This window comes from Choloepus didactylus, chromosome 20 (assembly GCF_015220235.1).
Source record: "Choloepus didactylus isolate mChoDid1 chromosome 20, mChoDid1.pri, whole genome shotgun sequence".
NCBI classification, from domain to species: Eukaryota; Metazoa; Chordata; class Mammalia; order Pilosa; family Megalonychidae; genus Choloepus; species Choloepus didactylus.
This window is the reverse complement of record NC_051326.1, coordinates 45,782,954-45,904,849: the sequence shown is the minus strand read 5'-3', so window position 1 is coordinate 45,904,849 and position 121,896 is coordinate 45,782,954. Positions and strand designations below refer to the sequence as shown.

At 38.3% G+C, this 121,896-nt stretch overlaps 1 protein-coding gene and 1 pseudogene across 2 annotated transcripts; one reads left to right on the top strand and one right to left on the bottom strand.

Moving 5' to 3' along the window:
- Nucleotides 1–3,013: 3,013 nt before the first annotated feature.
- Nucleotides 3,014–61,458, bottom strand: LOC119516811 (testis development related protein). Of its 2 annotated transcripts, XM_037813279.1 has the most exons (5): nt 61,274–61,458; nt 60,809–61,007; nt 7,534–7,637; nt 5,557–5,867; nt 3,014–4,688 (listed from the first exon to the last, which is right to left on the bottom strand). In XM_037813279.1, exons 2-5 carry the CDS (start codon nt 60,914–60,916, stop codon nt 4,684–4,686), a joined length of 528 nt encoding a protein of 175 aa, XP_037669207.1. In that variant the 5' UTR covers nt 60,917–61,007; nt 61,274–61,458; the 3' UTR covers nt 3,014–4,683. The 2 variants fall into 2 exon arrangements, with proteins under 2 accessions (XP_037669207.1, XP_037669206.1); XM_037813278.1 differs by having other exon boundaries at nt 3,014–5,867; nt 61,274–61,455.
- On the top strand, nt 23,951–25,065 carry LOC119516810 (annotated as a pseudogene).
- Nucleotides 61,459–121,896: the final 60,438 nt, after the last annotated feature.

Genomic DNA, 121,896 nt, shown 5'->3' with positions numbered 1-121,896 from the left:
CATTCCAAGCAAATCCAACCAGCACCAAAAACTTCTGCCTCACACAAGACCATAAAGATAATGGCATTTGGGGGACACAATACACTCAAACCGGCATAGGAACTAATTATAATATGTAAACTCATAGACACGAAATATAAGGTACCAAGATATAGGACGAGGCTTAAGAATGGGGAGTGGTTGCTTAGTATGAGAATATTCAATTAGGATGAACTTAAATGTTTGGAAATGAACAGGGGTGTCGGTAGCAAGATGTGAGAATAATTAACAGCACTGAATGGTGTGTGAATGAGGTGGAAAGGAGAAGCTCAGAGTCATGTATGTCATCAGAAGGAAAGTTGGAGGTCAAAAGATGGGAATGTATAAAACTGAATCCTATGGTGGGCAATGTCCATGATCAACTGTAAAAATACTAGAAATCGCTTCCACGAACCAGAACAAATGTATGCAATACAATTAGAAGTTAATAATAGAGGGGCATATAGGGAAGAAATATATACCTATTGTAAACTATATATTACAGTTAGTAGTATTTCAACATTTTTTCATAAACAGTAAGAAATGTACTATACCAACACTACAAGTCAACAATTGAGGGGGGTTGGTTAGGGATAGGGGAGGATTAGAGTTTCCTTTTCTTTTTTTCTTTTTTCATCTTTCACTTTATTTCTTATCTGGAGTAACGAAAAGTTTCTAAAAACTGAACAAAAATTAAGTGTGGTGATGGATGCACAGCTGTATGAGGGTACTCAGGGGCAAGTGATTGTACACTTTGGATCTTTGGATAATTGTATGGTATCTGAACAATCTCAATAAAAATGAAAAAAAAAACAAAAAAAAAAGAAAAGAGCAATTAAAAAAAAAAGACCACACTATTTTGAACATTTTGAGGGAGAATGGCTATCATCTTAAGTCAATTTATCTCTTCAGTTCTTAGTATGCTTGCTGGTCTTTTGATTGTTTAGTCAATCAAATCTCAATTGAGGTATAATCACAGAACACATAAAGTGGCTAAATGGCTAAAAGTAAATGGGGGGGGTGGTGTGGGGGGAGGCCGAAAGACAAAAAGAGGGAGCAACAGAGAGAGAAAACATAAACATTCCCCTTGCCCGTGAAAACAGCCAAAAAATAAGTATATGGAAATTAGTGGCACTAGCCCAAAAGTCAGACTCTAAGACACAAAGTCTGAAACTATTATGAAAAATTCCTCCACTGCACCTTGCAGCAATTTTAGAAGGGCAGAAGAGAGAAAAGTGAATGCGAGGGAAAGCTTAGGTCTGAGGTGTCAGTTTCCACTTGAAGGACAGATGAAACTGTAAATGATGAAAGGAAAATATAGGAGAGCTTGTGGGTGGAATAACCAGTGAAGAGCTGGCAGAGGCACTGGCCTCTGGTTAAGGAAGGAAACAAAAATAAGGATGGGATTGAGGTACTAAAAAAGGAAGGCAGCATCTCATTGTCACTAAGGCAAAAACAAATAAAAAGTCAAGGAAGAACGCTGTGGAGGAGGGTCAAGGGGCAGACTGCCCGAGACCAGGAGCAGGGAAGCAACTGAGGGTGGATATGGCTGAAACTAGCAGGTCAAGAGATCAATGGCGGGAGTAGGAAAAACACACCTACACGCAGGATATGAAATTCTTATCACCATTCCCCCAAACAGGTAAGTTTTCGGTGATTTCAGTGATCCTGAAGTGATGGTCAAAGAGGGAAAAGTCAGAGTCAGAAACACAACTACATAGGATACCCTTTTACCAGAAAGGAGAGAAAAGGAAAATGATATAATGCTAACTTATTACCAAATGCTTCATTGTTCATCTTTCCATCTTTCCAAAAGTACCTGTTCTCTAAAAATACATGAATGATACAGGCATTTCAAGTCAATGGTTTGGTTATCCAGTGTTTTAAGAGAAGTCATTATTGTAAGAATAGAATTAAGTTTAGCTTTCACACAAAATGGCACGGAATGGGAGAAACAAAACTTACTAAACAAAGGGCTGCAAAACTAGCTCAAACTGGCTCCGCAGTTGGAGGGGGGGGGGACCCCTGAAGTAAGCTCAGAGTTGGCACTAGCTCCTTATATGGGTAAAAACAAGCATTAACCAGAGTCACTGGAATGCAAACGAATGTGTGGTATAATCAAAGGTGGAAACTCTTGGCGGGAAATTTAAACTGGATGAGCTCTCTTGGATAGGCTGTATAATTTAAAATCCTAAAGACGGACTAGTTAGCTCTCTTGGATAGACTGTACCCTCTGCAGTATCCAGCCAGTGGAGAAACAGGGGAGGGACTTGTGTGTTAAGGTTAGGGTGTAAATATTGCTGTGTTCTACTGTTCGGCGTGCCTGCCATGTTTTTGGTTGTGTGCCCATTCTTGGAAGATCGTGAGTAAGTTCTTTTCTCCTCCACAATCGTGTGAACATTATTCTCTTTTAGGTACAGTGTTCTTTCCAACATTATTACTCTCCCTAACAGACTACCTTTTCCTAACAGACGGTAATCTTCTGAAGACATAAATAAAAATGAGTAAGTCAAAAATGTACTACTATCACTAGTAAATACTATTGTTCTGAACTGAATGTGAGGGGTAAAAACTGCTTAAGGCTCTAACTCATTAAGTAACCGACGGTGAAATCACAAACAGAACCCAGGCAGGGGCCCAGTCGTGTTCCTGCCCCTTCCGAGCAGATGGTGTACACCCCAAGATGCATGCTGGAGGGATCCAAGGGTTCCATGTCACACTCTCAACCCTGGGCAAGCACTAATTAATAGTCATTCACAGACAAACATCATCAGAGGGAGTCCCAAAATGCAAAAGACATACCTTGAAAACTTAAGTTGAAATTGTTCATTTATTTATGAAAAAGTCTACATGTGTTGTTTGCATTTTAAAATAAGGTTTAAAATGCCAAGAAAAGTGCCATTAACTCTAGGTGATTAGTTAAAGCCAAATCCACATTTATATTTAAGTAGATGTCAATAATCATGCAAACTAATAATGAAACAGGATAAAAACATATTAATAATATTTTTATTTTTAAAGAAAACCTCAACATTAAGAACGAATCCTATTTTCTTTGAAGCTGGATCACCTTCCTATTAAAAAGAAATAATAAAACAACAGCATAAGGAGGACAGACAACTCTTTCTTCCACAGTAAATGACACTGTGTGCTTATTAAATTCAAACAAATACCCCCAAATCAAAACATCATTCTCTCATTAACCTGTGAAAATAATATAGAAATTAGCTTTAGTAAGTTCTCTCAAGAAAAAATATTTTGCTCCCAAAGCACACCAATAAATATTTACATTAACAATCACCAACATAAGTCATTTTAATTTAATCAGATACAACAGAAGAAAAAAATTCATTTTTACTTTAATAGATCTCTGTAGTTAAGAAAAATTTGATTTACAGCTCATATTCCAATGTTATTTGCCTCTGTTTTCGAATTTTGAGAAACAGTATTATAAAGGACTGTTTTGCCAAGTGTCCATCACAAATATATTACCAAGGTGAATTTTCAGGCACTTAACGTAACAATATATGAGGCATAACAAACCTCCTGGTCACAGTACTACAAAACTCCCAAAAGAGTGAAGGAAATGGCATTTCCAACCTCCCTGCATATAAATAAAATTTCCAGAGTCTCAAATACATCATTTACTTTCCTGTGCCTCAAGACAGTATTAGCCAAAGACAATCCTAAACCCAGCTCCTGCTGTAAAATGTTTATAAAAATCATTAAACGTGACATGTTTGTATAATCATAGCAAGCATTTTTTTAAGGAGAGTAAGGGTAAATCTGTATACCAAACTATTTACCTGAGGAAACTTCAGATTTTTCAACTCAGCTATTACCTTGAAAATAATAAGCTTTCCTCTACATTAAGAAACAAAGAAACCCTCCACAATTTCCAGGTTCTAAAAAAAATGGGAATTTGTATTTTAACACCACTTTAAAACATGCCCCTCTTTCAAGGCTTTATCAAGTAAACTTCTTGTTCTATTAAAAATATATATATATTTATTTACTTATATACTATGTTGTCCAACAATGTGTTCCACCACCAGGCATGTTCAGATATTCCAAAGGAATGTTAAATAGAACAGTCACTTAAATGAAACAACACAAAAATGCACAATGAACAATTTGAAGACAGTGTGTTTTGTTTTTGTTTTTGTTTTAATATGAGGGGAAACCACAGTGTAACTGGAGGTTTTTTGTTTCCTTTTTAACAACAACAAAAAATACACAAACACACACTTTTACCCAAGATAGAGATTTGCACTGCCTGCTTGATAAGAGCCATACTGCTAGACACATTACTTGTATACCTGATACAGAGGATCCCATTACCAAAGACAATTAGCAAGTCTATAGACAACTTCAATCTGTATGAGAGAGAGACAGAGAGAGAGAGAGAGATAATTCCACAGTCATGTTTTCAAACTAACCATAAATTACTCCTGTGGGGGGAAATACACACTTTCTTACAGATGTAACATCAATCGCAGTAAGTATCTCATTTTGTAAAACCAAAATCCTGGGTATAATAGAAAAGAGGCACTTACAGTATTTTATATACAGTTTGAACTCTACAGTGAGCAAGTTAATGCTTTCCAAACAAAATTAAGAGCAACAAGTTACTAAAATTTATCCACACTTTATAGCATTCTTTTATTAACCTGTAAACAAAAAAGGAGAACACATTTTTAGGAGAAAATAAAGATTAATATTTTTAAAGTTCAGGAGAAATAAAAGTAAAATCTCAGAACAAGAGCCACCATTACCTCTGCAATGTGTACACTAGAAGCTATGCTTCCCTAGGCAACAGTGAATATGCTTTTTAAAACTGAATATATACTCAAATTACTATTCCAGTATTTAATTTGTTTACATATTTTTAATTTTAATAATAAGAAATTTTAATTTGCTACAAATTTAACTTAACCTTTGGAAAACTGATTTTGCCACTTGGATTGCAATTTTCTGACAACAGAAAAGAATTGCGCAACTGCTACATTCTTGTGTTTCACAGACTGTACATATATGTTGCATGCAAGAATAAAGTAGGTAAATTGTGAAACAAAGAAATATAACCAAGAATGGCATGAAAATATTTTTGTTGCAAACAGCAAATCATACCTGGTATCTTAGGGAACAGCATCCCAGTTTCAGCAAAACATGGATTGTAAGTAGTACAATAAGGCAATCAAATGTACAACCCCTATATATCTTCACTAAGGAATCACAGTATGTTTACGAATTTCAAAATTCAACATATGAAAATAAAATTCCAAATGTGAAACACAGGCACAAAATAAGATTCTCTACTCTTTTTAATATAGGAAACAGACTAACAGCTTAATGATATACTAATAAAAAAATACTATGATACAGCAAATTCTAAGATTCTTAATAAAATGAAATACAAAGGTGCAATATTAGGCCAGTAATGGTTTGAAAATATATGGAAATTGTGGACTTTTTCTTTTATATAGTATTTCCTCTTCCACTCTCATTCTAATTCTTCCCAGTTATCAGTAAGATTACCTTTGCTTTGTCGTCTAATACTGACCAACTTTCCAGCTGACTTGATGCTCCACCGGGAGCTATTTCCTGAGCTGGCCAGGGTAGTGTATTTAGTGGAGCCTTTAGTATCATCCTCCCAGGCTGGCCAGGACATATGGTCACTTGAGGTGTCACTTGAATCAGCTGCTACATCTTCAAGACCAATTTTTGGAGGTTCCCAACCTTCAATCTCATCTGGTTTTTTAGATTGTATATTCTGTTTTAAAACCAAATTGTCCCAAAATCCAGATTTCTTCTCTGTCTTCAACTCTTCCTTTAATCGTAAATTAGTTCTATAGAGATGAAAAAGTTAAGTGTTGGTGATCCAGTGATTTTAGGGCCTCAAACTGCAGCAATTTCATAAATTTAAGGTTCTTTAAAAAAAAAAATTTTTTTTTTATTGTTTAAAAAGTTAACACAAAGCTATCTGTAAAATTTAAAATATTAAAATTAATAAGGAAAAACAGCATCACCATATGTTGGTAATGAAACTTACAAATGCCATATTTTAGGCAGAATACCATTTGGCAAAATAAAAGCAAAGAATTAGTTCTCTGACAAAAAGACCCAAAATTAAGATCACAAAAAGACAACTGTTTCAAAGCAAAACAAAAGGCAGTGTGTTCAGGTATTTACAAAACCAGACCTATGAAAAGCCACAGTCCAGATTAGGAAATAAGAGTGAAAATTTATTTCATTTACCAAAATAGATATTCATCGGTTACTCATATAGCAAGCTAATCTCAAGCATTAAATTACTAATTTGTTAAGCAAAAATAAAAATTTAGAGTACTGTCTATTAAAAAAAGGATAAGAAGGTATACATCGAATGACGATCATCATGAATAACAACAACGAAAACAAAAGACTGTACAGAAGTGTCACTATCTAGATCAGTGGCTCTCAATCCTGACTACATGAGAATCATCACTTAGGAAACATTTTTTAAAATACCACTGTCCAGGTCTTACCCATAGAGATTCTAACTTAATTGGTTTGAGGTGGGGCCAGGGCACAGGTATTTTTTAAAAGCCTCCCCAGTAGATTCTAACATGCATCTAGAGTTGAGAAGCACTGATGTACTCATAGATCATCCTGACAGCAGAAAACTGTAGATTGAGTCCACTTAGCCAGAGCACACAGTAAGGGCCATATATCCATCCGTCTGGTAAGTGCAGAAAAGTTGCCATAGTTCTCAAACAAAAACTTTTCCTTTTACGTTTACCAACATGCATCATCTAATCAAATAACTCTTCAAATCACTGGGAAAATATGCTATTGGAAATACCATTAGGTAGAGTTGTCACTGGGTTTCTACTTTCAACTTTAAACACACCTTTAAAATTTCAAAATATTTATTAAGCAGCAGCAATATCAGTTTAAATGTATTTAGTTTTCTAAAATCTTTACCAATCAACTCCTTTCCATTTTTACCTGCATTTTTCTTTATTTTATGAAACTACTAAACATCTTATGCATGGCTCAGGCTGCTTTAAGGCTAATAAATTCAATTTACAATAGCTGGTTTGAGAAACTTTTTTTTTTTTTTTTCACTTTTCCTTAACTTTTCAAAATGTTTATAGTTCCTCCCCTGCCCCCACCAAAAGTACATCTTTCTTTCTTTTGCCTCCAGAACATGAAAAATTACTTTAATTCCTTTGTTTTTACTCACTAAGATGAAGTAAATCCTAATTGTCACATGAGAGGGATCCCTACTACTATTTGCCATTCAACAGGAAAAGGGTGGGGGTAAGAGAATGAGAGAAACAGAAACACGGAGACAGAAGAGAAGAGAGAGGCAGACAGATTTTACAAGTAAACTAACAAGTTACCAAGTATATACAAGAAGAGTTTTAAGCTAAACACTCTTTTCACCATTAGAGCAATCATTTTCCACCTTCCTAAGTGATTACCTACCTTTGCAGAAATGACCATTTTCTTTAAACATTTATGACTTACCCTTTAGCCTTGGGAGATTTACTTCTTTCGAGTAGATATTGTTCATCATCCTTATTAAACAGAGAAGTCACTTCCTTCCAACCTCGGAAACTTGCTCCCTGAACCTAATAAAAGGTTAAGAAAAATATCCTGAAATATGATATACTGAATAAATAGATAACAATTTTATATTCCAGTAATTATGGAGCTAGAATTTAGAATTGACAAAGACTTCCTTTTACCTAGCTAAATCTGCATGTATTCTAAAAGTTCCCATTGGCTACTAGTTATCTGAGATGTTATATTACAGTCCTATCAGCTTCAATGTTATTGAGGAAAAAATACCTAAATTTAGTAACAGACCAATCAATAATCATACGATGCAAATCTAACATTAAAATACTTTAAAATGTTAAAAACGCAATAAAAAATAAAGTGATACTAAAACCAAACTCAGAGGCAGGGCAAGATGGCGGACTGGTGAGCTGTATGTTTTAGTTACTCCACCAGGAAAGTAGGTAGAAAGCCAGGAACTGCATGGACTGGACACCACAGAGCAATCTGACTTTGGGCATACTTCATACAACACTCATGAACACGTCGAACTCCTGAGATCAGCGAAATCTGTAAGTTTTTGTGGCCAGGGGACCCGCACCCCTCCCTGCCAGGCTCAGTCCTGTGGGAGGAGGGGCTGTCAGCTCCGGGAAAGAGAAGGGAGAACTGCAGTGGCAGCCCTTATCGGAAACTCATTCTACTGATCCAAACTCCAACCATAGATAGACGGAGACCAGACACCAGAGAATCTGAGAGCAGCCAGCCCAGCAGAGAGGAGACAGGCCTAGAAAAAAACAGCACGAAAAACTTCAAAATAAAAGCGGAGGATTTTTGGAGTTCTGGTGAACATAGAAAGGGGAAGGGCAGAGCTCAGGCCCTGAGGCGCATATGCAAATCCCGAAGAAAAGCTGATCTCTCTGCCCTGTGGACCTTTCCTTAATGGCCCTAATTGCTTTGTCTCTTAGCATTTCAATAACCCATTAGATCTCTGAGGAGGGCCCTGTTTTTTGTTTTTTTTTTTAATCCTTTTTTCTTTTTCTAAAACAATTACTCTAAGAACCCCAATACAGAAAGCTTCAAAGACTTGCAATTTGGGCAGGTCAAGACAAGAGGAGAACTAAGAGAGCTCTGAGACAAAAGGCAATAATCCAGTGGCTGAGAAATTTTACTAAACACCACAACTTCCCAAGAAAAGGGGGCTGTCCGCTCACAGCCATCATCCTGGTGAACAGGAAACACTCCTGCCCATCGCCAGCCCCATAGCCCACAGCTGCCCCAGACAACCCAGTGTGACGGAAGTGCTTCAAATAACAGGCACACTCCATAAAACTGGGTGTGGACATTAGCCTTCCCTGCAACCTCAGCTGACTGTCCCAGAGTTGGGAAGGTGGAGCAGTGTGAATTAACAAGCCTCATTCAGCCATCATTTCAGCAGACTGGGAGCCTCCCTACACAGCCCAGCAGCCCAGAACCGCCCTGGGGGGACGGCACTCACCTGTGACATAGCACAGTCATTCCTCAACAGAGGACCAGGGGGTGCACGGCTGGAAGAGGGACGCACTTGCAAGTCTCAGGAGCCATAGGCCAATACCAAGGACTTGTGGGTCAGTGGCAGAGACAGACTGTGGCAGGACTAAACTGAAGTATTAGACTATTGCAGCAGCTTTAAAACTCCAGGATCACCAGGGAGATTTGATTGTTAGAGTCACCCCCACTCCCTCACTGCCCAGAAACATGACCCATATACAGGGCGGGCAACACCAACTACACATGCAAGCTTGGTACACCAATTGGACCCCACAAGACTCACTCCCCCACTCACCACAAAGGCAAAGCAGGGGAGAACTGGCTTGTGGAGAACAGGTGGCTCGTGGACGCCACCTGCTAGTTAGTTAGAGAAAGTGTACTCCACGAAGCTGTAGATCTGACAAATTACAGATAAGGACTTCAATTGGTCTACACATCCTAAAAGAACCCTATCAAGTTCAGCAAATGCCAAGAGGCCAAAAACAACAGAAAATTATAAAGCATATGAAAAAACCAGACGATATGGATAACCCAAGCCCAAGCACCCAAATCAAAAGATCAGAGGAGACACAGCACCTAGAGCAGCTACTCAAAGAACTAAAGATGAACAATGAGACCATAGTACAGAATACAAAGGATATCAAGAAGACCCTAGAAGAGGATAAAGAAGACATTGCAAGACTAAATAAAAAAATGGATGATCTTATGGAAATTAAAGAAACTGTTGACCAAATTAAAAAGATTCTGGACACTCATAGTACAAGACTAGAGGAAGCTGAACAACGAATCAGTGACCTGGAAGATGACAAAATGGAAAATGAAAGGATAAAAGAAAGAATGGGGAAAAAAATTGAAAAAATCAAAACGGACCTCAGGGATATGATAGATAATATAAAACGTGCGAATATAAGACTCACTGGTGTTCCAGAAGGGAAAGAAAAGGGTAAAGGTCTAGGAAGAGTATTCAAAGAAATTGTTGGGGAAAACTTCCCAAATCTTCTAAATAACATAAATACACAAATCATAAATGCTCAGCGAACTCCAAATAGAATAAATCCAAATAAACCCACTACGAGACATATTCTGATCACACTGTCAAACACGGAAGAGAAGGAGCAAGTTCTGAAAGCAGAAAGAGAAAAGCAATTCACCACGTACAAAGGAAACAGCATAAGACTAAGTAGTGACTATTCAGCAGCCACCATGGAGGCAACAAGGGAGTGGCACGATATATTTAAAATTCTGAGTGAGAAAAATTTCCAGCCAAGAATACTTTATCCAGCAAAGCTCTCCTTCAAATTTGAGGGAGAGCTTAAATTTTTCACAGACAAACAAATGCTGAGAGAATTTGCTAACGAGACACCTGCCCTACTGGAGATACAAAACGGAGCCCTACACACAGAGAAACAAAGAAAGGAGAGAGAGACTTGGAGAAAGGTTCAGTACTAAAGAGATTCGGTATGGGTGCAATAAAGGATATTAATAGAGAGAGGGGAAAAATATATATGACAAACATAAACCAAAGGATAAGATGGCTGATTCAAGAAATGCCTTCACGGTTATAACGTTGAATGCAAATGGATTAAACTCCCCAATTAAAAGATACAGATTAGCAGAATGAATCAAAAAATATGAACATCAATATGTTGCATACAAGAGACTCATCTTAGACACAGGGACACAAAGAAATTGAAAGTGAAAGGATGGAAAAAAATATTTCATGCAAGCTAAAGCCAAAAGAAAGCAGGTGTAGCAATATTAATCTCAGATAAAATAGACTTTAAATGCAGGGATGTTTTGAGAGACAAAGAAGGCCACTACATACTAATAAAAGGGGCAATTCAACAAGAAGAAATAACAATCGTAAATGTCTATGCACCCAATCAAGGTGCCACAAAATACATGAGAGAAACACTGGCAAAACTAAAGGAAGCAATTGATGTTTCCACAATAATTGTGGGAGACTTCAACACATCACTCTCTCCGATAGATAGATCAACCAGACAGAGGACCAATAAGGAAACTGAAAACCTAAACAATCTGATAAATGAATTAGATTTAACAGACATATACAGAACATTACATCCCAAATCACCAGGATACACATACTTTTCTAGTGCTCACGGAACTTTCTCCAGAATAGATCATATGCTGGGACATAAAACAAGCCTCAGTAAATTTAAAAAGATTGAAATTATTCAAAGCACATTCTCTGACCACAGTGGAACAGAATTAGAAGTCAATAACCATCAGAGACTTAGAAAATTCACAAATACCTGGAGGTTAAACAACACACTCCTAAACAATCAGTGGGTTAAAGAAGAAATAGCAAGAGAAATTGCTAAATATATAGAGACGAATGAAAGTGAGAACACAACATACCAAAACCTATGGGATGCAGCAAAAGCAGTGCTAAGGGGGAAATTTATAGCACTAAACACATATATTAAAAAGGAAGAAAGAGCCAAAATCAAAGAACTAATGGATCAACTGAAGAAGCTAGAAAATGAACAGCAAACCAATCCTAAACCAAGAACAAGAAAAGAAATAACAAGGATTAAAGCAGAAATAAATGACATAGAGAACAAAAAAACAATAGAGAGGATAAATACCACCAACAGTTGGTTCTTTAAGATCAACAAGATTGACAAGCCCCTAGCTAGACTGACAAAATCAAAACGAGAGAAAACCCATATAAACAAAATAATGAATGAAAAAGGTGACATTACTGCAGATCCTGAAGAAATTTAAAAAATTATAAGAGGATACTATGAACAACTGTATGGCAACAAACTGGATAATGCAGAGGAAATGGACAATTTCCTGGAAACATATGAACAACCTAGACTGACCAGAGAAGAAATAGAAGACCTCAATCAACCCATCACAAGCAAAGAGATCCAATCAGTCATCAAAAATCTTCCCACAAATAAACGCCCAGGGCCAGATGGCTTCACAGGGGAATTCTACCAAACTTTCCAGAAAGAACTGACACCAATCTTACTCAAACTCTTTCAAAACATTGAAAAAAATGGAACACTACCTAACTCATTTTATGAAGCTAACATCAATCTAATACCAAAACCAGGCAAAGATGCTACAAAAAAGGAAAACTACCGGCCAATCTCCCTAATGAATATAGATGCAAAAATCCTCAACAAAATACTTGCAAATCGAATCCAAAGACACATTAAAAAAATCATACACCATGACCAAGTGGGGTTCATTCCAGGCATGCAAGGATGGTTCAACATAAGAAAATCAATGTATTACAATGCATTAAAAATTCAAAAGGGAAAAATCAAATGATCATCTCAATAGATGCTGAAAAAGCATTTGACAAAATCCAACATCCCTTTTTGATAAAAACACTTCAAAAGGCAGGAATTGAAGGAAACTTCCTCAATATGATAAAGAGCATATACGAAAAACCCACAGCCAGCATAGTACTCAATGGTGAGAGACTGAAAGCCTTCCCTGTAAGATCAGGAAGAAGACAAGGATGCCCACTGTCACCACTGTTATTCAACATTGTGCTGGAAGTGCTAGCCAGGGCAATCTGGCAAGACAAAGAAATAAAAGGCATCCAATTGGAAAGGAAGAAGTAAAACTGTCATTGTTTACAGATGACATGATCTTATATCTGGAAAACACCAAGACATCGACGATACAGCTACTAGAGGTAATAAATTTAGCAAAGTAGCAGGATACAAGATTAAAGCCCATAAGTCAGTAATGCTGGAAATGAACAAACTGAAGAGACACTCGAGAAAAAGATACCATTTTCAATAGCAACTAAAAAATCAAGTACCTAGGAATAAACTTAACCAAAGATGTAAAAGACCTATACAAAGAAAACTACATAAGTCTATCAAAAGAAATAGAAGGGGACCTTAAAAGATGGAAAAATATTCCTTGTTCATGGATACGAAGGCTAAATGTCATTGAGATGTCAATTCTACCCAATCTCATCTACAGATTCAATGCAATCCCAATCAAAATTCCAACAACCTACTTTGCAGACTTGGAAAAGCTTGTTATCAAATTTATTTGGAATGGGAAGATGCCTCGAATTGCTAAAGACACTCTAAAAAAGAAAAACCAAGTGGGAAGACTTACACTCCCTGACTTTGAAACTTATTATAAAGCCAAAGTTGTCAAAACAGCATGGTACTGGCACAAAGATAGACATATAGAGCAATGGAATCGAATTGAGAATTCGGAGATAGACCCCCAGATCTATGGCCGACTGATCTTTGATAAGGCCCCTAAAGTCACTGAACTGGTTCATATTGGTCTTTTCAACAAATGGGGCTGGGAGACTTGGATATCCATATCCAAAAGAATGAAAGAGGACCCCTACCTCACACCCCACACAAAAATTAACTCAAAATGGACCAAAGATCTCAGTATAAAAGAAAGTACCATAAAACTCCTAAAAGATAATGTAGGAAAATATCTTCAAGACCTTGTGTTAGGTGGCCACTTCCTAGACTTTACACCCAAAGCACAAGCAACAAAAGAAAAAATAGATAAATCGGAACTCCTCAAGCTTAGAAGTTTCTGCACCTCAAAGGAATTTCTCAAAAGGGTAAAGAGGCAGCCAACTCGATGGGAAAAAAATTCTGGAAACCATGTATCTGACAAAAGACTGATATCTTGCATATATAAAGAAATCCTACAACTCAATGACAATAGTACAGACAGTCCAATTATAAAATGGGCAAAAGATATGAAAAGACAGTTCTCTGAAGAGGAAATACAAATGGCCAAGAAACACATGAAAAAATGTTCAGCTTCACTAGCTATTAGAGAGATGCAAATTAAGACCACAATGAGATACCATCTAACACCGGTTAGAATGGCTGCCATTAAACAGGAAACTACAAATGCTGGAGGGGATGTGGAGAAATTGGAACTCTTATTCATTGTTGGTGGGACTGTATAATGGTTCAGCCACTCTGGAAGTCAGTCTGGCAGTTCCTTAGAAAACTAGATATAGAGTTACCATTCGATCCAGTGATCGCACTTCTCGGTATATACCCGGAAGGTCGGAAAGCAGTGACACGAACAGATATCTGCACGCCAATGTTCATAGCAGCATTACTCACAATTGCCAAGAGATGGAAACAACCCAAATGTCCTTCAACAGATGAGTGGATAAATAAAATGTGGTATATACACACGATGGAATACTACGCGGCAGTAAGAAGGAACGATCTCGTGAAACATATGACAACATGGATGAACCTTGAAGACATAATGCTTAGCGAAATAAGCCAGGCACAAAAAGAGAAATAGTATATGCTACCACTGATGTGAACTTTGAAAAATGTAAAACAAATGGTTTATAATATAGAATGTAGGGGAACTAGCAATAGAGAGCAATTAAGGAAGGGGGAACAATAATCCAAGAAGAACAGATAAGCTATTTAACGTTCTGGGGATGCCCAGGAATGACTATGGTCTGTTAATTTCTGATGGATATAGTAGGAACAAGTTCACAGAAATGTTGCTATATTAGGTAACTTTCTTTGGGTAAAGTAGGAACATGTTGGAAGTAAAGTAGTTAGGTTATTTGTCTTTTTCTTACTCCCTTGTTATGGTCTCTTTGAAATGTTCTTTTAGTGTATGTTTTTTTTTAATTTTTTTTTAATTTTTTTAGTTTTCATACAGTTGACTTAGAAAAAAAAAAGTTTAAAAAAAAAAAAGAAAAAAACAAGGAAAAAGATATGCAGAGTCCCCTTGAGGAGCTGGTGGAGAATGCAGGGGTATTGGCCTGCCCTCGATGGTTGCTAACATTCCCATAGAGATAGGGGACTGGTGGTTTGATGGATTGAGCCCTCTACCACGGGATCTGCCCTTGGGAAGACTGTTGCTGCAAAGGAGAGGCTAGGCCTCCCTATAATTGTGCCTAAGAGCCTCCTCCCGAATGCCTCTTTGTTGCTCAGATGTGGCCCTCTCTCTCTGGCTAAGCCAACTTGAAAGGTGAAATCACTGCCCTCCCCCCTACGTGGGATCAGCCACCCATGGGAGTGAATCTCCCTGGCAATGTGGAATATGACTCCCAGGGAGGAATCCAGACCTGGCATTGTGGGATGGAGAACATCTTCTTGACCAAAAGGGGGATGTGAATGGAAATGAAATAAGCTTCAGTGGCAGAGAGATTCCAAAAGGAGCCGAGAGGTCACTCTGGTGGGCACTCTTATGCACAATTTAGACAACCCTTTTTAGGTTCTAATGAATTGGGGTAGCTGGCGGTAGATACCTGAAACTATCAAACTACAACCCAGAACCCATGAATCTTGAAGACAATTGTATAAAAATGTGGCTTATGAGGGGGGACAGTGGGATTGGGGGGGCCATGGGGATCACACTCCCCTTTGTCTAGTTTGTGGATGGATGAGTGGAAAGATGGGGAAGGAAACAAACAAACAAACAAGCAGACAAGGGCGCCCAGTGTTCTTTTTTACTTTAGTTGCTCTTTCTCACTTTAATTATTATTCTGGTTATTTTTTTATGTGTGGTAACGAGGGTTTTGGGGATTGATTTTGGTGATGAACGTACAGCTATGTAATGGTACTGTGAACAATCGAATGTACAACTTGTTTTGTATGACTGCATGGTATGTGAATATATCTCAATAAAATGAATATTAAAAAAAAAGAAAGGCAACAAAGAAAAATAATAGAGTTAAAGATCAAAAGGACTGAAATGAAAAATTCCGCAGAGGGTTTCAATAGCAGATCAGAACTGGCAGAAGAAACAGCACATTGAAAGAAAAAACAACTAAAATGATTCAGGCTAAGGAGCAGAAAATAAAAAAATGAAAAAAAATGAACAGAGCCTAAAAGACTAGATGGACACCATCATGCGTACCATATATGCATTATGGGTGTTGCAGAAGGGAGAGAGTAAAGGGTCAGAAGGAAAATTCAAAGAACTGATGGCAGAAAATTTCCCAAATTTAACAAGATACCAATGTGCACATTCAACAAGCCCGATGAACCACACCCAGACACATAGTAGTCAAACTATCGAATACCAAGGAAAAGGAGAAAGTTTGAAATCTGCAAGAAAAAGGCAGTATGTTCCACACAAAGGAGTCCAAATAAGATTAAGTGACAATTTCTTATCATAAAACATGGAGACAACAAGTCAGTGGAATGAACTATTTAAACTGCTGCAGGAAAACAACTGCCAACCACAAATTTTACATCAGCAAGACTATCTTTCAATAAGGGAGAAATTAAGACATTCGAGATAAACAAAAACTCAGGGAGTTCATCCTCACTAGACCTGCTGTACAAGCAACATTAAAGAGGGTTCTTTAGACTGAAAGGAAAAGAAACTATTATAGTTTTGGGAATGTAACACCACTTTTTATTTCTTACACGTTCTAAAATGCAAATACATAAAAAGGATAAATTGATGGTTTTGGACACACAATATATAAAGATATAAGTTGGAAAAAGTACAACAGAAAGATGGGGTGTGCAAGAAGGAACAGTATTTGTGTATGCTACTTAAGTTAGGTTGGTATCAAACCAAAAGTGATTGTTACAGAGGGAGCAGGGCAAAAAGGTGGCAGAGGGAGGTGTGGAATTTAGTTAGTCCCCTAGAGTAACTAATAAATAGTCAGGAACAACTAGAAAACAGTCTGGAACAACCGTTCGGGGATAACCGTGACTGTTCACACATCGTACAGCAGCCTGGAATGGGTGGAACGGCTGCGATTGCAGCATAATAGCTGTAAGTAAAAACTGCGGAATAGGAACCCCTCCCCACCAGCACGGCAGGCTAAGGTGCAAAACTTCACTGTGGGAGAAAGAAGCAGTCAGTCCCTGCCAGGAGTGAGGGAATGTAGCTCAGCCAAGCTCCAACTGTGGTTTTAATTACCAAATGTGGACTGCTAAATACAAGGTACAAGAACAGATAAATCCCTAAGAAGTAGGAAAGTATCTGAGGTCACTCCCAGTGGAGAGGACGTGGGGCTGACAGAAAAAATACAGAGGCTTTTGGGAACAGCTGAGCTTAAACTACTGGAAGATGGCTGTGTCCCAAGAAAAGAAGTATGGGGGTATGGGGTTCTATATCTGGCCGACAGGCGAAGCTGGGAGGGTGGGGAGGACAAGCACTGAAAGGGGACTTTCTCTCTCCTTTTTTAATCTCTCAACCTGAGCGGCTCAGTGGAGAAAGTCTTAGACATTTTCAGTTCCCAGTGCTGACCCAGACAGGGGTGGAATTGACAGAGTCAGAGAGACAAAGGAGTAATTCAAGTGTAGAGGATAACTCCATAGGGGGTGTATCTTCCCTAAGGGGGGGGCGGGGCCTAGCTCAAGTAGCTGCCATCCCTTCAGAACTTAGACCCCAGGGCCTGGAGGAAACAAACAGTCAAACCAGAAACACTTAAGCTAGGCTTCAGACACACTCAGTCTCTGGCCAGGACAGGGTTTGCTGAGAATTAAAGGGACAACAACTCTTTACACCAGCGGGAAGCAACAGGCTGACAGGTGCCACCTGCTGGGCAGGTTAGGGAAAGAACATTGCCTAGAGGCCTCACAGGAAAGTTTATCAAACTTCTGGGACTCATCCTCAGGGAAACCTGATACTGAATACAGCCTCCTACTGTGGCCTGAGCCAGTTGTGCTTGAGAAAATCTGATTGCTGTAATCAAGGAAACCAGATGCCTAGACAACAGAAAACTACAAATCACACTAGGAAAAATGAAGATATAGCCCAGTCAAAGGAATAAACTTACACTTCAAGTGAGATACAGGAATTGAAACAACTAATTAAAGATCTTCAAATAAATATGCTAAATCAATTCAATGAGTTGAGGGAGGATATGGCAAAAGATATGAAGAATCTAAAGAAAACATTGGGGGAACATAAGGAAGAACTCGAAAGTTTGAAAAACAATTGGCAGAACTGATGAAAATGAAAGGCACAACACAAGTGATGAAAAACACAATGGAGATATACAACAGCAGATTTCAAGAGGCAGAAGAAAACATTCAGCTACTGGAGAACAAGACACCTGAAATCCTACACACAAAGAACAGAGACAGAAAAAGAATGGAAAAATATGAGCAATGTCTGAGGTAACTGAATAACAACGTGAAGCGCATGAATATACATGTCATGGATGTCCCAGAAGGAGAAGGGAAAAGGGGCAGAAGCAATCATGGAGGAAAATCACTGAAAATTCCCAATCTATTATGAAAGACATAAAATTAGAGATCGAAGAAGCGTAACATACCCCAAACAGAATAGACCTGAAGAGACCTATGCCAAGACAATAATCAGATTATCAAATGTCAAAGATGAAGAGAGAATCCTGAAAGTAGCAAGACAAAAGCAATCCATCACATACACAAAGGAAGCTTAATAAGACTATGTGCAGATTTCTCAATAGAAACCATGGAGGCAAGAAGGCAGTGGTATGATATATTGAAGATACCGAAAGAGAAAAACTACCAACCAAGAATTCTATATCCAGCACAACTCCTTCAAAAATGAGGGATAGTTGAAAATATTCTCAGACAGACACAGAGAGAGTTCTACAGGAAATACTAAAGGGAACACTAAAGACAGATAAGAAAAGACAGGAGAGAGAAGTTTGGAGCACAGTATTGGGTGATGGTAGCACAATAATATAAATACCATGAACAAAGATGACTGCGAGTACAGTTGAAAGAGGAAGGTTATGGACATGGAGGACTCCAGAAGGAAAGATAGAAAATAAAGACTGGGACTGTATAACTTAGTGTAACCTAGAGTAAGTGGTCAACGATTGTGATTAAATGTACAAATATGATTTTACATGAGGAAGAACAAATGAATGTCAACTTTGCAAGGTGTTAAAAATGGGGTGGTGTTGGGGGGAAAATACAATCAATGCAAACTAGAGTTTATATTTAACAGTAATATTGTACTATGCTTCCATTAATTGTAACAAGGGCAATATATCAAAGCTAAATGTCTATAAAAGGGGGATACAAGGGAGCATTATGGGATTCTTGGCATTGGTATTGTTGCCTAACTTTTTATTTTATTTTTAGTTTTTCTTTTGTTCCTTTTAAGTACTCACTTTTTTCTTTCTTTTTCTTTTAACCTTTTTTCTCCCCCTCTTCCTCTTTCTTTGTGGAAGAAATCGAAATGTCCTTTTATAAACAGTGGAGGTGAATACATAAATATGTGAATATACAGGGAACCACTGATTGTTTACTTAGAAAGGAATGTATGGTGTGTGAATAAAACTCTAAAAAATAAACAGAGTGATACAAGTACTGGAGAAAATGTGTCGAAAGGGATGTACCTAATCACTGTTGGTGGGGAAGCAGAATGGTGGAGCCCATCTGGAGGGCAGAGTGATGTTTCCAAAGGAAGCTAAACATGGGGTTGCCATATAGTCATGCAACTCAGTTACTGGGTATTTACTTGGAAGAACTGAAAAGAGGGACATGAATGGACATATGCACAGTGGGGTTTATGGTGTCAGTATTCACGATTTGCAGTCGATGGAGGTGGCCTAAGGGAACATCGACTGATGAACAGAATGGCGAACAGTGCTATATATATACAATGAAGTACTGAGCTGCTACAAGGAGTGAAGTTGTGAGGTGAACTGACATTGAGGACAGTATGTTGAGTGAAATAAACCAGAAACAAAGAGAAAAACATTATAATGCCTCACTAATATGGACTAACTATAATGTGCAAATTCTGAGACCTGAGCCTGAGAGCAAAGGTTATTAAGGGAAGGCTTATTGTAAAGGTTCCTAGATTGTAAGCTCAGCAGTCACATGTATTCCTGAGCTGTAACGGTTATTTCCAAATTCTGAGATGCTGAGCTCTTTGTGTATAATAACCTGGTCAGTCCCTAGAACACTGGGTATTTGTGTGACACCTGAGACTCAGAGCCAGATCCAGCAGCTAATGTCACATTACCTCATACAGCAAATGTTAAGGAGTCTGAAAAAAGAGATCAGACTTCAATGAGAGATATCAATGAAATGGACTTGGTTAGTACTAAGGTAAATCAGACTAAAGGGTAAAGGATGATATCGACAGTGCTTTTAAAACTTCAACTTCTGTGTGAGACCAAAGGAAGAGATGTTTATTAGGTGCAAAATCTATGTTGTTTGTAACACACTATATGATTTAACTTGTATGGTCAGTTTATTCAAAAAACATAACTACAAGGAATACTGAATAGGGAGTGAAATTTAGTTGGTTTGTACAGGTTAATGTGAAGGCCTGATACATCCCAGAGTAATCTGAACAGAAAATAAAGACGTACTTGCAAAGCCCCCTTAAGGGACTAGGGGAAAATGTGGAATATTAAATTTCCACACTGGGGAATTGATGATATATTCACAAGCTTTGGCGACTACCAACTTGGAAGGCCGAGGCCTCAATCCTGGGGCTTGCCCTTATGAAGTTGGTTGCTGCGAAGGAGAGGCTAAGCCTACTTAAAAGGCTGCCTAAGAGTCACCCCCAGAGAACCTCTTCTGTTGCTCAGATGGCCTCTCTCTCTAAGCCAGCTCGGCTGGTAAATTCACTGCACTTCCCCCTATGTGGGACATAACTCCCAGGCATGTAGGTCTCCCTGGTAACATGGGGATGAGCTTGGCCCTGACATCATGGGATTGAGAAAGCCTTCTTGGACCAAAAGGAGGAAGACAAACAAAACAAATAAAGTTTCAGTGGCTGAGAGATTTCAAATAAAGTCGAGAGGTCACTCGGGAGGCTATTCTTATGTGTTACATAGATATCCCTTTTTAGTTTTTAGCGTACTGGAATAGTTGGAGGGAAATACCCAAAACTGTCGAACTGCAACCCAGTAGCCTTTATTCTTGAAGATGGCTGTATAACTATACAGCTCAAACTGTGTGACTGTGTGATGGTGAAAACCTGGTGGCTCCCAGTCCCTTTATACAGCATAAGGACAGATGAAGAGAAAAATGAAGACAAAAAGTAAATGAATAATAGGGAGTAATGGTGGGTATGGGATGTTTTGGGTGTTCTTTTTACTTTAATTTTTATTCTTTTTTGTGTGTGTGGCAATGAAACTATTCAAGAATTGATTGTGGTGATGAATGCACAACTATTTAATGGTATGTGAACAACTGACTGCACACCATGGATGACTGTATGGTATGTAACCATATCTCAAAAAAATTGAATTTTTAAAAAAAGAAGAAATCACAAGGAAAATTAAGAAATATCTTGAGGCAAATTAAAATGAAAATACAACATACTGAACCTTATGAGATACAGCAAAGGCAGTGCTGTGAGGGAAATTTATAACTCTAAATGCTTACATTTAAAAAGATCTCAAGTAAGAGACCTAACCTCCCAACTGAAGGATCTAGAAAAAGAAGAGCAAACTAAACCCAAAGCAAGCAGAAGAAAGGAAATAACAAAGATTTTAGGGGCACTAAATGAAATAGAGAAGAAGAGAAGAGGTAATCATGAAAACCAAAAGCTGGTTCTTTGAAAAGATCCATAAAACTGACAGCTCTTCAGCTAAACTGACAAGGAAAAAAAGAAAGAGGATGCAAATACTAAAATCAGATAGGAAGGGGGTGGGGGGCACTATTAAAAATCCCACAGAAATAAAAGGATTTTAATAGTATATTATGAATAGCTATATACCAACAAATTAGATAACCTAATGAAACGGACAAATCCCTAGAAACACATAAATACCTGTAATGACTCAAGAAGAAACAGAAAATTTCCACAGACCAGTAACAAATAAAGAGATTGAACCAGTCATTATAAACCTCCCAACAAAGAAAAGCCCAGGATCAGATGTCTTTACTGGACAATCTTACTAAACATTGCAAGAAAAATTAACACCAATCCTGCTTAAACTCTTCCAAAAAATTGAAGAGGAGTTCTATGAGGCCGTCATCACCCTAATACCAAAGCCTGAAAAAGATACCACAAGAAAAGACAATTACAGGTCAGTGTCCCTCATGAAATACAGACGCAAAAATCCCTAACAAAATAATAGCACAGCTAATACATTAAAGGGCTTACACACAATGATCAAATGGGATTCATCCCAGGATACAAGGGTGGTTTGACTTAAGAAAATCAATTAATGTACTGTACTGTAATACACCACAGTAACAAAATGAAGGGAAAACCCCATGATCAACTCAATTGCTGCAGAAAAGGCATTTGACAAGATCCAGCACCCTCCTTGATAAAAACACTTAGAAAACTAGGAAAAAAGGAAACTTCCTCAACATGATAAAGGCAATAAATGAAAAACTCTCAACTCACATCATACTCAAGGACAAATATTCTAAGACATCACTGACATGAAATCATTAGAATAAGCAAATCCATAGAGTCAGAAGCTAGAATACAGGTTACTGGGGCCAGAGTGGGAGTAAGGAATAGGGAGATAATGCTTAATTTGGAAGAATTTCTATGGGGTGACGGTAAAGTTTTGGTAATGGATGGTGGTGATGGGAACATAACATTGTGAATGTAATTAACACCACTGAATTATATATTTGAATGTAAACGGGAATTTTAGGTTAAATATATATTACTATGATAAAAATTTTTAAAAAACTATAAGACTTTACAACACGAACAGTGAACCCTACTGTAAATTATGATCTACAGTGGACGCAAATGATTTTTTGGCTGGTACAGATTCAAGTAATTTCTGTCCATAGAGAAAATAACCCCAAAACTTATGGTTTTATTGTCCTGTAGGACATTAAACAGTTTTGTATCTAACTTTGTTACCACCACCACCACCCCCAAACTATGTAAGCATCAACTTCTCATATCCTCTTCTGAAACAGATTTGTCATCCACTGGTTGTCACATTAATGAGTTAATTAAAACTCTGAAAAGAGCGTATAATTTTTTTTAACATTTTGAGAATTGTGTTTGACACAAAAACCAGGAATAAAGGGAGAAGGCTGACAGAAGTCTAAGAATTCTAATTATCTCCTTTTATAGCAAGAAACCAAATGATATTGTCTAAAATCAAAACTTTTTTTTTTAGAACTGTTGTCCAGTCTTTTAGTGTTACATAATTTTTTTCTTAATCTTCTCAGTATCTTTCAAGATCTTTTGATGAGTAAACATTTTTCTGATATACAAATATTCTGCTTTATATCCTCATGTATATTGTTCTGCTTCAGTTTTTTCCTTCTATTAAAGAAATATTAAATAATTTTAAATAAAAATGGCAATTGTAATATGATCTCAACTAGCATGTATATTGTTATCTATTTGTGATATTTTTCTGTATATGCTCCCTATTTTCTGCATAGAAAAATGTCTAGAATTTTGTTTACTAAATGTCCACCCTGCTTATCCTTTGCTCTTTTCTTTGAATAATCATGTATTACTTAAATAAGAATATTAAATAAATTAAATATATATGAATATAAATATAAATATTGTTTACAGACAATATAATCTAAGATTTTCAATTTGACTCAGTAGTTTCTTTAATTCAATGTTTCTGGTATCAAAAGGAGCTCAACAAATTGCAACAAGTGGTTTTTTTAAACCTAAGAGGATGAAATTTTTTAGGGGTAAATGGATGGTCTTACACTTGAATCCATTAAATACAATGTGAAAATGTAAAGTCACAATATGGGGGGGGGGGGGATTACAACACAGTTGAACTATAGAATAAAAGGAAAAAAAAAAAAAAAAACCTATGGAATCCTAAGTGATAGGTCAGTAAGAGCAAACGGTTAACCCTGCAGTGGAGAACCTTTGTAGCCATGGTAAAAGTTAACAGTCAAATTAAAGGATCAGGCAGAACTCCCGGAGGCGCGCCCGAGCTGCTGCCTCTGCCGCCAACATGGCTGAGACAAGCAAGGAGGTGGCAGTGTTGGTGCAGTGGGTGGTGAAGGGTTATCACCAAGGCCTTCAGGAGGAACCCACACATAATTGACAGATGTCACACGGACCCTGCTGCTTCTAAACCCAGACTTTACCACTGCATGGAACGTGAGGAAAGAGCTGGTCCTCTGGCATTTAAACCCAATTAAGGACTTGTATCTGGGAAAACTGGCCTTAACTAAGTTTCCAAAGAGTCCAGAAACATGGATTCACAGGTGATGGATGCTACAACAGCTAATTCAGGAAACCTCCTTGACTTCCTTTGTCACCAAAGGAAACCTGGGAACAATTTCTGCAGAAAGGACACAGTGACTAATCCAAGAAGAGACGGAGGTCTATGGCGAAGCTGAGGGGAGATACCCAAGTAACTACAATGCCTGGTCCCATCTCATCTGGGTTTTACAGCACCTGGCCATGCTAGATGTCAAGATTCTTCTTGATGAACTCTTCGACCAAGCATTGGGAATCCACACATGTTTCAGACCACAGTGGATTTCACTACTGCCACTCTTTGTTAAAGTCTGATTAGCCAAAATATGAGAGACAATTCTGCATTAGAGCAAAACCCTTTTGAGAAGTGAGCCAATCCTAGTTCTTCCAAAAGATCAAGAAGCAACAGCTTCATTAGAGGAACCAAGGATAAATCTTCCCGATCTTGTAGAAGAAGAAGTTGAATTTAGCACTGATTTCATTGATACCTAACCAGGACATGAAACGCTATGGTGTCAGAGGTGTCACGTCTTCTACCTTCAGCATCATTTAAATGGTAGGCTTCCTCACAGCATGACCCAACTGTTGCCTACAGACAGCCCCGGGGGGACTTTGAGTGACTTGCACCTCATCCCGGCAGGCCCCCACATGTCTCAGGCAATGGAAGTGGATGGAATGAATGACTCTAGCAAGCAAGGCTATTCCCAGGAAACCAAACGACTGAAGCAGACCCCAGCTCCATACTCCCTAGGCCTAGAAATGGAGAACAGGTTCATTGATCAAGTATTGTCTACCTGCCGGAACGCAGAGCAAGCCTGGTTTGCCAATGCATGCAGGAAATGGTTGGTTACTTTGAGCCAATGAAAGAGGAAGATGAGTCCCGCAAGGTTCCCCATTTAGTGCTATATTACTTTCCTTTCTTCTTTACATGGTTGCATGAACTGTTCGCTATTACTGACTAACCATATGTTCATCTTTCAGTTAAAAATCTGTAGTAAATCTTTCATTTTATTTGTTAAGAACTGGCATTCCTTTGGGGATAAAATAATTGTATGGTTCCTTCCTGCTGAACAGTGAGTCTTAATTTTTTTCTTTTTAACTTCTCATCCTTTATATTTCTTCGTGTGGGGATTATTTGGTTCTCTTAATTGGTGCAAAGATCCCTCAACTCAGTGCAATTGCATAGGCTAATTGCGTTTTTTTTTAATTAAAAATTTATATCACAGTTCAGCTTAAGAACACAAATGTAAATGACTTGACCTAATTGTCCTTTTGAGAAACAAATGGCTAGATGGATGGATATGTGAAAATGCAAACCAGTTCTCTTTCTCTAGCATGTTCTACTCAAGTTATAGACTAACATTACCAAAGTCAGAAGTATTGGGATTTTTATGAAAATCATACTTCAAATATAATCCATTTTTTAAATATTTATTTTAAAAAGAAAATAATTTTAAGAGTTTGTGTGATTGCAGTACTGGAAAATTATTTTTATTACTAGTTCTGATAAATTGTTTTTTTTACCTCAAATTTGGTATACACCCAAAACACTCAAGTCAGCCCTTTTAAAACCAATGTTTTTTTTTCCTAAAAACGTGGAATACCATTTTGGTTATTAAACTTTACTTTTTTCTTCCAAATGTATCCATATAATCTTTCGTTTAAAAAATGACATTATTGAGGATACACAAGATTAAACCACAAAATTTTTGTGAGGTGACTATTAAAACTTTACCAGCAATAGTTTCAGTGGCTGAGAGATTTCAAATGGAGTCGAGAGGTCACTCTGGTGGACATTCTTATGCACTATACAGATAACACCTCTTAGGTTTTAATGTATTGGAACAGCTAGAAGTAAATACCTAAACTACCAAACTCCAACCCAGTAGTCTGGACTCCTGAAGACAATCATATAATAATGTAGATTACAAGGGGTGACAGTGTGATTGTGAAAACCTTGTAGATCACACCCCCTTTATCCAGTGTATGGATGGATGAGTAGAAAAATGGGGATAAAAACTAAATGACAAATAGGGTGGGATGGGGGGGATGGGTTTGGGTGCTCTTTTTTTACTTTTATCTTTTCACTCTTATTCTAGATTCTTTGTGATGTAAGGAAAATGTTCAGAAATAGACTGTGGTGATGAATGCATAACTACATGATCGTACCGTGAACAGCTGATTGTATACAATGGATGATGGTATGGTATGTGAATATATTTCAATAAAACTGAATTTAAAAAAAAAAAAAAAAAAAAAGAACTTCACTGGCAAAAGCCAGGGGAAAGAAAAACTTAAATTAATTCTTTAATCTTTATTTTAAAAAATAAAAACAAGAACTTTGATAGAACTTATCAGGGATGAGGTACCAAAGTATCCACTGTATAGCTGTATCTTATCTTCTCAAAAACAAGGACTGGGTTTTTTCAGGTTGATGAGGTTGGGGTGGAGACAGGGCCAGGTAATTTCTACTTTCTTAATATATTTACCTTTTTGTGAATGGTGTGTGTTTCTTCTTTCCCACATATATTTTTATTTTCCCAACCCATTCCATATTTTTTGTCACTTTCACCTTTGTATACTTTTCCTTATCTGTCCTATTTAAGGGATGCATACTGAATATATTCTCCTTCTGTTCTATTCTTTTAAAAAGAAAAACAAAACCATAGGAAATATGAACAAGAGCTGATCCTCTAAAAGTTCCTCTAATGGTAAAAAAAATTAATTAATTAAAAGATCATTAGTGTGTCCTCTTTTAATGAAACATTACATTATATACAGAAATTAAAAATGCCAAAATATTTATTTAGGATGATATATTTTTATTCTGTAATGCTCCCTTCCATACAAGGGTGTTCCTCGGATAATCTCTCTGGGGTCTTGTCTCTGCTATTCCAGCCCCTCACATCCCACCCCTGTGGTACAGTCAGCTCCTGGGCCCAAACACCACAAAGGGGAATTAGGAAAAAGGGAGAAAGATGTGACTGTTTATGCTTCAGGACTAGAGGCAAAAGAAGTTCTTGAGTGACAGTCTGTCACTAAAATAGGAATGCCAGCCCCAATTAGTAAATTAAAATAATAATAATAATAATATATAAGACCAGGAATGTCCCATCTGTGCAGAGACCCATTAGGAACCTGTAAATTAGTGATCAGCTGGTCAAGGCCTCACACTTGGCCACTGCTCTGACATGTCCATCTATCACAACTAAGATACACAGTCTTGCTACATGTTATGTTGGTTATGCCATACCTGGAATTACTGAAAAATACAATTTAAAATGAGTATTTAAAATTGAAAGTTACTGAGAGGGAAATGACTAAGCAGGTGAGGCAATTCAAAACTATGTCACACATGACGAGAGCTGAAGGTTATTTACCTGAAAGAAAAGAGGTATCTTCACATATTGAAGGACTGTCACATAGAAGACAGACTTTTTATTACGATCCCACAAGGATGAAATAGACAAACAGTTAGAAAGAAGAGGAAGACAGATTTCAGTTCAATATCCAAAAACTGTCTTGACACTCAAAACTGTTCAAAGATGGAATGAACTGGTATGGTTAGATATGTTTAACAGAACTACCGATTGCTGGCGACGTTTACAAAAAGGATCAACTAAATGGCCTTTAGTATCCCTTTCAAGGACTCCAAGGCTCAGTTCAAAAACCGCTCCCAGATGGGACTCCTGTTTCCTATACATTGCCATAGCTCTTGCTCTGGATTTCATGTTCATCTGCCAATTTAACTAGACTGGAAGATACTAAATAGAAGAGACCCTTTTAAGTATATGGTTATATCTGGTTTCATTTCAAAAATGAAGGAAAAAAGACAATGCACTTTAAATCCATGTACCCTCTGCAATAAGACAGCTTACTGTAGAACACAAAATGAGCATTTAATGTCTTTTAAATAAAACTGAAATACATTAGTTACCATCTTGGATCAAATATTACTTTTCAATGCCAAAGACAATATTTTTATTTCTATTTCCTCTCAGCTTCTGTATCTATTCATATCAATGTCCTCAATATTAAGGCAATTTTCATTCATAATTTTTCAGTATTTTGCACAAGTAAACTTTTCAAAAGTTCCAGGGGACTCTGAGAACATAGTTTCACAGACAGTTCTTCAATAAAGGAATCTTTCTCCCATGAAGCTGACTGCTTCTTTCACCAATAAAATCAAACAGTTAATTGGCTCATTCTGTAGGATATTAAATCCTTTAAAGCTTAAGGATTTGTCAAAAATCTTTAAATTTGTACATTTTTATTTTACTAGAGTTAGATGGCAAGAAAAAATGGATTCCAGGACCCACAGCCTGATAGTTTTTCTGAGAGTCATTTTCTGTTTCTGACTCACAGAGAGTAACAGTAGGCAAATAATTGACCTCATACAATCTTTTTTGGCAATGTTATCTATCAATCACCTGTTCTCCAGGTGCTTTCACTGGGCACTGCATATGTACACAACTGCTTAAAAAAAAAGAGTATGAAAATGACATGCTTCATGGAATTACAGAATGATTTATCTTAGTCTTTCTGGAGAGCCATCAATTCTGAGACTGTAAGCCATGTAAATCCTCTAAACCCCTACTGAGTATCCATGTAGATCTTTTATATTGAAGACAATTGTGATTAGTTAGACTCCTTGAGCTTTCTGTAACTGAGATGTTGAGAGGAGTCAAGGGCAATGTGGCTTGTGTTGGAACATAAAACAAAGATACATTCTAGTTAGGAATAAGTAGATATGCCTATATCCTTAGTCCCAACCCTCGGTGAAATTTGGATATACTCATTCATTCAATAAATATTAATAAATGTATTCGACAAGAATTTACTTAAAGCTAAGAAAGTACTGCTACAACTACTCCCTTCCCTATAGGCTAGAAACTAACCACCAATCATTCAATTTGAAGTTTAGGCCACCATTCTAAAGGGTAAATCTCGGAGGTAGCGTAATACATTAAGTAAATAAAAACACCACCAAAAGAAGCATTTTAAAATATTATTTTCCAAAAATCTAAAATACAAACTATACGCCCTCTTCCACATAGTAAATACATGAGGTCTAACCTTGCCCATTAATATCCCTACTATTTTTATAGAAACATATTATTAATACAGCATATATATCTTTGCTTCCCCCCACCCCACCCCCAACCTCTTGCCCTCTAATTCCCCCTTTTCCATTTCATTCTTACTTGTAAATGAGTTACAAAAATTGACATATTTTGGGTAGGTACAAAAATGCACATGAGAGGAACAGCTCTTTCCACATTCTGAGTTTCACCCATCACCACTATGTGGAAGAGATTCCAATTCCATCTCAGGCCGTCACTGACCACCAACCTCAGACCCATGTCTCCAGGTGCCTGTTCGTCACTTCCATTTACATGCCCAGTTATTACCCTCACTGCTTTCACACATCCCACCAGTTTCCCTTAACCTCCCCCATCTCTGCCAAAGGAAAAGCTGCCCCATACCGAGTCACCAAATCACTAAGTGACTCCACCCCCTGGACACATTTGTGCTCAACTTGCAAATCCACTCATCCAGCTGTGTGAACTCCCACCCATCACAAGCCATGACTCCTATACACCAATATCCCTGTAATACCTACCCCAAAGCTGCAATTCTTAGTAAGAGGACTGGAAATACCTGCCAGATGACTTAAGAGCTGAGGCTTCCATCCCCACCAACCAGCAGGTTTCCCAATTCATTTCTGTAAACATAGAACCTCTCAGACACCCCCAGAAGAAATGGAAAAAGAAAAAAATGAGAAAAGCTCTCTCTTTGCAGACAGTTACATAACTAGAAGAGGTTGGAGGAGCATAAAACTATATTAATAAATGATGATGCATACATAGACAAAAGCAGTAAAGAACGCTGAGAGATAAAACACTCAAACAATATGAGGCAAACAAGAATCACTTGGAGACTGAAGAAGGCAGCAATATTCAGCAATATTTATTGGATACCTACCATAAGCCAGGTATTGTCCTGCTAGAGCTTGTAGTGATCACAGCTGAACTTAACAATACAGAAAGGCTACATCAAAACCAAACACCTCATTAACTAGAGATGTTCACATTTCTGTAGTCAAAAAAAAACTAGGCTTTACTTGAATTCTCCTAAGTTTATATCTGAGACCTGGCCCCAAGAGAGAAAATGATGGAATTTCACAAGCAGACATGAACATTGCTAGCAAACAATTCCCAGCAGGGCTCACAGCCTGCAAGCACTGCTCTTTAAGTCAGTGATGTTATGTTCCACTAAAGGAGGTTCCAGTGAACCTGTTTGCTAATAAGAACATGAAAATTCTCCTGAGTTGCATTAAAATCTTAGAATGAGTTAAATGGAAGCACTGTGGATAGTGTGGAGGATAAAGACAGTTTTTGTCTTCAGAGGGCAGAGTATGTATAGAGCATGCTCTTTAAGAAAGGCACTGACAAAACTAGATAGCTCCTGGAGAGCAGTGAGAATGACCAGTAGTAAAGAAATTCTTTCAGGTAAAACGTGACAGACAAAATAATGAAGACAACTATGATACACTATAAAACATGAGAGGTATCAAAGAAGGTGGGCTAAATAAAACAAGGAAACAACTTTTAGCACAGACCTACACAGAAACTTTCCCTTTTCACAATACCTCAGCTGCAAAGAGTACTTCATGCTCTATGTAGAAAATCTGTGAAATACCAGAAACAAAATTAAAATTATCCATGACTCACCAAAATTATTTCTGTTGGAGAGACCAAGCAGAAGTTTCTAATCACAAAACATGTTCAAACAGAGGCTAGGGTCATCCACATGGCAATGTGAACAGCTACTGAAAACTCCTCTCCAAGGTTCAATGAAAAAAGGACAATTCTGAAATTGTTTGCAACTGGAGGAGAATACAGACATGAGAAGAACCCTGCAGATGCCGAACTGAAAAAAGAGAAGAAATATCAGGTAGGAATCTTCTGCCCTGGATCAGCCCTCCCCTCCCACTCACTCAGTCTCCGTGTGGGAAAGGCACAGGATCAGCAGGCGGGACCCCTCCCACCAGGGACACAAATTTTAAAATCTCTCACAGCAGTGAGACATACCCCCACTGTTTGAAGACCCAGGAATAGGGGAGGACTTTTCAAGGCCCAAGTCAGTGAGAGACAAAGAGACTGAGAAAACAAGGACGGAGGCTGCATTTCCAGTCCTGGGGGTCTGAAAACCCTTCCCCCACCCTTGAGGGAAGCAGCAGCCAACAGCCTTTTCCTTGCCTTGGGGATGGCTGGAGTACTGGGTGAGCTGAGGGAATACACAGCCATAGGTGGATCACGCCCCACACTGAACCAGATTTTGGCCAGCAAAGTGAGGGCACAGGAATCCTGCAGCTTTAGCTCACCTATGTAGATGCAGCCTATGCTCAGAGGCAAAGCAGCCTCCGAGGACAATTAAGTTGCTCAACAGTGCCATTTGCTCAACAGTTCAGAAAGTGCAAACTAATGATGTTCCAGACCCTTTACAAGGACCACAGGAGCTGGTCTACATGCCTTCATAGAAATGCAGCCCTATTTTGACTGAGAGATAAAGAAAACCCAACTATTAAATCAGGGCTCTAAAACAAACCCAGGACCTGCCAGCCAGCAGAGAACAGAGCACCACTGAAAGCCAGCAGATCTGTATTACCACACACAGTGAGCTGGCTGGAATGCCCAATGCCTACCTCCCATCCCTGTGGCAGGCTACAGTAGATGCCGAATTATGGGGGAAAACTAGGGGGGCAGAGTCAATCTGACAACTGGCCAAAGGGAGAAACAAAGAAATAAAGAGATCAAAGAAAAATAGCAAGAAAAACCAAGGCAAAAGGGAGAAAAAACCTCCAGAATAAACTAATCAAGAAAATCAAAGGCTTACAAAGCAAAAAATCATGAGACCCACCAGGAAAATAAAGACATGGCCCAGTCAAAGGAAAAAACTAACACCTCAACTGAGATTCAAGAGTTGAAACAACTAATTAAAGATTTTCAAACAAATCTTCTAAATCAAATCAACGAGTTGAAGAAAAACGTGAGAAAAGAGATGAAGGATATAAAGACGACACTGGGTGACCATAAAGAAGAATTCGTAGGCTTGAAAAAAAATGGCAGAACTTATGGGAATGAAAGGCACAACAGAAGACATGAAAAACACAATGGAGACATACAACACTAGACTTGGAGAGGCAGAAGAAAGCATTATTGAACAAGAAAACAGTACATCTGAAATCCTACACACAAAAACAGACAGGGAAAACAATGGAAAAATATGAACAGGGGCTCAGGGAACTGAATGACAACATGAAGTGCATGATTCTACATATTATACGTGTCCCAGAAGGAGAAGGGAAAAGTGGCAGAAAAAATAATAGAGGAAATAATCAATGAAAATTTCCCAACTCTTATGAAAGACATAAAATTACAGGTCCAAGAAGCATAGTGTACTGAACAGAATTGATCCAAATAGACCTACACCAAGACACTTACTATCAGATTGTCAAATGTCAACGACAAACAGAATTCTGAAAGGAGCAAGAGAAAAGCAATCCATCACATACAAGGCAAGCTCAATAAGACCAAGAGGGGATTTCTCAGTAAAAAACATGCGGGCAAGAAGGCAGTGGTATGATATATTCACGACAATGAAACAGAAACACTGCCAACCAAGAATTCCATACCCGGCAAAACTGCCCTTCAAAAATGAGGGAGAGCTTAAAATATGCCCAGACAAAAAGACACAGAGAGTTCATGAACAGGAGACCTCCTGTACAAGAAAGGCTAAAGGGAGTGCTACAGGAGATGGCAAAGACAGGAGAGAGCATTTTGGAGAAGAAAATAGAAAGGAAGATACCAGGAGATAGAAAGAGGTTCAAGATTAGGCATTTGATGCTGAAGGAGTACAGAATGTTCAATAGGATTGATTGTAGAGAACCAGAAATGGACAGCACAATACTGGGTGATGGTAGCACAATACTGTAAGTACACTGAACAAAGATGATGACTGTGTGTACAGTTGAAAGAGGAAGTTAGGGGCATGTAGGACACCAGAAGGAAAGATAGAAGATAAAGACTGGGACTGTATAATTTGGTGAAATTTAGAGTGGTCAATGACTGTGATTGAATGTACAAATATAAGAATGTTTTTACATGAGGGAGAACAAATGAATGTCAACTTTGCAGGGTGTTGGAAATGGGATAGTATTGGGGGGAAAATGTAATCAATGCAAACTAGAGTCTATAGTTACCAGTAACACATAATATGCTTCCATTAATTGTAACAAAGGCAATATATCAAAGCTAAATATCTTTAAGAAAGGGATATAAAGGAGGGGTATGGGATTCTTGGCATTGGTATTATCTGACCTTTTTATTGTATTTTATTTTATTTTAATTTTATTTCTTCTTGGGGTTTTTTGTCATTTTTTTTTTCTCTTTTTCTTTTTTGCCTCTTCTTTATTTGTGGAAGAAATCAAAATGTTCTCATATATATATATAGTGCTGGTGAATGCATAACTGTGATTGTACAGGGAACCACTGATTGTTTACTTAGAACGGAATATATGGTGTGTGAATAAAACTGTCTAAAAAATAAACAGAGGGATATAAACACTGGAGAAAATGTGGAGAGAGGAATGCACCTAATCACCGTTTGTGGGGAAGTAGAATGTTGCAGCCCATCTGGAAGGCAGTGTGGTGGTTCCACGGGAAGCTAAGCATGGGGTTGCCATATAGAACTGCAACACGGTCACTGGGTATACGATTGGAAGAACTGAAAAGAGGTACACGAATGGACATTTGAACAGTGGGGTTTATGGTGTCAGTATTCATAATTTGCAGTGCATGGGGGTGGCCTAAGGGTACCAATGATGAACAGAATGGCAAACTGTGGTGTATACATACAATGGAATATTGAGCTGCTACCAGAAGGAATGAATTTGTGAGGAATGCAACTAGGTGAATGGACACTGAGAGTATGTCAAGTGAAATAAATCAGAAATGAAAAGACGAACATTATAATGCCTTACTAATATGGACTAACTATAATGTGCAAACTCGGAGAACTGAATCTGAGAGCACAGTTTATTAGGGGAAGGCTTGTTGTACAGGTTCCTAGACTGTAAGCTCTTACAGCGGTTACATTTATTCCTGAGTTTTAATGGCTATTTCTGAATTGAGATGTTGAGCTTTCTGTGTATAACCTGGTTTGCCACAAGAACTTTGGGCATCTGGGTGACACCTGAGACTCAGAGAGCCAGAGTCGGCAGCTATGAATGTCAGCATTACCCCACAGATCAAATGTTAAAGAGTCTGAAAAAGAGATCAGCCTTCAATTCAGGATATGAATGAAGTGGAATTGGTTAGGATGAAGGTAAATCAGACTAAAAGGCAAAGGACAATATTGATGGTGTTTTAAAACTTCAACTTCTGTGTGACACCAAAGGAAGAGATGTTTGTTTGGTGCAAAATCTGTATTTTTTGTAGCACACAATATAATTTAACTTGTAGGGTCAGTTTATTCAAACACCACAATTACATGGAACTTTGAATAGGGAATGAAATCTGGTTGGTTTGTACAGGTTAGTGTGAAGTCCTGATACATCCCAGAGTAATCTGAGCAGAGAATAAAGATGTATTTGCAAAGCCCCCTTGAGGGACTGGGAGAAAATGTGGCAATAGTAAACTTCCCCACCTAGGGAATTACAGATATTCTCACAAGCATCCCTGCCAACTCTAGGAGCCTAAGATTCATATCTATAGCACAGCACACAAAGGATATGATATCTTTGAAAAAAAATTTTTTAAAACAATTGAAACTATCAAATTGGATTAGGAAACAGACCTTTATCTAACCAAATGAAACCATCTATGGTGCAATCCTTCAATCAACCAATCTGTAAACTTAAAATTCTGAATAAAACATCCCAGAGTTACTTAAAACCAAGATAGAATGGCATATGCATTTTCTCCTACTTTTCCTCAAACAGGAAACTCTAGCTTCAAGTGCTTTAGACAGATGAAAGAGACAGACATTTCTCATCTCAAATTTTTCCTGCTTCATAATGTAATACCAAATTATTGGAAGGGCCTGCTTATATTGTGTGGATTCTGTGAGAAAGCAGTAACAACCTGTCACTCAAGCTGCCCAGCCGAACTCTTGGTCCAAACAGATGACAAGAAAAATTAACATTAAAACTGAATGATTACATACACACACATAAAATCATCGGCATCAGTAAGACATTCTTATGCATCTACGAAGGCAATATGTTTGGAGAGTCTAGCATTCTCCCTTTAATGTCATTTTATGTACTACCAGTGATTATTCCCCCAAGATATAGTTGTTATATCTCTTTTCATTCATTGGCCAGTCTATTATAAAATACCAGAATTTGTTCTCTCATTGGGACTATGGTCATTGATGTATCTTGCTTCTTCACAAAAATATGTATGAATTGAACGAGATAGTATGATTAGATCATTGTAAGCATGATTATGCCTTCTTGCATACTATTTAGACTTAAGCAAGCAAAGATTTAATAAAAAAGATTACTTTTACTTTCATCTTAGAGTAGAAGGTTCATTAATGACAAGAATGAAGTTTGCATTTAGTTAATTACTTGAATGAGTCATCCGTATCTACTGTCAGAAGCAGACAACTGAAGCTGTTAAGCCATGACAATAAACTAGCTTTCTGTATATATGTGAATCAGCTTAGAAGGGCAAAAGAAAGAACTGCAAAGTACTGAATGAAATGAAATATAGATAATGCACAGATTATGCTATGGCAGGAGCTCATTCTCATATACAGGACAACATCTACATGATAAAATATTTAATGTTACTATTTGTCTGCATTTCCTCACTCTTGCCTTTATCTAAAACTGAAAGGTAATTGTCTGTTGTTTCTGCTCTTACCAAATATGTTTTTCTGAACTCCAGTCATTACATTGGCAATTGTTTTCTTAACAGTATTTGTGAAATTTAAAGTCTTTTAAAAGTTTAACTCAATTAAGTAAGAAAATATAGTTATTATAGATATTTGAAATCCAAATATTTTACACAGATTTCAGTTTCATGTCTTTGCTCTGTGTAAGATCTGAATGGTTTAATGGGAACTTAAATTCACAAGTAATGTTAAAATTGAGTGCACTTTGGAAATTATGTGCTTCACAGATGCCCAGACTAACTAGTTTTTATAATGAAGCCATTTTTAAAAACAGTGTCGAAAAATGTTCTAAAATTAAAAATAAATAAATTAGCCTTAATATAGAGAATTCATATGAATTATAAAGTAGATATTAACATACTTTCTTACTTTTGTATAAAGCAGTGTTGTAAAAACTAACAAAAAGAGATTTAGACCTTTCAAAAATCTATTTGCTGGACTAATTGTCTAATTTGCTTCTTTGCAATGTTCCTTAAAAGGACAGAAAGTAATAGAGCCTACTTTACGAGTCACTGTTTTTCAAGGTTTTTAAGCAATTGTACTCTCAATTAGAACACAGCAAACACATCCCTGATTCCATTTTCTTCTCCCTCTAAGAAAGATAAAATATTCAACAAGTTTCCCCATGAGCAACTTTAAGAACTTCATTGTAAGCATACTTTTCTTATCCTGGAATTCAGAAACATCCTAAATATCTATTCAAATCTGCCTTAGGATAGCAAGGTCCTCTACCAAACTACTGGAAACTCAACTTTAGCCCACAGGGAAGGAAAGGAAGCTGAGAGCAGGAAGAATTAAAATAAGTGATATCATGAGAACTAAGCACTGGCATCTCAAAGACAAACTGAAATTTATCTGACCCCAAGGAAAGTAGTGAACTTAGTCCTGATCTGTGTCACTGACAACATCCAATGGCATCCGGTCTAGGAAGTGGATGTTAAGGCATGTTTACAGGTGTCATTAGACATGATGAAAGCAGAAACACATTTCAGCGCAGGATCACAACCAGTAAATGGGGTACAAGACTCTTCAAGAGTTATGGGTGAGTGCCTCTAAGACTGAACCTCCACTCTCTTTTGTTTTTGAGCTCTCTGATCTCACTAGCTTTTAACCCAGAAGTTGGCAGGACAATCTTAATTGAAGGCTCAAATACTTAGCCTAAGTCCCTTGTGTTGTGGTGCAATATGCAGTTTCATATTTTCTACTGCTGGTTTCTTTGTCCTTTGCAAAAGGTAAAAAGTGCTTAATCCAGGTTAGTGGGTCAATCTGATTGATAAGGCTCAAATTCTTAGCCTGAGTTCCTAGCCTTCGGTTCAGTCTGTTCTTTCATTTTTGCTACTGCTAGTTTCTGTGCACAATTTAAGAAGTGAAATGATAAAGATGGGATCCTCAAACTCTAAAATCGTTGATTCTCCACCTTCTGACACCTCGGCAAATTACATGAGTTTTTTGTAATATGACACCTCAAAAATTTGTATCTTTCTTACCAAACAGCAAAATCTTACTAAAGACAACATGGAGTTGCAATAGCCATTATGGAGAACATTCCAATGAGACCAATTTACTCATCTCAGAGGTTTGCTTGAGAAAAAGAGCTCTGGAATTATGCCAAATGAGAAGCCTATTTTAATTGGCACTCAGAGTACACTAAGAAATTGCAAGACTCTAAAAGTAGCTTATATAAACTAGTGAGTTTTGTATTTCTGTTTTTTGTCTGACTCATGGCTGAACAATTTTTAATCAAAGCTATAAACTCTAAAAAATAAAAAACTGAATGATGATACTTAAGTGAAAGAGACACAGTATTTCAAGGATGTGGACAAGGGACATTGTACCAAAATATCTTTGAGAAACGGGGAGAGATGAGAGGAATGCTTAGTAAGAACAATACAAATACAGTATTTTGGTCAATTCAGTGTATGCCATATAACCCACATTTCCCAATCCAGTACAGATTCCATGTAATTTTAATATTTTAATTTCAACTTGCATACTTTCTAAAGGTATGTGAATTCATAGGTCAGAAAAAAGAAAAAAAAAAAAATCCCTGTTAGGCCATGTATCTGTATTTGTTATTTGGAAAATATTATTACCCAACCATAGAGATACAGAGTTAAGCTTCAGGGTCACAGGATACTTAGGTGTGAGCTGTGTGATTCGGTGCAAAGGATTAGATAAACTAGCATGTGTTATTACCCCTATAGCCATTTGCACTCTAATATGTTTCCTTGTGAGATGAAAAAGAGGGAATGAAGATAGGGCTAGCTTTTTAAAACCCAAGACTACATTCTCTCTGCCAAGGCCTATCCTAACTCGAGTATTTCAATGCCAAAGGGCTTAGGGCTGGCACCGTGGCTGAAGGAAAGACTACGCGCTGTCTTGAAGCCTTCTCAGGTAGAAAGCACTAGGACAGTGCAGTTTCTGGGAGTGACCCAGTGAGTGGGGACTATGGAGAAGCACCACCATTAGCATCAGCATCCTTACTTTCCTGCTGCCTGCGACCCCTCAGTATTACAGGACTGCACTTCCAGGCCACACAGAGGAGGGCATCATCCAACCGAGGGCACACACAGTGGACCGTTCCATGTGGGATGTTTCAGTCCTGTGTGTCTCAAAGAAAAAAATGTAGAAAGCCATGGCAAGTTTGAAATTATGATACAATCAAAATGCATGGATATTTGACTTAATTTTCTTTCTAACCATTCTAAATTTGAAAATGCAAAATAATCTTATGTTTGAACAATCTGAAGTTATTAAGAAACTGGTAATTCTGGAGAAAATTTGATTTCATAACCCAGTTCAGGAATTCAGGCCAAATTCTGGAATAAAATCTAGGCCCTATTTGCAAAGACTAGAAAGAAACTATGGGATTAGAGAAAAAAATTCTAGTAAGACATTCATAAAATCATAGAATGTTTGAGTTGAACAAGACCTTAAAAGTTGAACAGGACCTAAAAGTTTGAGTTGAAAAGGACCTTAAAAGAAATGCAGTCTGACTCCCTAGTCATACAGATGAGAAACATGAGGCTCATTCAAGGAAGGAAGAGGCAAGGCCAGGCCTTCTGGGTACAAAGGAATAAACTGAGCCACTGCTAAACTGAGAAGGAGCGACCTTGGTCCCTGACAGAGCTATTGCTTAAGCCCTGCCTGTTATTATCATCTGAATAAAAAAGACTGACATAGATATACTTCAGGCACACACACCAATACATTATTTAAAAGCACAAACATTTTTAAAAGAAAACATAAAGATGAGCAGCCCTACATGCTCATTGAATTCTTACCTAATGGGTAACAAAAGGCTCCACTAATATTGATGAAAATTAGGTATATAGCAGATGTCATGACAGTGTTTCTGTGTTTTTCCCTTCATCTAAAACATGGGACACACATCAGTTAATTTACTGTACAATAAAGACATACTGATATGCCAGGAGCACAGCAGGTCCTTCAGCATTTTCAAAACTAAATTTAGAATTGAAGCAGAGCTGGGCTGAGCAGGCCTCTACCTGGCTTGGTGGGGTTTTATATCTGTTTAGCTGACACAGTTCTAATCTGTCAGATCAGCCCTTAGCAATAAACTCTACAAAGACTGCTTAGACTAAGCTGAAAACATCTAAGGCTTCACATCTCCTGCTCTTAAAGAACATCCTCTACATCTATTTCCTGTGGAAATGATCCTCTTTTCAGAATTTACAAGTCAGTGTGACTTATATCCTGTATAGCAAAAGAATAACAATAGTGGATATGTGTGCTTATTCTAAAGTACAAAATACCAAACCTGCATTTGTTGATCTTAACAAATACATTTAGCAGTTCCTAAAAACATGAAGAAAAGTTTGTGATCAATCACCAGTTAAATTTTGGTTATGTGGTCACTTATTCAATAATGTTCATTTTATATCTTTTCTTTTAATTACCCTAATCATTTGAAAGTCAACTCTAAATTTATTTATGCTTATGAAAGAGATTTCTATGATTCAAAATAAATATCTTTGTGTACAACAAAGCCCATGTACAAGAAAAACACTTTGTAACAGCAAAGGTTGGAAACAACTAAATGTCCAACAGAAGATTTCATTCAATAGAATGTGTCATATCCATAAAAAAGAATATAAAAATGAGAAAGGTACATATATACTAATATTAACAAGATGGACTTAAGTCAACAAAGCAAGAAGCCAAACAGTATACATCATATTCTATTATCTTATTTAATCTGTATTTAACATCAAAGTGCAAGGTGAAGCAGCAAGTACAGATGTAGAAGATGGAGCAAGATATCTAAAAGATCTAGCTAAGATAATTGATGAAGCTGGCTACACTAAACAGAAGATTTTCAATATAGATGAAACAGCCCTGCATTGGAAGAGGATGCCATCTAGGACTCTCATAGCTAGAGAGGAGAAGCTAATGTCTGGATTCAAAGTTTCAAAGGACAGGCTGACTCTCTTGTTAGGGGCTACAGCAGCTGGTGGCATTAAGTTGAAGCCAGTGCTCATTTACCATTCCTAAAATCCTACGGCTCTTAAGAATGATGCTACATTGACTCTGCTTGTGCTCTATAAACAGAACAACAAAATCTGGATGACAGCACATCTGTTTACAGTGTAGTTTACCGAGTATTTTAAGCCCACTGTTGAGTCTTACTGCTCAGAAAAAAAAATTCCTTTCAAAATATGACTGCTCACTGACAAGGCACCTGGTTGCCCAAGAACCCTGATGAAGATGTACAACAAGATTAATGTTGTTTTCATGTCTGCTAATACATCCATACTGCAGACCATGATTCAAGGAGTCATTTAGACTATCAAGTCTTATTATTTAAGAAATACATTTCATCAGGCTATAGCTGCCATAGATGGATCTGGGCAAAGTATACTGAAAACCTTCTGGAAAGGAGTCACCATTCTAGATGCCATGAAGAACATTCATGATTCATGGGAGAAGGTCTTAATACCAACATGAACAGGAGTCTGGAAGAAGTTGATTCCAACCCTCATGGATGATTTTGAGGAATTCAAGACTTTGAGGGATTCAAATAACTGCAGAAGTGGTGGAAACAGGAAGATAACTAGAGTTAGAAGTGTAGCCTGAAGATGTGACTGAATTGTTGCAATCTCATGATAAAACTGGAATGGATGAGGAGTTGCTTCTTAACAGATGGGCAAAAAAAGTGGTTTCGAGACATGGAAACTACTCCTGGGGAAAATGCTGTAAACACTGTTGAAATGACAAGAAAGGGTTCAGAATATTACATCAACTTAGTTGATAAAGCAGTGACAGGGTTGGAGAGGACTGACTTCAGTTTTGAAAGAAGTTCTACTGTGGGTACAACACAATCAAACAGCATGTCATGCTATAGAGAAATCTTTTGTGATTTACAGTATAGTGTAAACATAACTTTTATGTGCATTGGGGAACCACACATATGTATGGCTAGTAGACTTAGCCTTATTCCACCATATTAAAAACAACTTGTGTTTAATATCTATGTGGTTCAAAGAGCAAAAAATCATCACTTTAGTCATGCTTGACATGTCAATTTCTCCAGCTGATAATTTGTTAACCAACTTCTTCGTAATCTATTACAGTATTTATTTCAGAAGAGTCAAGTTAAAGATATTGGTACCATTTAGATTCTAATATACCAAAAATTGGCACTCAAAGATAGTGACAAGACAATCACCAAAACAAATGCACGTGTGTGCTTTGCTTACTGTGACTGCTAATTTCGTGGGTCAAGTTGGCTAGGTTATGGTGTCCAGTTTCTTGGTCAAGCAAGCACAGGCCTGGATGTTACTGTGAGGGTATTTCATAGACGGATGTAAATAGTCAGTCAGTTAATTGCATCTACCACTGATTACATCTACAATCAACAAAGCAGATGACTTCCACAATGAGAGGCATCTCCTCATTCCAATCAGTTGGAGACCTTAAGAAAACTGAGGATTTCAGTTTTTTTAATCTCTATGTTAGTCGGCCTGCTTTTCCTGAGGAATTCAATGCCACCTTCATAAGTTTCCAACTTGTGGCCTGCCCTACAGAATTCCAACTTGCCAATTTCCATGGTCACATAAACTGATTCCTATAATGAAACTCTTTAAATATATATCATGACAGTTCTGTTTCTCTGAAGAACCCTAGTAAATATACTTATTTATGGACATTTTGAAACTCAGTCTTGATAAATTCAATTAGAGCTTTTAAACTGAATTTTTAATCATTTCCCCTTCTAAAGTGTTCTATCTCCTTTTTAAATATATATTTGAAAAATAAATGGCTAATTATATAAACAGTATATTAATGTTTTTGGAGTGGTATTTACAGAGTAGGGAAAGGGAACTTCTATTTTCCACACCATTCAATTTTTTTTTTAACAAAGTATTTTGCTAAAACAAAAATTATCCTTCTTAAATGACAACTTAATATTCAATTTCAGTAAGCAATATACATTACAACTTTCACAAAATCTTGTATACCTGGTGAAAACAAACATACACTAATTAATACATTTGGACTACTTAGGTAATGATGACCAAAAACCAGAAATACTGCTTACTTAGCAAATGGATCTACAGACCTAAATCAGCCTGGGTATAGTTCCTTGGTACACATATTCTTTTGTTCAACAGATTTGTAAAAGACTGAAAAGGATTAATTCAACAAGTGCATTAACCATTCTTTACAAATCTGTGCAAACCTCTGTCATTAAGTACTTAATCAGTTCTAACAGCAGATGCAATATGCTGGCCCTCTTATAAAACACCACACAGTGAGAGACGTAATTTAAAAGGACAAAATTGTTTTTCACAATATTTAAAATGCGTAAAATTTCTCATTTTTAAGAAACTAAAAAAAGCAATCCCAGTGAAGAAAAAGAACCCATTACTTTTGCCGACCAAAACACAAAATACTTTTTTTTTCCTAGAATATTTCAGAGATAAACTTAACCTGTTGCCGGAAGTCAATATAAAATTCCATCTGCTCCTACCCACTTCCTATAAGGTTCTTTGAATATCTTCTTCAATCACAGCAATGAGAATATAAGAGCTAACAAAAACCAGTGTGTTCATATAATCAATATCTCACTGAGGCTTGGTTTGAGGATAATGAGGAAAAAAAAATTATCCTCAAAGTCCACACAGGAGCATAACAACAGTGAAGAAACCATAAAACAGAATGTGAACATTCCCCCAGCAAATAATTCTCCAACCATAGGGCATCCAGTGAGCACTTGGGGCTTGGGGCAAAATATTAACTATGGCTGAAACCTAAAATCATGCACAAAGTCGGCACACAAACACCAACTTGCTGACTCAGGTCATGCCAGTCACCAGACCTGTAAGGCCCTCTGAGCAGCAGGACAGGCAGGCTCTTAGAGGAGACCTTCTGGAGAAAGGCGAGGATGCCCCACTGCTTCCAGCAGCGGTGTTGCTCCACCTCCATCCTGCTTTGCCTCCTTGCAGTGATTTCCTCTTTCTTCTCTTCCCTCCACACAAGTCCTCCCTCTTCCTCCTTTCACCTTCTCTTCCATCCTGACACAAAGAGCACCATCATGGCCCTTTCCATGGTCGTAATGACACAGAGGGAGGCACATTCAGACTAATACTCCTTTATCAAGAATCGAATACTCCAGATTTCCCTTATTTTTGTCATGGGAAGGAAATGGAAAATCATCCTAAAACTTACTGATTATTAAGAAAACAAAAAGGAGGGGTGAAAATCAGAGCCAAGACACAAAGAAACAAATCTAGGCCATCTAGACATGAAAAAAAGTAGAATGAAGAAAAGAAGATTCTTTCATATTCTCACTCTAGTAACTTTTTTAATCATGCAAAGCACTACATTAGAGACAGAGATGAATATAAAGAGGAAGAGAAATGCACAACTATTTAAGACAAGCAGCTCTCTTCTTCCTGAGCCACACAACTGAGTACATTTCCCAGCCTTTCTTGCATTTATGGCCATGTGACTAAATTCTAGCCTATGGAATGTGTGTGGAAGTGAACCTGTCATCTGCAGGCCAAGACTTTTAAGAAGCTAGTATGCTACCACTTTCTTTTCCCCCTTCGATGGCTGAATGCAGTCGATGGCAGTGATGACAGAAGAAGACCGGGTCCCTGTATCACTATGTAGAAGAGAGCCACCCACAAGACCCACACCTGCCGAGACTGTGACATAAGCAAGAAATAAAACTTTTATTGTGTTTGATGGTTATACCTTTGGTGGGTCTATTTGTTATAGCAACTAGAATTATCTTAACTAACAAATGATTCATAAATATGAAAAGTTAGCAACAAATTGTAGCACAGAGTAAAGTATAAAACAAGTGGTTTGGGAAAAAAAGACTTAAGTATTAATCAGCTTCACAATAATGGCGAAATTCGTCGGTTCCGAAGATTGGAGTGAGGTATCAATATTAAGAGTAGTGGATAAACACAGAGGACAAAGGAATAAAAAATCCCCTGCCATGCAACAGTGCACAACCTTGAAACTTATTTTATCATTCAGTTTCCTCTCTGTTAACAGGGGCTGTAACAAGGTCTAACTATCGTGATAGTTAAAGAGGCAACATACGTGAAGTACTTAGCACAGTACACTGCCTCCAAGGTTATTATAAATATCATTCTTGTAAACAAGGTATTACAGAAATAGGTCTGACTGGTATAAAACAGAAGACTGGAAAGGAAAAAGGGTCCAAATCCCCAGGGCTTAAAATAATACATCGAAATTGCTGGAAGGATAATGGGATGAGAAGAAATAGGGAGTGGGGGGTATAGCAATGCTAACCAAGACAGAAGAGGAGAAAACAGTATCAAAGACATCCACTTTAGAAAGCTGCTGTAATAATAAAACAAAGGGATGATCACAGGAGAGATCAGTTACGTGATGGCATTAAGAATGGTAAAGATCTGAATACTGTTACTAATTGTTGAGTTTTAAAACTAAAACTCCTTAAAACCCTTCAATGGCTTCTTATTGCTTTCAGGATAAAACACAAAATTTGTAGCTCGGCTCTGAGGCCTTACATGACCGGAGCCCAGCTGATTTCTCCAGCCTCAACCTGCAGGATGCTCTGCTTGTTCATTACTCCAAGGCCACCCGGGTCTTCCTTCAGATCAGGAAGTGCCCCCAGCCTGACACCTCTTGTGTGCATCACACATGGTATTCCTTCAGCCTTGCTCTTTCCTTTGTTCCATATGTAACACACAGTAAATTACAAGGCATAATAGTGTAATGAACAGCCTCAAATCCCCTACCCAACCCCCAAACTGGAACACTATCACAACCTGGAACCATGTGCTCTTCTATTTTGCCCCATATTTCCTTCACTTTTTATAGAGTTCACATACATTTGCCTATGCAATATGTTGTTTAATTATGCCTTATAAAAATGGTATGGGACTGTCTTTTCTCACTCAACATATTTGTAAGATTCATCCATGTCGCATGCACACACCTTCACCTCTGTAGTATTCTTTTGCGTAAATGTATCACTGTTTATCATTCTCCTATTGATAGGCATTTGGATTGTTTACACTCTTTTCCTACCTTTAACAGTGCCACTACTAATATTCCTTTATGTGCCTGCAGTGCACATTTGAAAGGACTGCACCAGAGTATACACAAGGAGTGGAACAGCTCTCTCTGCTCCAGCCACCACTGGTCTCCTTTCTGTTCTACAAAAGGTCAGTCTGTTCGCACTCTTAGAAGCAATAAAGCTTTCACAGCAACAAGAAGGGGAACCAGTGAGAACAGCTGTAGCATTTAGAGCTGAACAAAAGAACACGGAAGGCCAAGGAAAATAAAGTATTTGAAGAAGCAAGATGGTAAAAATGAAATACACACTATTCTCCTTTATCACTTGGCTTTCTTACCCATTGTGCAAGACAGTTTAGGGATGGGAAGTCAGAGCAGTCCATACTCCCATCAAAAACCTTAGAGTCTATTCTCTACTCCCACAGCTAGATGAACAGGTAGTCATTAATGATCCAAAGGTTTAACAATTTGCAACTGTACTACTAAAAATAGTAATAAGAACCTAATTGCACTGAATGTCAAAAATAGAAGAATTCCAACTTGTATGAAGATGCGAAAATGCATTTTATATAAAACTAAGACCAAAAGCAGCTTATATTTATAAACAACATAACAGGAAACTAGGTTACTATTCCAAAAATGAAGTTTAAAGCTAGATGCATACATTTAAGAGGCAGAAATTTTTTAAAAATCAATATATAAAGGAAAAACTCATGTCTTAAATCAATCCATGATTCCCTCTATTAGAGAAGTATAAATACACCAAACGGCACAATCCTAAACACTGAACAAAACAAAACAAAAAGTGGTTTAATAACAGGTAGTGAATGAAGGGAAACCTCAGATCCGGGCTGTGCCTGCAATCACCACATTACTATAAAGAGTGGTTGCTTTATGCATTCATTCAGCTGACAGCCTGGGCTTTCCAAAGCAGTCTCTGACCCCTACTTTTTCCTTGGATATCCTCTCTCCACATATCCTAGAATACTGTATGAATACTGTAGAATTCCTACACATTCTCTCTCCACATATGCTGGGAGAACAGCATAGAAAAAAATTCACTTCTGTTAAATACTTCCTATTAGGTAGGAAGAAGAAAAGAGGAAGACAACGTATCCCCAGAACTGGGCAAATGGGCAACAGGAAACATCACAGTTGATCATTCTGACCTAAACACATACACAAATAATCCCTATGTTAAGCTACCTGAATGGAGTTTTAAAACTAAGGCAATAAGAGTCACCCCCAGAGAACCTCTTTTGTTGATCACATGTGGTCTCTTTCTCTAAGCTAACTCTGCAAGTAAATTCACTGCCCTCCCCCCTACATGGCACATAACTCCCAGGGGTATAAATCTCCCTGGCAACATGAGATGTGACTCCTGGGGATGAGTATGGACCTGGCATCATGGGACTGAGAAAGACTTCTTGACCAATAAGGGGAAGAGAAATGAAGCAAAATAAAGTTTCAGTGTCTGAGAGATTTCAAATGGAGTCGAGAGGTCACCCTGGAGGGCAATCTTAAGTACTATATAGATACCCCTTTTAGTTTTTAGTGTATTAGAATAGCTAGAAAGAAACCTGAAACTGCTGAACTGCAATCCAGTAGCCTTGATTTTTGAAGATGACTGTAGAAATATATAGCTTTCACAATGTGACTGTAATTGTGAAAACCATGCAACTGAAACTCCCTTTATCCAGTGTGTGGACAGATGAGTAAGAAAATAAAGACAAAAATAAATAAATAGCAGGGGGAGGGGGGTAGATAAGGGGTATGGATGTTTTGGATGTTATTCTTTATTTTTATTCTTATTTTTATTTTTTATTTTTTTGGAGTGATGAAAATGATCAAAAACTGATTGTGATGTTGGATGCACAACAATATGATGATACTGAGAACCACCAATTGTACTCTTAGGATGATTATCTGGTACATGAAAGTATCTCAATAAAATTGCGGGAAAAAAAAAAAAAACTGAGTCAAGAATATTTGAAAATGCTGGGGAAAGGTGAAACAGGACTCAAAATGCCCAGATGGAGCTTTTCCCACTACCTCTAACAGCCTTGGCCAAACACTGCAAGGAAAATACCTGAGTATCTGTCACTATCAAAAGCAATTCTTAACACTTATACAACAGGAGATAGTTCAAAATAATGGCATGATGGACACTACCCATTTTATTTATTTGTAATGAATGATGCCCAAACAAGAATGCTAATTGTCATTAATAATATATATTCCAATCATGAAAGCCAGCACATACATAAAGTATCCAAGCCTACAAAGTCTGGGTTTCAGATGCAATTAACAGAAATCACTACTTTAAATAGGAAGCAGTTTAATATAGACAACTAGCTGCTTACAGAACTGCTGGAAAAACTGGAGGTTGGGGCTCTGCACTGAGCCTCCAGGAATGGCTCCCAGAAAATTATCATACAGCTGACCCACTAGGGGAACTGCTATCTACCACACGATCACAAAACTGGAGGAAGAAGCTGCTGTCCTTAATGCTGACTCCAGATCAACCTTTTTTGCCCCAATCCAGGGACCAGGACGCCACTGTCAAATCTGTTGACCCCAGAAATACCCTACCTTAGCTGCTATGTGGGGATCATACCACCAACCGTTGGCTACAAAGCACTCCATCACTGCTGGATTCACATCAGCAAAACGGATCCTCAAGTCCTCTCTCTTCTGCCTAATAAATTCATTTCCAAATACAAGTCTTTCCCAAAGAACACTGTATGCAAGGAGTACAGCAAGTCTGGGAAAAGTCAATTGTAGCTTTTCAGCTCTGTAGCAGAGAGGATGGTACCCAAGGAGACTGTTGGAACAAGCAAGCAATTAACACCTCTCTTTACATCCCCATCCCACCCAATCCTCAAGGTGCTGGCACCAGGAGGCAGGAGAGTATGTGCTATGAGAGAAGGGTTGAAGGGATACCTTAAAATTAAGATTCTCATTTTCTAAAATGAAGGAATTCAACCACAATGGAATTTATCCTGGAAAAAACAAAATCTAGAAAAGAAAAAGTTTCACAATTCAGGATTTATTACACTTCAGCTAGTATCCACTGATTCAAGATACCATAAAAGCAGGGAATGCAGGTCAAAATTTCAGGACCTGCTAACCAACTCTGCATGTGGAAATGACTTAGGATATCTTCAGCCTAAATTCCATTAAACGTAAGACAACATTGATGCATGTTTTATGACACAACTGTGATATTAAACAAGATACTCACTGATTCTCCCTCCTTCTCTCTTCTTTTCCACCCTTACTTTAAGTGCCTTTTCTGCTCTACATTTTCCATGACTTTTAAATGCTCATTTATTAATCTCTCAACAAAGAACTGTATATGTGATGATATGAAATCCCTCTCTCTGATTAAAACTATGAATATATACATAATGCATTTAAAGTATTGTTTATATTAGCATGTTCAAAGTACCTACCAAAACAAATCATATTCTAGCTAACATAATCCACTGAAGTCAGGAAGATGTGGCAGTGAACTAACATTATTAACCAACATTATTTTGTAAGTTATAATCAGTACACAGTGTAAAACAGAAATAAGAGTTACAACTACAGGAAAGGAAAATACAATTATTGTTATTTAAGCAATGACCATATAAATAGAAAGTGGAGGAGAATCAATGAAGAAAATAGCTTTATTGCAGTTAAACAACAGAAAAAAAAAATGCCTTTCACAAGAACAAAAGCATTTAAAATATCCAGAAAAAATATATACACATTTTCTTAAATTATATTGAAAAGGAGACGAGTAAATGAAGAGAAAATAATTACCTGGATAAAATTAAATATTTAGAAAACATCAGTTATTCTCAAATTAATACACTGATCTGGTACAGTAATCGCTAAATGTGGCAGGGATGGGAGAGAGAGAGAATCTAATGCAGTTCCAACTCAGACAGGCCTCTGAAGAGTCAGATCTGAGCCCAATCATTTTGTCCCCAATCCACCCACGAGACAAAGTAAGCTACTGTCACTACTGGGCCTCTGGCATATCCTTCAAGAGTGTGGAATACATATTACAAAGTTGAAATTCTGAGATTAGGGGCTTGAATTAGGGCTTTCTGTTTTACGTAAGGTTTGGGGAAAGTTATGTGGGGTTTTTGTTTGTTTGTTTGCAATTTTGCAAAAGTGAATCTGAAGTATACCCAAAAAGTAAAAAGGCCAAGACAGACATTTTTTTGTCTAATAAAAGGCAACTTATACTATGGGTTATTACTTTACAGTAAGTAAACTGTGAAAATAAAACAAGAATACACAAAATAGCTCAACAGAACAGAAGGGAAAACCCATCAAATCCCTATATAGATTTTTAATACAAAGAAAAGAGTGTAACAAAGAAGGGAAAATAAATAAAAGGGAAAAAAGAAAAGTGATTTTTAAAAATGGTACTGGGACAACCAGTTAAGTATTTTGAGAGAAAAAAGTTAGATCCTTATTTTCACAGCAGATAAAAAAATGAATTCCACACAGATTCAAGAGTTATTTCTTTTAAATGAAACTATGAAAGAACTAAAAGAATCTAATCTCAGGGAAGGAAATGCCTTTCTAAACATAAAAGCAAGGGGAAAAAAACAAAGAGAAAAACAAGGAGATTTTACTATTTTAAATTTTTTATATTTAAAAAATATATATACAAAAGTTCAAGGAAAATGACAAAAAAGGAAAAAAATTACTACTTAAAAAGCAGCTATTGTTAAAAGGATTTGAAAATCATAAAGAAAAAGACAAGAAACAAAAGGAAAAAAAATGAGTAAATGTCAAGAAACAAGTATTTTAAAAAATGAAGACATAAGTGGCTGATAATTATGAAAGATCTTCACTATTAATCTGTAAGTATAAATAAGAATCTCTCTTTCTTTAATACTAATAATGTCCTGTTTTATTGAACCAGATACTCCAAACTCTGCTGGTGCGAAGTTCATTATACAGATAGTATTGGATTTGCTTGCACTGTGCCTATTTTCCCTTCTCTGGTAACAGCTTCCAGTTTTCACTTTGGACAATTAGTTCTGCCCTTTACCTATTCCTGTGGTTCAGGCATGACCAACCCCAACTACCATTCCAGAGAAGGGCAGGTAGCACAAGACTGGCCAAACAGAGCAGCACATGGCCCTGGCCAGAGTGATTAGATCAGAGATGGTCATATACCCAAATGAGGACAATAAGAGTCTAAATTCCAGGATTTTATTTTGGGGGACTATGGGAGGATATAATATAGAAAAAGAAAAGCTTTCTTTCTACCAGGTCTTTCTACCTGGAGTCCCTTTTTAGCTTAGGCCAGTTAGAGTTGAGTCTCTGTCAACTGCAACCACATGTTGATCGAGTATAATTAGTACAAACTTTCTGGAAGGTAATAGTTACATGAATTAAGAACCTTAAAAATGCTCATATGCTTTGAACCAAAAATTTAATATCCTATGTAAAAGCCTCAAATATTCCAACACATGGCCATTATTTAAACACTATTTAAATAAAGTATTTAGAAATTAGGAAACCTTTAGGCTAGACATCTGATTAAATAAATGAAAGCATATTCATAGCACAGAAAATGTAGCAGTCATTAAATATATTTGTAAAGAATATCATGGTAAAAGAAAAAATGTTCACAAAACAACATTGACTGAGAAAAGGATATGTATAATATAATCCCACTTTTTAAAACAACTATTTGGGCATAAGAAAAAGATGAATTAAATACTCTAAATATTCTAAAATATTAACAGTGGTGGGCTCCAGGTAGTTTTTCTTTTGTTCTCTGTACTTGTGAGTAAATTTTCCAAACTTTTCATGGTGAGCATATATTCATTATATGTTTAAAAGCATTAATATATGAAAAGTAAACTACATCAATTAAGAAAAAAGAACAAATAACAGTGATATCTGGGGTGGGGGGTAGTTAGCAAAGTCAAATTAAAAGTCATATCTCAGCACTTGTCCAAGCTCTAAACCAAGCTGTCTTAGTGGACAGCTTCTGTTATAGAAATGAGACGCATATTATCATTGCCTGATGCCATTAAATGTTTCAATCATACATCTAACTTCCCTTACTTTTAGAATATGCTCACCAAGCACCTTTTCAAATATAATTTACCTTTCTATTTAATCTTCTGATCAACAGTATTTCAATAGCCAAGGTGATGTAAAAGCTGAGCCACTCAACAGTTCATAAATTAATAAACAAGCATTGTTATATACAAATAAATCAGTTTATATAAGTTATTTGTGTGCTTGATGACAGCAGCAGTCAGGGAAACTACAGCCTGTGGGACAAACCCCCACACAGGTTTTGTAAATAAAGCTTTGTTGGAACAGTCAAGACCATTCATTTAGGTTTTGTCTATGGCTGCTTTCCTGCTACAACTGCAAGTTGAGAAGTTGCAAGAGAAACAGTATGGTCCGCAAAGCCTAACAATATTTACTCTCTGACCCTTTACAGGAAAAGTTTAGCCACCCCTATTCTAAAAGCTACAAGATTGAGGACCAGCCTTCAGACCACTGTGACAAATGCCACCTTATAAGCAATCTTGGCATTTAACTCTTTGGCCACTAATGACAACAACCCCACCTCAATTACATGCCACTTTTAACCTTTAAGGATACATAACCATCATAATGGTCTAATCAGCTAAAAACTGAAATACAGCACTGAGCAGACTACACACAATACTCTCTCCCTAGGTTAGGAAGCTCACACCTTAGGCCTGAATCCCACAGAAGCTCCATGAAAAGCAAGGAGCTTTGGCTGGTTTCTTCACGGCTGGACTCTCAGCACGTAGAACACTGTCCGACATACCACAACCAGAGCTCAACAAATACTGTTGAATGCATAAATGACTGAGATACAACTTTAAAATCTAAGGACATTAGAAAAAAAATTAGCTGCCAAGAAAAGTTAGACTAAGTATGTCAAAACTGGATGAATCCCTAACAGTTTACATGAATTTATTTTTGTTGCTTTTTCTAACCTGGTATATGAGTATGATTTATTTACCACCGGAACTTAAGCTGTGCCCTAGTCATGACTGTGAATTTAAGGATACAAAATAAAATCATTACCATGTCAAAAGGCATTAAACGAGAATGGGGGAAAAGAATGGAATACTGTTAATCTGAATAACTTATTCTCTCATAGTTAATCACTCTGAATCCTTGAAGCAGCAGTTTGGCATTATCTCTTTTAAAGAAATCATTCACTGCAGGGGTATTCGCCTACCCCACCTCCATGGTTGCTAACATGACCACAGACATAGGGGACTGGTGGTTTGATGGGTTGGGCCCTCTACCACAGGTTTTACCCTTGGGAAGACGGTTGCTGCAAAGGAGAGGCTAGGCCTCCCTATGGTTGTGCCTAAGAGCCTCCTCCCGAATGCCTCTTTGTTGCTCAGATGTGGCCCTCTCTCTCTAGCTAAGCCAACTTGAAAGGTGAAATCACTGCCCTCCCCCCTACGTGGGATCAGACACCCAGGGGAGTGAATCTCCCTGGCAACGTGGAATATGACTCCCGGGGAGGAATGTAGACCCGGCATCGTGGGACGGAGAACATCTTCTTGACCAAAAGGGGGATGTGAAAGGAAATGAAATAAGCTTCAGTGGCAGAGAGAATCCAAAAGGAGCCGAGAGGTCACTCTGGTGGGCACTCTTATGCACAATACAGATAACCGCTTTTAGGTTTTAGCAAATTGGAGTAGCTAGCAGTAAATACCTGAAACTATCAAACTACAACCCAGAACCCATGAATCTTGAAGACGATTGTATAAAAATGTAGCTTATGAGGGGTGACAATGGGATTGGGAAAGCCATATGGACCACACTCCCCTTTGTCTAGTTTATGGATGGATGAGTAGAAAAATGGCGGAAGGAAAACAAAGGCACCCCATGTTCTTTTTTACTTTAATTGCTCTTTTTCACTTTAATTTTTATTGATATTTTTGTGTGTGTGGTAATGAAGGTGTCAGGGATTGATTTTGGTGATGAATGCACAGCTATGTAATGGTACTGTGAAAATTGAATGTACGCTTTGTTTTGTATGACTGCATGGTATGTGAATATATCTCAATAAAATGAATTTTTTTAAAAAAGTGAATCTCATTAATTAAAGTTTGTAAACTCTTCAAGAATAACACATTTTCAATCTAAAAGCTTAATACTAGCATTTACAAGTGAGGATTACACAGAGTAATATGGTGGGGCCTGAGAAAAATATTTAAGCCATAATTATTTCTATCCTCAAGTGGATTACCGTACTAAAAGAACACAGTAGAGAACTTCAGAATTTACCTAGCTAATTCCTGGAAAGGTTACACAGGACTAAGCAAGCAGAAGAATCCACAAACCCTCATGGGTGAATTGGAATGAAATGTATCCAGAAGATTCTATAGCTGTTCTGTCTGAGACAGTGGCAATTAGCGACATGTGGCTATCAAGGAACTGAAATAGAGCCAGGGCAACTGAGGAACTGAATTTTTAAATCTAATTATTTAAATTTCAATTTAAAAAGAAATAACAGGTTCCATTACTGGGAAACTTTTAAGTGTATTTGGAATAACTTGGGTAGAAGAATCTACTACTTTTTTAACAGTAAATTTTCCAAAACCAAATACCAATCAAGCATTCTGATGAAAATTTAGCATCTGAATTGAGAGAGGCTGATAAATGTAAAATAAAACATGCACCAGATCTCAAAGAGTTGGTATTGAAAAAAGAATGTAAAGAAGTATCTCATTAATAAATGTTTACATTGATTACATATTGTTATAATATTCTGGATATACTGAATTCAATTAAACCTTTCATGAATATTAATTTCATCTGTTTCAAATTACCTGATGTGACTTGCATTATATTTCTACAGCACTTCAAGTATGAGTAGTCCACCTTTTCAGATGAGTTTAACTGAATGTAGGGTGAAACAGTTAGTGAGGTGTTCAAACTGTGATCTTTTTTCTTCTTTGTCTTCAAACTCTGACTCTTCTCCACCTTGCCTCAAATACCTTTAACTTAAATTTGACTAAAGTAGTTTTGCTTGCTAAATATATGACTTGGCTAATGTGAGTACTCTGTAGGACTAACCTACAAAGAAATATCTGCTTATCCCAAAACGAATCTATATCTAGAAATGACTCACATCTTCCAAAGTCGGAGAACTCCAATGCATCCTTCAAGACCTAGAAAAAATGAAAACTACTCCACAATTCCTCCCCTGACTTTCCTACAATTAATTCCCTCAGCACTTGGAATATAACTATATTACAGCATCCACCATAAAGTGGTGGTGTCATTTGACAATCCTGTGCCTAGTTCATTCATTTCACACGTATTTACCGAGCACTAGCTATGTGCCTGGCATCAGGAACACAAACTGAACATGAGATCCTTTCTCATGTGGGCTGGCTTACAGTCTAGAATCTAGACTAGAGAGATAAGGGCTCTCTGAATGCTCATCAAAGGAGTAAAATGCAAGGGGTCAGCATCATTAATTGAATGCAGCTGTCCTGACATTTGAACTCATCACTACCTCCCCTCAGGAGATCTGCTATTGGCTTTGCACCTCAATGAGTCAGCTTGGACAACAGGTACAGTCTAAAGTGCTAGTGAAGAACCTCAGGAAAGGATAAAGTCTAATTATAAATTAGTAAAAAAAAATTATTAATATTGCCATTATTTAATAGTTTAAGAGCTCCTTTTTTTGTTTCTATTTGTCAGAGAAAAGTATTAAGGGCTCTTCATGGGAGATTTCATATACTTTCTTTAATAACTCATTGGGGTAAGTGTTATAATTATCCCAGAGAGGCAGGACTGCTTGGTTTATAAGTGCTGGCTATAGAAACAGACCATTGGGGTTTGAATTATGGTTCCACCACCTAGTAGTTGGATGACCTTTGACAAGGTACCATACTGCTATGTGACTGATTTCTTCATCTGTCAAATGATGACACTAATCTATATGAAGTGCTTATAACAATGCACAAGAACAAAATACTCAATAAATGTTCGCGTTAGCAATCCTTATCATAATTTTACAGTTGAAAAAAAAATGAAGCTTGGACAGATTATGTGTCTTGCGTAAGGTCACATGGCTAACAAGTGGCAGAGATAGGACTCAACCCAGGTCACCAGAAACCAAGGTCCAGTCTAAATACTAAACTGTATTTTTATAGAAATGCAGTCATTTTTATATTTTGACCACAGTTTAAGTCACTTAATCAAGTAGCAACAGTACTCGTGGAGAAATTTTTATAAGTCTTTGTTCTAGTTTGCTAATGCTGCCGGAATACAAAACACCAGATATGGACTGGCTTTTATAAAAGGGGGTTTATTTGGTTACACAGTTACAGTTTTAAGGCCATAAAGTGTCCAAGGTAACACATCAGCAATTGGGTACCTTCACTGGAGGATGGCCAACGGTGCCCAGAAAAACCTGTCAGCTGGGAAGGCACGCGGCTGGCATCTGCTCCAAAGTTCTGGTTTCAAAATGGCTTTCTCCCAGGACATTCCTCTCTAGGCTGCAGTTCCTCAAAAATGTCACTCTTAGTTGCTCTTGGGTTGTTTGTCCTCTCTCAGCTTCTCCAGAGCAAGAGTCTGCTTTCAAAGGCATCTTCAAACTGTCTCTCATCTGCAGCTCCTGTGCTTTCTTCAGTGTCCCTCTTGGCTGTAGCTCCTCTTCAAGGTGTTACTCTCAGCTGCACTGAGTTCCTTCTACTTGTCAGCTCATTTATATGGCTCCACTGATCAAGGCCCATCCTGAATGGGTGGAGCCACGCCTCCATGGAAATTATCTCATCAGAGTTATCACCTACATTTGGATGGGGCGCATTTCCATGCAAACAACCTAATCCAAACGTTCCAACTTAATCCCCACTAATATGCCTGCCCCACAAGATTCCATCAAAGAATATGACTTTTTCTGGGGGATATAATACATTTAAACCAGCACAGTCTTCATTTAGGCTTGTAAGCTATTCAAGATCATCTCTAAGAGAATTACAAATTAAAACCACACTTACGTACGACTTTTCACCCTTCGAAAATTTTGCTAACTAACAGTACCATACTGTTTTGGCAAATCTGTGGTGAAAAGCATTCTCAAACACTGATGGTTGAAATGTCAATTAGTACAACCTTGCAATGTCAATCAGTACCTCTTTGGGAAGGCATTTTACAGCTAGTGATGGAAGTTACAATGTACATTGCTTTAACTCGGCAGTTCCCCACTTTTAGAAATGTAGCCTCAGATACGCGAAATAACACATGCTGTAAGTTTGTAATAAAGAATGAAGTAACCTCCTAAATGTCCATGAAGAGACTAGTCAAAAGAAAAATCCATATATCCATACAAAGAAATACTACACAACATTTAACCGCATCCCCACAAACACACATGAAAGAATGAGGAAGCTTTTTATATACCAACTAGGAAAGATCTAAAACTTATTGCTGAGTGGGAAAAGTAAGCTGTAAAACAGTGTTTACTGTATGTTAATTTCTATGTAAGAAAAGCTTGCATGTTTGCTTATTATTTTTAAGAATAATGTAAAATAACAAATTGTTTAGATATAGAAGGAGAAGGAACAGGATGGAGGAACAGAGCCCACATTCCAACTCTTGCCAATAAACCATCCTCCAAAAGAATGTTAGGTCTTAGAACGTTTATTTTTTGGACCTAGTAGCCTAAATAAACCATCAAGAATCTAGTTTACTACACTTTCTTTCTTCCCAAATACCATCAAAGCAAAGTTCAGCTCAGTCCTCACGACCGCAGAAAAGAATGATTTTGTGTAATCTAAAGTTTTCCTAATAAACACCTGAAATGTTCCCTGATATTTTTATTGAAATGCCTACAGAATATGTATAAGCCTTTCAAACTTTTTAAAAGGGAAATATGCCAAAAATTCTGAGGTTGTCATTAAAGGCATTACTTAAAGTTAGCTAAATCCCTATGTAGTACAGCCTCAAAGCAAGTGATTAATGAGTATAAACCTGTGTTTATATACCTGTTAATCTGTATTTCCTTCTCTGCTCTTTGCATAAAACTTGGGAGGAGCAAGTAAAAAAAATGGCTTAGCAATCTCAATATCCATCAGAAAAGGACCAATCAGATAAATTTTGACATATCCATTTAATACCACACAGATTTAAAAAAGAATGTAATAAAGCTAGCAGTGCTGAAACAGAAAGCTCTCCAATATACACATATTAAGAGAACAATTCAGGGTGCAGAAAAATTGTATAGTGAGAAAGCAAACATATTTTTTTTTTAAAACATACATTTAATAAATGTATGTTCTACAATGGACATACAAAAATCTTAACATTGATTCCCACTGGAAAGAGGAATAAAGTTAAGGCCCAACAGTTAACATCCTCTAAATATTTTACCATATGCAAACAAGCTTTATTTTTTAAAATAAACATTAGATTCATTAAAACATGTAAGTCTCTCCTTGTTGAACAATTTCAATGAATGATTTTCCGCATCAACTTCTCTGTTCTATTTTATTACAAGATAGACAAGTATTTATGACAAAAAAAAAAAAAAGGGCCAATGATCCACAAACAGCTCAGGGAAATTTATTGTTTATAATGGTAAAGCTATTTCAGTAATAGTTTTAAAAGTCCCTTAAATCCAAGTTATGATTTTGAATGCCTTACATTTCAAACTTACAGAACCTAACATTAAGCTATTTTTTTCTTTTTAAAAAGTAACACGAAGCAGTAGAAATTATAGCTGTTTGTCCTGATTTTCAAGGAAATTAAACACAATGGATAGGGTTACAAACCTTTCTAGAATAAGGCAAAGTGTACTGTCAAGCTGCATGTTTAATAACAAATCTGCTAAATGATTTTTTTTGAGGGGGGACGGGGACAGAAAGACTAAAAATGAAGCAGAATTGAGATCTTATTTCTAATATGACAGGAAATTTAAGAGAGTCATTAAATCCTACTCATGTATTAATTCCTACCTCTCCCTACCTCTCTGAACCTTAAAATAAAATTTTGTAGGCAGGAGTTTTATGGTATACTTGTCATAAATTTTAAAATTTAATTCTAAGAAAAGTTGGCTTTGGGATAAAGATCAATCCTATCAAAGGAATTCAATGAATTGAGAGTACAACTAGCCAATCACAATTAACAAAAATGCTATATTTCTCCATAGCAAAGTTTTTTCAACACATTAAACTATAGATACCCTTAGTAAAGTTACATAAAAACCACTGTTAGAAATAGGATGTAGATGACTGTAAACCAGAAGATCAGAAAAAGCACTTTAACAAATGTGGCAATCCAGGTGAAGGGGATGTAGTTGTTCACTCTACCAACTTTTCTACACCTGAAAAATTTTTCAAACTAAAAACTTAGAGGGGAAAAAAGAGCTTTAGCCATCATTATGAGACATGGGAGCAGAACATACGAAGAATCAACTTGAATTTTTCAACAGAGTCCATCCTGAAACAAAAGTATTTCCACCGCTGACAATCATTAGTTACTTTCAGCTTCTTCAGATAACCCAGTAGTCATTTAAAAATTCTCATCATTACATCTAAGAGAGCTGCAGTTCAGAGTAACCATAACATTCTGAGATTTAAAAAATAAAAAGTAGGGTAAGCACTAATACTTAAAGAGTTCTTTTGATCCAGTTAGGGAAGAAACAATCTCATGAACTATGTACAGGTTCTTAGAAGATATAGATCATCAACTTGCATAGCAGCTTCAACAGCATCAGTAGAAAGTTTCCAAACACTTAACAACGAAAAAGAAATTTTATGACTTTTATTTTTTAAATTTCTAACCTAAACTTCACTACACATGAAAAGGAAAACTGCAGTGTAAAAATTAGAGTGCAGGGAAAGGCGCATATGTAACACATACAGGATCCACCTGGGATCCTTTTTAATTAAAAAAATTCTAAACATTCCAAACATATCTCTAAACCTGTAACACCAATGCCTTTCGACTCTGTATTATAAAGGACATCAACCTTCTTCCTGGAGAAAATCAAAGGTTGAGAAAAGAAAATACTTGTTACCACACTTAACATTTTGCTGTAATCATCAAAAGCTTTCTAATCTCAATGAACAGGCCGTTACAACTTACAATGATTCAGGACTTTTCTCTAATTTCCACAACAGTTATCAGGCATGGCCACCTCTGAACACTTGTCCGTTTTGACTGAACTTTAAAATGTTCCAGGCTGCAAGAATATCTACCTATGCAGAATTTAAATTTCATCATATGACTCAACGGAGGAAAAAGAGCAATGAGTAGTAAAAAAAAAAAAAAAGCAAGTGCCAAATATTAAGACTATGCACTGGAGACGTGTTTCCCGCCCCACACTCCCACCCCCACCTCCCCACCCCCACCTCAAACCTAAAATTCTCCTGGTGCCGCATTACGTATTAAGAAAGAAGGGTATAAAAGCTTATATAGGACAGGCTTTGAATTCCCTCAACTGCCTATAATGGGATCAGTACACCAGCATACAATTTCCTATTAAAATTGGGGAAGGGGAGAACGCAGAAAAAAGTATAAAGGAGTAGAATAAACAGCACACAAACAACAATGGAAAATCCCAGATAACATCTGTTTTTTAAAGTTTTCTAACTCGACCACTTGTAATTATAACTATAACGGGTTGCGACGCGCCCATCTCGAACGGGACAACTCCCACAGCGACGTTTCATTTGCATCACTTTTCTGCACAGCTTCCCAAGGCTCGCAGCCCCGCGTCTGGACCCCGCGGATCCCTCCTCTAGGAACAACAACCAACACGGCCCCCCGACGTTCCGTCCCCGCAGCACCCCGCCGGGAGGAAGGAGGCGGCGGGGCGAGCGCTGGAACTGCAGAGTCATCCGGAGGCGAGCGCGGCCGGCGGCACCGCGACCCCGGGTCCCCGCCAGCCCCGCTGGAGGGGCCTCCGCCGGCCGGGCCCCAACGCAGGGGCCCGGGGAAGTTCCTCTGGTCCAGAAAGCACACAGTAAAAAGCTCAACTCCCTCCTTCAAGGGCTCCCGACCTCCGAGCGCGAAAAAAAAAAGGCGAGCCAGGCGCGGCCCCCGGCCTTACCTGCGCGGCGGCGGGCGGGGGCGGCGGCGGCGGCTTCCCCTCCCGCAGGCCGTCCTCTTCCTCGCGGGAGTCGTCCAGAAGCACTTTGCTCTTGCTCAGCTTCCACATGCTCCGGGGCGGGGTCTCCGGGCGTTGGCGTCTGTCTGCCTCTCCTCGGCCGGGCGCTGGCGAGCGGGTGGATGCTCGGGGTTTACGACTCCTGTCCCAAGACACAGGGAAGGAACAAAGTTGAGCTGAAGCCAAAGGCGGCGTGCGGGGACCGAGCCAACTGCGGGTGCGCGCCCCCTTCCCGGCCGAGGCTCTGGCGCCCCGTGCTCCGCGGGCCTCCTCCGGCCCCAGCCCCGGCCCTCCCCCCGGGTTCGACGCGGACCCGCCGCCCTCCAGACACGCGGGGCGGCCCAAGAGGGGCTCCTCGGGCCCCTGGATCCGAAGCCGCGTCGCTGGCCAACCCGCCGCCTTCCTCACCTGCGCTTGGCCCCCGCCGCCCGCTGCAGCTCCAACTGCCCTCAGCGTTAGCTGCTGCCTCTGCCGCCGGCCGGTGGGCTCAGCCATGTTAGCTCCAAGAGAGCGGCCGGCGCGGAGGGAGGGGTGGGGGCGGGAGGAGCGGCTCCGGGCTTTCCCGTTACCACGGCAACGGGGCCGCCGGGACGCCCCAGGCCGGCCGCAGCGCGGCTTGCATGCGCATGCCCGCGGCTCCCGCCCTTTGGGGCGGGGTGAGGGACTCTACCCTTGCACGCCCTGCATTCTACCCCCGTCCCTGCCCCTGCCCCTGCCCAGGTGGGGTCAATGTGGGTGAGCTCGCACAGAAGTTCACCTTCGTTTGGAGGGAGTTGAGTTCAGCTGGAGAGAAAGTGGGGCAATAAAGCCAGTGGCCCAGAAGCGCCCCTCCACCCCTCAGTACTTGATAATTACTTAAAACCTGGTAGCACCCGATTCCAAAGGCTTTTTATTCAGAAAATGATCCCAGAATGCCTGCTCACTTATGCAGAAAATTAGCATTTAGTACACAGACATTTTAATCTACTCTCTGTCATAATTCGATTCCTATAGGAAATTTTTCATCAACTACATCGTAGTGTCCATCTGGCAGAGTTAAGAATAGAAATTAGAGGGAAAAGACAACGAGTTCATTCCTAGATCTGTTATTTGTGGACCAAGGAGGCAAACTTACCTCACGATTCCTTGACTCTTAGGTCTCAAATCAGACCTAATCACAATGGTGTGGGCTTGAAGTTGTTAATTAAAGACTTACTGTTTGCATGGTGTGGTAATATAAAGAGATAAATATGTGATATTATCCTCAAGGAGTTTATATTTGGGAATGTAGGATTTTTTTTTTAAAAGGGCAACATACAAGTGCCTAGTGATAGAATGGTAAGCCCTATAGGAATCAAGAAATAAAGTCTTTATGGACTAGCTTAGTAAATTAACTGGCTGGTTTATTTGCAGTCTGGGTCTGACATAAATGGATGGATTGTGTTCAAATATACAAGAGGAAAAGGAAAGGACACTTTTATAATTATTCAAATTTAGAGACTATCATGGCCCAAGAGGGCGTCTGTAGCCAAAGGACTAAAGAAAGCACCAGACACTTCTGAGAAATGAGCTTTTATTTTGGGGGCTTACCTACAGGGTGGGAAGTCAGTCATGTTGCCCTGAATTCAGGAGCTTCTCTGAATGGATTCAGGAGCTGCTCTGAATGGTGGCCGGGTTTAGAGCTCAACATGAAGATACTCCACAATTTGTGGGGGGCTGAACAAGCTGGTTATAAGGGCTCCACATTCCAATGGGAACGAGAGCATAAAGCAGGAGCAGGGGTCTTGCAACATAGGAAGGGATTGATTGTAATCAACAGGGAGGAAGGAAGGATTATAGATAAGAGTATCTCAGGGAGTTTCAGGAAGGAAGTAGTTCCAGGAGGGAGGTAAGCTATAGATAACATTTGGCACCGGTGGCCCCTAGGTTAAGAAAACTGCTGTGTGTATTCTTCAAGGCACTTGGGGAAGGCCCTGGGCCCGGCGCTCCCAGGGACTATGGCCTAAGAGAAACAGAATCAAGGGTAGACTTGACCTAAGCCAAATGTCAAGCATCAGCCAACTACCTTGGAACCAAAACAGGAATTATAGGAATGCAATTATGGGTTTCAGTTGAACTTTCTTCAACATTGCAGGTTGCATCTCTTAACATTCATTAAACAGGCAATAGATGTCTGAAACAGACAATGCATCAGAGCATGTGGCAAAATCCACAATAACAACGTGAAAATGATTTTAAGGATTTCCTAACAATTGACAAAGAAGTAAAGGGTAAGGTGTATAGTGTAGTTTATAGGCAATAAAGTATTTTTATAGCTATTTTTGACTATAAATATATAATTGTTACTTTTTCTAGCCAAGATAGATTACCATCCTACTTCACAGTGAAAGTGGTAAACCCTAGCTGTCACCCAGCCTGGAGGTCTTGGAAGCCAGGTGGTCCCCAGTCTGCCCATATGGTATTTTTCAGAGTGGATATGAATTTGTGAGGATGAGAGGACTCGTCTTAAAGCAAAAGTTCCCCTAAACGTCACCAAAATTCTAAATGAGGAGAGATACCTCATACATTCCAATTGAAAGGTACTTTTATTTGTTGTTTCAGAAAGGAATCCAATAATAAAATATGAAAAGGTACCCAACTCTGCTGTAATCAGGGAAATGCAAATTAACATTATGCAAATGTTTACAAAATTAGCAGCCAAAGTTGCAAAGGGTATAGGGAAATTTTCGTACACTTTTCGTAGAGGCATAAATTAGTAAATACTGGAAGGCTATTTGTTAGTCTCTATCAAAATTTTAAGGTTTATACCCTCCAATCCCATAAATTAACTTTTACAGAAAAGCTTTTTACTCAACAAACTTCAGTGTTGCTTACATTTTTCACAAATTTATATTCGTGTATTACTTGAGTAATTCAAAAATACATTTTTTAAAGAATCCAGAACTATAAGCTTCTGTAAAAATGTCCTAAGCTTTGCAATTTCAGTACTCTAAACAACCAGGTCTACCTTTTGGATTTTTCAAAACTGGTTAGCAACAAAACTTTTAAAATGAAAAGCGGCTGTGACTGTGTTTGGGAGAGGCCTGCCAGGCTCCATGCTGTGCAGCCAGGTTTGGGGAAAGAGGGGCCCCAAGAATAGAGTGGATGGTGACTGTGATTGAGGGAAGAGAGAACCTTAGGCACAGAGGCACACATAGAGGGTTAGCTGATTAAGGTCTGGGAAGGGGCCAAAGAGCTGAGCAGGATAAGTCAAATATTAAACATCAACCAGCCACCTGGAAACCAAAACAGTATAGCAATCATCCTACCAATCCCCACCTTACATTCTCAATAAATGAAGAGAATCAGGAAATGAACAATCACACACACACACACACACAAATATCCCAGAATCACTGGGCAAGAATATTACAAAATCAAACAAAACCAAATCAAATAAAACTAGAGGACACATACTAAAGAACACTCCTCCCAGTATAAGCTAAATTTAAGAGCTTCTTCTTCATGGGAATATTTAATGTTAAAAATATGCACCTTTTTAAACAAGTTCAAATAAGCTTGGCCTCCCAGGCTACAAAAGCTTAAAGAATTTCAAATGCATAGCCTTGGCAATGGTTATACTATGTACTACAAATGCACAGTGAATTTGTACCTCATAGCCCAGGAGGTGTTGTTGAAATAAACACACCCAAAGCACAAAACATTGATAAAAGTCAAATACCATAAAACGGAGGCTACAAAACAAAGCCATGGTCCAAACACAGCCAATTCAAAGACTAGAAATAAAACAGGCAAATCAACTCAAAACACTTCAACAAACAAATGCTAAAATAACATGAATGGCCTTTACTCATGTAAAGAAAGCTTAGGGTGTAATGACCCAGACTACTGACTTGATTTCAGTTTGGCATATTCACTGTTGTATGCAGTAAAAATGTTAAGTGTAACAAACTGCAAACCCCTCCAAATTCAGGATAATCTGGAAGAAGGCAGTCTTATTAAATCAAACACCTAAATTCTAGAATATTTTAAACAACATTTAGTATTACTTCATAGAAGAGTATAGCAGGAAAGGAAATCTACAATTGTAACAGGTAAAGGCCAGAAACTTGAAGCATCTTGCATTATGGGAATAAAAAGGAGCATGGAGAAGGAAAGAAAGAAGCAAGTAGCATATAAATGGCAAGACTCTGTTGGGAAAACTTCAGGCATTTTGGAATTATGAGAAGAACTCATAAGTTCTAAGAATTTGACATAATTCATACATTCACTCATTTATGAGTTTTTATAAAATTAAGTCACAGCTGTTGTGAATGTTCACGAGGTATACTTTACACAACTGAACGTCATAATAGTAAAATCTTACACATACTTTATTCCTGCATTCAGAAAGACATATTTAAAGAATCTTTAACTGATTAAATCCTCAATTAGATGAAGCTACTAATTTTAGACTGAATACCCCCTATTGGCTAATAACGTCCCTGAAATCATTCAGTAGTACAGAAACTCTAACTTTTTACTTAATAAAGATCGTGGGTGCCATTCCTGTCTGAATTAAAAAGTGTGCCGGTTTGAATGTATTATGTCCCCCAAAATGCCATTATCTTTGATGTAATCTTGTGTGGGCAGACCTATCAGTGTTGATTAGATTATAATTCTTTGAGTGCTTCAGTGGAGTTGTGCCCCACCCAACTGTGGGTGATGACTCTGGTTGGATAGTTTCCATGGAGGTGTTACCCCACCCACTCAGGGTGGGTCTAAATTAAATCACTGGAGCCATATAAATGAGCTGACAAATAAAGGAACTCAGTGCAGCTGAGAGTGACATTTTGAAGAGGAGCTACAGCCAAGAGGGACACTTTGAAGAAGCTGAGAGAGAGTAGCTGCAGAAGAAAGTTTGAAGACGGCCATTGAAAGCAGACTCTAGCTCCAGAGAAGCTAGGAGAGGACAAATGCCCCAAGAGTAACCGAGAGTGACATTTTGAAGAGGAGCTGTGGCCTAGAGAGGAACGTCCTGGGAGAAAGTCATTTTGGAACCAGAACTTGGAGCAGACGCCAGCCATGTGCCTTCCCAGCTGTCAGAGGTTTTCCAGACACCATTGGCCATCCTCCGGTGAAGGTACACTTTGTTGATGGACACTTTATGGCCTTAAGACTGTAACTGTGTAACCAAATAATCCCCTTTTATAAAAGCCAATTCGTTTCTGGTGTTTTGCATTCCAGCAGCATTAGCAAACTAGAACAAAAGCATAAGACTCACCTTCGTGAGATTTCATTCTGGTAAGATTAATTTTAAGTAGGAGTGGGGTTTTGGAGACCCTTTAGAAAGAAATTTCTAGCAACCAAAGCTATTTGGAAATGAAATGCACTGCTTCAGGAGACAGTGAGTTCCTCCTACCTGGAGGTAAGCACAGGCTGCACTTGAAGAGGAAGATAGTTGTATGTCCTAGTCCTTTCCAACTTCAAAAAATTATCTTAGTCCCATGGAGTCATGCTTTGTTTCAGTGGTCTTATTCTTCAGACAACTGTGAGCCACCAAATGGGCAGTTATTTCCAATACAGTCAGAGCTCCCAGATCACAGTTGTTACATATTCCAAGTCCAAGTAAAATCTACACAGAAACGGCCACATTTTCCTGCAGTTAGTTATTATTAATATCGAGGGAAAGATCATTAATAACATCTGGAGAATTGAGGTATTCTGTAAACTTTAGAATCAATAAGCTTTAAGATCATCCTTCATATTCTGATATATTAAAATTTATATTTAATATCCTTCCAGTCAAATTCCTCTATGTTCTACTCATAACCATAGGTATTTATATTAAAATAATATTTTACACCTCTTAACAGTAACAAATTCAGAGAATTAATTAACCAATCACTGAGTATTTATTTGGCAAACATTTTGTCCTCCCTATACCAGGTACTATGAAAGGTATAGCTAATAGCTAATATTTATTGAGTGCTTATTACATACCAAGCATTTGCTAGTATTTTATGTACATTATCTCGTGTAATGGAAAGAACATAGAATTTGGAGAAATTAACCTGGATTAAAATTTTAGCTCTACTTAGAAAAAACAAACTCTGAAAGGATTTTCCCCAAACTTCAATACTCGTTATCTGTAAGGGTTAAGTTTAAAGAGACAGAATGAGAAAATTAACTTTGGTTTATATAGTTATATATATGAATTAAAGGGTATATATACATCATATTATGTATAAGCCATATATGTCAGATGTATATCAAAAAGTATTTGAAGCTTTGAATTTTTAATAAATTTGCTACTCTATAAAATATAAACAATATGCACATTGCAACAGATAATTTACAACAAATTTAAATTAAATGTGATTGATTTCTCTTCATTTATTTCTCTTTTTCATGTTAAAAAAAAAAACCCTGCAATAACTATGTGACTATATCCAAATACACAATGATGGTAGATATATAAAAGCTGACAGTCCTGCAATTAAATATCACATACATCATAAATACTAACAATCACAATTAAATATATCTATTAGAAATTTGTTTTCTTTTTTGTACTTTTCCATATTTTTCTAATTTAAAAAACTCCTTGGCAATATGTAAATAATTTTAGCTCTGTGATTTCCTCTATGTCTTTGGGCAGTGTGTCGGTTTGTATATATTATATCCCCCACAAAAAGCCATGTTCTTTAATGCAGTGTTGTAGGGGCAGACATATTAGTGTTGATCAAGTTGGAAACTTTGGATTAGGTTGTTTCCATGGAGATGTGACTCACCCAACTGTAGGTGATAACTCTGATTAGATAATTTCCATGGAGGTGTGGCCCTGCCCATTCTGCCTGGGCCTTGATTAGTTCATTGGAGCCCTATAAAAGCTCAGACAGAAGGAGCTCATAGCTAGCTGCAGCTGAGAGACACATTTTGAAGACAGCCGTTGGAAGCTGACACTCAGATTTTGGAGAACGCCATTTTGAAAGCAGACTCCAGCCACGTGACTTCCCAGCTAACAGAGGTTTTCCGGATGCCAATAGCCTTTCTCCAGTGAAGGTGCCCGATTGTTGATGTCTTACCTTGGACACTTTATGGCCTTAAGACTATAATGTGTAACCAATAAACCCCCTTTATAAAAGCCAATCCATTTCTGGTATTTTGCTTAACAGCACCATTAGCAAACTGGAATAGGCAGGTTGTTTCAGTATTTGGAGCTGTCATTATCCTGTAAAATAAGAAAAATAACACTTCTCGGTGATAAGTAAATGAGATAAAGTACCGGAGAGCTCATCGTAAGCAAAAAAATGCAAGACGTACATTAGATGTGAGATACTGCAAGAGTTAGTTAACCTCTCAGAGCCTTGTTTTCTCATATGTGAACTAAGCATGGCTCTCTACCTCCTATAAAGCTCCCACTTAGCACAGTATCTAGCTCGCCACAAGACAGTGAGCACGGGTAAATGCTAGCACCCTTAGGTGATGCAATATGTAAAGTACCTACTCTTTTAGTAACCAAAGTTCATTTACTCATTTAATCATTCATTTACTCAATCAACAAACAAGCCCTGCGCCTAGCCCTGAGGCTGTTTAAGGGGATCCTGACCCCAGGCTTTATTCCACACCCTCACGTTAAACCAGCTTTAAGCCCTCGCATTCAGAAAATATTGAAAGCATGGAAGAGTTAAAAGAATCTTCAACTGCCTCAGCCCACCTCCTCTCCTGAGCATTCCCTCTTAGAATATAAAATGTACAGGATGATCTGGTGTTTGCCCAGCTCTCTCTATCCCCAAACTCTTAGACCCCCTCCTTTTACTTTTGAGAGGACTAGTGGTTTACCTTGTATCACCAATTAATATCCATCTTCTTAATAATTCATATCAAAGGTCAATGCCTTTTAATTAATTCCTGTTTCCTACAAAGAAAATTATATTATGACAATAACAAAATACTAAGGAGGAAGATAAATAAACTTGCCTTTCCCCAACAGGCTGTAGCTTTAAAGCACTTTTGTGTATGATAGTGATCTCATTTGAATCATCCCCCAAATCTTAACAAAGGTAATATTTATTCCCTTTTTTAAAGTTATAATTATCTTCAAAGGTTATTCTGGATGTAAATAATTATATTCATACCCTTTGAAAATGTGGAAACTGAAACTCAGAAACATGTGTTTTTGAAGTCTATAGCCTGTAATCGTAGACAAAATAGCAGAGGTTCAGTCTCTGGACTCGAGAGCCAGCCTGTCTGGGAAGCCAGTCTCCACCCTTTACCATCTCTGTGACCTTGAGTAAATTACCTAATCTCCCCCTTGCCTCAGTTTCCTCACCTGCAAAACAGGAGTAATGTAATAATAGTTCTTACTTCATGGTACATAATAAGTGCTCAATAAGCCTTATCTATTATTATTAATTTTAAATGATTTACAGAAATTCACCCAGAAAGTAGACAGACATTCCCAGATTAGAGAACCAGTCTTTCTGATCATTAGGCAGGAGATAGAGCTGAGAGGCAAGGCTGAGCAGAGCAGATGAAACTACAGGAGTCCTGCGGCAAAGTCTTGCTCTCCTCCCCTACCCCACCCTACCCCACCAGGGGCTCTCTTTCAAAAAGTCCCCCCACTCCCAGCTCCACTGGAAGGCCAAGGCCAGTGGAGCCTTCCACTGCTACTCTAGGTATACTTAGAATTATTCTGCATTCCTTCACTTAGATGTGGCTCAAACTAAAATTGCTGTGGGCCATGCTTGATTTCAGCACATTTCCACCTCCTCTCCGATAAAAAGGGCTGCAGGGGAAAGAGTGGAGATAAGGGAGAGTAATAAGCTGTAATGAAGGTAAGAATTCTGTCGCTTTTGCTCATTTTGACTTTCAGTACTGGGGGTAGTAGAAACAAATCTAAATTCTGCATAATAGGTACTGCCACATATATGCTGACATAAAAATCTTTATATGTGTATAAAATTGTAAAGGCCACCCAGGAAGGCACTTAGAATGACAGAATGCTTGCGTTGAAAGGGATTTGAAGAAATTGCTAGTCCAGTTCTTCATTTTGCAGTTGAAGAAAAGCAGAGACCCTAGGCACTTAATTGATTCAAGGACATGCCAGAGGTAGTGTTTGAGCTGGTTCACAAACTTCTGGCTGCCAGGCCAGTTTGCAGAGCTCTATGCATCCAGGAGCTCCTACCCACTTCCATTTATTTGCCATGCACACACGCCCCAGTGACAACAGCAATACAATAAATCTACCTCCTACCATTGTATTCCTGAAATTGTGTGCGGGAGAACTAGTTAGACACAACCTTCAGTAGCCATAGTCTGAAGAATAATAGACGTTTGGATGACCCACGAGTAAATCTCATCTCACCATGGAATTTGTCATTTTTTTAAGGTATCAAAAGTAAAACTCTTTTTTAAGGGGGAAAAAAAAAAGCAAGAGGACAAATGATTACACAGTCCTCAATAGGAGGCTGTTGATCTTCCTATTTTTCTCTGTGGCCAATTTTAAACCCCAGAGGAGAAAGAGCTACAATATCAGGGAGCTGTGATGCTGCCTGGCTGTGCACAGGCAGGAAGTCAAGTGACTCGGGGCCTCCCTGCTTCAGAGTTTGACCCAGAAAAACTTTTGAGTTAAACAATTTAAGGAAATTTAGATATTCAGTCAACAATGGTCCTAATAACTCACAGTATTTTTCAGGTTTTCCGTTCTCACTTAAGACTGACAGTTTCAGTGTTGCATTTCCTGACTTGGTCCAGGATGCCTGAATGCAAATTTCTTCCTTGTTCTTTTAAAAAAGTAATTGCATTTTTTTAAGTTTTTTTTTTTTCTTAGACAATTTGCTTGTCCCTTTTCATCCAACTTAATAGTGACAGATTTGCCACACTGGCATTAACATATTCTATATCTTGTCAAAAATATTTTTTCTGCTTACAAAAGTAATGCATGTTCATAATAGGCAACTTGGTAATTAATGAAAAGCACAAAAGAATAAATAGAAATTATCAAATTTTTAATAACTTAATAATCAAGCTAAGCAAGCTGGCACTTCACCAAACACAAGAAAAAACAGTACTGTCGTTGTGCAAAAGTTTTATGGTTTAAAATTGTAATGTGATTCAAAGACTCTGCTTGCTCTGATCCCTTCCCTTTGGCCCTTACTCCAACTACACAATTCACAAATAGTATTATACAGTCATTTATGTTGCTGTAGGGGTCAGACTGATGCTTGATCTTCATTTTTACAGAACTATCCCAAATAATTACTCTCAGATGAGGTCTACCTCCTTCCCATCACCTTTCTCAAACCTCCCACAGATCAGAGAGCAACCTGGCAAATCAATAACTTCCTTGTGTCACAATGAGTTGTATTCCATTCTTTCTTTCCAAGCTATGAATTCTTTGAGCCCATAGACCAGTATTTATTCAATTTCTCCCTAGAGTTACTGGTATACAATAGGTCCTCGATGGTCTTGTAGATGTCTTTTAAGATGCCTCTGTCTGTCATCCCCTTTGAGAATTTTCCCACCCATCTCAAGTCCTGATGAAAGGTGCACTTAAATGCTGGATCTTGGTCACAGCTGATTTTTCGTGCATGGATAACTGACCCAAGCTAGGCCAGTCACACTCTACACTACAGGAATTTGGTTTTGAGGTAGAGACTCTAAAAAAATAGAGTCTATTTAGTCAGAGGTAGTTACTAGAGCTTGTGCTAGGGAGACCATTTTCCCTATGTGTTTATTGAAATGGAGTTTACTGAAATGGAGAAGATGGTCTAAAGCAAGCTTTTTAGAAAAACTCAGAAGCTCAGAGAGAAGCAAGGCTGAGAGCTCCAGAGATAGAGAACATCCTCCATTCCTGACTCTCCAGTTCCAATTCTAGTCCACATCATGACCCTAGTGTAATTCTTGCCCTAGAATTTTGTACTGTATGGCTGGTACTCTTCTAAAATATTCTTAATATCACTTGAACTTGTTAGAGTTAATTGTTGTATTCTGTAGCCAAACCAACACAAAGTCTATTTAGAAGAGGGTATCTCTCTTAATGGGATTTGAGAGTTGGGACTTTTAAGGAGAATCCTCCCTGGTTTAAAAATACCAAGTTTGAATGTGACAAAGATGATGGGGAGGTGGAGGGATGTTGAGAAAAGAACACGCCTTCCAGAGCCAGAGATGGGTTTTAATGCTTGGCCTTGGAAAGCAAATTGAGAAGCAGTGTTGCTGGGCATAAAAGTTAGCAAAATGTTCCCTAAAGTGGTCATGATTCCATGCACTTAGTGGTAACTAATGGAGAAAGGAATGGAGAGTGGAGATGTGAAATCAAAATACCTTCTCCAGAGACTTCAGGCCAAGCAGGTCACCCTAACTATATAGACAAGCTAAATTATATATGTGAGACATTTTCTACCTGAACAGTATTTAGAAAATTCCCTAAAAGCTACATCCATTCAGTAAAATATGATGTAGACATTTAAATTATGTTACAAAAAAGTTTTTCCCAAAAATAAAAATTAAAAACCAAAACTTTTTTAATCTAAAAATTATAATGCTCATTTAAAAAATCCAAACTGAAAAAAAAAAAAACCAAAAAAAAAAAACTCCACCAAAATAAAGTAAAATTAATATTGAACTCATCACTCATGGTGTGGTAAAAAGAATAATGGCTCCCCCGAGGTATTCATATCCTAATCCCTGGAACCTGTGAATACATTAGGTTACACAGCAAAGTGAATTAAGGTTAGAGATGAAATTGTTTGCTACACAGCTGACCTTAAAATAAAGAGATTGCCCTGGATTATCTGAATGTGCCCAATATAATCACAAGACCCTTTAAAATTGGAAGAAAGAATCGAAAAAGAAAACCAGAAAGTAGGCAGTATGAGAAGGATTCAAACTGATGCTGTTGTCTTTGATGACAGAGGAATGGAATGATGAGCCAAGGAAAGCTAGCAGCCTCCAGAACCTGGAAAAGGTAAGGAAACAGATTCTCCCGAGGAATAGGACCATGAGCCAAGAAAGTCAAGCAGCCTCCAGAATCTGGAAAAGATAAGGACACAGAGTCTCCTGTGAAGCCACCAGAAGAAGTGCAGCCCTGCCAAAGCCTTGAGTTTACCCCAATGAGACTCAATTTCAGACTTCTGACTTTCATTACTGTAAGGTAATTTGTGTTGTTTTAAGTTACTGTTTTTGGTAATTTGTGACAGCAGCAATCGTAAACTAACACACAACTAAAAAATTCATTGCATTTGGAGGAACGTTATTCCAAATTTCTGTTCCAACATGTAAGAATTTTTCTGTTCACTCTTTTTTCTGCCATTTAAAAATATTACAGTCTCAATTTAAGTTTTTCATCCAGGCTTCTCTTAAAGTTCTATAATAAGAATTCTCCTATACCATGTAAAACTTTAGATAATATCAATTCATATATTTTTGCGGGAATCTTCCCAGCCAAACTTCTAAACAACACAAAATATCCAAATAAAGGTAAGTACTTTGGGATTGTGGGAAAATGGCAGAGAAGTAAGATCCAGGAATCAGTCCCTCCACCAAAACAGCTATTGAGCTGACTGAATCAACTATGTTGAAACTCTGGAGTCTGGTGTAACACTATGCAGCTCCAAGAAAGAGTTGGAGGAAGAAGCAGATAAACTGTGACAAATATCAGTGAATTTCACCCTCCCCTAGCAGCTACCATCCCTCATCCCCCAGCCTCAGGCAGACGGCCATGGGGACTTCAGCCAGGGCTCCTGGTGTGGCTTGCAGGTGCTTGGATGGGCTACAAGGACCTAATCCTCCAAACTCCAGGGGCATGTGGTCTGAGCTCTGATCCCTCCTTTAATCGCCTACTTCAGATTGCTAGGGGCCAGCTCTGAGGGTGGCCATTGTGCCAAACCCCTCAGCCAAATGCAGGAGAGGGATCTTAAAGACAGTAACCATTCTCAAAACTATGGAATACATTTTAAGGGCTACATTAACTGGGCAAGTGCAGAATCAAGAAAACATAGCTTCAAAAGCCATAGGAGAAGCTCCTGGTGCCCTTTCTACCCGCCTCCCCCACTGCCCTCTGCCCCCACGACTCAACTCCCAGTGCAGCAGGAAGCCCACCTGTGCTCCCATAGTGACTCCATCCTGTTCCAGATGCAGCATAGTGACCACTGTGCACCTACTGGGGTGCAGGTATGGTGGTGCCAATCTATTGGGAGGAAGTCTGAGGAACTGAGCCAGGCAACTTGTCTCAGGCTTACCCTCCCAGAGTTTGTCCTGAGGGCAGAGAAGTGGCATGCAGACAGCCAGGAGAGTGTGAGAAACAATTAAGTAGAAGAGGCCTGGGGCAAAGGATTACCTGCATTAAGTCACAAAATACAGCACCCAGGAAGGGGAGAAACTCTATTTTGGAAGGATTAGGTGGGACATTCCAACACCTGTAAACCATAAAAAGGGGAATTCCTAGGGCCAGAGGCAAGTTCAGGCCCAGGAAAAGAAGCAGGCTCCATAGCTACATACAGGCTCAGATAAGACAGAGAGGACCCTGCACTTCCCATGCACCTTGGGTTGATTTTGATAGAAGGGCTAAACTCTGAAGGAAACCACTACCAAAGCGGAGCCTATGTGCAAAGGCTGTGAAACCAATTGTTTTTCTTGATTTCTTTGTTTTTGTTAGCTCCTGGCACTCAAGGAAATCTCTGTCATATCATAATTGGAAACAAATTAAGGAACATACAGCTCAGAGACTAAATCCCAGAGTTAACCTTTTAAAATATTAAAATGTACAATATGCAACAAAAGACTATAAGACAAAGAAATAGGAAATGATGGTCTATCCAAAGAAACAACATAAAAATCCAGAAACTATCAATGAAGAAGACCAGACTTCGGATATAACAAAGACTTTTTAAAAAATGATTCTCAGTATGCTCAAGGAGATAAAGGAAAACATGGAGAAAGAACTAAAGAATATGAGGAAAACAATGAATGAACAATCTGGAAATTTCTTTGAGATTCTCAATAGGATACAAAGAGAAGTACAGGAGTCTAAAACCACAATAACTGAAGTGAAAATTCCATAGAGAGATTTTCAACAGCAGATTGGAGATGGCAGAAGAAAGAATCAGTGATCTCAAAGACAAGACAATTGAAATGATTCAGGGTCATTCAGGAGAAGAAAGTTATGCATACCAATATACACATTACGGGAGTCCCAGAAGAAGAAGAAAGAGAGAAAGAGGCAGAAGGAATATTCAAAGAAATAATGGTAGAAAACTTCTGAAATTTAGTGAAAGACATGAACATGCACATTTGTTTTGGTTTGCTAAAGCTGATGAAATGCAATATAGCAGAAATGGGTTGGCTTTTACAATGGGGATCTATTAGCCTACAATTTACAGATCTTAGGCTGTGAAAGTGTCAAAATTAAGGTATCAACAGGACAATACCTAGACTCTGAAGACAGTCTGCTGGCATCCGGGACACCTCTGTCACAGGGGAAGGCGCATGGCCAACGTCTGCTGGGCCTTTGCTCCCAGGTTTCATTGCTTTCAACTTCTGGCTTCAGAGTCTTCCTCTTTGTTTTCTGTGGGTTCTCTCTTAGCTTCTCCAGGGCTTTTCTCTGAGATTCTCTTAATAATCATCTCTTTTAGCTTCTCTGTGGCTTTTATTCTCTAATAAGGGACTCCAGTACTAGGATTAAGACCCACTTTAAATGGGGTAGGTCACATCTCAGCTGAAATAATCTAACCAAAAGGTCCCTCCTGCACACACAGGAATGGATTAAGAACATAATCCTTTCTGGGGTACATACAAAATCAAATTACCATAACATTTAAGGAGCCCAAGGAATCACAAACAAGATAAGACAAAAAGAACCATGCTCAAACACACAGTATTCTAACTAATGCCAAGTACAAGGAGAGAGTTCTGAAAGCTGCAAGAAAAAGGCAAAAAGTTATGTACAAGGGAATCTCAATCACATGCCAGTTTTTCATAAAGACCTTCAGAACAGGTGACCATATGGGTAATTATAAATGCCAGTACTATTGTATTGTTTGTTATGTAATTCCATTTTTTACTTCTTATAGATTCTAAAATACAAAAGCATAAAAGTAATGATAAATCTATGATTTGGGGCAGACAGTGAATGAAGATATAATTTGTAACAAGTGCAACAAAAATGTGGGGGATGAAGGGATATAGGAACAGTGTTTGTGTATGCTATTGAAGTCAAGTTGTTATCAAATTAAATAAGATTGTTACAGATTTCTGATGTTAAATTTAAACCCCATGGAGAACCTAAGATGGCGGCTAGGTGAGACAGGGCAAAAAAAAACATCTCAGTGAAAAATACTAGATAAAAGCCAGAAAGTGACCCAGAACACCAGTTCCAGCAATGCACCAGCCAGACAAGGTCTGCTAAATCCACAGGGACCTTGCATTTGGTGAAACCGGAAGTCTGCATCCTGAAACAAGTGAGTAAGCCGGCAGAAAATCTGGCGGCCGCGCTGCAGTGTGGGGAAACCATGGGTTGGCATTTGGAGACAGACTAGTTCTTTTAAAAAAAAAAAACAAAAAACCCGGGAGCGGCTGCAGATACGGCAGTGAGAACTGCACAGTGAAGCACTGCAGGAGCATTCTGTAGCCAATGCTTTGGTGTCTAGCATGGAGGATAGCCCCTCCCACACCCGCTGCTGATTGTCTCGGGGCCAGGGGGATAGAGGGGAGCCAAAAGGAGAAAGAAACCACGCCCCTTGCCGATATCTCCCTGGTGGGCTGGAGACACTCCTGCCCGGGGACAGAGCCATAGCCCAGAGCTGTGCCAAGAGTGTTTCCCACAGTGCCACGCACACGCCACAATATTGGCCATGGACAGTGGCCTTTACTGCACACACAGCTAATTGTCCCAGAGCTGGGAAGGCGGAGCTGTGTGAAAAGGGGGAAATTAACACGCCCCATTCAACCATCTTTATAGCAGGCTGGGAACACCCCTGCACGGCCTAGCAGCCCAGAGCTTCCCTGGAGGCTGGCGCACACTTGTGACATGGCACAGCCTTCCCTCAGCAGAGGTCCTGGAAGAGCACAGCTGGGAAGGGAGACCCACTCGGAAATCCCAGGGACCCTACACCAATACCAAGGACTTGTGGGTCAGCAGCAGAGACAATCTGTGGCAAGACTGAAACGAAGGCTTAGGCTCTTGTAACAGCCTTAAATCTTCAGGAACACCTGGGAGGTGTGATTATTAAAGCTGCCCTGTCTCCATAACCACCCAGACACATGCCCCACATTCAGGGAGGACAGCACCAACAACACACCCAAACTTAGTGCACCAATTGAACCCCAGAAGAATCACACCCCCACACACCACAAGGACAAAGTTGGGGAGAACTGACTTGAGGGGAATAAGTTACTCGTGGACGCCATCTGCTGGCTAGTTAGAGAAAATATACGCCACCAAGCTGTAGATCTGAAAAATTAGATATTGGTATTACATCCAGAAAGTACCCTATAAAGTAAAGCAAATACCTAGAGGCCAAAAACAACAGAAAATCTTAAAGCATATGATAAAACCAGACGATATGGAGAACCCAAACCAAAACAACCAAATCAAAAGATCAGAAGAGACACAGTACTTGGCACAATTAATCAAAGACTGAAAATCAAACAACGAGAGCATGGCACAGGACATAAAGGACATGAAGAAGTGCATGGCACAGGATATAAAGGACATAAAGAAGACCCTAGAAGAGCATAAAGAAGAAATTGCAAGAGTAAATAAAAAAATAGATGATCTTATGGAAATAAAAGAAACTGTTGGCCAAATTAAAAAGACTCTGGATATTCATAATACAAGATTAGAGGAAATTGAACAACGACTCAGCGCCCTCGACGACCACAGAATGGAAAACGAAAGAACAAAAGAAAGAATGGGAAAAAAATAAAAAAAATCAAAATGGATCTTAGGGATACGATAGATAAAATAAAATGTCCAAATTTAAGACTCATTGGTGTCCCAGAAGGGGAAGAGAAGGGTAAAGGTCTTGAAAGAATATTCAAAGAAATTGTTGGGGAAAACTTCCCAAACCTTCTACACAATATAAATACACAAAGCATAAATGCCCAGCGAACTCCAAATAGAATAAATCCAAATAAACCCATTCCAAGACATATTCTGATCAGACTGTCAAATACTGAAGAGAAGGAGCAAGTTCAGAAAGCAGCAAGAGAAAAGCAATTCACCACATACAAAGGAAACAACATAAGATTAAGTAGTGACTACTCAGTGGCCACCATGGAGGCGAGAAGGCAGTGGCATGACATATTTAAAATTCTGAGAGAGAAAAATTTCCAACCAAGAATACGTTATCCAGCAAAACTTTCCTTCAAATTTGAGGGAGAGCTTAAATTTTTCACAGACAAACAAATACTGAGAGATTTTGCTAATAAAAGACCTGCCCTACTTCAGACACTAAAGGGAACCCTACTGACAGAGAAACAAAGAAAGGAGAGAGAGATATAGAAAAATTTAACAAACATATATAGAACATTACATCCCAAATCACCAGGACACACATTTTTCTTTAGTGATCACGGATCTTTCTCCAGAATAGACCATATGCTGGGACATAAAACAAGCCTCAATAAATTAAAACAAAACAAAACAAACAAACAAAAAAAAACAATTGAATATATCCAAAGCACATTCTCTGACCACAACGGAATACAAATAGAAGTCAATAATTTTTGATTTGTAACTCCACTATTTACTTCCTACAGGATATAAAATACATAAACTCTAATGACAAATCAGTGGCTTGGACTCAATGTATAATATGTAATTTCTGACAAGAACTACATAAAGGTGGGGGAATAGAGGAGTATAGGAACATAATTTACATGTCCACTGAAGTTAACTTGGTATCAAAGAAAAACAAGATTGTTATAGATTTAAGAGGTTAAATTTAAGCCCCACAGTAAACACAAAGAAATTATCAGAGAATATGTCCATAGAGATGAAAAGTGGAGTATGGGTTATGAGAAGTGAGGGAAGGGGCAATGGGGAGTTAAGAAACGAGTGTAGGGTTGCTGTTTGGGGTGAAGGGAAATTTCTAGTAATGGAAGGTGGGAAGATGATAGCATTACAACATTCTATATGTGATTAATCCCACTAATGGAATGCTAGGGAGGGGGTGGAATGGGAAGATTTAGGCTGTATATATGTTGCCACAATTGAGAAAAAAAAAAAAAAAAAGAAAAAGTCTAAATAGGCAATGACAATTAAATGTGAAGGATGATCCTGGATGGGCTCTGAGGATGGAAGAGAGGAGGCTCAAAGGGACACAGTTGGGACATAAGGAAAAAAAAAAGGAAATATAGAATATAAGCCTTGTATCAATGTTGAATTTCTTGAATTTCTTAGCTGCACTTAATGGTATTGCATAAAAGAATGTTCTGGTTCATGGGAAAGGTATATGTGAATTACATTGTTTGTTCAAGGATGTGTGCAGCCTGCTCTCATATGTGTAGAAAACAGAGTAAAGATGATAGATGATAGATAGGGAGGAAGGGAGGGGGGGGAAAGAAAGAAATGGTGATGTGACAGGATGTTAAAGTTGGTGGATCAGGGTATCGGGGGAGGAGGGTCGGGGTATACTGGATTCTGAGTATGGGTTTTGTATTGTTTTTGCAATTGTTCCTGTAACTTTGAATTTATTTCAGAATAAAATTAAAAAAAAAAATTTAAACCCCATGGTAGCCACAAAGAAATTATATGAAAAATATATTCAGAAAGAGACGAGAAATGACTCAAAATGGTACAATACAAAAACAAATAAATAGGAAAGTAGGAATTAATGGAAAAATTGAGGGTCAAAAAAGGTATAATACTTACAAAGACAAAATAGCAAAATGGCTGAAGAAAGTCCTGCATTTTTGGTAGTTATTTTGAATGTAAATGGTTTAGGCAATCCAGTCAAAAGGCAGAGATTGGCTGAAGGGATTTAAAAAAGCATGACCCAATTATATGATATCTTCAAGAGACTCTCAAATTCAAAGGGACAAGTAGTTTGAAAGATAACAGATGGAAAAATATATATACCATACATATAGTAACCAAAAGACAGCTGGGTAGCTATACAAATATCAAATAAAATAGACTTCAAGTGAAAAACTGTTAAGGACAAAGAAGTTCACTATATACTGAAAAAGGGGTCAGTTAAACAAGAAGAGACATAAGACAATTCTACTCAAAGTAATGTCAAGATTCGTTGCAATCCCAACCAAAATTCCAATAGCCTTCTTTGTAGAAATGGAAAAGTTAATCATCAAATTCATATGGAAGGGTAAGGGACTTCAAATAGCCAAAGCCATGTTGAAAAAAAAGAATGAAGTTGTAGGACTCACACATCCTCATTTTAAATCTCATTGCAAAGCTACAGTAATCAAAACAGTACAGCACTACCAAAAGACAGACATGTTGACCAATGGAATTGAATTGAAAGCTTAGAAATCAATCCTCCTCTTTATGGCCAAATGATTTTCGATAAGGGTGCCAAAACCACTCAATTTGGAAAGAATAGTCTCTTCAACAAATGGTGCTGGGAAAACTAGATATCCATATGCAAAAGAAATGAAGGTGGACCCCTGCTTCATACCACATACAAAACTCAACTAAAAATGGATCAAAGATCTAAATATAAGAACCAGAAGGATTAAACTCTCAGAAGAAAACAGGGAAGCACCTTCAGGACCTGGTGTTAGACAATGGTTTTTTAGACTTTACACCTGAAGCACCAGGAATAAAAGGAAAAAAACAAAAAACAAAAAAACAAAAAAACAAAAAAACCCTATAAATAGGACCTCATCAAAAAAACTTTTGTGCATCAAAGGAATTTATCATGAAAGTAAAAAGACAACCTATAGAATGGGAGAAGATATTTGGAAATCATGTATCTGATAAAGGTTTACTATCCAGAATATATAAAGAAATCCTACAATTCAACAACAAAAAGAAAACAAATTTTTAAATGGGCAAAGGACCTGAATAGACATTTCTCCGAAGAGGATATACAAATGTCCAAAAAAGCACAAGAAAGATGTTCGACATCATTAGCCATTAGGGAAATGAAAATCAAAACCACTATGAGATAACATTTCAACACCCGCTAGAATGTTTCTGTTTAAAAAGTGGAAAATCAAAGTGTTGGGGAGCTTGTGGAGAAATAGGAACATTCATTCATTGCTAGTGGGAATATAAAATGGTGCAGTGACCATGGAAGATAGTTTGGCAATTTCTCAAAACATTAAGTATAGAATTACCATAGGACCCAGCAATCCCACTTCTAGGTCTATACAAAAAAGAATTGAAATCAGGGACTCAGACAGCAATATGCACACCAACATTCATAGTGGCATTATTCACAATTGCCAAAAGATGGAAGTAACCCAAGCATCCTTCATCTGATGAATGAATAAACAAATTGTGTATATGTTCAGCCATAAAAAAAGTATGAAGTTCTAGTACATGTGACACCATGGAGGAACTTTGAAGACATCATGTTGAGTGAAATAAGGCAGACACAAAAGGACAAATATTGTATGACCTCACTGATTATCTCAATAATTCAAATGCAAATTTATGGAGACAGAAACTAGAATGTAGGTTACCAGGGGCCAGGTTGGGGGTAGGGTATGGGGAGTTAATGCTGAAATCATACAGCATTTCTATTTGAGATGGGGGAAAATTTTGGTAATGGATGGTGGTGATGACAGCACAATATTGTGAATGTAATTAATAGCACTGAATTTTATATCTGAATGAACCCTAACATAAAGTGAGGACTACAGTTACTAGTACAATTATAATCATATTCTTTCATCAGTTATGACAACTGCACCATGCTACAAAGCACGGTGTTAATAATAGGGTAGGTATATGGGAACTTTGTATTTTCTGATTTTCCTGTACACCTACAACTTCTCTAATAAAATAAAAAGGTAAGTGCTTCTCTGTGCTCACGTGACTTTATTATAACTCTTTCCAGATTGCTGTCATCCTTATAACTTTGTTTCCAGATGGACTGAGAGTCCTTGGGGATAAAAACACTCTATTTTATTAATATTTGTGCCTTAGAATCTACTTTAGAACAGATGCTTAATAAATATTGGTTGATTGAGTAAATTTAAATGACTCAATTCACAAAATAATTCAGTTTATCATGTCCCAGGTCTTCTTTTTTTTTTTAATTAAATTCAGTTTTATTGAGATATATTCACACATCATACAATCATCCATGGTGTACAATCAACTGTTCATAGTACCACCATATAGTTATGCATTCATCACCCCAATCTATTTTTGAACATTTTCCTTACACCAGAAAGAATTAAGAAGAAGAATAAAAAATGAAAGTAAAAAAGAACACCCAAATCATCCCCCCCATCCCACCCTATTTTTCATTTAGTTTTTGTCCCCATTTTTCTACTTACCCATCTGTACACTGGATAAAGGGAGTGCAATCCAAAACGTTTTCACAATCACACTGTTATCCCTTGTAAGCTACATTGTTATACAATCATCTTCAAGAGTCAAGGCTTCTGGGTTGGAGTTTGATAGTTTCAGGTATTTACTTCTAGCTATTCCAATACATTAAAACCTAAAACAAGTTATCTATATAGTGTATAAGAATGTCCACCAGAGTGACCTCTCGACTCCATTTGAAATCTCTCAGCCAGTGAAACTTTATTCTGTTTCATTTTGCATCCCCCTTTTTGTCAAGAAGATGTTCTCAATACCACGATGGTGGGTCCAGATTCATCCCAGGCAGTCATATCCTGCTTTGCCAGGGAGATTTACACCACTGGGAGTCAGGTCCCACGTAGTGGGGAGGGCAGTGAGTTCTCTTGCAAGCTGGCTTAGCTAGAGAGAGAGGGCCATATCTGAGCAACAAAGAGGTACTCAGGGGGAGACTCTTAAGCACAATTATAAGCAGGTTTAGACTCCCAGGTCTTTTTGAAGTATCTTTGCCCATTAAAAATGAGGTTATCTTTGTGGCTTATACTCCCTTTATTCAGTGTATGGGCAGATGAACAGATGAGTAGAAAAATGGGGACAAAAGGTAAATGAATAATGGGGGGGATGGGGATATGAGATGTTTTGGGTGTTATTTTTTACTTTTACTTTCATTCTTATTCTTCTTTTTATTTTTATTTTGAGTAATGAAAATGTTCAAAAATTGTGGTGATGAATGCACAACTGTATGATGATACTGTGAACAACTGTACACTCTGGGTGACTGTATGGTATGTGAATGTATCTCAATAAAATTGCATAAAAATTTTTTTAAATGAGGTTCTCTTGGAAAATCTTGAGTTCTCTTCAAGGAAGTGATCATACAGATGGATTTGATGCTTGTGATGTTCCTTCCTTGAAGGAATGCATTGAAGATTCCTATGCATGAGTGTTATAGATAGACAGAGAATAATTTTACTGATAAGATTTTTAGGTAGGATAGGTCAGGTCTTAAAGGATTGTTGTATTCATTCTTTGAATTTCTTTTTCTTAAAATGAGCAGGTCAGGGACAGAGAAAAATATGTCATGTCTAAGTAAAGGCAAACTCAATGATAGAACTATACTCCTTCCATCCTTAATAGCTATAGAGTAATTTGATGGCATTAATTGAGAGTGCAGTGCAAATAATGAAAATTTTACAGCCTAGCAAGTGTTTTAGAGGGTTGATTGAATTGAGGACTTTCTCTATAAACTGCATCTAGTGCTTTGGAAAGTATATGCTAACCAGATCAACTTATCTCTTGAGATGGCAGATTACATGATATTTTGAGTAAGAAAACCTGATACATTGACACCAAGTGCCTAAGAACACTGAAGATGTCCAGGACACAAAAAAGCTCCCCCTGTTCCCCAGCAACAGACAGGACATTATCAGTCTTGTAGCGTTAAGGCCATCTTGTCACAGGCATAACTGAGAAGAGGAGGGCATAGACTTGGAAGACCCGCCTTGTAGCAGACATTGGTTGTCCATCTATGAGCACCTTCCTTCTCACTAGCCCAGCCCTAGTTTTGTTCAGGAGACACCCATCCCTATGCTGACGGATGGTGGCTTATCTCCAGTCCAGGGGTGATTGTTGGTAGTCTTGGCTAATTATGACCATTCCATTCTCCTGTTAGTACTTGCGTAAAGTATGGGCCTGGATGCAATGAAACCTGAGGTAAACTTAGAAGGGAGGGGGCCAGGGAAAGTTCTTCATTCTTAAAAAGAGAAAAACTGATGAGGAAATGCCCCTCTTATTTTGTCTACAACTCCAGCACCCGTCTTGAAATCATGAGGCGAACAGCCCCAAGAACCCAGCCAATACACTGACAATGGCAAAGCTAAAAAGTGAAAAGGTAGAGCCATCTTTCTTGATGACACCTACTTCCAGACATTTCGTTATGCACAATAATAAACATTCTTTTTATTTGTGATAATAAAAGTCAAGTTTCCTGTTCCTAACGGGCAAAAATATCCAAACAGACACAATCTCCATTCTTATCAGTCTTATAGAAGTTGAATTCCTAGGCCAGCAACTTATCTATAGAAATTTGTAACCAAGTATCAATCTTGGAGAAATGTTAAGAGTAGAGTATCAAACACCTGAAATGAAAGAGTTTCCGGGAAACACTGATATCACCCTAATTATAATGCTGTGCATGCCCCAATGTGAGGATTTTGCAGCTGGCCGAGCAAAGGGGAAGATCAGTCGTGAATCAGGCTTCCACGGTGAAACCCTGCTTTTGCAGTGTTTGATGTTAAATCGCTAAACAGTGGCTATGTTCTAACATAATTATAGTACTTAAAGGAAAGTGTAAAATCAAGTCTATTTGCAGCATGCAGCCATTATTCTGAATATTCCCTTCGTGAATATAAAAATCCACCCATAAGTTTATAAAACAACCAAAATCCAGTTACAGATCAGTTTCCCTTCCTGTTATTTAAAGGAAAAAAATTCCAAGGATATTTCCTTCACAAGTTGAATGTGGGGAAGGAACAAGTGAGGAAGGACTAAGCAAACATACTTTAAAATTTACACTGTAGTATAGTTTGGTAGTCAATATTTTGTATCCTCATCCAGGAAGGGCATTCCAAGCAGTGGAAGCCAAGTGAAGAGCTGGACAGGCAAGGTCTGTGGCCATGAGAATGGCTTTAACCACTCAGCCTCTATTTTACAGGGGATTCTTGGGAACTCGGATGCACATTTTGGAGAAAAGATATTTGTCACAAATATTGAGCCCCATTAACAGCAAATAAAGTGAAGATTATAGAATGCAATTAAAAGGTCTTTTTACCTGCAGGCACTTACCAGGTAAAGGGACTCTCAGTGATTTAACTGAGCTAGTCATTTAACACCATAAGATTTCTTGTGAAAACAACAATAAAAACAAAAATAGAACAACTCCTTTGCTTTAAACTTCTTGCTAATTTGTGCAGTCAAAGAAAATGGACAGACCTTACCATCCTCCAACACCCTACTCAAGTTTCACCTCCTTTCTGAGCTTCCTTGGCTGCTATAGGCCACTTTGATCTTCTGTTTCTCTGGACTCAAGTCGTTTGAAACATAAAATTGTACACATCAGTATGCATTGTTTTATTTTGTTCATGTTTGGTTAGCCTCTCCGACAAGATTGTGAACGTAAGACTGGGATAATGCTCTTGTAAAGCTTTGTGCTCCTCATAGGTGTGGATACTAAATGCCTTGGATTTTCTAGCCTTGCTCTAGTTTCACACTAGCACCCTCCTATTTATCATATTTGTGTCCTGAATTTTGGTTCAGAAAATAAAGTCATTACATACACACATAGGCTTAGTGGATTTTTTAGTATGCAATCTATTAATGGGCCTAATAAAACTAATATTTTTTAATCATATGTTTTTATTGTAGAATCTAACAAATATACATAGAAGTGATAATTTTGCAAGTAGCTACAGAACAAATTTCAAAGAATGTTATGGGTTACAGTTCCACAGTTGCAGTTAATTCCTTATTGTGAAATATAACATACATGCAAAAAGTTAATATCCTTCAAAGTATGATTCAACAAGTAGTTATACAGGAAATTTATGAGTTACAGTACCATAGTTTCAGTTATTTCCTTATTGTGAAATATAATATATATACAAAAAGGTGATAACTTTCAAATTACAATTTAACAAGTAGCTATAGAACAAATTTCAAAGGATGCTATGGGTTACAGTTTCACCATTTCAATTCTTTCCTTCTAGCTATTCTAATACTCTAGCAGCTAAGAAGAAGAAAATTGCATAGAGATTCAGTATTCATCATACTTTGTTAAATTCCATCTTGTCTGTTGCTACCCCTTCCTCTAGTTTAATCATTTTCCTGATATTCAGGGATGTCGAGGCAGTGACCACCCTAACCTGTTCATATTGAAAAGGGGTGTTGACATTATGAGAAAAGGGGACACATCTGGTTGATGTTCTTGAAGAGGCTGTTGCCTTTGGGTTTTGGGACTTAGCTGGCATAGGAGTTCTTTGGAGGATTTAAGTTTCTGAACAATAAACTTAGTGAGTAAAACTTCTATAGAGGCTCAGATAGGGATCCAGGAATTCTTTAGGGTTTTTGGGACTACTGTTGACATGGGCTTATCATACTGTGGCCATTTGGCATATCTAGGTGAAGTTTGCGTAGGAGTAACCTCCAGGACCATCTCTTGACTGTATTTGAATTACTGACTCTACTTGAATTCTCAGAGCCACTGAAACCTTATTTTGTTGCTTCTCTTTTCCCCCTTTTGGTCAAAAAGGCATTCTCAACCCCTTGAAGCCAGGGTCAGGCTCATTCCTGGAATCCACATCCCACATCTCCAGGGAGACTCATTCATCTGGGATGTCCTGTCCCACGTTGGGGGAGGTTGATGGATTTATTTGCCAAGTTAGGCTTAGAGAGAGAAAGTAATTAATGGTCTTTTAAAAATAATTAATGGTCCTCTTTTATCACCTGTTAACATAAAATTCCTGGAAAATGATTCTCCAAGGATGGTCTGGAGTAACAGCAGCAGCAGCACACAGAATCTCTTAGAAATTCTTTCTCAGGCCCACATCTACTGAATCAGAAACTCTAAGCATCATTATATTAAAACAAACAAACAAACAAACAAACCAGAAACTACAGGTGCTGGAGAGGATGTGGAGAAATAGGAATACTTATTCATTGCTGGTGGGAATGTGGAATGGTGCAGCTATCTGCTCTGGAAGGCAGTTCTTCAGGAGCCTAAGTATAGAATTGCCATATGATCCAGCAATCCTGCTACTAGGTATATACCCAGAAGAACTGGAAGCAGGGATGTGAACAGATATTTTCCCACTGATGTTCATAGCAGCATTATTCACAGTTGTCAAAAGATGGAAGCAACCCAAGTGTCCATCAACTGATGGTGGATAAACAAGCTATAATATATATGATGGAATATTATGCAGCAGTAATAAGGAATGAAGTCCTGATGCATGCAACAACATGGATGAACATTGAAGACGTTATGTTGAATGAAATAAGCCAGACACAACAGGACAAATATTGTATGGTCTCACTAATATGAACTAATTATAATGAGCAAACTGTGGGAGTTAAAATCTAGAGTACAGGTTACCAGGAAATAGAAAGAGGGTAGAAAATGGGCAGATGACACTTAAGATGTACAGAATTTTTAATAAGATTAATTGTAAATGTCTAGAAATAGAGGAGATGGTAGCACAATACTGTATGTGTAATTAACAATGCTGAGTGTGAATATAGTTGAAAGGGGAAGCCTAGGGTCATGTACGTCACTGGAAGGAAAACTAGAGGATAAAACATGGGACTATATAACATAGCAAAACCTGCTGTGGAAGATGACTGTGGTCAATTGTACAAATATAAGAAAGTTCTTACATGAATTAGAACAAATATACATCACTACTGAAAGGTGTTAATAATAGGGTGGTATATGGGAAAAATACAATTAATGCAAACTAAGAATAACGGTTAATAGTAACATTGTAGTATGCTTTCATCGATTGTAACAGAGGTTCTATAGCAAAGCTAAGCCTCAATAACGGGGGTAATAAGAGGTATGGGATTTTTTTTTTTTTTTTTTTTTTTTTGAGCAATGAGAATGTTTTCAAATTGATTGTGGTGATAAAGGCACAAATTTGTGATTATACCAACAGTCACTTATTGTACACTTTGGATGGATTGAATAGTGTGTGAATAAAACTGTTAAAACAAACAAACAAACAAAAAAAAACAAAAAAAACCCTCCTGGAGTGAGGACCAGACATCTGTGTTCTAATAAGTCCTCTGGGGATTTGATGAGTGCAAAAGTCTGAGAACTATCCTACTCCAACATCTGCCTCTGACAGATTAAAAATCTAAGTTTCAGATAGGTAGCATGACTGCCCAAAATCATGCTATCATTTTGTGGTATAGATGTTCTAATGCCCAGACCAACACACTTGTGATCAAGTTTGAAAACCACTGCCTTGGAAGACTGGGTAAGCAAGTTTTTGCAAGATAATTTTGAACTCTCAATGCATAAAATAAACCATTTCTCATGATTTGACATACAACAGAAAATGTATTTATTATTTTTATGGACTGTCTTTTTAACATAAAAGATTGTTAGCAATATCTTTGAGCTTTTAAAGTGTTTATGTCTGGGTTCAGGATTTATAGCCTAATTACTTCAAAGACGCATTTGTTAGTTCACACAATTAATATAATACATACAACAAAACCAAGTAAAATGGACACCCAGGTTTTCTCCTGGTAAACAACCTCCTTTTTGCAGTGGCCACTGGAGATAGTTAATCTCATTCTAAATTAGGTATTGATTTCACTAGAAATCTGCCAAGGAAACTGAATATCCATTACACCCAGTTTCTGGAATTGGGCAAGGCACTTTAAATCTGACTAAAATTATTAAAAAACTAAGTGTGCTTAGCTGCTTTCTAAAACTATATGCCCATTTATGGGAGAAGAATTGAAAGTTAGGAATTCTCAAGAAAATGTAGATTTCTAAATTTGTATAATAACACAATAAGCCTTGACCACCTAAAGGTGGTACAAGTCACGTGTAGATTTCTAAGCATCCATCAATGACTGTAAATTGAAATTTATAGTTGGAAATATTCATATTGCTCTCAAACTGGCAAAATTAGTCTAATTTTTAAAAGGTAATTATAAAAAACAGCTCCTGAGCATTTAGATTTTTATTTCCCATAGCAATCAAGGTGGGGGGGGCAAGAGGTGGAATGCAGAAACTAATAAAACGAACTGCTGGCCTCGGTGAGGAATCCCACAGAGCAAATGGCACAGAAGGTCGGAATCAGGCCGCAGCTCTGAGCGTGGGTCCATGCAGGAGCAAAGGATGGGCCTGGCATGCTGAATCAATGCTTCACGCTATTAAGGCCTGGGCTACACTGATATTCTAAACCAAATAAATAAGTCAACCAGCACTAATTCTATTGTCTAAAGCAGTCACAAAATACTCTTGTCATTCCTCAACCTTCCCCTTCCTCAGTAAACAGGAATTTGTGGATCTGGGAAAAGGTGAGACGGTATGTTTCCAGGTGAAATAAATTCAATTATTACTAAAATCTTTTGATCCCTAGATATCCCAGATCAATAACTGTAAAGGAAACAGAGAGAGAAAGAGAGAGAGAGAGAGAGAGAGAAAAGGAGGGAGGGAAGGAGGATGTAAAGAGGAGGGATTAATTTTGTGTATAGATAGGAATCTTTGTCTTTGGAAAAGCCAACACTCGGTTGCACTACAATAGAACTGAAGGGCAAGAGTGCTCTCAGGGCCAGTTGTGCTATTTCCTTCTTTAAATGGGACTGGAATCATCTTTATAGCCCCTCCCCTCAGTTTCTCTATCCTGGAATTAACTCTGGTCTCTGGCTTTGAAGCCTGTTTAGATGGTCTGTGAAAAATAGCTGAGCTCTAGCAACTTGTTTAAAGACAAAAGCAGAGATTTAGGGGAAGAGGAATTTAGACAAGGCTCAGTAATCTATTCTCTGAAAAAAAAAAAAAGGTACATTTTTAAAACAGGAAGAAAGCAAAGATGAATATATTAAAGATGAATAGTTCAATGCCCATCTAGTACCCTGAAAATGATTTATTTCTTTCATTTTCAAGTAAGAAGTTTTCTGCACCATACCCAGATGATTTTCTTTATAGAAACAAGCAAAATTTGTCCCCAAAGTTCAAATTTTATTGTTTTATTTCCTTTCCTATTGTAAAATCAAGAAATCTTTTTCTAGACACATATATTATAAAGTAGTTCATCTCATTTTCTTCTAATTCTATTCAGTATTAAATCATGATTAAAATTAACTTTTATTTTTTCTTTTTTCTTGTTTGGTTAACAATCCTACCAATTTTGAAATCTGTGGGAACCAATTTGAAATAATGGTTAATCATTGGGTTCATCATTTGGAATTACTGGTTCATCTAGCAATGTCAGAGCTAGGGATTGGCCTGTCCTGAAGATGGTCCTATAACCAGTGGCTGTAGTTCTTTTTTCAGGATTGACTTTAATGTAGATTTACCTTAAGGGATTAAATTGCCTACAAAATGAGTCAGTAAAATAGAAGCAGAAATGAGAGAGAGAGAGGAAGAGAGGGAGGGAGAGATTCCCCCATTGGAAATAGTTTTTAAATTACAGATAAATGATGGCAACCAACCAAATGGTCTACATGTTTCCAACAGCTTTGTCCCATGCAGTTCTCTTTCTAAGCCAATTGACTTGTTTTCTCCCAGAACATTAATAAGACTTTCCTAATGCTCATTTAAATCTAGGAAATATTAACCACCTGTTAAAATTCTTCGTAGAACAGAATCCTTCTGCTACCAATTTATATCTCTATAATAGGAAGGGAAATTTTTATGCTCTCATTCTAGCCTATTTGTTACCAAAAGTGCTGGCTATAGATAAAGAAACAGAATCTTGTTTCCTTGATGAGATAAGAATATGAATATTTTAAAAGAAATTATACTCAAGTTAGACGCTATTAATAAGGGATTCAAATGTGGACATCAATGTGATCCTTACTGAAATACTGAGCATAAGTTGGCTACAACTCCACCATTTTAAAAGTCAGGTTTTTAGGGTTAGATTTTTGATACATTTTTTATTGTTAACTCATTTATTCATCCAATAACGTCTTTATTAGGAGCCTAACTTGCCTCAAGTCACACTAAGCTAATACTTTTTTTGTATTATACATTCCTCATTAGAATATTACCACAAACTTGATGGCTTAAAGCAACAAACATTTTTTAATCTCACAGTTTCTGAGTCAGGAGTCTGGGCACAACTTACCTGGTCCTCTGCCTAGGGTCACACAAAGCTGCAATCAAGAGGTCAGCCTGACCTGCAACCTTGTCTGAGGATCAACTGAGAAAGGATCCACTAGGACAAGATCCATTTCCAAGCTCATGTAGCTGTTGGCAGCATTCAGTACCTTGTGAGCTGTTGCAATTAGGGCCTCAGTTTCTTTCTGGCTCTTGGAAGAGACCACCTCAGGCCCTTGCCATGTAAGCTTCTCCTACATGACCACTTCTGCAAAGCCAACAGAGGAGAGTCTACCAGCAAGACCTAATCATTCAAAATCAGTTGCTATTATTTTTTAATCTTTCACATTACCTGGTAATGATCTTATGTAATGTAATGACAGAAGCAACATTCTCATCACCTTTACTGTATTCTGTTGGTTAGAAGCAAGTCACAGTTTCTGCCCACACTCAAGGGATTACACAAGGATGTGAACACATGAGGCTGGGATCATGCGGCCACCTTAGAGTCTGTCTACCACATCTTCCCTTAGTACCATGATGGTATATTTCATAAAGTAGATGTCTCTGACCTTGATTGGTAAAAGGTATAGTCCCATTGCAAGCATGCATCCTGTTTTGTAGCTCCACGTAATACTCAAAAACCTGCCTCAAGGGTAAAAGGATGGCCTGACTGGATTGAAGACAACCCATTTCAATAATTCCTGGCTGAGTCTGAATTGAAAATTTCCCAGAAAACAAAATATAGGAAATTCCTAGGAGTTCAAATATACTTGATGGAGGCTAGATGGTAATAGGAATGCCTGAGGATGGTAGATAAAACGCTTTGTCTAAACTCTCCAAACAAAAAAATTCAAGGAACTAGACTTTGTTTCACTTGACTTCTCAAAGCCCTGAGGAAATGACGCAGCAATCCCACAACTAACACTGGTCCAGACCAGTATCACTATAGCATGCAAAATACTGAGTCTCTGAGACCAAAGGCCAGTAAAACTCCCAACTTGGCATGTGCTCATTTGGTGTATGGATTTCTATGTTGTGCATAGGTGTAAGTAATGAGATTATTTACTTATTTACCACTGAAGAATTTGCAAAACCCATTCCCAGGATATCTTATTTAACCATCATGATTTTTCTGTAAGATGCTAGTGTTCTTAAATTAATGGATGGGGAAACAAGTTCAGGGAGATTAAGTGACTTATCCAAATCATGGCCTAAGTATGATTGTATTAACCATGTTTTGACCACAAACACAGCCCTCTTCTCTGGGTATATGAAAATCTGTTTTTCTTTAGTGACTGCTACACAGGTTGCACTACCTGAGTCAGAATCTGCCAGTGCCCCAAAAATCCATTCTTTCCTTCTTCCATTAGTAAACCCCCCAAATTTTAGCTGGACACACGGCCACTTAGAATAAAAACAACTTTCTTAGCCTCCCATGCAGCCAGGGGTAGGATATGATTAAATTCTGGTCAATTGGATCTAGTGTATGCAACTTAAGGGGAAAAAAAAGTCCTTAAGGAAAATGCATACCTTTCTTTATTCCTTTCTCCATTCTACCACTTGGAAGACATGATGGCTAGAGTTGGAGCAGCCAGGTTGTACCACAAAGTAACCTTAGGAATGGAAGACACACATGGCAGGACAGAAAGATCGGAGGAGACTGGGGTTCCTAATGCCTTGGGGTGACATTACCAGCTCTACATTGGTGCCTCCAGGCTTCTTGAATATGAGAAGAAAATCAATTATTTGAGGTCCTTCTCTTACCTGCAGCCAAACCTAATTCTGAGAGACCATCTTCCCCATCCCAGATGATTGGACTAGAGAAAAGCAGTTGACTGAGGGGCATCCATAAGCTGAGCAGTAACATGTAGTCTAGTGAGGAAAATACTGAGTCAGTCTGAATTTTTATGTACCCTATTGATTTATTCACTCATTTGACATATATTGCTTGGATATCCATTGCATATCAGGCACTCTTCTGTGTGGGTGATACTGCAGTGAGCAAGACAAAAGCCTATTGGGAATTTGGAATTGGAAACTGAGAAAGAGACTGTTGTCAGACAGCAGTTGGAAATGAGATGAATGGGACATGTGTGGTATAGAACAGAGGTCAGAAGGAGTCTGGGATGTGGGTTTAATGAACCCAGCACAAGCCCACACTAGGAGGGATCAGCGATGTAGAGAAAGCCCAAGACCTGGTGGGAGACTGGCTAGCCCTATATACTCCTTCATGCCCTGTCCTTTCAGGACTTTCTCAGCCTCCCCTAGAGTCCTTAGAGTCTTCTTCAATTCCTTATAGTAACCTTCTCCCCTTTTTAACTGAATTTTTAAGAGTGGATTTCTTTTCCCTACAAACCAAAGCCTCAGATTTAGAATAACAGAGCAAAGATCTAACAAACTTAGGCTTTCTGATTTCACATTGTATTGCACACCAAAGCTCCCTAGATTACAGTATCTTTTGAAAAAGAAAGACACAGCTATGATTTCCCAGTTCATACGTTAAGCTATGATTTCCCAGTTCATACATATTATCAGAGTAATGAAACAAAACATTGGCAAGAAAAGGTCTTTAGAAGGGATTTATTTGAATGAACAAGTCAGAATCTTTTATAATGATTATATCCATTATTTACAAATAAATAGATGCTGCTTAGATATTTGAAGAACTCTTAATCTCTAACCCATTTAAGCATTTCCCTTGCTGCCTGGTCCATTCAATGAATATGCCTACTGACTCCTCATCACAAAATCTGAATTAGGGATGTAAAGTAATAAGGCTTTCCTTTATCATCTTTTAGGTCTATTCAGATCTCCATCTGTTGCTATTTTCTTCCTCTTTTTGGTCTGAGGAAGGAAAACACCCTCCCCTGACCTTTGTCACATTCCGACCCTCCTACCTGCCTCCACTCTGGAGTCCTGCTAAGCTCTCAACAATGAACTCTTTTAGTACAAGTAGAAGGAACAGAGAACCTGCCAAATGCAGTGGATGGAATGCCACATATTTACCTCCTTCTGATCTAACAGCATGATGCAGACTTATCTTTTTCCTTTAATGGAAGTAAAATATTTTTAAAAAATTAAATACCACCTTTATTGCTGAAGTTATTTAATTAAACAAAATTAAATCCACCTGATGTCTGCATATTTGAAAACAACCCATGCAGTCATTAATGACCAGGAAATGGAAGAATGAGAACTTCCAAAGAATTCTGAATGTATAAGTCAGACAACAAGTATGTGGGAGCCCACTAGCTGTATGAGGATCAAGTTCTGCCTTGCCTTAACTGTACTGTCTGCATGGTTGGTGTTCTCATACTGTAGACACAATCCAGTGGAGGCAGCCTTAGGAACTGGCTAGGACATTTTGAGCTTCCCAGGAGAAGCACCACATGATAAAGTTACTAAGGGTCATGATCCTGTAAGAGAGAGAAGGGATTCTTCTATTTGGATCAAAGACAATTTTGCAGCACTTGCTGTCCCTGCCTCTTGTGAAGGTATGGAGGGAAACATTCAACAAATTCTGCTAAATGGAATACTGACCCCAGGGCCACCTCACTACACAGCAGGGGTCTAAAATCAGGTCCTGGGAACAGATGGGGGTGATCCCAAAGAGTGATTAAGTGTATGTATTTTCCCCAGCCTGTGGTGTATCCTCAATCAACATGCATTTGTAAGCATTTAGTATGTATTCACCTCTTGCTAAACACTATGGGGAGCAAGTGGGTGGGGTGGGGGTGGGGACACAGAAGATCAATAAATAAGTCCTTCTCTTTGAGGAGCTTATGTTTCTGTGCATCTGTGCATTCTTCCTGGCAGTGGGGCAGGAGTGGAATGGTCTATTCCAGCTCAAAACATCTCTCACCCTTGGACCTGAGTCCCCAATTAAGCTTCTGTGAGACTCTTGAGATTCAGTGCTTTCCCAGGCTTTGACCTCACAATTAGGAGTGTTGAGAACTTGGTTGTGTCAGGATGCTCTGATAGTAAGTGACAGAAACCCAGCTCAGAGGTGATTAAGAAATAAAGAAGATGTGAAGTGTAGATTAGTTAAAAGTATAACTTTCCTGATAAATGTACTGTAGTGTATAAGAGAATATTCTTGGTCTTATAAAACCCATATTGCAATGTTAAAATAAAGGGGCATGATGCCTGTCACCTACTTTCAAATGGTTCATAAAAAATAAATTGTATACAAGCATATGTGTGTATATATTTGTACATATACCTAATCACTCTTGCACATTGATAGCAAAAATGTGCAAAATGTTAAAAATTGGTGAATCTAGGTGAAGGGTATAAATGGGATACAGAAATTCTCTGTACTATTCCTGCAATTTCTCTGTAAGTTTGAACTCATTTCAAAGTAGAAAGTCAATAAAGAAAAGAAAACATACAAAGTGGAATTCAGTGGTTCAACTATGAAAGTATAGGGATGTGGCCGCCCTCAGAACTCTCTTGCTTTCTCTTTCCATTTCTCATTTCTGCTTCTTTCTGCACATTGCCTGCATTCTCTTCATGGCAAGTAAATCACTACAAGTCACTCTCTACTCACAGCTTGAAAGAAGCAGTTCAAAGAAACCTAAGGATGGATTTTGATTGATCTGTCTTGGGTCAAATGCCCAACTCCTTGGACTAATCATTGTGGCCTGCAGGTTGGAGCATTTCTCTTCTTATTGAGAGCGCCAGCTAGCTTCAGAGAGAGGGATATCAGTAGGAACTGCCCTCTGGGGGCAGTGGATTCTTGTGGACTTTGTTTGGCAGTATTTATTCCCCTGCTAGTTCCTCTTCCTATTTTTCCTGAGGAATGTACCCTCTTCTCACCTCAGTTGATGTGACTTAGATGAGAATGAGCTGGGGGTGGGCAGGTGATCCAGGCCTAAACCCATTAGCATGTCCAGTCTTGGTGGCCACAGTGACTGTGCATGACCTACACCCCTCCAATTAGAGCCCATCTCTGGACTTTTGCTGGCTCACTCCTTTGGACTTGAACCAGGGAAGAAGCAAGCCTGGAGATGCCAGGGAACACTGGAAAAACAAAGCCTAGTGGAGATCAGAGCCAACCCAAAGGAGAAGAGAGTCCAGATTGGGAGAAACACAGCTTTTTGGTGACATTTGAACAGCTAGATTCAACTGTGCTATCTAAGGAATTGTTAGGAATGTGCATAAATAAATTACTGGTGTTGTTTCATTGGTTTGAGTTGAATTTTCTCACTTGCAACCAACACAGTCTTGTTCCATGCACTAAGCACATGTAATACTAGATTGTCTTTTATGTCCTGATTTACTGTTAGGGGTACTCTGGCCTGGAAACCCATTTGACAATTAAGTAACACTGATTGCGTTGACCATGAAATTATCAGTGCTGTTTAGAAGGGGACCACCCACCTCGTGCACTATGGTAAAAGCATCCTGACAATGTTATAAAGACAAAATGGTTTGCAAATTTTCTAGTGAAATCATTGCATACAGATAGCAAGTGCAATGCGCATTCCAAATCCAGACACCTCCTACTGGAGGTAAGATTCATGCATGCCAGCAACTGAAGGGCATGTTGGCAGTAAGTAACATATTTCATGTGTGAGCAAAATATTTTCTCTGGAGACAGATCACTTAAATTATGATAAAAGTCAATGAAAATATATGACCTATTGTAAAAACCAAGGTGCCACAAGCAATCTATTTCAAAAATTTTCTGAGGTTTAACTACATTATTGCTGTTGAAGGAAGAGATAATGATGAGTTCAAAGTCATCAAATGGCTTCTGATGATTCTAATATAGTATTAGGTTCTAACAGGATATTAAGTGTCCATAAATAAGAGACAAAAAGGACAGGTATAGAATATTTGAGCTGGAGGAGACCTTCAGGAATGTTCTAATTAAACTTCTGTGTTAGAGTTAAAGGAGTGGAAGAAACAGAGGTCAAGGTTATCGAGCTAATTAAAGATATGGTTAGAACCAGAACCCATGTTTTGAGAGTTAGTATAGGACTCTTTCTGCCATACCATGAATTTTCCCTAGGAAAATGTCCACAAAATCAGTAGCCAATAGATATTTCCTCCCTCACTTTTCCATTTTAACAAGATACAAAAGGTTAACTGCAAGTTTGAAACACACAAAAATCTTCAGCAATTACGGTTATATGGGAAAATGTCCATTTTTTTTTTTTTTAGACCCTCACATTTGGGGTCAATTGCTTTTTTCTTTTTTCTTTTTTTGTTTTTATTGAGATTGTTCAGATAACATACAATTATGCAAAGATCCAAAGTGTACAATCACTTGCCCCTGGGTACCCTCATACAGCTGTGCATCCATCACACTTAATTTTTGTTCAATTTTTAGAAACTTTTCATTACCCCAGACAAGAAATAAAGTGAAAGATGAAAAAAGAAAAAAAGAAAAGGAAACTCTAATCTTCCCCTATCCCTAACCAACCCCCCTCAATTGTTGACTCGTAGTATTGATACAGTACATTTATTACTGTTTATTAAAAAATGTTGAAATACTACTAACTGTAGTATATAGTTTGTGATAGGTATATCGTTCTTCCCTATATGCCCCTCTATTATTAACTTCTAATTGTATTGTCATACATTTGTTCTGGTTCATGGAAACAATTTCTAGTATTTGTACAGTTGATTACGGACATTGCCCACCATAGGATTCAGTTTTATACATTCCCATCTTTTGACCTCCAACTTTCCTTCTGGGGACATATATGACTCTGAGCTTCTCCTTTCCACCTCATTCACACACCATTCGGCACTGTTAGTTATTCTCACATCTTGCTACCAACACCCCTGTTCATTTCCAAACATTTAAGTTCATCCTAATTGAACATTCTGCTCATACTAAGCAACCACTCCCCATTCTTAAGCCTCGTCCTATATCTTGGTACCTTATATTTCATGTCTATGAGTTTACATATTACAATTAGTTCCTATCAGTGAGACCCTGCAATAATTGTCCTTATGTGTCTGGCTTATTTCACTCAGTATATTGCCCTCGAGGTTTTGTCATCAACCCATTTTTTTTTTAATATGATTTTGTTCACTCATCACACATTCCATCCCAAGTAAATAATCGATGGTTCTCTGCATGGTCATACATTTATGTGTTCATAAATGTAAGGGCATCTACATTTCTTCCACAAGGCAGGAGGGAGAGTCAAAGAAGGTAGAGAGGCAAAAGAAAGAGGAAAAAAAAAATGACAGCTAGGAAGCACCAAAAGGAAAAATAACCTTAAATCAAAGTAGAATAAAGAATCAGACAATACCACCAATGTCAAGTGTCTAACATGCCTCCCCTATCCCCCCCTCTTATCTGCATTTACCTTGGTATATCACCTTTGTTACATTAAAGGAAGCATAATACAAAGATTCTATTAGTTACAGTCTCTAGTTTATGCTGATTGCATCCCTCCCCCAATGCCTCCCCATTTTTAACAGCTTGCAAGGTTGACATTTGCTTGTTCTCCCTCGTAAAAGAACATATTTGTACATTTTATCACAATTGTTGAATACTCTAGATTTCACCAAGTTACACAGTCCCAGTCTTCATCTTTCCTCCTTTCTTGTGGTGTCTCACATGCTCCCCACCTTCCTCTCTCAACCGTATTCATAGTTACCTTTGTTCAGTGTACTTACATTGTTGTGCTACCATCTCCCAAAATTGTGTTCCAAACCACGCACTCCTGTCTTCTATCACCCTGTAGTGCTCTCTTTAGTATTTCCTGTAGGGCAGGTGTCTTGTTCACAAAGTCTCTCATTGTCTGTTTGTCAGAAAATATTTTGAGCTCTCCCTAATATTTGAAGGAGAGCTTTGCTGGATATAGGATTCTTGGTTGGCGGTTTTTCTCTTTCAGTATCTTAAATATATCACACCACTTCCTTCTTGCCTCCATGGTTTCTGCTGAGAGATCCGCACATAGTCTTATTAAGCTTCCTTTGTATGTAATGGATCGCTTTTCTCTTGCTGCTTTCAGGATTCTCTCTTTGTCTTTGACATTTGATAATCTGATTATTAAGTGTCTTGGCGTAGGCCTATTCAGATCTCTTCTGTTTGGAGTACACTGCGTTTCTTGGATCTATAATTTTATGTCTTTCATAAGAGACGGGAAATTTTCATTAATTATTTCCTGTATTATTGCTTCTGCCCCCTTTCCCTTCTCTTCTCCTTCTGGGACACCAATGATACGTATATTATTGTACTTTGTTTCATCCTTGAGTTCCCGGAGACGTTGCTCATATTTTTTCATTCTTTTCTCCATCTGCTCCTTTGAGTGTAGGCTTTCAGGTATTTTGTTCTCCAGTTCCTGAGTGTTTTCTTCTGCCTCTTGAGATCTGCTGTTGTATGTTTCCATTGTGTCTTTCATCTCTTGTGTTGTGCCTTTCATTTCCATAGATTCTACTAGTTGTTTGTTTGAACTTTTGATTTCTGCCTTATATATGCCCAGTGTTTCCTTTACAGCCTCTATCTCTTTTGCAATATCTTCTCTAAACTTTTTGAATTGATTTAGCATTAGTTGTTTAAATTCCTGTATCTCAGTTGAAGTGTACGTTTGTTCCTTTGACTGGGCCATAACTTTGTTTTTCTTAGTGTAGGTTGTAATTTTCTGTTGTCTAGGCATGGTTTCCTTGGTTATCCAAATCAGGTTTTCCCAAACCAGAACAGGCTCAGGTCCCAGAGGGAAGAAATATTCAGTAAGTGTTTTCCCTGCAGGTGTGTCTTAGAAAATTGCTCCACCCTTTGATGCCTCAGGTCACTGTGCTTTTCTGCCCAGTAGGTGATGCCTGTTAGCCTATAATTCTTGACTAGTGTGAGGAAGTATGGCCGTGTTCCCCCAGGCTCTGGGGTCTGGTTCTGAATGGAAAGGGCCCCACCTCTTTCCTCCTAGAGAAGACAGACCCCCCAGGTGGAGGTTATTAGCATTTCAATGGTCTCTCTCTCTCTGCTTGTGCTGTCTCCACCCTTCCCAGAGTCACAGCCCTGGAAACTGAAAATGACTGGGGCTTTCTCCACTGAGCCAGAAAAGAAACAGATAGTCCCCTTCAGACCCAGTAAAGGTGACCCTCCGGCTCTCCAAGGTCAGTCATCACCCAAAGCCTCTGTCTGTTTTTTGGGGATGTGTACCTGTAGTGAGCAGTTCACACTCGCTGCTTAAAACCCCAGTTGGAGCTCAGCTGAGCTATATTCGCTTGCTGGGAGAGAGTTTCTCTTTGGCAGCATGAGGCTTTGCAGCTCGGGCTATGGGGGAGAGGGTCTCACGACTTGGATCCACAGGTTTTACTTACAGATTTTATGCTGTGTTCTCGGGCATTCCTCCCAATTCATGTTGGTGTATGATGAGTGGATGGTCTCGTTTGTCCCCCCGCAGTTATTCTGGATTATTTACTAGTTGTTTCTGGTTTTTTGTAGTTGTTCCAGGGGGACTACTTAGCTCCCACTCCTCTCTATGCTGCCATCTTGCCCCGCAGCCCATATTTTTAAGAGATGTACATTGAAGGATATGAGAGTGAAATGACATGATATCTAAAATGTACTTTAGAACATATCAAGAAAGAAGAGAGAGAAAGATAAATGAAACAAGTGTGGCAAAATCCTGGTAACTGTTGAATCTGGGTGATAGGTATAAGGGGTTTACTGTAGTGTTCTATCTTCTTTTGTGTAACATTTTCATAATAACAAAAAAAAAAACTTTAAAAATCTGCAGGGGCACATAAAACTGGCCAAATAATGAGAAATAATTTCATCTGAGTAGCAATTAAAAAATAATCCAGAAGTTTAAACCACTTTTCCAGTTTCAAAATAATCTTCTACAAGTATTGCACTTTTGATTTGCTTATGAAATGCATCTTTTTTGGCACAGTTTTTCCCTGCTTTATTGATGATGTTCTTCTGCTCCATCCCCCAACTGCCAGTAATCTTCCCAGAGCAGCAATTTAAATGGCCTTGAATTAAAGCATTAACTCTGAAAGGAACATGCAATCAGGGCAGCTTGGTGACTCAAGGTTAGCCTGCCAATAAAGTGACCTGAGATTGCTTCCATTCACTTGGACACAAAATTATTTCCTTGGCTGCAATGACAAATGATTTGCAGAATTGCACGTGTGTGCTGCCCATATGTACCACAGCCCATCTTGTCATTTTTCAGCTGTGGCAGAAAGTGGACCCAATTCTCTCTCATCTCCTTTTTCAGGCTGGTAGGAGACATTGATTTCCCACAGTGCTCTCTTGCAATGGCTCTTATGGAATTTAATATTTAAGTATCACAGGGAGAGGGCAAAATGGAAACTCTTTTAGTCTCCCTTGCTTCCCATCACTGGAAACAGCCAGGACCATGTTTTGCATATTGACATTCAATTGCAATCCAATCACCATTCCATTTGCAGACACCCATGCTTTGATCGTCAATGGGACCGTCTTAGTGACATTAACCATTTGCTTTATGTAGTTGGTGGGTTGGTTCTGGTTGCCTGTGATTTTCAAGAAGTTTCCCTTGGATGTTGTTTTGGTTTGCTAAAGCTGCCAGAATGTTGAATGTACATTTCTGGAAATATAAAAGAAATGGATTGGCTTTTACAATAGGGATTTGTTTACAAATTTACAGTTCTAAGGCTGTGAAAGTGTCCAAATTAAGGCATCAACAGGATGATACTGTCTCTGAAAAATGGCTGCCAGCATCTGGGACACCTCTGTCACATGGGAAGGTACATGGCCAGCTTCTGCTGGTCCTTCTCTCCTGGGTTTCATTGCTTTCAGCTTCTGGCTTCAGTGGCTTCCTTTCTCTCAGTTCCTGTGGGTCCTCTCTTAGCTTCTCCGGGGGCTTTTTTCTTTCTCTGTGCCTCTTGGCTTTTTCTGTTCTTCATCTTCTCATAAAGGACTCCAGTAAAAGGATTAAGACCCAATTTGAATGGGGTAGGTCACATCTCAAATTGAAATAACCTAACCAAAAGGTCCCACCCACAACAGGTCTGCTCACACAGAAATGGATTAAAAGAACATCATCTTTTCTGGGGTACACAACACCTTCAAACCAGCACAAATGTGGAAGGCTAACATCTGCTCCAGTGCTCTTAAATATCATTCCTGGAAGCCAAGGGAACAGGAACCAATCTGATTTATTTTGATGGCTTCTGGTGTGACTACTGCTAATCACAATTATTTCAGGCTACTGTATTGGGCATGGGAAAGTATTCCCAAAACTAAAAACAGGCATACCATAAGGCTAGCTCTTTACATCCACACAAGAAGAAAGATCAGTCTGGCCAAGAGAAGAGTTGTACTCTTGGGGTGTGTTTACTTGTGATCCATCTATTTGCATAACTCCCTAAGAATCAGAGTTGTACTGAGAGCTTTGTTCTAACAATGAAGTTTGGCATTAATACATTACCAAATTTGCAATGCCTAACAAGAGCAGGTCCTGGATCATCTGGTAAAATAAGTGCCTTGGTTTGCCAGAGCTGCTTATAAAAAATATAGCAGACTAGTTGGCTTAAACAGAATTGATCATCTCACAGTTTAGGAGGCTAGAAGTCCAAAATCAAGGGATTAACAGGCCATGCTTTCTCTGAAGTCTGTAGTGTTCTGGTGGTGACTTGGTGGCAATCAATCTCTGCCTCTGTCACATATCTCTTCAGCCTCCTCCTTTGGGTTCTGTTTCCTCTGCTTATAAGGACTCCAGTCATGTAGGATGATCTCCCACCCTGATTCAATTTGGCCTCTTCTCAATAGGATTGTCAAAGACCCTTTTCACAAATGAGTTCATACCCACAGGACTGAGGGTTAGGAACTGAACAAATCTTTGGGGGACATGATTCAATCTCCAACAATAGGTAGCAATGAACGTGAACATGATACAAACAAGAACCAATTCATTAACAAAACACACACAAGAGTGGGCTGCTGCTTCCCTTCTGAAAGGATGCATTTCCTTCCCTAATTACTTGTATTTAGTCTTTCAAAGCCCTGTTCAAAAACAAAGCAGGCCTTCTGGTTATGAATCTATTTGTGGCTCAAATTGCCCATCTACTCTTCCCCAGGCTCTTGTTTAGATTCATCCAGTAGTAATAAGAGCATCACTTCATCCTTGGAGAAACAAAAGTCATAGCTGGGGCAGTCAGAGAGTGCAAACTTGCCCCCTCCAGGAGCAGACATGTAGCAGTGCTCTGAGGGGACTTCCCCCGAGTTTGCAAAAGCACCTGCACCTTCTGCAATTCTTTCATCCTTTTCGAAAATCAAGAGCAGCGTCCACAACTGGGGGAGACGGGATGTCATGCAATTCTGTTCCGCTTGAATTAGATGACATAAGCATCAGAAAGTTATTTCTTTCTTATTTATTCAGAAAATATGAGGTGCAGCAACCCCTGACCTGTTAAAAGCTACAGCCTGCCCACAAACTCCTTCAGGAAGCACTACTAATAGGAGACTCTGTAGAGCTTCCAGGGGAGGCATGACCTTCTTCAGTGACATTTCCCTGCTGGGTGCCTTTAACAGTCTTTCTTTGTTGAAGTACATAAGGAAACTTTTCAAGGTATCTTTCAAGATCTGTTTCCCCCAAAAAGCTAAAGTTACTGCACACAAGCTATGGCATTATAAACACCAGTATTCTCGGTTGTGGTTATTAAACTTGTGTAGGAAAAAAAAATCCTTCTCTATAACTTGTCCCTTTTCTAATGAATGCTTCATTTGGTACAGACTATATGATATTATGAAATATGATCCTTCAATCAAGTTAGTTTATTTCTTTTCCATAGCATAGCAACCACTAGCTATTTCAGTTTTCACATCAACTTAAAGAATTTCAGTGGTTAGCAGAGCAGTTAGTGACATTTGTTGTGCCTCTGTAATTGCCAGTCAACCTGGACTTCTTTAGCATGTATAAGAGCCTACAGAGTTACATTCCTCAGCCCATGGGCATGATGGGTAAATTGCCGTGGACTTTAGCAATTTTATAATCGAAATAGGATTGCCAAAGAGATAGACGGATAATCGCTCCTCGAATGAAAATTATAATACAATGACCTTGTGTTCTGAAAAGCCAAGCTGCTCCTTGCAGTTGCAGCTGACTCTCACCGAGCATTTACTGTGTGTAAGTTGCATGAACATTCTTCCTTGCCTATCACTGTACCGCAATCCCAAAGCAGAGTGAATATCTCAAAAAGAATCTCAAGTCCTCACTAACTCTAAAGTGTTAACAATATGGACTACAATTTTATCACAGTCCATTTATCTGCTCAGTAACTGCTTCCTTTACAGTGTTGTCTCACCCATCACATTCTTTCTCCCGCAGACAAGACCAAGGGAGGTACATATTACAGTGTACAGGTAACATTTCGTTTTGGCTAATAAATAGGCTAGATTGTTAGACATAATTATACCAATCATGACATGTGAACCTAGAAAATACACAGAAGGATCCTTGAACTTTTCTGAGTTAAATTACTAGGGGAAAAATAAAAGCAGAACCACCTTCTTCTTTACTGGGTTGGCATAAAGAACATAAAGAATACAGGGGGCATTGGAAAAAGGACTATGAATTCAGAAAAGACAATTAATCCCCTGATTCTAAAATGGAACTTCTTTCTATAGTTTTTTTCACACAATTTAGGGGAGCAATTTAATTATAAGCCACAGATTAAAGCAGGACAGGAGTTTATGACTTTTTGATTCCCCCAAAAAGAGTCAAGTAAAAATGAAAATTCTTTTTGTCCAAATGGGAGTCAAGATATAAGTTAACCACATAGGAGCCAAAACACAAAGGTGGAAGTAATGACTAAGGGCCCTGGAAATATAATTTAAGACTGTGGCCACAGGAAATATAATTTAAGACTGTGGCTACAGGAAATATAATTTAAGACCCACAATCATTCAAAATGTGGTTTTCCCACTTTCAATGTGATTCCTTTAATCCTGCTTCCTCTGCAAGGTGGCTGCTACTGTTCCAAGTGGGAGAAGTTACTTGTCACCTTGTCAGCCCAGCTAGCATGTATGAACTGGAAGTGCTAGATTTTTGCCCCTGAAGGGAACTGACATAAATCACATGGTAACTGGCATGCGGTGCCTAGAACACACTAAACATTCACTGGTCTCCCATGCTGGGCTGGGCTATTTACTCATTAATTAATGAGTCATATTATGTCTAGTCATGTATCTGGACAAAATTCATGGATGAAAACTGGAACATACTGTAGTACCCTACCCTTAACTGTGGAAGAAATTCAGAGTGTTTCATTATAGTAATCAGAGAAAGGTGTTGCATTGGCTCAAAATAAATATCAACAATATCTGATTGGTCTGTAGAGGACTTGAGTTAGCCTGTAGGTAATGATTAATTCATACACATAACCGAAACCATGCCATATTAAGACCAGCAGGGTTGAGTACAAAAATTATGAGGGGGAGGAATTCCATTCTTTATATACAACAGGTTGAGAGATTGAGATCCCTTCAGGTGGTTGGATGTTTTGTTTTGTGTGTGTGCATTTTCTGTCCTTTTTTTTTTTTTTTTTTTTTTTTTTTTTTAACTTGGGTATTTGTTTTGTGTAACCTCAGGGGCAACGAACTGCTCATAAAACACAACCATTATTGGTTCTTGGGAGCCCTTCTCATTTCTTTCTTTCTTTATGCCCCTCACCCTTGGCCCCACTCCCATTCTCCTTCCATTATGGTGCCAACCTAATGTGCTTGGCATTTCTGGATACAGAATGTAAAGTTCATAAGGGCAGGGATTTTAATCTGCTTGACTCACTGCTGAATGACCATCTTGAACAAAGTATAATTGCTCAATAAAAATTTGTTGAGTAACTATGTGGTATTTTGTTTTTGTGTGTTAATTTATAAATGGTATTGTGCTATTAACCTCATTCATGCTTACTTTTTGCTCTCACTGTGTTTTAAATGCCTAATCCATGTTGCTATGTGAACATCTAGGTTGCTGCTTCTGATAGTTGCTAGGGATACCATTATGATAAATGTCCTCATACATGACCCTCCATGGACCTGTGCTTGACCTCTCTCAAATTACTGCCAGTTTGGGAATGGCTGGACTTTTTACACTTCCACTATTCTCACCATTTGATGTTCTCATTCAAATTTCCACTTTTTTTTGAAACTGATAGTTGATGCAAAGTGGTATATTGTCATTTTTAACTCTGCATTTCTCTTATTTCCCATGAAATTGAGTAACTGTTCACATATATAGCAGCAATTCATGTTTCTTCTGCTGTTAATGGTTGTATTAGTCTCTTATTGCTGCTATAAAAAATTACCAAAAACTTAGTGGCTTAAAGCAATGCACATTTATTCTCTTAGAGTTCTGGAGGTCAGGCTGTGTTTTGTGCAGAGGCTCAAGGAAAGAATACATTCCCTAGCCTTTTTTCAACTTCTAGAGTCTGCCTCATTCCTTGGCTTATGGGCCTGTACTTCCATTGTCACATCTCCTCCTCTGGCACTGACACCCTGACTCTGTAACTCCTGATTCTGACATTCATTCCCAACTCCCTCTTTTTTTAAATTGAGGTAAAATTTTCATAATATAAGATTAACTATTTTGAGGTAAAATTTTACATAATATGAGATTAATTATTTTAAAGTGTACAATTTAGTAGCATGTAGTACATTCCAACATTGTACAACCATCACCTATATCTAGCTCTGAAATATTTCATCACTCCCAAAGGAGACTTGTATCCATTATGAAGTCATTCTGCATTCTCACCATCCCCCAGCCCCTAGCAACCATCAATCTGCTTTCTATTACCATGGATTTCCCAAATCTGGATATTTCATATAAATGAATCATATAATCACCGACCTTTTGTGAGTGGCTTTTTTCACTTAGCGTACTGTTTTTAAATCTCATCCATGTTATAGCATGCATCATACTTTATTCCTTCTTATAGCTGAATAATATTCCCTTATTCCAAATATACATTATATAGATATACCACATTTTGTTTATCCATTCATCTGTTGTGGGCATTTGGGTTGCTTCTACTTCTGCCTCCTTTTTTTTTTTTTTTTTTTTTTTTTTTAAATTTTATTTTGAAATAAATTCAAAGTTATAGGAACAGTTGCAAAAATAATATAAACCCCATACACAGAACTCCAGCATACCCTGACCCCCTTCCCCTGATACCCCAATCCACCAACTTTAACATGCTGTCACACCGCTATTTCTTTCCCTCCCTATCTATCATCCATCACCTATTGCTCTGTCTTCTGAACCTATGAGAGCAAGCTGCACACATCCTTGAACAAACACTGTAATTCACATATATAATTCCCATGAACAAGAACATTCTTTTATGCAATCCCATTAAGTGCAGCTAATAAGTTCAAGAAATTCAACATAGATACAAAGCTTACATTCTATATTTCCTTTTTTTTTTTCTTATGTCTCAACTGTGTCCCTTTGAGCCTCCTGTCCTCCATCCTCAGATCCCTTCCAGGATCATCCTTGGCATTCAATTGTCATCTATTCAGACTGTCTTTTTTTTTTTTTTTCAATTGTGGAAATATATATATAGCTTAAATCTTCCAATTCCACCCCCTCCCTAGCATTCCATTAGTGGGATTAATCACATTTAGAATACTGCAATGCTATTCACCTTCCCACCATCCATTACTAGAAATTTCCCTTCATCTCAAACAGCAACCCTACACTCATTTCTTAACTCCCCATTGCCCCTTCCCCCACTTCTCATAACCCATACTTTACTTTTCATCTCTATGGTCATATTCTCTGATAATTTCTTTGTGTTTACTGTGGGGCCTAAAATTAACCTCTTAAATCCATAACAATCTTATTTTTCTTTGATACCAACTTAACTTCAATAGGACACATAAACTATGTTTCTATACTCCTCCATTCCCCCACCTTTATATAGTTCTTGTCAAAAATTAAATATTTTACATTGAATCCAAAACCACTGATTTGTCATTAGAGTTTGTGTGTTTTATATCATGTAGGAAGTAAATAGTGGAGTTACAATTAAAAAATTATTGACTTCTATTTGTATTCCATTGTGGTCAGAGAATGTGCTTTGAATATACTCATTTTTTTTTTTAATTTATTGAGGCTTGTTTTATGTCCCAGCATATGGTCTATTCTGGAGAAAGATCCGTGATCACAAGAGAAAAATGTGTGTCCTGGTGATTTGGGATGTAAGGTTCTATATATGTCTGTTAAAATTCTCTATATCTCTTTCTCCTTTCTTTGTTTCTCTGTTGGTAGGGCTCCCTTTAGTATCTGAAGTAGGGCAGGTCTTTTATTGGCAATATCTCTCAACATTTTTTGTGTGTGAAAAATTTAAGCTCTCCCTCAAATTTTAAGGAGAGTTTTGCTGGATAAATTTGTTTGAAATTTTTCTCTCTCAGAATTTTAAATATGTCATGCCACTGCCTTCTCACCTCCATGGTGGCTGCTGAGTAGTCACTACTTAGTCTTATGTTGTTTCCTTTGTATCTGGTGAATTCTTTTCTCTTGCTGCTTTCAGAACTTGCTCCTTCTCTTCAGTATTTGACAGTCTGATCAGAATATGTCTTGGAGTGGGTTTATTTGGATTTATTCTATTTGGAGTTTGCTGGGCATTTATGCTTTGTGTATTTATATTGTGTAGAAGGTTTGGGAAGTTTTCCCCAACAATTTCTTTGAATACTCTTTCTAGACCTTTACTCTTCTCTTCCCCTTCTGGGACACCAAAGAGTCTTAAATTTGGACGTTTTATTTTATCTATCGTATCCCTGAGATCCCTTTGATTTTTTTTATTTTTTTCTCCATTCTTTCTTTTGTTCTTTCAATTTTCTGTTCTGTGGTCCTCTAGGACACTGAGTCATTGTTCAACTTCCTCTAATCTTGTATTATGAGTATCCAGAGTCTTTTTAATTGGCCAACAGTTTCTTTTATTTGCATAAGATCATCCATTTTTTTTATTTACTCTTGCAATTTCTTCTTTATGCTCTTCTAGGGTCTTCTTTACGTCCTTTATATCCTGTGCCATGTTCTTCTTCATGTCCTTTATATCCTGTACCATGCTCTCATTCCTTGATTGTAGTCCTTTGATTAATTGCACCAAGTACTGTGTCTCTTCTGATATTTTGATTTGGATGTTTGGGATTGGGTTCTCCATATCGTCTGGTTTTATCATATGCTTTAAGATTTTCTGTTGGTTTTGGCCTCTTTGTATTTGCTTTGCTTAATGGGGTTCTTTGAATTTGTAAAAAATACCAATCTAATTTTTCAGATCTACAACTTGGTGGTGTACACTTTCTCTAAATAACCAGCAGATGGAGTCTGCGAGTCACCTATTCCCTTCAAGTCAGTTCTCCTCAACTTTGTCTTTGTGGTGTGTGGGGAAATGATTCTTGTGGGGTTCAATTGGTGAACTCAGTTTGGGTGTGTTGTTGGTGCTGTCTGCCCTGAATGTGGAGCATGTGTCTGGATGGTTAGGGAGGCAGGGCAGCTTTAATAATCAAACCCCCCAGGTGTTCCCAGAGCCTTCATTTCAGTTTTGCCCCAGATTTTCTTTGCCACTGACCCACAAGACCCCGGCATTGACGTAGCATCCCTGGGTTTTCCGAGCGGGCCCTTCTTCTCAGCTGTGATCTTCCAGGACCTCTGTTGAGGAAAGGCTGTGCTACATCACAAGTGCATGCCATCCCTCAAGGGAAGCTCTGGGCCGCCGGGCTGTGCAGGGGCGCTCCCAGCCTGATGCAGAGATGGCTGAATAGGGTGTCTCAACTCCCCCCCTCCTTTTCGCACAGCTCTGTCTCCCCAGCTCTGGGACAACTAGCTGTGTATGCACCCAAGGCCACTGTCCACAGCCGATATTGTGGCATGTGCGTGGTGCTGTGGGATACACTCCCCATCACACTGGGTTTCCTGGCACGGCTCTGGGTTGTGGGTACAGCCCTGGGCAGGAGTGTCTCCAGCCCTCTGGGGAGCCGGCTGGAAGCAGTGCAGTTTCTTTCTCCTTTTGGCTCTCCCCTCTGCCCCCGGCCCTGAGGGAATCAGCAGCAATCTATCCTCCATGCCAGACACTGAGAGGTTGGCACAGCCCGCTCCTGCCGTGCTTCACTGCACAGTTCTCACCGTTGTAGCTGCAGCTGCTCCTGGTTTTTTTTTTTTTTTTAAAGAACTAGTCCATCTCCAAATGCCAACCCCCAGTTTCCCCACACCACAGCATGGCCGCGGGACTTTCAGCCGGCTTACTCGTTTCAGAATGCAGACTCCTGGTTTCACCAAGTACATGGTCCCTGTGGTTTTAGCAGACCTTGTCCAGCTGGTGCATCGCTGAAACTGGTGTTCTGGTTCACTTTCTGGTTTTTATCTAGTATTTTTCACGGAGGTGTTTTTTTGCCATGTAAGCTAGCAGCCATCTTAGGTTCTCCTCTGCCTCCTTCTTATAAGGGCCCTTGTGATTACACTGGGACCATCTGCTATTCCAGGATGGTCTTCTTCCTGTGTCAACATTCATAACTTAAACACATGTGCAAAATCCCTTTTGCTATGTAAGGTGACATATTCATAGATTCTGGGGATGAGGACGTGGATATCTTTGGGGGGGCACATTTATATTATGCTTACCACCATTGCCTTTCCATATTGTTTGCATATATTTCTGTCAGGTTTCCTGCTTTTTTCTTGATAATTTGTAGAGGCTCCTTATATTTTTAGAAGTATAATTCTAAATGTTTGAATTATTGCAAATATTTTCTCACAGCATATCATATGTTGACTCAATCTGTCTATGGTGGACTTCAAATATAAATTAATGACTTGATAAAACCGATCTCTCTTTTTTTTTTTTAACTCTATAGATGGTGCTTTGTGATTCTTGCTTAAGAAATCTTTTCCCACCTAAAAGATACTTAGTAATATTGCTCCGGTTTCCTTTTTAACATTTAAGCATTAACCTATCTGGAGTCCACCATTTTATATATTGTAAGGTAGGGATTAAACCTTATCCATGTAGTGAGTAAGCCAATTTTCTTAATATCATTGACTAAACAAACTATTCTTCCTCCATTGCTTTGTGATGCTTTATCATATATCTGGGTATAATTTTCTGTATACATCAGTATCTATTTTTTAACTCTCCTTGCCCCACGTGTCTATGAAAATGTTACTATGCAAGTACCACACTGAATTTTTTAAAAGCATTTTAAAATTAAAATTTTTAAAAATATATAACAAGAGAGAGAATAGCAAAAGACAAACAAACAAATATGTATTCATCACTTAGCTTCAAGAATAATATTTGCTCATACTATTATTTGATACTGGGGCTTTTATTATGGCTTATTATTAGGTAGGTCATCTTTACTTTTTATTCTTTTTAAATAAGTTACTATATATTAATAGGCATTTCTGCTTTCATATAATTGAGAATAAATTTGCTGAGATTATCCAAAAATCCAGCTAGAAGAGGAAATTCACAGCTTGAAACCCTTATAACAATAAAAAAGAATGAATGAAAATAGATTAATTAAGCATTTGACTCAAAAAGTGAGAAAAAGAACAATAAAATAAATGGAAGGAAAGCAGAAGGAAGATGTCAATAAACATAAAAGAAGATATTAACAGGGTAGACAAAAGGATAATAGAAAAATAATTAAATAATAAACAAATTCAAAAGCTGGTTCTTTGAAAAATAAATAAAAGATAAAATAAGATAAATCATGAGCTAATATTATCAAGAAAACAGAAATACACAATTAAGAAATGATGTGGTTAAAAAAAAGATGAAATTTAAATCTTCATAAAGACCTTTTGTTCAATGTTATTCAAATCAGTTTGAAAGAAGATATACAAATGGCTTCACATGAAAAGAAGCTCAACATCATCAGTCACTAAAGAATTGCAAGTCCAACCCACAATTAGACATTCTTTCATACCCACTAAGATGTCTATAATCAAAAAAACAGAAAACAAGTGTTGGTGAGGATGTGGAGAAATTGAAACCCTCATACACTGCTGGTGGGAATGGAACATGGTGCAGCTTCTGTGGAAAAGTGTTTGGTGGTTTCTCAATAAGTTAAACATGGAATTATCATATGACCAGTAATTCTACTCCTAGGTATATACCCCAAAGTACTGACAACAGTTGTTCAAACACAACTTGTACACGAATGTTCATAGCAACATGATTCACAATAATTAAAAGGTGGAAAATCTCTAATATCCATCAACTGATGATTGGAAAAACCAAATGTGGTATATCCATACAATGGAATATTATTCATCCATGCTAAAACATGGATGAAACTTCAAAACATTATGCCAATTGAAAGAAACCAGACACATAGGTCACATATTGTGTGATTCCACCTATATGAAGCATCCAGAATAAATAAATCCACAGAGAAAGAAAGCAGATTAGTGGTTGCCAGGGGTTGGCAAGAAGAAGGGAAGGGGAGTAACGGCTTAATTGGCATGGTTTTTATGGGGGGTGAAGAAAACGTTCGGGAATTCATGGTAATGATAGTGTAACTCTGTGAATATAATTTGAATCACTAAATTTATACTTTATAATGGTAAATTTTGTTGTTTACAAATTACATATCAACAAAAAGGAAAAAGAAGTTCATGACTGATGATATTCAAGCTGCTGGGAGACCCACATCTGGCAGAATCTTGTGCGGGGTGGGGGGCTTAATTTACTAGGCCTTTCCTATTGCTGAGTCATATGAACACCTGTCTTCTTGCCTTAAATTGAAGTGCACCCATCTGTTCCCAATTGGTAGGAAAATTGAAGGGGTGGGGACTGTGCCAGGGAACCTTAGCAACTCCTGTACTTGATGGATAATTTTCTTTGACATTTACCATGCAAAATCCTTTCCTTCATCTGTCAAAAAGATGGAAAAGACAAACTGTCACTGGGAGAGCAGGGTACTGCACTATTCCATTCCCAAAGCAGAAATTATTTAAGTTATAAAATGGGAGAAAATAAAAGCATCTTCAAAATTTTTAAATCTTGCTCCAAGTGATGAAAAATTATGTATGCTTGCTTCTAAGACATATTTCTCCTAGAGAAAAGAGAACTCTCCAAATGCCAAATGAGACATGAACTTTGTCTTCTAAATATTTCAAATGAGTAATCAAACAACTTTCATTTTGTGTCTCCTATGTTGTTCTGCTTGAGAGGATAGGATTGAATAAAGCACAGGCCCTTCAATGAATTCACAGTTGTGTGAGCAAACATATATTCACACAATTGTAATAGAACGCATGTTCCTGAAATGAGCAAAGCATGTGGTAGTTCCACATAGTCTGCAGCCAAATCTACAGATGAAGTGCAATTGAGTAGAAGCAGTATGGAAAGGATGTTTTATTAGGTGCTGGTGTGCCTGCATTGGAGGTGAGATAAAAAAAAAATTATAGGCTCTCAAGTTTACAAATCATTTGTGAGTATAAGAATAATACCTGAAAAGATAGTAGCACAGAGTAATAGCTATTACGAACAAAAGAAGGGCCAATTAAATCAAAAGGCCAAATAAATCTTTTTAAAAATCTTTCCTAAAATCTTAAGGGAAAATTCTATTTATAGTACATAATAAAAAATTTATTAATCCCTCCTCCTCCTCTTCTTCACAGCTAGCTTCTCTGACTTCTGCATGGTTCTTTATCTCTTTACTCCACACATCTTACTTCTAGTAACATACCAGTGACTTATAAATTTCACAGATATTGGAAATTCTGTAAGCTTTCAGGTTGGGAGCTGGTACTAAAAAATCACTGAACTAGATGACCTATAAAGTCAAATCTTTTAAACTAATATTTTATGGGTTTATTCTATGATTTTGGACAAAGGCGAGATCATCCCGAACAGGGTAGAGAGATCAAAGGTTGGAATGTATCGGATTTGGAACTGTGAGTACAACTGAGATAGTCAGCATGAAGAAGAAAGAGTATTCCAGATAAGGTAAAATATATATATATATGGAGGCAGAAATATTCAATGCTTCTCTTTCCTCTGTATACATTGGAGTGCTAGGCACAAAAATTTTTTTGAGCATGTTACTTTTAAATCTCTCTTTATTATACTATACCCTAATCTGACTACTCTGGCCACCTTACTGGTGTTCATTGTCCAAGAAGGCTCGTGAAGTAGTGTTTCATCTTTCCCATTGTTGAAAATCACCTGGAAGGACACTGATGTCCATTAAAAGAGAAATGTCTCCTGGGAGAGAGGGAAGATGGTGGCATAGAGAGGAGTGGAAGCTAAGTAGTCCCCCTGGAACAACTGAGAAAAACCAGAAACAAATAATGAATGATCCAGAATAACTGCGGGGGGCGGGGCAAACGAGACTGTCCACTCATCATACATCAACCTGAATTGGGAGGAATGCCCGAGATCACAGCATAAAATCTCTAAGTAAAACCTGTGGATCCAAGTTGTGAGACCCCCTCCCCCATAGTCCAAGCTGCAAAGCCTCATGGGGCCAGAAAGAAGCTCTCTCTCAGCAAGTGAATATAGCTCTGCTGAGCTCCAACTGGGGTTTTAAGTAGCGAGTGTGAACTGGTAACTACAGGTATGAATCCCCAAAAAACAGACAGAGGATTTGGGTGACAACTGACCTTGGAGAGCCGGAGGGTCACCTTGGACAAGGTCTGAAAGGGACTATCTGTTTCTTTTTCAGCTCAGTGGAGAAAGCCCCAGCCATTTTCAGTTCCCAGTGCTGTGACTCAGAGAAGGGTGGAGATAGCACAAGCAGAGAGAGAGACCATCGAAATGCTAATGACCTCTCCCTAGGGGGTCTATTTTCTCCAAGATAAAAGGGGTGGGGCCCTTTCCATTCAGAACCAGACCTCAGAGCCTGGGGGAACACAGCCATATTTCCTCACACCAGTCAAGAATTATAGGCTAAAAAGGAGGAAAAAAAGCACGACTTGTAGCCATCTCCCCAGTGGGCGGGGGCACTCCTGCCCAGGGCCGAACCCACAGCACAGAGCCGTGCCAAGAAACCCAGTGTGACAGGGAGTCTTTCTCACAGCACTGCTCACATGCCACAGTATCAGCTGTGGACAGTGGCCTTGAATAGACCCATGGCTGATTGTCCCAGAGCTGGGAAGGCAGAGCTGTATGGAAGGGGGAAGTTGACATGTCCCATTCAACCATCTCTGAAGCAGGCTGGGAACGCTCCTGCACAGCCCAGCGATCCAGGGCTTCCCTGGCGGGCCGGCACGCACTAGTGACATGGAGCAGCCCTCCCTCAGCAGAGGTCCTGGAAGAACACAGCTGGGAAGGGGGAATCGTTTGGAAATTCCAGGGAACCTAAGCCAATACCAAGGACTTGTGGGTCAGTGGCAGAGAGCAGCCTTAAATCTCTGGGATCACCTGGGAGGTTTGATTATTAAAGCTGCCCTTCCTCCCTAACCGCTCAGATGCACGCCCCTTATTTGGGGCAGACGGCACCAACAGCACACCCAAATTAAGTGCACCGAGTGGACCCCACAGGAGTCAGATCCCCACACACCACAAAGACAGGGTTGGGAAGAGGTGACTTGAGGGGAATTGGTGACTCACAGACGCCATCTGCTGGTTGGTTGGAAAGAGTGTACGCCACCAAGCTGCAATTCTGACAAATTAAAGATCAAGTAAAGCAAATGCCAAGAGGCCAAAAACAACAGAAAATCTTAAAGCATATGATAAAACCAGACAATATGGAGAACCCAAACCAAAACAACCAAATCAAAAGATCAGAAGAGACACAGTACTTGGCACAATTAATCAAAGAACTACAGACAGGCAACAAGAGCATGGCAGAAGATATAAAGGACATGAAGAAGAGCATGGCACAGGATATAAAAGACATAAAGAAGACCCTAGAAGAGCATAAAGAAGAAATTGCAAGAGTAAGAAAAATAGAAGATCTTATGGAAATTAAAGAAACTGTTGGCCAAATTAAAAACACTCTGGATACTCATAAGATAAGATTAGAGGAAGTTGACCAACAACTCAGCCTCCTTGAGGACCACAGAACAGAAAATGAAACAACAAAAGAAAGAATGGGGAAAAAATCGAAAAAATCAAAATGGATATCAGGGATATGATAGATAAAATAAAACGTCCAAATTTAAGACTCATTGGTGTCCCAGAAGAGGAAGAGAAGGGTGAAAGTCTAGAAAGAGTATTCAAAGAAATTGTTGGGGAAAACTTCCCAAACCTTCTACACAATATAAATACACAAAGCATGAATGCCCAGTGAACTCCAAATAGAATAAATCCAAATAAACCCACTCCAAGACATATTCTGATCAGACTGTCAAATACTGAAGAGAAAGAGCAAGTTCTGAAAGCAGCAAGAGAAAAGCAATTCACCAGATACAAAGGAAACAACATAAGACTAAGTAGTGACTACTCAGCGGCCACCATGGAGGCGAGAAGGCAGTGGCATGACATATTTAAAATTCTGAGAGAGAAAAATTTCCAACCAAGAATACCTTATCCAGCAAAACTCTCCTTAAAATTTGAGGGAGAGCTTAAATTTTTCACAGACAAACAAATGCTGGGAGATTTTGCCAATAAAAGACCTGCCCTACTTCAGATACTAAAGGGAGCCCTATCGATGGAGAAACAAAGAGAGGAGAAAGAGATATAGAGAATTTTAACAGACATATATAGAACCTTACATCCCAGGTTACTGGGACACACATTCTTCTCTAGTGATCACGAATCTTTCTCCAGAATGGACTAAGGCAAATCAGGCCATAGGATAAAGGACAATATTGACTGTGTTTTAAAGCTTCAACTTCTGTGTGGGACAAGGGAAGAGATGTTTATTTGGTGCAGGATGTATATTTTCTGCAGCACACTAAATAATTAAACTGGTACAGTCAGCTTATTCAAACCATAATTACATGGAATTTTGAATAGGAAGTGAGATCTAGTAGGTTTGTACAGGTTAGTGTGAAATTCTGATACATCCCAAAGTAATATGGGCAGACGATGAGGATATATTTGCAGAGCCCCCTGGGGAACTGGGGGAAAATGTGGAAATGTTGGACTTCCCCACCTGGGTTATTGCTGATATTCTCACAAATATTGAGGACTAACAATTTGGTAGGATAAGCCCTCAGTCTTGGGGAGTGCCCTTATGAAGCTTGTTGCTGCAAAGGAGAGGCTGAGTCTAGTTATAATTTTGCCTAAGAATCTCCCCCAGAGAATCTCTTTGTTGTTAAGATGTGGCTCCTTCTCCCTCTCTCTAAGCCCACACAGCAGGTGAACTGCCCTCCCCCTTACGTGGGACATGACCCCCAGAGGTATAAATCTCCCCGGCAATGTTGGACATGACTCTTGGGGAAGAGCCTGGACCCAGGATCATGGGATTGAGAAAATCTTTTTGACCAAAAGGGGAAGTGAAATGAAATAAAATAAAGTTTCAGTGACTGAGAGATTTCAAATGGAGTTGAGAGTTCACTCTGAAGGGCATTCTTTTGCACCATATAGATATCCCCCTTTAGTTTTTAGTGTGTTGGAATAGTGTACTAGAATGGCTACCATTAAACAAAACGAAAATTAGAAGTGTAGGAGAGGATGTGGAGAAATATGAACACTCATTCATTGCTGCTGGAAATATAAAATGGAGTGGCCACTGTGCAAGACAGTTTGGCTGTTCCTCAGGAAGCAAAATACAGAATTATGACCCAGCCATCCTGCTACTAGGTAGATACCCAGAAAAACTGAAAACAGGGTCTTGAGCAGATATTTGCACACCATTATTCACAGCAGCATTATTCACAATTACCAAAAGGTGGAAATACCCCAAGTGTCCATCAATTGATGAATGGATAAACAAAACACGGTATACACATACAATGGGATATTATTGAACCATAAAAAGGAATGAAGTCCTAATACATGAGACAACATGGATGAACCTGGAAGACATTATGTTGAGTGAAATAAGCCAGGCACAGAAGGACAAATGTTGTATGATCTCATTGATTTGAAATAATAGAATAAGCAAACTCAGAGCCAGAATGTATAATGCAGGTTCATGGGAAGGCGTGGGATAGAAAATAGGAAGTTAGGCTTAAAACATACAGGGTTCCTGTTTGGAATGATGGAAATGTTTTGGTAATGTTTGTTGGTGAGGGTAGCACAAAACTGTGAATGCAATTAACAGCACTGAATCTGAATGTGATTAAAAGGGGAAACGTCAGATTTTATATATGGTAACAAAATAAATTAAAAAAAAAATCCATGGAACTATACTACATGAACAGTGAGCTCTAAGTTAAATCATGGACTTTAATTAATAGTACATTTATAAAAATGTGCTATCATCAATTGTAATACATGTTCCAAACCAAAGCAAGGTGTTGGTGGTGGGGTGGTATATGGGAATCTGGTACTTCATGTATGTTTATTCTATAAACCCACAACTTCTCTAGTACAGAAAAAAAAAATTTTTTTTTTAAGTTGAAAGCAAAAATTGAGGATGAGGAAGCTATTTCCATCTTAAGCCTGGTGGTACTGTTTGACTTTTAAAAGTGTACATGTAAAACTGTAATAAAAATTACAATTAAAATTTAAAAATATATATAGAAAGTCATGCTTTAAACTGCAATAAATGTTTTTGGCATTTCTATAAATACAGAGTTGAACTACTGGGCTTGATTGAATCTTGTAGGATTGCCATAATTAAATAATCTTTGAACATTTATTTAAAAATTAAATTACAGTGGGAGAGAAATTTTTTTTTTTTGATAGCTTTCATTATATGTGGGTAGCAATTTAGGAATTTCTGAAAGAGGTACAGCTGAAAAATTTGGAATTGTGTCAAGAAAAATCTCCTTTAGCTCCAAAAATCACCCAGTGTCTATTACAATGGAAGAGGCAAATAAGTCAGAAATTGATGGATTCTGCCACAAATCAGGTAACTTACTTGGAGCCTCCTTTCTCCATGAGCCAGACCACAAAGCCTTTTTAAAATGAGAGAAAACAGCATGGAACCAAGTGTCATCTCATCTATCTCTGTTCTCTTTATTAATATGTTGGCTCTAATAGTGCAGTTGAAAGCTATGAAATATTGTTATTGAAGCTGATCTTTGCAAGGATTACATCATTAGTCTCTTGCCTGGGCCTTTCTATGCAAGAGCATTTTGGCATCTCTGAAGGCTACAGTAGCTATTCACTGGTGGTTCCTCCAATACCCTAAGCCCTTCCCACCCCTGGGGAAACCCCAGAGCCATGAAGCAGTTGGTCCTGAATAAAAGATCCCTGCCCACCTCAAGCTCCAGACCAGTTAAGAGGAAGGGTCAAAGTCATAGATTGCAATGGGTTATAAAGAGCAATGAGGTTAGGAAATAAAGCCTATGGTTTTTACTGACACTAATTAGCCCTTAAAAGAAGCCAAAGCTAACCTCTGGCGGGCTTCCACCAGAAACACCACTGCTGAGCACAGTGAAAACTCCACCTCCAAGACTGCAACCAATAAAATGCCTCTAAGCCTGGCCAGAACATTGCAGCAATCACTAAGCATTCCCTAAAGATAGGGGATGTGGCAAAAAGGGAAAGCTGTATTTCTTAACTAAATTCCCCCGTTTGTTGTCCTTTCCTTTCTTTCCAGCAGAGCAAATTGTTTCTATCCTCCTTCCCCCTCAAAAAGGCCCGAGCTTTGGTTATTTGCCTATCTCTTCCATTTCAAACAACCCTTTCCCTGTAAAATATATTCACCTTTAACTTTGTAAGATAATAAATACTTTACTCTTGCTCTGTGTATTTTTTTTTAAATGTATCTGTACACCTGTATTTTTCACTGAACCAGTTTTACTAACCAGAATGTTCAGGTGAAGCTTTGAGATCAAGAGCATGGATTTGATTCCTAAAGATACCAATTGGATTAATTCATTCACTCATTTGTTCCCACGTGAACATTCCCACCTTCACAAGTTCAACAAACTTATTGAGCATCTAGCGTATCTTAGATATCCTGTTAGGTGTTGATGGACAAAGAAATGATTAAAACATGAACATTACCTTCCCCGAGTTTAAAGGGAGTACAAGGGGTCAACCTATTTATAATAAAGAAAGTGAATTAAGGTGTTGGAGTTGATACAGTGGAACAGAGTGGGCACAAAAGAGAAAGGAGTCAATTCTACCTGGGTTTGGGGGTGGTCCAGAAAGATCATAAGATTTAATCTTCAGTGACTATAACCTGTATCCCTCACTAGATTCTTAGTCTCTAGAATAGATAATAGAGTCTTGTAGTATCTAAATTCATACCCACCTATCAAACAAGCAACTGAGAGCACACAACACACTTGTGTCATTTCAGAGCACCACATTTGTCTTTAAACTTTGAGCCCCTTGAGAACAAGGATACAGTCTTATTTGTCTTCGTCATTGAATCCAACATTTCCCGTCACATTGTAGACTTCATGTTTGTTGAATGAATGAATGAAATAAAAGAAAAAGGAATCACAGATTATAAGCTGTGTGAGAATAAGGACCAAGTCTGCTTCTCTTCTTACAGCATATAGTTGTATAAATCAGCATAAGTTTTCTGACACTGATAATGAAACAGGAGAAGGAGACAAAAAATGGAAAAGGAGGAAATGAGGAAATAAAGAATAGGAGGAGAAGGAGGGATAATAATTGCTACAAGGGTAACAATTAGACAGATAATAAAAAAAAAAACTATGCTTACAGAGCAGTTAATGCCTTTAGTATTTCTATTTTGAGCATTCATCGTCCATGAACAAAATGATAATATTCTCCACATTTAAAGTCAGAGTGAAGCATCATAAGAGGTTGCAAGTTCAAGGCTTCAAGGAACATTTAATTTGCTGAATAGCCCGTTCTTTTCACTGACTTATTTTATTCAGTTTAAGACTTGACAGAGATGTACATTTCCACAGAAGGAGAACCATACTTTAAGAAGTAACAAGCTCATCTTTTTCCATTTCAAGGTTACCAATCTAATTCAACCACCATCAGTGAGAAAACTCTACAAATGATGGTGGAATATCTTTTGAACTCAGATGAACACATTATAAAACTCCATTATTCCTGACTTCTAAAAGCTATCTTCCTCCTCATTATTTTCCGCTTCAGTGTTAATGATGAAGGAAGATTTGCTGAAACATAGACATGATGAAAACGTGCCCAAATAAACAAGGAACTTTAGGAAAGATTTGTAAATGTTACAGATACACTAGGGTTAGATAAAAATGTTTTGAATATTAATATTCTTAAGATATTAAAGGTACTTATGAAATAAATATGAAAACTTTTAAAAGTATTTTCATGAATATTATCTTCACATAATGATATAAATAGATATAATTATTTTCATTTTGTGGATGATGAAATTGATTTATGGGAAATTTAAGGGACTTGTTCAAGGTCACCTAACAAATAATGGTTAAGGTGGGTCCTCCAACCAAACGTTCTTTTGCCAAATTCAGATATTCCCAGAACCCCAAGTCACCTCACAGTAGGTAGATAGATGGCCACCTATAACCAAACGTAGAACCAGAAAGCTAAGAGAAGGACTCGGCTGGGACATAAGATGTTCCATTCAGGGAGACTTTGAGGCTGTGAGGAGGCAGACACTCTTTGAGCAAGAGCAAGTGGAAAGACATAGGGAAATGAAATTAGGAAGAGGCATTGATAGTGTCTTGAAGATCTGGGTTCTAATCCTACAAGTTTGTGGGACTTTAAGCAGATCGCTGAACTCATTTTAATCACCTGTAACATGAAATCATTTGTTCGAGGATCTGCCACATT

Coding starts and splice junctions, on each gene's coding strand:
- LOC119516811 (XM_037813278.1), bottom strand. CDS start 60,916: ATGTGGAAGCTGAGCAAGAGCAAAGTGCTTCTGGACGACTCCCGCGAG. Junction 7,638..60,808: donor CCCCGCCCGCCGCCGCGCAG/GTAAGGCCGGGG, acceptor ACCTTTTATTAG/GTTCAGGGAGCAAGTTTCCG. Junction 5,868..7,533: donor AAATCTCCCAAGGCTAAAGG/GTAAGTCATAAA, acceptor TCATCTCTATAG/AACTAATTTACGATTAAAGG.